At 39.4% G+C, this 121,896-nt stretch overlaps 1 protein-coding gene across 1 annotated transcript; it reads left to right on the plus strand.

Annotated features, from left to right (window-relative positions):
• Positions 1–34,354: 34,354 nt before the first annotated feature.
• Positions 34,355–121,157, plus strand: ARSJ (arylsulfatase family member J). Its single transcript, XM_027543742.1, has 2 exons — positions 34,355–35,613; positions 117,616–121,157. Exons 1-2 carry the CDS (start codon positions 35,213–35,215, stop codon positions 119,012–119,014), a joined length of 1,800 nt encoding a protein of 599 aa, XP_027399543.1. The 5' UTR covers positions 34,355–35,212; the 3' UTR covers positions 119,015–121,157.
• The last annotated feature ends 739 nt before the right edge of the window (positions 121,158–121,896 follow it).

The raw sequence follows: 121,896 nt of genomic DNA on the forward strand, positions 1-121,896 counted from the left end.
CACCCATGATCCATAAATACGTGCTCTTCATTCCTTGTTCCCATACCCTAAATCTAGGAAGACTGTCCTAGCAGTATCTTAGCTCTGAACCATATGCCACATTCTCACACATGGAAGGTTCTGATCTCTGCTGTTCCGGCTTTTTGTGTTGGTTCTTGATCTAGGGTTCAGGGACTTTCTCCATGAGTTCTGGGTTGGCTCCCTCTCCAGGCCAGTCCTCAACACTATTTGACCACTTGGTTCTTACTTTCTCAGTAGTTCTGACCTTCATTATTCATGCCTCCCCTTCAGCAGCTCCATCATCACTCGGAATTGTTCATCTAATTCCTTGTGCACCATTTTCCTAATTTGTTATATTATTTCTTAACCCTCAGCTTCCAAACTCTTCTAGTTCTACTTAATAAATCTTGTTCTCCTTGTTTAAGTTCTTCGCCTTGGATTATAACATTTACTATCAATTTTAAAAATAGTGGTTATCCTCTAAGAGACAATTTTGGGGCAGGTGTTTTGTATGTGATCTACTCTCACATTGCAGCACTCAACAGCAGTGGTCCTCAGCCTTTTTGGCACCAGGGATCAGTTTCATGGAAGACAATTTCTCCATGGATCAGGGGTGGCTTGGAGATGATTCAAGTGCATTACACTTATTGTGTACTTTATTTATATTATTACTACACTGTGATATATAATGAAATAATTACACAGCTCACTAATACAGAATCAGAGGGAGTCCTGAGCTTGTTTTCCTGCAACTAGATGGTTGAGCTCAGGTGGTAATGTGAGCAATGGAGAACAGCTACAAATACAGATGAAGCTTCACTGGCTCACCCATCCCTCACCTCCTGCTCTGCAGCCTGGTTCCTAACAGACCATGGCCTGGTATTGGGATTTTCAGACACCTGCTCTACAGGAAAAGTATCATTTCTCTATATTTAGTGAAAGAAAAGTGAGGCTTGACAATCTCAGACCCTGGTTCTCTGACTCCATGTCTACTCTCTGACCATTAGGAGGATAGCTCACATACTAGAAAGGCTTTTAAAATAGAATTCTCAGGATGTATCATAGAACTTCTGATTCTGGCATTGCTGGGCCACACCAAGAGATTCCAACAATGAGCCAGGCTTGGGAGTCAATTCACTGCACCCGTTGCCACCAGCCTACTGTAACCTCTATTTGTGGGGTGCTCCACCCTTGAAATGAAACTTTAATCATTTTTAAAATCGACAGTGTCCTACAGATTCACAAGGCATCATTTTGCTCGGAGGAGTTCCACGTATCAGTCTGCTTATATGACGAATATTATACACATTCTGGATTGTATGCTATTCTCATTCTCTCTTCTCCTCTTTTTACCCAGACCTCAAATCTGAATAGTAGCTGGTTAATACCAGTAGTCTTGGAATGAGAATTTTTCTCTATAGGCTTGGAAGACCTACATAAGGACAAGAATCATTACCATAAAGTCATAACCATATGGACATCAAGTTTCCATTAATGTGTTGGGAAAACATAATAATAATAAGATGCAAGCATGTTCTTCTACAGTCACTAGCACAAAAATATAAGTAATTATATTGCATAAATAGATCAAACTTTAGTTATTCTAAAATGAATCTTTCTACTAAAATAAACCATGAATATTTTCCCTAACTTTAAAATAAACTTTTTGTGTCACTATATTTCAACTGAAAACAAGAAGCAAACAAAATCATTAATTCTTTCCACTAAAACCTTCTAGGTGCTTAGCAGTTTGAAGTCAAGGGTCAATTTGTTTTAATGAAGATTGATACATAGGATAGCTGCAATTATTTTTGCTTCTGGTACTCTACATCAAATGTATTTTTAAAACTTTGAGAAGTTTTAGAGGAATAGTGAGTAAATCTTCAAATAATGAATTTTTTAAAAGGAGAACAAAACAACTAGATAGCTATTTTACCAAACATGGTAGGGACCATAATTTTTTCCTCACTCATACAAGGGATAGAAATGAGGTACGAAGACAAGCCAGAAATCCTCTGAATCAATTAAGGATTTACTGGAAGATACAAGGAGAAGACCCAGGATGTGTGACCAGAGACTGCACTGGACACAGAAGTGCCTCACGATGCTGAATTAATGTGCTTGCCATGCTTCCCCTTCTTAGTCAATGCTATCAGTTATGTTTTCCCTACAAGTCAGTAAAATAATTTAAAAACTGATGCTTTAAAGTCCAAAGTAAAGGAGATCCAAAGAAGGAATCTTGCTTTTGTCTGGTTATCTGTTAGAGCTGAAAAGTAAATGGATCTGGGCCTTGGTTGATCAAGTCATCACAAAAAAGGCCTGAGCTGCATGTAGTTGATACTGGAGTAAGTCCAAAGAAGGAAGAGAGGTCTGCTTCTGAGATGGCGGCCCAAGAAGGCACTAGTTCAGGAAAGAACTTTAAAAGCCAGGAAATGAATCAGAATGGTTGCAAATGGTGGCAGTCCATAACACATCACCAAATCAGGAGGACCAGGCAGATGGGAAACCAGAAGAATACACCCCACTTTGGAAAATGCCCATTATAAATTTGATTTAGGCCAGATAAGCTGCTGGGGCAGGTTAATTTCCATAAGTAAGACATACTTTACTCTCTTTATTTTGTTGTGTTCCTTTAACAGAGAAACCGTGTTTTTCTAAATTCTGATCTCCTGTCCGGTATTGTGCCCCTTGTAAACTTCAAAATACTGGCTAAGAGGGAGATCTCAAGATGTAACATAAACGGTATCTTTTCTCAAGGATGGAAATTCAGCATATGAGCCAATATTGAATTTCTGACAATTATTCATTCACATATTCAACTAATGCATTTTTAATTGAGACAAAGCAGGAAGGTGCTAAGTGCTAAAACTTTGAGCATTTTAGCAAATGGCTACAGCCCTGACATTTAGTAATATGAATTTAAAAGGAATAAGACATTTTCTAGTTCTCCATTGATCATACTACCCAGAGCAAACTATCAGATAAAAAATCTCAGAAATAAAAGAAAGACCAGTTACCTGTTTATTCCTTAGAGAGTCAAGCAAAATGAGAATGCTTCTAATTTGTTTTGCCTTGATAAAATCCATGGACTTTGTTGTTCAGTCACTAAGTTGTGTCTGACTCTTTGTGACCCCATGGACTGCAGCACACTAGGCTTCCCTGTCCTTCACTATCTTCCTGAGTTTGCTCAAACTCATGGCCACTGAGTCAGTGACACCATCCAACCATCTCATCCTCTGTCATCCCTTTCTCCTCCTGCCCTCAATCTTTCCCAGCATCAGGGTCTTCTCCAATGAGTTGGCTCTTCCCATCAGGTGGCCAGTTGGGCCTTATACCTTGTCAAAAGATTTTCCTCTTTTGACAATCTAGAGGTAGATTGTCCTCTACCAAGTTGTAACAGCTTGGTAGATGGTTTTATAAATCCTCCGTTTATAATTAGAAATTGGAATAAGGCATTTCAGAATTCTCATCAATTTATTTTATAGATCATAAAATTAGTATCTAGTGACTTGCTTAAGTTTTATCTGCAAATCAGTAGTTAGAATAATCAAATCCTCAACTTAAACAATAGTATCTCCTTACACCATAAATTTTCTTAGTTAAAAAAGGTACATTTATTACTTTATCTGTTGTGGTTTCTCTCCTGCAGGGTACAGGCTTTAACAATTTCACTGGTGTTGGGGGAGTGGGGACAGAGGATGCCCAACTCTGCTTCATAGAGCCTTCAGAAAGGGCATTTGTATATAGAAAACATTCCATTGAGATATACATGAAAAACAAATTAAATCAAGTCATGACATTGAGAAGTTTATTATGTTTCTTTTTGCTTAACATTTATAGTCACTGATAAAATGATATTTCTAAAATATACCTTTGAAAGCCAAAAATGTGTTTACTTCTCCTATAGCAAAAAGATGGGGAAACCTGGAAAGTTGCTTTCTGTGTGTGTTTGCGGTGTGTTTAATTTCTAACTCCTTTAGTTTTCCTTTATAGTTTAATTTTGCTGTTTAATACTGAGTTATATAAAGTTGTCAGAATAGGCATATATCTTCACAAACAACTATCCTTATTTTATGGATTAAGACACTGAAGCTCCCAAAACACAAATAACTTGCCTTGAACATTATTACCTTAAATTCAACAAAGCCACTGATATTCATTGTTCAAATATCATAAGTAAACTACTTATTGAAGGGTTTTTATGTAATGTAAAATAAACAACAAAGGAAAATTCTGTCTCCAATTAATGATTTTTTTAAAGTTAAAATACAATTCCTGATTTAATATATTCTGTTCCCTTGAGGTTAAAAACAATGTGCCTATGTGTTCAGGGTCAAACCCAAACCTCCATTAGAAATTAACAAATTTTCATATAAATCATAAAGAAAACTTGAAAACTTTTCACCTACCATATACAAATAGCAAAGATTTTTGTATGAAGTAAAAAAGATACAGATATCTTTCTCTTCTTTTCTCTCTAGTCATTAATTTTTCCTTTTTCCAAATATAAGTACTTTTTAAATTATATTTATTACTTTACTTTTTTTGTATAGAATCCAAAAAATATTGAATCAGTACCTGCAAATGCTGGCGCAACAGCAATTTCTTATTAGAGTGATCATCCTTAACAACAATTACACAATCAGATATGGTCTAGGCAAGTCTTTCGTTTGTCAGTTTTAAAATAACACAGTCCTACTCAGGAAGTTAGCAAGAATGCATATTTCCATCCAGGTGGGAGATGTACAGCATGATCACTTCCTGAGAGAGGGCTTAAAGCCCATCCTTTCCAGGTGTTTGGTATATTTTTGGCAGTCTTTTCTATTTGCTTCTTCCACAGGGGACAGCAGAATTCCAAGCTCTTTAGTTACAACATTCAAGATAGATCTTCTCATTGTTTGGGGGGAAAATATTGTGATTTTTAAAAAACTACTTCCAAGTTAGAATGTTTATTCAGAGCCCAGTATGAATCACAGGGAAGCTTTCTGTGGACAAAGTCTAATTCTAACAATCTAACGAGGTTAGTAGGTCACTGAAACTATTTTTCCTTTCCTTTAAGCTAATATTTCCAGGAGGTGAGAGGGCTGGGGAATACTCTAAGCAAATATCAATAAGGCTTCCCTGGTGGTTCAGACGGTAAAAAATATGCCTGCAATGTGGGAGACCTGGGTTCAATCCAAGATCGGGAAGATCCCCTGGAAAAGGAACCGGCAACCCACTCGAGTACACTTGCCTAGAGAATCCAATGGACAGTGGAGCCTGGTGGGCGGCAGTCCATGGGAGTGGACTGCGGGAGTGGACGTCCCACAAAGAGTGGAACGCGGCTGAGCAACTGACACACCTGTACACACACACACACACACACACAAATATCAACGTGATCAGTTTTTCTAAAGTTTTTGAGAACTACCTAGAAAAAAGTGAAAAGTCTGTGATACTACATTTTACAGCTTAAAAGGAAGTCATGGCTTTGCCCATCTCGCTCAGGTATGCCAGCAATGGTAGTGTGACTAGTGCTTTTTCTCCAGTCCTGTGTCCTTTAACTTACTTTCTACACTGTGTCCACTTATAATAACATACATATTTAGTCCCTGCTTTTAATATTGTTACTTTTTTGGGTGGGGAGTATGAAGTAAAAAGGATAGCTTTATTGCTTCGCCAGGCAAAGGCAAACACTGGGCTTCTATGTCTATAGTCCCTGCCTTTATTTTATCATGATAATGGTAAAATAATTCATCTTCCCTATTGTTCCATGTTCCTCTGTACTTTTTAGCACTGAGACTTGTGCCCAATAAGGTTTTCTATTTACAAACTCCATTATGAACAACAGACCTTGTTTTTTCATTTCAGTGATTATTCACCTTCCACTTTAAGAAGTCACTATGAATTAAAATTCCCATGCTTCTCTCACTTTCAATTAAAAGACAGTACTATTTATTTAACAAGGGAGGAAAAGGCAGGTAAACGTGGTAGAAATCACACTGGACCTGACTTAAGCGACCAGGATCCTGAGTTGGTACAATAATTCCTGAGTCCAGGATCCAACTCATTCATTCAGATACCATTCATAAAAGTGTTTCTAGATCTCAGATTCTGTGCCCAATACTGAAATAATATAGTGCACAAAACATTCATTTTCTCAGTCCTAACACAATGTGGTGAGCTGTGTGTGGGCTGTGTGGGCTGAAATTCCGAGCTGCGGTTGTGCATGAGAATACACCCTTCGTGGTACCCCATCTCCAGGACTTCCAAATAATCACACAAATTAAATATATTTTTATTTAATAACCAAATAATCACACAAATAACCAAATAATCACACAAATTAAAAATATTATTACAAATGTAGGCAAAGTTTGAATACATCTGAAAGGTTAATATGTGCATCAGATATCCTAGAGGAAGTGATATCTGACCCAAGATATGAATAGGTTGGACACACAGAGCAAAGAACACTGGTCTGGGCAGAGTAAAGTCTTTAAAGAAAGGCCCTGAAGCTATGGTTTTTCCAGTGGTCAGGTATGGATGTGAGAGTTGGACTATAAAGAAAGCTGAGCACCAATTGATGCTTTTGAACTGTGGTGTTGGAGAAGACTCTTGAGAGTCTCTTGGACTGCAAGGAGATCCAACCAGTCCATCCTAAAGGAAATCAGTCCTGAAATATTCACTGGAAGGACTGATGCTGAAGCTGAAACTCTGATACTTTGGCCACCTGATGAGAAGAACTGACTCATTGGAAAAGACCCTGATGATGGGAAAGATTGAGAGTGGGAGGAGAAGGGGATGACAGAGGATGAGATGGTTGGATGGCATCACTGATTCAATCAACATGAGTTTGAGTAAACTCCAGGAGTTGGTGATGGACAGGGAAGCCTGGCGTACTGCACTCCATGGGGTCGCAAAGAGTAAGACATGACTGAGCGACTGAACTGAAGCAGCAGAGTAGTTTAAAACGGAACTTTAGGTCCTTAGGTAAGGAGAAGACAGTACCAGATATGATAGAAAGAGGCCAGATCCTGCAGAATCTAGGAGGACTCGTTAGCAAATTTGGTCTCAAAGTTAACAGCAATGTTAAAAAAAAAAAAATAGAATTGATGACATTGGATTTGCATTTTAAAAAACTGCACCAAATCTGTGGAGTATGGATTAGAAAGGTGTAAAAGCACAACGAGGGAAAAGAACTTTACAGGAATCCAGAATGTAGATTATGATCATTTGGACCAGAGAGATGTTTAGTAGGAGAGAGAAAAGTAAATGGATTCAAATACACTTTATTTGAGGAGTGAAATGAACCAAATTTTATGACGAATTGGATATAGCCGATGAGAGCGTCCATAGGGACCTACAGGTTCAGGGCTTGCAAACGCCATTGACTGAAATGGGCCATGTTTGCAGGGAATGTAAGAAGTCTGGTTTTACATTACTATGTTTGGGGTATCCTTGATCAACAGCTTGGAAACCGCTCACTTTCCATACCTTTAAAATGAGAGACTGAGTAAATCATTTCTAAGACTCTCTTTCAACTATATACTTTGATTTTATTCTGTCGCTTTTAAATGTTTTTTAATACTGATTTTTATTTGCTTTTAAATTTACTTTTACTTATTTTTTACTTGTATTTATATTTGTTTTTTATATTACTTTTATTTTGTTTTTGTTGTTATTTATGAATTCACTGGACCTTTTCCCATGGACTAGGGTTGGGGAGGTTGGGATGATTCTAGCACATTAAATTTATTGTGCACTTTACTGCTATTATTATTACATCAGCTCCACCTCAGGTCATCAGGCACTAGATCCTAGAGGCTGGGGACCCCTGTTTTAGAGGGAAAGATCTTTGGTGTTCAAATTGTCAACTTATAATTTATTGCTTTTGGCCCTAAACTGAATACAGTATCCAATTCCCTATTCAGTTCCTCTGTCAGTTGTTCTTAAACATTTTTACAGCTCTCTTTTCCATCAGGGGAGGATGGTGCAGTGGGAACAAAGGACTGGTAAGAACAAAATGCCATTAAAAATGTAGAAAGACAGTAAATACACAAAGAAGATCATAAAAGGAAATTCTATGGTCAAGTCTACAAATGTATTAAATAGTGCATACATTTCAGAAAGTGTAAACTGCAATTAGCTCAAGGCAACATTACATATGCAGTGATAACACAGGGTCCTTCCTGACAATGGCAGTAATTCCAACTATCTTTATGGGCTTGTTAAAAGTAGGATTTGGTTACTGGGGGATCTTCCCTGGTGGCTCAGACAGTAAAGCGTCTGCCAATATGCGGGTAACCCGGGCTCAATCCCTGGGTCAGGAAGATCCCCTGGAGACGGAAATGACAACCCACTCCAGTGCTCTTGCCTGGAAAATCCCATGGACGGAGGAGCCTGGCAGGCTACAGTCCATGGGGGTCACAAAGAGCTGGACACAACTGAGTGACTTCACTTTCTTTCTTTCTTGGTTATTGTGGAAGGCAGTCTCTAAGATACCCCAGTGATCCCCATCTCTTGGCATTCACACCTTTGAATGAAAGCTGATCTTTCTGGTTGTACTCCATCCCTAACCCCACACCTAACTAAAAGCCAGGAGTACATCAGAAAACTACTATTTACAGCATATGCAAAACAGACCTTTCACTCTTCACTTGTTCTCTGTCTGAAAGATTCAACTGTCAGTAGGAATGCAAACTTCAGTTATAAATCCAAACTTTTGAATTTCCTACACAAGAAAAATTGTATGCTGTAAATATACCTCCATGTTTTTTTCATGAGATTATCATTTACCCCCACATCAACTATGTATCACCACTTGATCTCCGAAAAATCTTAGGAAGATAGAAATAACACATTAACATGGAAATCACACTTTGATGCTTCTGTGATATGCTGATTGTTTCATATAACCCTCACAATAAAAAACTATAAAGGACATTAGCCCATTCATGTAGAAACCAGGCTATTTAAAGAAGCTCAACACATTACTAAAGGTCTTACCTACAGCCAAGATTCAGTACATCTGAATCTGATCCTGCATGTCTTAGAGATATGCTTGAAGAAGCAGCCCCCAACCTCCCCAAGAGACGATGCTCAGTATCACCAGCTATCATAAATGCTGTTTCCTCACAGGACCAGTAGCAGATTTCCTTGCAGCTTTCAGAGTTGGGGATGTTTCTTGTTGTTTTGGAATTCTTCAAAATAAATAAATAAATAAATAAAAGAGAGCCTTCAAAGAATGTCTCCAAGGGTACAGAATGGCATTTCTTTGTGCCCTTGTCAATTTCTTCTCTCTCTCTCTCCCTCTCCTTCATATTCACTCTTTCTTTTTCTTCCTTCCCCTTTTCTCCTCTTCCTTTCTGTTTCTCCTATTGCCAGATGTGTATTCCTTTCATATTACTGAAATCTTCACATTCTGTCCTCTTTTATTCTCACTTCCTCCACTAACTCCAGCAACTCTTCCATCTCTAGACCTCTATAGTGTGTGGAGAAACACTCCTTAAGCCCTTTCTCCTTCTCAAGCATGCCGTGTGATCTGTTTATGATGCTGGTGTTCACCTTCAGCAGGAAGGAGGAACTCTCCCAGCAGTCACCCAGATGGACTTTCAGCTTTCATCCTCCTAGTTAACGATGGCATTCCTAATGGAAATCTTGTCTCCTGGGGCACAGCTGTTAACAACTTATTTGGCTAACTGTGCACTAGAAAACCAAATACATCCATTGCCTTCTATTTAAGCTGATTTGAACAGGGCTTCATCTTAATCTTCCAGAAGGAGATGAAGGGGTGGGGTTGGTATGGTTATTTTTCAATTTGGGCTCCATATTCCTAAAGAGGAAAGAACCCCTGCTCAGCCTGTTAAGCTGCATTTTAATTCTTCAACTCATCCCTTCTGAAAAAGTAACACAGTCCTCTCAGGTGAGTGACTCTCAAGCAAGGAAACTGGCCTGTGAGCCAATGTACCATTGCTTTCTGCTGCCATACTATCGATTGTAAAAGCAGACCTAGCTACATAGTCAAAACTTCATTACCCTTTATTCTAGTGTTTGCTGTACCACGTGTACGCATGCTCAGTCACTTATGTCGTGTCTGACTCTTTGTGACCCCATGGACTGTAGCCCACCAGGCTCCTCTGTCCATGGGATTCTCTAGGCAAGAATACTGGAGTGGGTTGCCATATCCTCCTCCAGAGGATCTTCCCAACCCAGGGATTAAATCCACATCCCCTACATTGCAGGGGGATGCAATGTAGTGGCTCTTTACCACTGAGCCACTAGGAAAACACTTTTTTGTTGTAGCATACTTCTTAAATATTTAAGTGAAGAAATAATAAAAGAACAAATTAATAAATATGAGTTATCTCAGTGTACCCATGAAAGATAAAAGCAATTTTTTTCAGCCAGACATTTGATGGACTTTGGGAGTCCTCATAACTTCCCAATCAGTCTCTCACTTCCAAAGGGGCAAGGGGACGGGGCTGGGAGGGGGTGTTGGAGAAGTAGAGTTAACTGAGACATTTTTCAAAGTTAAGAAGCGATATCAAAGATCCTAGAACCTTAATATTCACTGAGATAATTAAAACAATGTAGAAAGGACCCTGATTCCGTGTAACATCAATATCCATGAGCACTCTTCCTTCAGCTGATATTCATTAAGTATTGCTATAGAACAGACATTGTGCTAAGCCCTAAGTCTAGCAAAGCCTGACCTACTCACTACTGCAGTGGGGTTGGGGAGGCAGGCATCAATCAAATGCACCATCGTTATAAGCTAAAATAAGCATTCTGGACAAAAGGCACTTAATGTCCTAGACAGACAAACACAAAAGAAACAGATCTGTTTTTTTTTTTTTTTAATATAATTGCTGAATGTAGAAAATCAATTGGAGGAAACCCAAGTAATTCATCATTGTGCAAAGTAACTGACTTTTTAATATTAGATTAATGAAAATATACACAGAAGAAACCTCATCTTGTGTGCACTTTTCTGGAACTTTGAAAAATAAATTTTATATTCTACACAGGAAAACATATAAGCTGGGCAGCACCCAGGCAAAATTACTCTACACTCAAGGTACTTTTGATGTTTCACTGTGTATTATTTTCATGCATGGTTTAACTGGAGTGGGGTCTCAGTGGGTGGGAGGCAAGTACCCCTTGTTAAACCTGCTGTAGTCGTGTGTGTTATAAAACTTCAGGATATGGTAACAGTGGAACTACATTCAGCTGCTTGTTATTTCAGAATCAATGCATTAGTTCAACAACATGGATCTTTAATAGGAACCACAACACAAAATATACTTTTTCATAACAGATTCCTCTAGTTACTTCCAGAAAATAACACTGATTTAAGAAATTCAACTAATAGACACGACATCAACATGTTAAAATTAGAACAGTATGGGAAAAGATACCTTTTTATTGAAAGTGAGTTCTTTCCATGTTTATATATTTTTCCTTTTTTTAAATTTATTTATTTTAGTTGGAGGCTAATTACTTTACAATATTATAGTGGTTTTTGCCATTATATATTTTTATTTTCTCTAAATATTTAATTATCCTTCCATTTTTCTGCTATAATCTTTTCCTATTTAATCTCGAATTATTTGAAACACCATTACTTGCTTACCACTCCCTATACAGTCTAACATTTCTAGCATTTAAAGTATTTACTTCCTTCCCTTACATTTTGACTTTTTCTACTTCACAAAATAAGAACTAGAAATTTTCTCACTACAAATGTCATTAAAGTTTATAGCATTGAGGGAAAGAACGCTTAATCAAATCATAATTATTTCCCACCTATCAAATTATAAATTTGAAAAGCTCCTACTAGTCGTAAGAAAATCCCATCGATGGAGGAGCCTGGAAGGCTGCAGTCCTTGGGGTCGCTGAGGGTCAGACACGACTGAGCGACTTCACTTTCACTTTTCACTTTCACGCATTGGAGAAGGAAATGGCAACCCACTCCAGTGTTCTTGCCTGGAGAATCCCAGGGACGGGGGAGCCTGGTGGGCTGCCGTCCATGGGGTCGCACAGAGTCGGACACGACTGAAGCGACTTAGCAGCAGTAGCAGCAGCACACCTATAATTATACATTATTCTATGTTGAATTCAGAGACACATAAGTTCACTGGATAGTTTCACAAAAAAGATATTATATGATTTAATGTATATTTACATGTAAGTTTTTGCTCAAACTATTAACATATTAAAAAGGAAGTGTCGACTCCTTAAATTCATTCACACCCAAAGAAATTTATGACTGCTACAAAACTAGTTTCCATGCAGTATTAAGCTAAAAGAGACAGAATACATTCTATTTCCAAAAGTTTTTAAGGTGGATTTTTTTATAAACTAGAATCAGACTGTACTTCATAAGCAGACCTTATAGCTCAGAATTCTCAATATGCTAAGAGAAATGTCTGCAGAAAATCTATTTTTTTTTATTTATTGTGACAAGTAAACAGAAAATAGCCACAAGGGAAAACATGACCTATAAAACCTTATTTTTATTAGCTGAATCTTTGGTATCACAAGGAAATTACATCAATTACTATAATATGTAAAGCAATGAAATGCCTTTCCCGTAGTATTATTTTCATATGGAAATCTGAAAAACAACATTCTAAAATATGGAATGCAATTTTAAAAGATATTTAAAAAGACTTATCAGTAAAATGTGTCCATTTTGGATTAAGAATAATATAAAACATTTGCATGTATTTTAGTATCACCAAACAACGTTGTTAGTATTGCTACAGCTGACCCAGCAACTTAAGAATCAAACGCTTCCTAAGAGACTGGAGTGGGGGCAGTGGGGGGCTAAGCATTATATTATATTCCATCTAAATATAGCATAGTCATTACCAATTCCACTTATTTTCCACTTTCTGAAAATTAAATTCCTTCTGAATAACTGAATATAAGAACTGACTTCATTAATATTTTTACAGAGGGCTATGCTTTTTTAACTTTTTCTAAATCAAAATCTTCCAGTATTGAATTTATAAAAAAGAAGGAAGGCCTCTACTTTTAAAAATAATAATAGGGAGCATGATGTCATGAAAAAAGGAAAGCTTGAAAGCAGAGACAAGAGAGACCCCTCGCTTTTCATTGCCAATTGTGTCTGGGATCTGCGATGTGACCTTGAGAAGTCAACTAACAACTCAAAGCCTCGCTTTACTTGTCTGTGAAGCAAATACAAAGTTATAGTTACCAGCTGTTTCCAGGGTCCATGAGTCTGGGTGGGATCTTCCCATGTCACATACATGCACGTCAGCTGGGCTTGGCTGAGCCTGTATGGGACCAAAAGGCATGTGCTCCGTCACGACGCCTCCGCCGTGGCCAACACCACACAGGCTGCACCAGGCTGCAGAAGGTCCAGGGAGGCATCGTTCCTCCCGCCGACACACCAAGTCGCAACTACATATGGAGCAAGGCCTCTGTCAGAAACCTGAAAACTAGCTGAATAGCTAGCTCCTTCATGGGAGGAAATAAGAGGAGCGGCACAGCCGCAGATACGTAGGAGCGGCTGAGACAGTCTCGCGATGAACATGCTCCGTAGGAGACCCACAATCGCGGAGAAACTCAGAAATTATCCATCTTGAAATATCCTAATGGAAAAATATTCAATGAATTTACTTCTTTTCCACAAATACTGCCAGAAATATGTTGAAATTCTGTATGTATTATATTGAAGGAACTTCTTACACAAAAGGCTGACAAAAGTTAAGGTCAGAATAGACTTTCTACTATGTCCATTAGATTCATGACTTTTATCCCCAGCTGCCTGTTGCCCTCTAGTTTTGCATCTCCTTTCTAAGAAGCCATTCAACTCGTTTTTCTCCTCACCTCGGTACCTGGAATCAGTCCTTGTTGGTCTTTCCATTCTCAGTTCAGCATGCTTCTGTTTTAGGAAAAGCATGCTTCAATCCTGACCTTTTGTTGTCAGCCCTTGAATCATGGCCTGGGTACAGGCAGAGCCAAATTTACCACAGGGTGGTTTGGCAACGTGGTATTGCTGGCTAGCAAGCAACACCCAAACTGAGTAGCTTAAAATAATAGTCACTTTATTTGCTTATGATTTCTTGAGTAAGCTGGGCAGTTCTTGTCTGTGCAAGCTTGACAGATCCCTGTGGTCACTCAGGTGTGTCGGACTCTTTGTGACCCTATGAACTGTAGCCTGCCAGTCTCCTCTGTCCATGGGATTCTCCAGGTAGGAATACTGGAGTAGTTGCCATTCCCTTCTCCAGGGGATCTTCCAACACGGGACTAAATCTGGTTCTCCTGCATTGTAGGCAGATTCTTTACCGTCTGAGACACCAGAGAATCCCCAGAAGGTGGGCTGGGGCTAATGATCTCGGATGGCCTCCTTCATAACTAGTTAGGCCTGCTGCTGCTGCCAAGTCGCTTCAGTCGTGTCCAACTCTATGCGACCCCAAAGACGGCAGCCCACCAGGCTTCCCTGTCCCTGGGATTCTCCAGGCAAGAACACTGGAGTGGGTTGCCATTTCCTTCTCCAGTGCATGAAAGTGAAAAGTGAAAGTGAAGTTGTTCAGTCATGTCCTCTTAGTGACCCCATGGACTGCAGCCTACCAGACGCCTCCATCCATGGGATTTTCCAGGCAAGAGTACTGGAGTGGGGTGCCATTCCCTTCTCCGAGTTAGGCCTAGTGGGCTTCATTTCTGGAAGGACAGACAACTAATCTCTGCTTCATGTAGTTTCCTATCCTCCAGTAGTCTAGTTCTGGTTTCTCGAGCTTCTGAAAAATGGGAACAGAACAGACAAGTCCCCAAGTACAAGCCCTTTTTAAACCTCCATTTATATTAATTGTGCCCCTTTGAACATAGCAAGTCACATGGTCAAGCTCAGATTCAAGGACGGGAATAGTGATTCCTTCTCCTGATGGGAGGACCTTTGCAAAGAGCAGCATACAGAGAGATAGGAAGAATTTATGACCAGTTTGCACAAAAGGCTGAGCCTAAAAATAGAAGCCAATGTATCACAAATATTAGGGGGAAGGTGAAATTTTTGATATTGGAAATTTCAAAAAGGCATTAAAGTTATTATTATGGAAAAAATCAGTACTAAGTTGGATTTTCTTAAGATGATATAGGATCCTGATGTTTTAAATTATATGTGGAACAAAAATGGGCACTTCTTTTCATTACTTAGAGTCTTAGTCCATTTGGGCTGCTATAGCAAAATACCACAGACTGGGTAGCTTCATTTCTCACAGTTTTGGAGGCTAGGAATTCAAGATCGAAGTGCCAGCATTGTTGTGTTCTCATGAAGACCTTCTTCTTGGTTCCTATCAAGGACTTAAAAAATATGCACCGTCTAAATGTTGAGAGTTATATTTTATTCAGTGGGAATTTTTAGGACTTCAAGTCTGGGAGACAGCATCTTAAGTAACCCTGAAAGAACTGCTACCAGGAGTCAAGGGGAGGAGCCAGTTTATATAGAAGTTTTGCAACAAAGGGCAGGTAGTCTGAACATCAAAAGATTATTATTGATTAGAGAAAACCAGATATCCCAAGTTAAGGAATTCAGCACTTTTCTATGTGTGGGAAGATGTGGGCGTTTGGGTTCACAGTAAGCATTCCTTCAACATGCACCTCAGCTCTCTGGGTCCAGTTTCCTGTGTTTGTCACATCCTGAGTTTCCCCAGGACTCACCAGAGCAAGTGACTGCGGTCTGATGGCTGCTAGATGGCAGATATTGTTTCTTTCCTGAATTCCCTTCAGTTCAGTTCAGTCGCTCAGTCATGTCCGACTGTTTGCGACCCCATGAATCACAGCATGCCAGGCCTCCCTGTCCATCACCAACTCCCGGAGTTTACCCAAACTCATGTCCATCGAGTTAGTGATGCCATCCAGCCATCTCATTCTCTGTTGTCCCCTTCTCCTCCTGCCCCCAATCCCTCCCAGCATCAGAGTCTTTTTCAATGAGTCAACTCTTCACATGAGGTGGCCAAAGTACTGGAGTTTCAGCTTTAGCATCAATCCTTCCAATGAACACCCAGGACGGATCTCCTTTAGGATGGACTGGTTGGATCTCCTTGCAGTCCAAGGGACTCTCAAGAGTCTTCTCCAACACCACAGTTCAAAAGCATCAATTCTTCAGCACTTAGCTTTCTTCACAGTCCAACTCTCACCTCCATACATGACCACTAGAAAAACCATGGCCTTGACTAGACGGACCTTTGTTGGCAAAATAATGTCTCTGCTTTTGAATATGCTATCTAGGTTGGTCATAACTTTCCTTCCAAGGAGTAAGCATCTTTTAATTTCATGGCTGAATTCCCTTAGGACTCACCAACTCACCATCCATGGTGGTCACAACTGCTGATGATTGTGGCATCCTCTGTTTACTGATGTGACAGGAAATATTCCATTTCTTACTATCTAGTGCCTCTTGCTGTGTCCTTGCATGGTGGAAACAGGGATCTCTCTGGAATCTCTTTTATAAGACATTGTTTCCCATGAAGTTTCCACCCTTGTGACTTAAGCACCTCCCAAAAGCCCCACCTACTAATACCATCACCTTTTGAGAGGTTAGGATTTCAACAAATGCATTTTGGGGAGATACATTCAGATCATAGCACTTAGAAACTCCAGGGATCTACTTTCAGTCCTCCCTTTCTTTGTTCGCATCCATAGTTGATACAGTTTTAGAAGAAGCAGTTTCAGAGGTAAACCTGAAACTAGACAGCGCATCCTCATTTTATGATGCCAGTAATATTAATATAGATTCAAGATACAGTCTCATCATGCTGGGTGCAGTATCCCTAGCTCTGCTGTATTATTTCATCCAAATGTGAGCAGATTAGCAATTTATGTGTTATTTACACTAACCAAAACTATCAGAAAATGATCAAAAACTCAAAAATCCTAGTTTATTTTTTGAATTTATTATTATAGTTTCAGTAGCCAAATAGGCTGCCTTTGCTAGTGAAGGTAAATGCTTTCTAATTCCTTGTAATTTAAATAGTAATAAAAGGTCAAACAGTGAGAAATCACTCAAGGCAAATAGATATGATGATTCTCAGGAGATATTTCATGCAGACACAGATAGAAGCTGAGAGTGTCTAGGCTCTAAAATGAAGGGGAAACCTACATCTGTCATGTTTTCACTATTAAATTTGGCTGTATCCTTCTGGCGTGAGCTTATCACATGTAGATGACAATTACATCAGAGCCTACTTTACACTGATTACATTTTAGACTTCAGAAAGGTATGGAAGAGGAGCTTCAAAATCATTAAAAGAATTACTAAAGAGCAAGAAAAATCCCTGCTGAGACTGAATAGCATAAAATCAAATAATACTAAACAGCATGGAAACCAAAGTAAATAAAATAGTGCTGAATTTACCTAAGTTGGGATATGATTGCTCCCATATAGTGTGTGCACGTGTGCATGCGTGTGTGCACACGAGTGCACATTCACGCTCACTTGTGTCTGACTCTTTGCAACCCCATGGACTGTAGCCTGCTAGACTCTGTCTATGGGATTTTCCAGGCAAGAATACTGGAGTGAACTGCCATTTCCTATTCCAGGGGATATTCCCAATCTAGGTATCAAACTCCCATCTCTTGCATCCCTGCATTGGCAGGCAGATGCTTTACCACTGCTCCACCTGGGAAACCCTCCCATATAGATTAGGCCCCTGTTTTAGACTCTCATAGGACTAGAGATATCATCTTCAAAGCACTCATCACAATTGTAACTAATTACCCATTATCAATTCTCCCAGTAAACTGCAATGTCCACGAAAGCATGGATAATACGTGTCTTATGCTCTGTTGTATGTATTTCCAATGACTGCGCAATAGCGGACCCTCGACAGGGGATAGTTGAAGGAATGGCAAGGCAGGAGGAAGGACAAAACAAAGATGTAAAACAAGCACATTAAAAATGGATTGAGAAGATGTGAACGAAGTGAAGGAATACATAGTAGAGGAGCCTGGTCACATGTTAAGAAAGGAAATGATCATCCACTGAAATAATTATAACAAGAATATATTTGGCAGGAATAAGAGTAGAAGTAGGGCATGAGCAAAGGCTTGTCATTTTGAGGGATTAGGGGACCCAAAGTGAAACTAAGCCTAAGGGTGGTTATCGTGGAGGCAGGAAAGAGATTGGGAAGTTGAAGAGGCTGATAAATTAAAAAGCCAGAAACAGTACTGTACACCTAGCAAGAGGGGCACCCACTCCAGGTCCCACCCTGTAAAGGACCTGCTCTCTGGCTCTCTTCCAGTTCTGTTCCTTCCCAGAAGGCAGGAAATCTACTCAGAGTCCACATACCCTCTTTTAGATCACATGTGGAATATACAGGACCACAAAATTCCATGCAAAGATCCTGTTACAGATCTGTTATCCTGAGGGTGGGCAACACAACAAGAGTATGCTCCTTGGATCAAGGTGGGAATAAGCCAATTTAGCAGGATACAGTTTGGTCCTGTGTGGTCTGGAGGGTCTGCACACCAAGTATCTAAGGCCTTCTGGTGCAGGAGCTGGGACAGAAAGAGAAAGGCATGAACATGGACTTGGGGCCTCCTGAACCACCAACTTATGACAGGGAACTCTGACAAGTTCAGGAATTCTAAATAGGCTTCCAGATCATTCTGAAGGTAAATATATATGCTAGCTCTCAAGTGATATCTTTGGGACTTCCCTGGTGGCCCAGTGGTTAAGACATTGTGCTTCCAATGCAGAGGGAAGGGGTTCCATACCTGGTTGGGGAACTAAGATCCTGCATGCCATGTGGCATGGTCAAAAAATAAAGGAGTCAAATGATATCTCTGTTTCCCGGGTACATTCTCTTGTTCTTCCTATAATAAGAGAATGCAGGATTTCTAGGGCACAGACAAGTTGCTGCTGCTGCTAAGTAGACACCAGCTAAACTGAAGAAGTCAGAGATTTCAAACCAAAGGAATTCATTGTATAGAGGAGAGTAGAAGCTATTTTATTTAACAGTCTATTAGCATGACATATGGAGAAGGAAATGGCAACCCACTCCAGTATTCTTGCCTGGAGAATCCCACAGAGGAGCCTGGTGGGCTACAGTCCATGGGGTCGCAAAGAGTTGGACACAACTGAGCACACATCTAGAACTGGACATGGAACAGCAGACTGGTTCCAAATAGGAAAAGGAGTACATCAAGGCTCACCCTGCTTATTTAACTTATATGCAGAGTACATCATGAGAAACGCTGGGCTGGAAGAAGCACAAGCTGGAATCAAGATTGCCGGGAGAAATATCAATAACCTCAGATATGCAGATGACACCACCCTTATGGCAGAAAGTGAAAAGGAACTAAAGAGCCTCCTGATGAAAGTGAAAGAGGAGAGTGAAAAAGTTGGCTTAAAGCTCAACATTCAGAAAACGAAGATCATGGCATTCAGTCCCATCACTTCATGGGAAATAGATGGGGAAACAGTGGAAACAGTGTCAGACTTTATTTTTCTGGGCTCCAAAATCACTGCAGATGGTGATTGCAGCCATGAAATTAAAAGACGCTTACTCCTTGGCAGGAAAGTTATGACCAACCTAGATAGCATATTCAAAAGCAGAGACATTACTTTGCCAACAAAGGTCCGTTTAGTCAAGGCTATGGTTTTTCTAGTGGTCATGTATGGAGGTAAGAGTTGGACTGTGAAGAAAGCTGAGTGCTGAAGAATTGATGCTTTTGAACTGTGGTGTTGGAGAAGACTCTTGAGAGTCCCTTGGACTGCAAGGAGATCCAACCAGTCCATCCTAAAGGAGATCAGTCCTGGGTGTTCATTGGAAGGACTCATGCTGAGGCTGAAACTCCAATACTTTGGCCACCTCATGCGAAGAGTTGACTCATTGGAAAAGACTCTGATGCTGGGAGGGATTGGGGCAGGAGGAGAAGGGGACGACAGAGGACGAGATGGATGGATGGCATCACTGACTTGATGGACGTGAGTCTGAGTGAACTCCGGGAGTTGGTCATGGACAGGGAGGCCTGGCGTGCTGTGATTCATGGGGTCACAAACAGTCGGACACGACTGAGCGACTGAACTGAGCTGAGCACACAGCACAGCATGACGTAAGTATTGAATATTCAGATATGACACATAGGTATCCAGTTTCAGTCTTGAGACCAGCTATGTAATGTTAGGGGTGGGCCTAGCCAAGATGTTTACCTTATGCTAGAAGGCTATGATTTTGTAATGATCTTTCACTACGGGTTGATCTTGACTGGTTGTGGATTTCTTAGTATCCATAACTACTCTTACTTTTACATGGAAAGTTAACCAGATTGTTCCACAACCACTGGCTTAGGCTTAGAGTTCCACCCACTCTTATCAGCTGAATACTGAGCCATTCATTTTCTCAGGAGTCTCCAGAGGCCAAGGGTTTTTCTGAAGTCAGAAAAGTAAAGAAAACTGGGGTGAGATGAAGGACCTATATGGTGCTTGAAGCTTTTAAAACACTTTTATGTTTTATCATCTCAATTTTGTTTTTAGAACCACACTGTACAAGTAGATGTGTGAGTGCTCAGTAGCTCTGTCGTTTCTGACTCTTTTGTGACTCTATGGACTGTAGCTTGTCAGGCTCCTCTGTCCATGGGACTTCTCAGGCAAAATACTGTAGCAGGTTTCTATTTCCTCCTCCAGGGGACCTTTCCAACCCATGTCTCCTGCCTGGGCAGGCAGACTCTTTACCACTGAGCCAACTGAGAAGCCATGTGCAAGTAGATGGGAGGTATTCTTTTCTTTCTTGACAGCTGAAAAAATTGAGAGCTTGCACTATGGTGGATACCAGACCTAGAACTTGAATCTAGTCTTCAAGTAAGGAATCCATTTTTCAAGTAAGGAAAGAAGTAACGTATTTACAAATGTTGAGGATATATTTTAATGACATAAGATATGAAAACCTACAACGAATAACTATATATAAATTCACTGTGAGAAGATGATGTAGTACTCTTTGAAAAGACAAATTCTACTCTTCAGCTTCTGTTTCGAAATCTTTTTGACTTCATCAGTTTAGCTGGTTCTAACAGATGAAGGCCTCGAAATCCTATATGTTTATTAAGGAGAGAGAAAAGCAATATAAAAATGAAACAAAGGATATCATTTTAGGGCTAGAATTCTTCTTACTCTTAATTTTTACTTGATGTCACTGAACCTCAGAAAAGTTAAGTGAATTGCCCTTAATCACAAAAAGATGGAAAAATTTGACCATGAAACCCCATCTGATTCAGAACTCTGAGGCTTCCTTTCTCTCTGCATCCCTTGTATTATAAATAGTGGTTGCATGACTCTTTCATCACAAGGAAAGTGGGCTTCCCTTGTAGCTCAGTCGGTAAAGAATCTGCCTGCAGTGCAGGAAACCCTGGTTCGATCCCTGGGTGGGAAGATCCCCTAGAGAAGGAAATGGCAACCCACTCCAGTATCCTTGCCCAGAAAATCTCATGGACTAAGGACAGAGGAGCCTGGTGGGCTGCAGTCCATTGGGTCACAAAGAGTCGGGCACGACTGAGTGACTAACATTTACTTACTGACTCTTTCATCAATAAACCTTTTTTATTCTACTGAATTATTTTCTTAAGATAAATGTCAAAGAATGCTATTACTGATCTAATGGGTTGTGATATTTGTATGGCTTGTGATACAGTATTGCAGTATCTATTGTCATACTGCTTTTTAGGGATATATCAAACCAATTCTCTCAGCAGAGTACCTATTCCACTCCAATCTTAACTAATATTACATATCATATGTGATTCTTTTTATTAATTTAATAGGTATTAAAATGTATGATAGTTTGCTTTACTTTATATTCCCCTCATTACAAAAAGATAATTAATTTTATATTCTTTTGATCAATTTCTACTTGCATTAATTATTTGCCCAAATTCTTACATACTTATTATTGGTGGTCAAGATATTTTTCTTATAAATTCAAATTAACTATATGAAAGGCATATGATCTCTTTTCTTACTATCATGCTCAGTCACTTCAGTCATGTCTGACTCTGCAACTCCATGGACTGTAGCCCACCAGGATCCTCTGTCCATGGGATTATCCTGGCAAGAATACTGCAGTGAGTTGCCATTTCCCTCCCCAGGGGATCTTTTCAACCCAGGGATCAAACCTGTGTCTTCTGAGGCTCAAGGCTGCATTGGCAGGCAGATTCTTTACCACATAAGCAACCTGGGAAGCCCCATTTCTTGCTATCATATGAGAAATATTTTACCAATTTATCTTCATTTCAAGGTTTAGCTTTAGTAACTAATTTTCATACAGTTAAAATTTATACATGTTACATTGAACAAGCATAACAAAGTTCTTATGACTTTGTTTTTAATTTCTAAGTGTTTCTTTAAATTCTATGAACCTGATGTCTCTTGCACACAGATTTCCTCACTCCTGAATAACAAATAATCTTGTGGTCACTGTATATCACAAAAGTGAGTGAAGTCACTCAGTCGTGTCTGACTCTTTGTGACCCCATGGACCGTCGTAGCCTAACAGACTCCTCTGTCCATGGGATTTTCCAGGCAAAGGTACTGGAGTGGGTTGCCATTTCCTTCTGCAGGGGATTTTCCCAACCCAGGGATGGAACCCAGGTCTCCAGCATTGCAGGCAGATGCTTTGCCATCTGAGCCGCCTGGGAAGCCAATATATCACAAAAGCCGATCTTAACTCAGAATTAGGATGCTCAATCATATATAATTAGGAAAACTCTGAACTTCATCATATAACAAATATTTTGTCCCTTCCCCAGATCAGTATTACTTCAGTCTGGAAACCAAGAGTGTTTTCCAGTTCTGTGTTCCCTGCCTAGTATTTCCGCTTCTCCCTCCCTAGCTTGTTAACTTCAAATTCTGCTCCTCTCGGATCAGTGTGCAGGGAGGGAGAACAGAGAAGGGAGTCAGGTAAGTTCTAGAATGAACCCTGTGCTGCATCTAGGCCTAGCAGGTGTTCAGGGTGATTTTCCTCATATGGACTCCCTGCAGTGACTTCTCTGCATTTCTCTTGACATGGGAACAGGCATCTATTCTAAAGAGGTCTGTTCTAAAGAGGCACCCTCTCAGAATGGACAGCTACCGTGTGATTCTCTTTATGGAGGTCTGCCTGAACCTGTAGGAGACCTTTCTGAACATGACAGATAATTCCAGGCCTGCTTCTTTTCACAGGTAGCCCACATCTGGTTCCCAGGGAACTCTCAAGCATCCTTTGCCCACACAATCTCTGGGAGAACTGGCCAGAGTTTTCTCTTCCTATGCTATTCATTGACAGCCAGTCCTGATGCTTTCTGAAGCAACATCTAAATAGCAGACCACAGAACCTCAGAGTCAGTATGTCCCACCTTAGAACCACATAGGCAGGTTAGGTGTTTTCAGGGCATGCCAACTACTTTATGAAAATATGTCTTCACAAATCCTCTTCAATCTCCATACACCCTGACCCTTTATTGCCTTGGCATGGGTAAAAATTTTCAGAGTTGCCAAACTGGTTTTTAATAATCTCCTTTGAGAACTGGTATCTTGTTCTGGCATACCTCTTTGGAAAATCACAGCTTGAATCTTGGCACCTCTATTAAAACTTCTGATTTAATACTCTGTTAAAAGTATTTCATAATCAATCATTTACCACTGAAATCTCTGTATCAATTAAATACGGAAAATAGAATAGTTTCCCCATATATCTGATGTATAGTCAATTAAATTTTCTGCTGGAGTTTCTTTCATTTAAATTGTTAAGCTCTCCAACTTCAACTGGATGTGTTTTTGCCTTGGTGTGTGCTAATTATTCTTTTTTTTTTTTTTTTGCTATGGTTACATAATTATCCAAGTATGTTTATCTCTCTGTTTTTAATCCTTTCTTCCATTTTGAAAAGTTTATTTTCATATATGTATCCATTTTTGGCCTCTCCTTGCTTTCATTAATCAGCATTTAATTATTATTGTATAATAATATGTTCTATTATCTGGTTAGGCTGGGTCTTCCCATTGCTCTTCTTTTTGAGATTACCTCATGTTGAGGTTTTGATTGAATGACATTAAATTTAGAAATAAGTTATAATTTAGGAATAATTATTATAATAAAAGAAAATTAAAACAAATATTAAAATGCTTACAATTGTCACAGGGTTCTATGTGCTTTTCAAATATTAACTCATCTAATTCTCAGAATAACTTTGATCTATTTAATTATTGGCCCTATTTCTTCAACTCTTACTATATCATCCACAGCTTTGTCATGGCCTAATGCTGTGAAAGTTCTGCACTCAATATGCCAGCAAATTTGGAAAACTCAGCAGTTGGCCACAGGACTAGAAAAGATCAGTTTTTTTCCAATCCCAAAGAAAGGCAATGCCAAAGAATGTTCATACTACCGCACAAATGCACTCATCTCACACGCTGGCAAAGTAATACTCAAAATTCTCCAAGCCAGGCTTCAGCAATACGTGAACCATGAACTGCCTGATGTTCAAGCTGGTTTTAGAAAAGGCAGAGGAACCAGAGATCAAATTGCCAACATCTGCTGGATCATTGAAAAAGCAAGAGAGTTCCAGAAAAACATCTATTTCTGCTTTATTGACTATGCCAAAGCCTTTGACTGTGTGGATCACAATAAACTGTGGAAAATTTTGAAAGAGATGGGAATACCAGACCATCTGACCTGCCTCTTGAGAAACTTATACGCGGTTCAGGAAGCAACAGTTAGAACTGGAGATGGAACAACAGACTGGTTCCAAATAGGAAAAGGAGTACATCAAGGCTGTATATTGTCACCCTGCTTATTTAACTTATATGCAGAGTACATCATGAGAAACACTGGGCTGGAAGAAGCACAAGCTGGAATCAAGATTGCCAGGAGAAATATCAATAACCTCAGATATGCAGATGACACCACCCTTATGGCAGAAAATGAAGAGGAACTAAAAAGCCTCTTGATGAAAGTGAAAGAGGAGAGTGAAAAAGTTGGCTTAAAGCTCAACATTCAAAAAACAGGAGGAGAAGGGGACGACAGAGGATGAGATGGCTGGATGGCATCACCAACTCGATGGACATGAGTTTGGGTGAACTCTGAGAGTTGGTGATGGACAGGGAGGCCTAGCGTGCTGCAATTCATGAGGTTGCAAAGAGTCGGACATGACTGAGCAACTGAACTGAAGTGAACTGAATCCTGGGAAGGATGTATTTCCTACCCCTTGACTCTGGACTTTGTCATAAGATTTGCATTGGTGAGTAGGATGATAAGCTGAGTATAGAAATATGCTTCCCAACTTAGCTTGGTCCCTTGTGCTCCAGTCATTGCCGTAAGAAGAATATGTTTCTATCCCACTGAACCAGGAGGGCCAGGAAACACTTAGAGCAAAGATGGCCCAATGGATGCACAGATTATAAGAGTAAATTATTGTTGCTTTTAACCATTGGGTTTTGGGGTGGTTTGTTAAGCAGTATTGTTTGGCAACAGCTAAGTAATAAGCCACAATATTCAATAGGCACTATTATTATTACCATTTTAAAAATGTGAAAAAATGAGGCAAAGAGAGGTTAAGTAACTTACTAGCTAGCAAATGGGCAGAATGGTTCCAGAGTACATGCTTTTAACTATATTCACAATATTTGAGCCTTCATTTAAAAGAAAGTTTAGTCAAAACCGTATATTCTATTTTTTTCATCTTCTAATATAAATATATACTTTTCTTTATAAGGATGTCACACATCTCATCTAGTTTATTCTGAAATATATATTATTTGATGATTATCAGAGTTTATCTTTATAGATTTTGGACTAAAACTTTGTTTTATTTTTCAACCTACTTTGTTATCAATACTTTAAAACTTTAGAGCTCCGTCATTGTCAACGTTGGTAAAAACATGAGAAAAAAGCTTTAGTAAGCTATTCACCATTTCTGTCCTTTATCGAGCCCATCTTTGCATGAAATGTTCCCTTGGTATCTCTAATTTTCGAGAAGAGATCTCTAGTCTTTCTCATTCTATTGTTTTCCTCTATTTCTTTGCATTCATCACTGAGGAAGGCTTTCTTATCTCTCCTTGCTATTCTTTGGAACTCTGCATTCAAATGGGTATATCTTTCCTTTTCTCCTTTGCTTTTCACTTCTCCTCTTTTCACAGTATTTGTAAGGCCTCCCCAGACAGCCATTTTGCTTTTTTGCATTTCTTTTCCTTGGAGATAGTCATGATCCCTGTCTCCTGTACAATGTCATGAACCTCTGTCCATAGTTCATCAAGCAGTCTGTCTATCAGATCTAGGCCCTTAGATCTATTTCTCACTTCCACTGTACAATCATAAGGGATTTGATTTAGGTCATACCTGAATGGTCTAGTGGTTTTCCCTACTTTCTTCAGTTGAAGTCTGAATTTGGCACCAAGGAGTTCATGATCTGAGCCACAGTCAGTTCCCAGTCTTGTTTTTGCTGACTGTATAGAGCTTCTCCATCTTTGCCTGCAAAGAATATAATCAATCTGATTTCGGTGTTGACCATCTGGTGATGTTCATGTGTAGAGTCTTCTCTTGTGTTGTTGGAAGAGGGTGTTTGCTATGATCACTGCGTTCTCTAGGCAAAACTCTATTAGCCTTTGCCCTGCTTCATTCTGCATTCCAAGGCCAAATTTGCCTGTTACTCCAGGTGTTTCTTGACTTCCTACTTTTGCATTCCAGTCCCCTATAATGAAAAGGACATTGTTTTGGGGTGTTAGTTCTAAAAGGTCTTGTAGGTCTTCATCAGATCAGATCAGATCAGATCAGTCGCTCAGTCATGTCCGACTCTTTGTGACCCCATGAATCGAAGCAGGCCAGGCCTCCCTGTCCATCACCAACTCCCAGAGTTCACTCAGACTCACGTCCATCGAGTCAGTGATGCCATCCAGCCATCTCATCCTCTGTCGTCCCCTTCTCCTCCTGCCCCCAATCCCTCCCAGCATCAGAGTCTTTTCCAATGAGTCAACTCTTCACATGAGGTGGCCAAAGTACTGGAGTTTCAGCTTTAGCATCATTCCTTCCAAAGAAATCCCAGGGCTGATCTCCTTCAGAATGGACTGGTTGGATCTCCTTGCAGTCCAAGGGACTCTCAAGAGTCTTCTCCAACACCACAGTTCAAAAGCATCAATTCTTCCACGCTCAGCCTTATTCACAGTCCAACTCTCACATCCATGCATGACCACAGGAAAAAACATAGCCTTGACTAGACGAACCTTTGTTGGCAAAGTAATGTCTCTGCTTTTGAACATGCTATCTAGGTTGGTCATAACTTTCCTTCCAAGGAGTAAGCGTCTTTTAATTTCATGGCTGCAGTCACCATCTGTAGTGATTTTGGAGCCAAGAAAAATAAAGTCTGACACTGTTTCCACTGTTTCCCCATCTATTTCCCATGAAGTGGTAGGCCCGGATGCCATGATCTTCGTTTTCTGAATGTTGAGCTTTAAGCCAATTTTTTCACTCTCCACTTTCACTTTCATCAAGAGGCTTTTGAGTTCCTCTTCACTTTCTGCCATAAGGGTGTCTTCATAGAACCGTTCAACTTCAGCTTCTTCAGCATTACTAGTTGGGTCATAGGCTTGGATTAGTGTGAATTGGATGGTTTGCCTTGGAAATGAACTGAGGTCATTCTGTCGTTTTTGAGATTGCATCCAAGTACTGCATTATGGACTCTTTTGTTGACCATAATGGCTACTCCATTTCTTCTAAGGGATTCCTGCTCACAGTAGTAGATATAATGGTCATCTGAGTTAAATTCACCTATTCCAGTCCACTTGAGTTCGCTGATTCCTAGAATGTTGACGTTCTCTCTTGCCATCTCCTGTTTGACCACTTCCAATTTGCCTTGATTCATGGACCTGACATCCCAGGTTCCTATGCAATATTGCTCTTTACAACATTGGACCTTGCTTCTATCACCAGTCACATCCACAACTGGGTATTGTTTTTGCTTTGGCTCTGTCCCTTCATTCTTTCTGGAGTTATTTCTCTACTGATCTCCAGTAGCATATTGGGCACCTACCGATCTGGGGAGTTCCTGTTTCAGTATCCTATCATTTTGCCTTTTCATACTGTTCATGGGGTTCTCAAGGCAAGAATACTGAAGTGGTTTGCCATTCCCTTCTCCAGTGGACCATATTCTGTCAGACCTCTCCACCATGACCCACCCATCTTGGGTGGCCCCACACGGCATGGCTTGGTTTCATTGAGGTAGATAAGGCTGTGGTCCATGTGATTAGATTGACTAGTTTTCTGTGATTATGGTTTCAGTGTGTCTGCCCTCTGCTGCCCTCTAACAACACCTACCATCTTACTTGGGTTTCTCTTACCTTGGCCATGGGGGATCTCTTTACGGCTGCTCCAGCAAAGCGCAGCTGCTGCTCCTTACCTTGGACGAGGGGTATCTCCTCACGGCCGCCCCTCCTGACCTTGAACGTGGAGTAGCTCCTCTCGGCCCTCCTGCGCCCGCACAGCCACCACTCTTTGGACGTGGGGTTGCTCACATCTTTTAAAAATGCATTTAAAAATTGGCTGTATCTGTTAAGTGTCTGAGTACATGTTTAGGTGAAAATAAATAATCTCCAGAAAAAAAGAAAATAGCGTTAACAGGCATGCTGTCTTACTGCTGCTGCTGCTGCTAAGTCACTTCAGTCATGTCCGACTCTGTGCGACCCCATAGACGGCAGCCCACCAGGCTCCCCCGTCCCTGCTAGGCAAAGACAAAACAAACAAAATCTTGTTTAGGGGTATGTGGTTTGCAAGTTAGGGCAATTCTGTCTATCCACACTGGGGAGGGTACAGAAAATGTCATATTTATGATGAGAAGCAATATAAATATTTCAAAGATATCCTGGTGCAACTCCCCATTTTTCTGCTCATCTGTGGCTTTCTTAGCTTCTCCATTTACAGATAGGCTTCTCACGTCCACTCCTTCGTTCCACCCTTCACCCCTGACCATCCAATACCCTTGGTGTGGCCGCTGAGGAGCTCCAGGCCACGCTGTGGTACCTTATTCTGGTAGTGAGGATCCTGCCGGGTTACCCAGTTTTCCCTGCCAGCAAACTTTTCCATTAATGTTATCCAATTAAATGAAGTCATATCTGTGTCTCTTGTGCCTTTGTCCCTTGCGTTCCTCTTAGTTGATTTACTTCCTCCTTCTAAACTTTGAATGAATGCTCTCTTCCATCAGATGACATAGCCATTTGTTGTTGTTCAGTCACCCAGTCGTGTCCAACTCTTTGTGACCCCATAGACTGCAGCATGCTAGGCCTCTCTGTCCCTCCCCATCTCCCGAATTTTGTTCAAGTTCATGTCCATTGCATCAGTGATGCCATGCAACCATCTCATCTTCCTCCTCAGAAGGAGAAAATGGTGTCAGAGGACAGAGCCATAGCATAATTCTTTATCCTAAGGAATATATTACTGTAGAAATTTTACCCATCGTGACAGTTGCATGACTCTAGTCGTCACTCCCTAAAATCTCTTCCTAAAAACATCCTGGGATTTCTTTTCCTATATTTTTCATCATCTCTTGCTCTAAAACAAAAATCTTCAAGAGACTCGGTACTCTCAGGGTGAAACTACAATTCTTCAAACTTATCAACTGAGGCAATTCATTCGTAGTCTATTTCTATAAATCCCAGAAATAACCTCAATAAGATTTAATAGAATATATTATCATGCCATGTCCTATTTAAAGGACCTCATCACTTCTGATGCCCCTGGAATCAAGTTCCAGCCCTTCATACCTTTTCAAAGCTCTTCAATATCTGGTGTCACTTGAACTTTCTAACATTATTTCCCAAACTCCTCCAGTCCAAATGTGTCTCGGCTGGTTGGTATTCTCTTTTCTTTTTCATGAAATGTCCTTCCTTTAACTTCTTCTTTCCTTCCCAAATTTCCATCATACTTTAAGACATAGCTTTAGTCCCACCTCTTGATTAAGTTTTGCATGAGTAATCAGTTCACACTAATTTCATCTCTAAGCAATCCTGCTTTTCTCATCTTTTAAACTGAACCAAATAATACCTTTAGTTTTTGTATAATCATTCTATAACTGGAGGAGTATATTTGCAATGTGACCACATCCAAGCCAAAATAAACCTAAGATGTGATTCCATAGGGAAGCTGATGCCTGAACACCAAAATACCAGCTCAGAAAAGAAGTAGAAGTTATTGGGGGTCTTTAACTTTGGATTTCATGAGGATGTTAGAACTATTGCTTAGAGTACATGAAACCCAATCCTATAATTAGAAATGTGAAGTTTATATAGTTAAAATATCAGTAGAGGTACAATAAAGGCTAGACCATTAAACTGCCTCTGATTTTATTCTCAAGTCTTTCTTATGGATGTGGGTATAACCCTTACCTATTCCCTACTGTGGGCAGGGCACCCAGCTGATGGATTTTACCCTTCAAGTCACATCTCAGTTGGTCTGCCATGGCATGACCATTCTTGTTTCTTGGCTCTTACTACCAATTGTAAATAGTTCTTATTCTCCTTTTGTGTTAGTCCTGTTTATTCCAGAAGTGGCTTTTTTAGGGCTGAGTTCTGCCTTTCCGTCCTACGTGTGGATTGTCTGCATGCCTTGTGTGGGAATTGGAATTCTCCAGCTCTAGCAGCTGTGTTCTGTCCTGTGTGGCTGGAAAACATCTTAAAACCACTTATGGGAAGAATATCTTTTGAAAAACATGGGTCTTGAAGTCATACAGATTTCTAAGTCTAAATTTCCTGCATAAAGGGGATAACAAGCAAAATAACATCACCTTCGATTTGAAGGTCATTTCTTGTACCACCCCACTCACCACCACACCCAGTCTAAGACACCTTTCTTTCTTTTAAAATTTCTTTGAATTGTTTCTTCACTTTTGAATACTTATCTGACTAGTTATACAGAACACCACAGAATAATAGGTATTAGAGTTTGGTGATGATTAGTTTATCAGTATATTTCTTCCCCACCACAATTTAAGTTCCACTAGAGCTGAGGCCACCACCCCTATGACAGAAAGTGAAGAGGAACTCAAAAGCCTCTTGATGAAAGTGAAAGTGGAGAGTGAAAAAGTTGGCTTAAAACTCAACATTCAGAAAACGAAGATCATGGCATCTGGGCCCATCACTTCATGGGAAATAGATGGGGAAACAGTGGAAACAGTGTCAGACTTTATTTTTCGGGGGCTCCAAAATCAGTGCAGATGGTGACTGCAGCCATGAAATTAAAAGACGCTTACTCCGTGGAAGGAAAGTTATGACCAACCTAGATAGCATGTTCAAAAGCACAGACATTACTTTGCCAACAAAGGTTCGTCTAGTCAAGGCTATGGTTTTTCCTGTGGTCATGTATGGATGTGAGAGTTGGACTGTGAAGAAGGCTGAGTGCCGAAGAATTGATGCTTTTGAACTGTGGTGTTGGAGAAGACTCTTGAGAGTCCCTTGGACTGCAAGGAGATCCAACCAGTCCATTCTGAAGGAGATCAGCCCTGGGATTTCTTTGGAAGGACTGATGCTAAAGCTGAAACTCCAGTACTTTGGCCACCTCATGTGAAGAGTTGACTCATTGGAAAAGACCCTGATGCTGGGAGGGATTGGGAGCAGGAGGAGAAGGGGACAACAGAGGATGAGATGGCTGGATGGCATCACCGACTCGATGGACGTGAGTCTGAGTGAACTCCGGGAGTTGGTGGTGGATAGGGAGACCTGGTGTGCTGCGATTCTTGGGGTCACAAAGAGCTGGACACGACTGAGCAACTGAACTGAAATGAACTGAGAGCAGAGGCCTGGCGGGCTGCAGTTCAGTCCAAGGGGTTGCAAAGAGTCAGATAGGAGTGACTAACACTTTTAAGTGGGGCTTCCCTGGTGACTCAGATGGTAAAGAATCTGCCTGTAAATGCAGAAGACCTGGGTTTGATCCCTGGGTTGGGAATATCCCTGGAGAAGTGAATGGTTACCCACTCCAGTATTCTTGACTAGAGAATTCCACAGATAGAGGAGCCTGGTGTGCTACAGTCCATGGGGCTGCAAAGAGTCAGACATGACTGACCAACACTTTTCAGAACAAAAGCTATGCCAGACATAGTTTACCATTGTTTCCAGCCTATAGCACTGGCCCAACTCCTCAAATATTTGTTGAATGGGTAAATTCCGTATAAGGCTGGTGGAGAAGGAGAGGAGGTAAAGAGTGTAAAACACTATATAAATATTTAGAGCATGTGTGTGTGTGAGTGTGTGTTTATCAGTACACAGAGTACTACGGTTAGTACATGGTATTTGGTTAAAGGTCTGTCTAGTCCAAGCTATGGTTTTTCTAGTGGTCACGTATGGATGTGAGAGTTGGACGATAAAGAAAGCTGAGCGCCAAAGAATTGATGCTTTTGAACTGTGGTGTTGGAGAAGACTCTTGAGAGTCCCTTGGACTGCAAGGAGATCCAACCAGTCCATCCTAAAGGAGATAGTCCTGGGTATTCATGGAAGGACTGATGTTGAAGCTGAAACTCCAATACTTTGGCCACCTGATGCGAAGAGCTGACTCATTTGAAAAGACCCTGATGCTGGGAAAGATTGTGGACAGGAGGAGAAGGGGACGACAGAGGATGAGATGGCTGGATAGTATCACCAACTCAATGGATATAAGTTTGGGTAGGCTCCAGGAGTTGGTGATGGACAGGGAGGCCTGGCGTGCTGCAGTTCATGGGGTCGCAAAGAGTCAGACACGACTGAGCGACTGAACTGAACTGAACATTTATTTTTTTATTCTTGCTTGAAATCTGAACTGAAAATAGCCCTCCCTCTTGCAGTAGCAACACAGACACTTCTTGTGTTATATCACTGACTCTCCCCAACTAAAAGTAGTGGATTGATCTGAATGTTCATTTGCCTCTTTTCTACTGAAGCACCTGATTAGGCCACAGAGCTGGGAGCATTACCTCACAGTGCTTTCAGTCTCCCAATACTCAGTTCTCTCATTACATATTTGGTGATTTAACTCACAGACCTGCTAAGATCACATTCCCAAGCAGTCTTCTAAAACTGCCCATGTCTCCACAGACTAACCAGAATGGCCTCAGAGAAGAGAACAGCCTAATGGAAGACTACACGTGTTAGCAAAATTACCTGCATGGAGCACATAGAAAGTTTCAAAGGTGTTAAGTTTCCATTTTACACATTTCGCCTAGAAACTTAACAGGAACTTCAGCAACATGGTGGAATATGATACTGTAAACCAATTATACTTCAATAAAATAAATAAGTAAATACACAAAAATAAATAGCTAAGTAAAACTTAGATTTATATCTAGGCAACAAAGAGAATCTGACATTTTATGTGCCAGCACATAGTAGGTGCCCAATAAATAGCTGCTGAATAACTTTGGGGAGGGGGAAAGTATGTCTCAGTGGCTCCTGGCCTTGATTGCCTCCCCATCAGATACTATAAACCCCCTTCCTGTCTTGGAGCAGGGCTTTAAAAACACTACTCTAGTAAAAGCAGGCGTATCTTCACAATCAAGACAAGCTTTTGTTTTACTCCACAGTTTAAAAAAAGGGGGGAGGGGGGCAGAGTTGCCCGAATTTCTAGATGGGAAATGGTGGTTTCTTTACTGCAGGAGTGCAGACCGGCCTCGTGGTTCCTGGGGGTGAAACGTGCAACTCTTCTTCCTCTCCGTGTTCTTGGCTGGAGATAGCTGTGGGTAAGTTTGGGGAGATGGAAGAAGGCGATTTCAGTGTCTTCACGTAGAGAGACGCTAATCAGGAAGTCAGCAATAGCCAAAAATCAGGAAGCCAGCAATAGCCAAAGGAAATTCAACTTGTAGTCGCGACTGTTTGGAAAAAAAAAAAAAAAAGAGGCGGGGATAAAAGTAGGAAAAATTGGGGGAGGGGGAGGCTAGTAAAGGAAAATCAGAAAAGAGAGTGTGTCTGCGCACTCTGTTGTTTCTCCTGCGCTTCCTTTCTCTCTCCCTCCAGAAGCTAGAAAAAGTTTGCAGGCGCAGCATTCGGGATGGGTGAGCGGGATGTTGATCTGCAGACCCTGGAGGAAAAGCGCCCGCTTCCCTCTTCCCCATTCCCGCAGCCGTCTTCCCCTCTCGGAAGGACGGAAGGCAGTCCTCCTGGAGACCCAGGGAAGCTGTAGCCCGCGATCCCGCAGGGCTCAAGCAGCGAGCAGCACTGTCTCTCTGGCAAAGCCTCCCCTACCTCTTCCATCCTCCTCCCGGAAGGGAAAAAAGGCAAGATCGAACCTCTAAACCGACTTTACCCCTCCCCCTCTTCCTGGGGGAGCTGAAGCAGAAAGTACGGTTCTGTGATTCACTGGAGAGAAAAGAGGGTGGAGGCAGCAAAGAACTCCGAGTGCCAAAACTAAGCTGGTTAGCTGACAAAACGCACGCAGCTTGCAGCGCTTCCGCGGGTGCTCCAACCCCGCGGAGACCAAGCGTGCTTGGCGCGGAGCAGGCGCGGGGTCAGGGACCGATTTGCGCCCCGAGGGCTCCAGGGGCGAGGAGAAGTTCCTACAACGAAGGGGTGGTCAACGGTGGAGGGAGATCGGTTAAGCGGGGTGTTTTTTACTGATTTGGCCGCCTGGAGAGTGTCGGAGAGATTGGCAAACGCCTGGGAGAGGAAAGAGAAACAGAGCCCTGAAAGAGTGGAGAAAGTGATCAGGACTCCGGTTCACTGCCTGCAGCTCTTTATCTGCCTTGGCTAGTGCTTTTTATCGGCGGTTCAGCTTCCCAGTACTTTCCAGCTGAGGGGACTTCTAGACCGACGGTCGATCCCACATCCTTCAGTGCGCGCGCCTCCCAACTCCGCAAGACCCTCCTCACCTCCTCATCCTCGAGGGCGAAAAGTTCCGGCCACGAGTAGTTCCTGCCCAAGGTGATTTTCAGTTCCTTACTTGATTTTTTTGTTTTCCTCTTGGGAACTTTTGGGTGGAGGCTTTGACTTTTTGTGTGGAGGCTTTGACTTTTTGTGTGGAAGCTACTTTGGGGAGCGAGGAGGGGGGGAAAGTGCAATTTGATGGAGAAAAGCGACTCCTTGTTTTCTCACACGTCCCGTCCCTTAAGCCACCACTTCTAGAAGATTAAAGTTGTTGGACGTGGGGACAGCTGAGAGGAGAACAGGACTTCTTTCCAGGTGGAGCCCCTCCACCGCCTGTTGAGTCTGTTCCTCCTGCGTGCATGTGTGCGCCAGCGGCGGCGCGGGGTGCGTTGCTCTGCTTTGGAGTCTCAGCTGGGACCAGAGTGAATGGCCCCCAGGGGCTGCGCGGGGCCTCTGCCTCCGCCACCTTCTCCACAGACCTGGGTCTGGCCCAGAAAGATGCTAGCCATGGGGGCGCTGGCAGGCTTCTGGGTTCTCAGCCTCCTCACTTATGGTTACCTATCCTGGGGCCAGGGCTTGGAGGAGGAGGAAGAAGGGGCTTTGCGAGCTCAAACTGGAGAGAGACTGGAGCCCAGCGTAACTGCCCTGTCCCAGCCCCATCTCATTTTCATCCTAGCGGATGATCAGGGATTTAGAGATGTGGGTTACCATGGATCAGAGATAAAGACTCCCACCCTTGACAAGCTTGCTGCCGAAGGAGTTAAACTGGAGAACTACTATGTCCAGCCTATTTGCACACCGTCCAGGAGTCAGTTTATTACTGGAAAGTAAGTGTTACTTTATTCTTTGCAGATATCTTAAGCATTTAATTAAGATGCAGCTCCTAACTTAATGGAGTTGCAGTAAATATGGGAAACTAAATGAATGAATGAGTGAATGAATGGATGGATTTAATGCATTTAGCTGTGGTGGGTATTAAAATGGATGTCCTGTTGATGATCTTGAAAGTCTCCTCGCTAGATTAGTCTCATTTTCCTTACTCTCAGCCCGCTGTGAAGTGCGTTCAGAGTTTTAAAATGAGATCAGAACTTATAAACTCCCATCTACCAACCAGAGATCTCCAGAAGTGTTCCTTTCTAAATGGATTTTGGCTTTTGAGCTCTCTTAGATTTTGTTTCCGGTGTCAGAATTCCTAGTCACCGTCACTGGTAAGAGAAATAGACCAAAATTTTTCTGGACTCTTGGTTTATTTGTAAATCTAGGATTGAATAATCAAAGCCACAGGTAAGCACAGAGAGAAGAAGGGCAAAGAAACTTATGGAAGGCAGTGTAAAATCTGGTCAGTGTACATGGGACTCTGGGTCTTTGATAGGTAATTTTCTCTTACAAGATCATTGGGGAAGGCAATATGTAATCACCAAGACAGTTCTCAAAAAGGGGAGAAAATACAGTGGAAAATGCTCAGTATGAGTTAAAATTCATCCGAAGTCTTCCACTGTACCTCACATGTCTGGGGATTTTCTGATTAACTCTAAGAAAGATAAGATTATTTGGATGCTTAAGAAAGTGTTTTTAATATTATTGTTACTTTGCTAAATAGCTAAATCTCCTACTCAGGGCGTTCACTCATTCATATTTTTACTCTATCCTATCCGAATATAGGTTACTATAACTAGTTTGCTGGTCCAAATTCAGCCTGTGGAATGGAGATAAACTAGGAGACCCAGAGGTTTAGCTAGTGGACAGAGGTAGAAGAAAAGCCTTAGAGGTTTCAGTGAATGAGTCTTGTGATTTCAGTTTCAGGGTAGACTTGCTTCAGTGAAGTTGTTCTTGGAATTGGTTCCTGTAAGAGTAGCCAGTATCCATTGGAAAAATAAAGACTATTTTGTAGGAATCTCTGTCTTGCAGAGACTTTTGCTTACTACCCGATTTCCACTGCTTAGCAAACTGTCAGAAGTTAGCATCACTGCCAGAAAAAAAAAAAAAAAATCCAATCATTTCCTGTCTTGAGAGTGAGAGTAAAGAAGACTCACTGTACTTAAGAGTCATTCTAAAGGTTAACTGTGGCATCAGAAAGTCAGGGGCATTTGGTATTTATAAAGTAGCAGACTGTTGGCTAGAAAATAACAAGTCCATTTGATGGCCTGAGGGTCAAGTTCTTTATATCTAATCCCAAACATCCTTATATTTGGTATTTGAAATAAATTTGTCGTAAATGCTTCACTGAAACTCTTCGACTAAATTTATAGAATTTGGATTTATTCAGATAGCTAAGAGTAATTGAAAAACATATACCTAAATGGTATTAATTTATCTTTCACAATAGAACATTTAAGACTTTTTTTTTTCATCAAAAAACATCTAGTTCCTAAAGCATTATCTTGCACTGATAAAATATCTAGGTTTTTATCTTTCAATCTTGATGTTTAATTAATGACAGGAAGCAGAAGTCAAGGTGGAAATAAATTCTCATTTTTCTTTGTTGTCAAAGGTTGACTTTCCTGTCTTTTCAATGCAAACACCTCAGGAAAAGATTGATTCTCCTTGTTAAATTTTTCTGTTCAGTGTAACAAGTTGTGTAACTGTTTTATAGAAAAAAAGTTCAAATAATTACTGTGATTTGACTTAAATTTCTGTTTGAATTAAACAGTTGAAGACGTTTACACTTTCAGTTCTCCTTTTAGACAAATTGCTGGAACCTTCCTTAAATGAACACAGATGTAAGAAAGAAAGTGGTTATAGAAGCCTGGTTCTGGGTCTAATATTCATAATGCAAGCCCAGAAAATATGATCATTTGTCCTCTACATGGGTACTTTTCTATTATTTCTGGATCCTCTAAAGTTAATAGAAAACCTAAATTAACAAATTACATTAAGGGAAAGAACAGGTTATGTGGAATATGATAAAATTCAAAGACTGTCACATTTATGAAGGAAGAGTTGAAGTGATTGAAGCTGGAGCTACTTTTGATACTATTAACAAAACAATCCTGCCTTTATATTTTGCTGGAGTCAAAATGTAAAAATCTATTCCCTTATACTGTACATAGCTATGATAAATTCCAATTTCTTTAACAATTTACATCCTATCAGTCTGGCAATATTGAACATAAGCCAGCCTGTCAATAAGCATTCACTGTGTACAGATGCCATATTGGAACTGTGAGGAGCAAAGAAGTAAGCCCTAAGCTCTGGACCGTGACTCTCAAGTTTGTGCAAAAAGAATCAGCCCAACTGCTAGTAGCTGAAGTATAGTCTTCCAGCTTCAGTGGTCTGGGGTTGAGCCCAGAAATTAATAGTAATTTAACAAACGTATCCAGTTATTCTAATAATGATCCTAATATAAACTGAGTGTTAATATTAAACACTGGCATCTACTGAGCAGTTCCTGTGTTCCGAGATAAAGCATTTTTATCTCATTGAATCTTTCCAACAGTTCTATGAGGTGGTTGTTACTGTTATCCCTACTTTGAGTAGATGTGGCAGTCGATTCCAGGAGAGAGAGTAATGCAGACATTCTGTGTACTGGGCTTTGAGAAACAACACTGTAAGTGTTCAAAGTTAGACTGGAGATAGAAAGGTTGATTGAGAAAGCAGCTGCCTACATTTGATTTATTTCAAAGTAATTTTCCCACCTTTAAAAAAAAATAGTTTTTCAAATAAAGACATATAGCAATGACATCATTTCTTCTTAAAGAGAATATAATGAAGGCCTCAGAAGAATTATAAATTTTGCAAAATTTAGATGTGTTTTATGCAGACTTTAGAGTTGGAAAAACTGGCAATCTGAGCTGAATATATATCTTTGGCAATACTTTTTTGTTCTGACTATTTTGTTATTCATTTTTTCCCACTTGAAATACCATGATGATCATTTAACAAATGTAAAGATAAACCAAATAATGTGTATTTGTAATATGATATTTGATTTGATAAATTAAAAAAAAAAAAAACAAAAAAAACCCCTGCAACTCGCCAAGGGTAATCACGACCCAGCTTCTAACACTTTATTTTGCCTGTTTTTGAACTTCATATAAATAGAATGGTAGAAAAGGTATTTTTTAATGTCTGGCTTCTTTCTATTAACATTTTGTTGTAAAATTCACCCATATTGTCAGCTGGAGTTATAATCCACTTATTCTCATCAGTGAATAGTGTTCTTTTATATAAATATACTATATTTATTCTTCCATTCTGTTGAATGACATGTGGGTTTTTTTGGTGTTGGGCCATTATTAATAGTGCTGCCATAAACATACTTGCATATATTTTTGGTGAATATATTTGTATGTGTCTAGGGTATCTATCAAAAAGCAGGATTACTGGATAATTGGAATATATATATATATATACACACACATATATATACACACACACACAGTTTTTGTAGATACTTCCTAGCACTTACCTAAAGTGGCTCAGCCACCATATATTCTCATTAGCGACGGAAAGTTTGCTTCACATTATTGCTAACACTGGTTGGTATCTCTTTCATTTTAGTCATTTTGGTTATTATGCACTGGTATACCATTATGGTTTGGTTTGTATTTCCCTGGTGACTGAAGAAATTGAGCATATTTCATATTTTTATGGACTGGATATTTACTTGTATCTGATTTTTTGCCTGAGTTTTCATTAGGTGATTGCTTTTCCTTATTGATTTGTGGTAGTTATTTTTATATTCTATTCCTTTGTCAGATATTTGAATTGCAAATGACCTCTCCCATTCTGTGACTTTTTTTCACTTTCTTAATGTTTTTTGATGAACAGAGGGTTTTAAATTTATTATAGGCTTATTTATAATCTTTTTCTTGATGTCCTATTTAAGGTATCTTTGACTAAATCAAGATCATTACAATGGTCTTTTAAAAAATTTTTATAGTCTTCTTTTTGTTTCCATCTATAATTCATCTGGAATTAATTTCTAATGTGGTATAAATCAGGATTCAAACCAACTGTTTTCCATATGTAAACTCACTTAATCCACACTATTTATTAGAAATATACTTTCTCCACTTTACCACAGTGTCATCTTTTTCATAAACCAGAAAAGGTATGTGTTTGGGTCTGTTTCTGGACTCTATTCTACACCGTTCAGTTCAGTTCAGTTCAGTCGCTCAGTCGTGTCCGACTCTTTGCGACCCCATGAATCACAGCACACCAGGCCTCCCTGTCCATCACCAACTCCCGGAGTTCACTCAGACTCACGTCCATCGAGTCAGTGATGGCATCCAGCCATCTCATCCTCTGTCCCCTTCTCCTTCTGCCCCCAATCTCTCCCAGCATCAGAGACTTTTCCAATGAGTCAACTCTTCGCATGAGGTGGCCAAAGTACTGGAGTTTCAGCTTTAGCATCAGTCCTTCCAAGGAAATCCCAGGGCTGATCTCCTTCAGAATGGACTGGTTGGATGTCCTTGCAGTCCAAGGGACTCTCAAGAGTCTTCTCCAACACCACAGTTCAAAAGCATCTATACCGTTAACGCTGTCCATTCTTCTGCCAATCCTACATTCCCTTAACTATTGTAGCTCTATAATAAATATTGATATTTGTAATGTAAGTCCTTTTACTTGCTCTTCTTCCAAATTGCCTAAGCTATTCTTTACTAGTTCATTCATTTTCATATGAAAGAAGGGAGGGTATAGATGTACAGATTCAAAGAAGTTGAAGGATTTGGTTTTGGAGAATATGAGGTAGTTCTCTTCTGATTATTCTACTTTCTAAGTGAAATAATAAATGAGTTCATTAGATGAGAATGAGAATCTTAAGGTTGAAAGACAGATAGAAAATATTCTAGGAGAGTGAGAAAGTGAATTAAGTAGAGAAGTGCTGTAAAAATACTGGGGCCACGACGAGAACCCATTTGAGATCTGCGGCCATAAATTTAAACAGAGACCAGTCCTCGCTTGTTTTTCTTACACCATGTTCAGGTGTGTGAGTGCAGAAGAAGCTCTGTTGAAGAGGTGGATTTCACTAGATTTGGAGCTTTGCCAAGCGAATAGAGTAGGTCTTTAGACTCTAAACTTGGCAAAGGAAAGAGGAAGACTATAAGCAGTGTATATTCTTTTAAAAAGTGCCAGGGTCAATGGATTGTCTGTCTAGGGTTGAAGTGAGGACACTACAGTCAACTTGGAAAACTGGAAAGGTAGATAATGATGGTTGAAGAAATGCATGCTGAAGCAAAATTTTATAAGTAGTGCAGTTTTTAGAAATGATAGGAGAATCGTGAGATGGAGGATAAAGCTTTAGAAGTGAAGGCAAGGTGTGAGACAGACATGGAGTTGATGGATCACTTGGGTGGATATTTGAACCATTAAGAACAATGGGAGAAATTGTATTAAAGAGCACAGTAAGCTAGTTGCTGGAATCTGACTGGAAGCAGAGAGAGGGCAGGGCCTGGAATTGGAGGACTCTAATAGGAAAGATTGTTGTTGTTTAGTTCTCTTAAGTTGTATCTGACTCTTTGTGACCCCATGGACTGTAGCTCCTCGGAATCCTCTGTCCATGGAATCCTCCAGGCAAGAATACTGCAGTGGGTCGCCATTTCCTTCTCCAGGGGGATCAAACCCACATCTCCTGCATTGGCTGGCAGATTCTTTACCACTGAGCCATCGGGGAAGCCCATAATAGGAAAGATAATGAGCCTCTGATCTGTTGCCTGACTTTTCAAAAAAGTTGAGCCTTTAAAAAGAAATAGGAGCCAAACCATGTAGAAGTGCCACTAGGAAAATACCCAATCCCTGCTTCGGAATGCTTGATAATTGGCCTGTGGGTAGAAGAATCATCTTAAGTTGAGAGGATAACCAGCAGTCAGCCAGAGCAACAAGATGGAAGGAATGTCCAGGAAACAGATGAGGTCATAGAGGATTTTGCTGATGACAGATTTTTAGTAACAGAAGGCTCTTTGGAAAGAAGGAGTTAAGAGGGGAGAAGGATTTAATCAGAGCAGAGAATATACAGTGATATATATAGAGAGAGATTAGACTCTGAGTGAAAGATACATTGTAAAGATTGGAGAAAGACTGCAGTTCTTGTGAAGATTGAAATAAAAGGAGCTGAAAAGCATGGTGAGAATTTTTCCAGATGATCTCTTAGGAAATATGTGTCAAGTTGTAATTACAGCTTCTTTCTAGAGATTGACTGAGCGGGGCCTCCTCCCTATCCATAGCCAGCTACTGCAGCCACACTGTACAGTCAGGCACACAGTCAGATCTGGGGGTTTTGTCCAGAAAGACAAGATCTGTGTTGGCTTTTTGCAGTGGGCTGTAGCAGCAAGAAAATGTGTCTTCCAGTAGTTTAGAAACTATTGGTTTCAGATATGAAATTGTCAGCTAACAATTACCCCAGTAATGAAAACCTTGAAAGAGTAATTGAACTCTTTTGATATCAACCAGAGTCTTGGCCTTCTCCAGTCAATAGAAATTGACTAAAGGCCAGATAAGAAATTCAGGCAAGGCTTTACTGGGGCTCCTGTGCTGGCTGCAGGAAGGAGCAAAATAAGTAACAAGATCCATTGCTCCTCCCCCAAGGAGAGGGGGCAGGCTTATTCCTTATATGGATTGAAGGTAGGGGTGTGTCCAGGGGGGTCAGACTGGAGGAGTGGCTTAGATGGTTTGCCCACCCCTTTGTGGTATTGAGTGCAGGGTGCATGCACAGTACCCTGTTTTTGCTCCTGGCTCTTCAGAAATGGCAGTTTTGGTAGGCGGGGGGAGGGTTGTCTTTTTGTATCTTTTTGTGCAGAATTTGCCCCAGGGGCACAGGCACACAGTTATTTTTAGTCCTATATTGTTTCTTTATATTTTGTAGCTTGAAGAGAGGTGTGTCCAGGTACAAACATTACAGCCCTGAAGCAAAGAGTCCCAGGACCCAGCCTGGGAGAAAGATTCAAGAAAGCAAAGGTTTCCTGATCGTTCCATTTCACAGACATGTGATACATACACACAATATCCACCCCCCCCACACACACTTAGATTGTAAACATCAAGGATCATGCATGCTTCTTCCATCCATTTCTTTTCTCCAAGACCTAGTTTTAAATAGTGTTATACACCCTAAAAGTACACAATAAATACCAGTTACTAAGAGTTCACTTATTGCATTCATAAATATTTAAATAATACGTAAACATTTAGAAAAATGTTTGTAGTTGGAGAAGTTTGGAAGGAACACTTTGGCTTTGGAACATGAATGTTAATAGCAAATGGCCTGCATGACTTTAAAAACCTCACATATCCATTTCAAAAAGAATGGCTCAATAGATGACACCATTCAACAAATAGCTGTCTCTTCCTGTTTTACCATATGGATTTTCCTGGCAGTAGAATCAGAGTCAAGTAAGCTATCTTGCACACCCTTCTGATCAAAGACCCTACTTATAAATGAGTCTTTTTAAAAAGACACCCTTTGAAATGAATTCCTATTCAGGTAAATCTGATGAGTTTCCTGAATGGCTGTCCTGTAAGGTGTAAATTTATCCAGGTGCTGAAGTTCAGATCATTTTGTTTCATCCTTATGACCTCTCCCAGAGATCAAAGACAAGGGAGGAACCAAAAGGCTTGGAACTCCTGCTTCTAGTAGGAGCTCAGCATGGAAACTTTATTTCAAAGTTTCGTTTCGTTTGGACTTTTTACTATAGCAATATTATGGAATTCATTTTTATGTAGTCTTTTTCTGTATTTTACTTTGATATAATTAGAGTGTGTAGCAATGTTCTTTTCTCATTCCAGATATTAAATATTCCCAAGAGTGTAACTTCATTGAGACATTCATTTCCCTGTGTGCTTTATTACAAAAAAGAATTTTTGTCCCTCCTGCTTTTCCTCCTCTCTCTCCCTAATTCACCCACCACATTTACTTTACTGGGACATGACTCATTATATCACCAGCCTCAGCAAACTAGGGTCTCTAGTTCCCAATGACTACCGCAGAATGGGGAAGGAAAGTGATTTTTACTGAGGGCTTCCTTGTGCTGGTTGCTTTTCAAACATCCTGTCATTTGACCTTCACATCACCCTGAGGGTAAAATATTTTTATAATTTTGACAAATATTTATCAAATATTTAACAAATACCCTCATTTTATAGGTATCTGAATGTTTTAGAGAAATTATGTAAGTTTTTGGTGTTCACACAGCTTCTAAGCAGCAGAACATGTATTGGAATCTAAACTCGTGTGGCTTCAACGACATCCTTGCTGTTTTCATCACCGCATTCCTTCTGCCATGAAATTTGTAAATACCTTAGTCCGGTCTTCGAAAACAATTTTAGCCTTATCTTTCTTTATCTTTAAACTCTGTACTCCAGCGAAAAGAATGATTCACTGTTTCTCGAGCATGTCTCATACGTGACTTTCTCCCTCCTTTTGCACAGACTGTTTCCACTCCTTGGAATTCACATCCTATCTCACTTGGCCCTAATGCCAGTCGCTCATTAAGACTCGGCTAAAATACCACCTTTCCTATACAGGTTTCCATGATTCCTTAGCCAGAAATATTTATTCCAGTGATGACCTTACATAATTCTTTCTGTTACTGTCTTATTAGGCACGATTTTCCACCTCGTTCACACGCTGGTCCCCTGAGTGGCAAGGCTGATTTATTACCTCCATAAATTTCACAGCAGCCAACCCAGTGCTTTGTACAAACAGGCATGAAGAATGAATGAATGAAAAGATGAATAAACAATTATGTATTTCCCTCTGGCAGACCATGTGACACAGCAGAAATAACAGAATATAGTGAGGAAATCTGAATACAGTTCTGATTTAGGAAAGTCCAGACTATGACCTTGAATGAGTAATTTAATCTTTTGGAGACTCTATGATTTTATCTATAGAATAGGAGTAATGACAATCTCAAAGGTTGTAGCACTTAACTGAGATAACATATGAGGAAAATAATTGGAAAACTTTGAAGTATTATATAATTTTTAAGTAAAAATTCCTCTATATTTAGAACTATATCTCCTTAATGTTTAACTGAGATAACATATGAGGAAAATAATTGGAAAACTCTCAAGTATTATATAATTTTTAAGTAAAAATTCCTCTATATTTAGAACTATATCTCCTTAATGTTTAATCACTGACTTTAAAAGAACTGACTACTTGTTCTTTTTAAAAGCTGTGTGTGTACTCATATCTCTTTTCCAATTTCAATCTATAAGTACAAAAATTTTCAAGTAAATCCCTTATATTTCAATTTTAATCTATTTTATCCATCACAGTTTTTCATATGATATTTTTAGTTCTGAAATGTCCAAGAAGGTGATTAGGGCTCTATTTTTCTTTTAAGTTTCTGCACTTGGAGGTTGTATGTGTTGCTGTTGGTTGTCACGCTTGGCGTGTTGCTCTCATCATGCTTGGCAGAATCTGTTGGAACCCTGCTAAGCCTGTGACAAGCAAAGCCAGATGTATGTTTAAACAGTAACATTAAGAGTACCACACTAAATGAGAATTAAAAGTTGGGTAGTGGAAAGGCCAGTGATTAATTATTTCAAATTCCTTCAATCAACAGTAATTTAAAAACATTTTATTGAATATAATTCTGTAACTTATTTATGTTTGCGTGCTAGCTTAGCTTAACCCAGGGATGACCACTCAGTAGGTGTGCAATAAAGAGTTTTAAATTAAGATTTTGTTCTAGGCTTTGTGGTGACTGGAATTTCGTGTGCTTTATGATCACTATTTCATTACCTCTTAAATGATTATACTGCCTGCACCATTTGAATCCACAGTGCACACTAAGACCTGAGTGAAATCTCTGTCAAAATCACACAGTCAAAATTATGCCACTCGCTGCATAAAATCTTTTAGAAGCTGCCATTACCTGTAGACTAAAGCCCAATTCCTAACTATTTCATATCAGGACCTTCAAAATCTGGCCTCTGACAAGATTCTGGTACAGTCTCCTAACACTTTCCCCTTTATACCCTCTTTGGATTATCACTGCCAGGATACCAAAGCTATTCCCCTTAAAGCCCTGTTCCCTTCTAAGCAGAATTCGCTTTTCTAGAATGTTCTTCATTGTCTCCTGGAAAAATACAATTGCATCCTTCCCGACCATCTACGTCCCCCATCTCCCCTCCATCACTTCTTTGATCATTTACACCTTTATACACAGGTACACGTTTTTGGGCCTATATAAGATGCAGCAGTCAGTACACAAGTGATAAAATTCTTAGAATTCAAAGGCATGTTGCACACACCTTTTTCCAACAAAGAACATTGTTGATCATTTTAAAGTAATGAATGGGGACTCTTCTCTCCACTGACCAGATCATGTCTCTATCATATGGTGAGTATCAGTCTACCAAGTACCTGGGCTTGGCGGAGAGAAAAGCCAGAAAATGATTATTAAGTCATTGTCCTCTTGCTGAGGAGTACATTGATTGCTTTCTCAATACTTGGTTGTTCTCCAACTTGTTGGAGGAAGAAAGGAAGTAGCCCTGGATGAGAAAAAGGCTGGGGAAACGGACAAGATCCTGTGAGAGTACTGGACTGTTCCATGCACAGTGTCCAGACAAACTGGATAAGCATAATTTGGCAACATTCAGTGTCTGAGAAGGTCCAAGTGAGTAAGTGGGCATAGAAGCAGATGTCTGAGTGACAGCCAGTATTTGATTAAATTAAATTCATGATCACAGATCCAAAATATGCACACAAGAACGCCCAGTGATCCTTTAATCACTGGGCGCTTTTCTGTTCAGTGTGCCCAATTCTTCAGAACTTTCAAGATTTCAAGTATGTGTCCAGTTCTTCAGAATTGTATCCTCTAGTTTGTGTCCAATTCTTCAAGATTTCTCATCTCAAGCTGCCAATATCCCCTCATCAGCTCACTGCTTTACTTCAAAATTCCATTGAGAGAAAAGAAGCAATAGGGAATTATCTCTTTCATATTGCTATGCTATGCTATGCTAAGTCACTTCATTCGTGTCCGACTCTTTGTGACCCCAGAGATGGCAGCACATCAGGCTCCCCCATCCCTGGGGTTCTCCAGGCAAGAACACTGGAGTGGGTTGCCATTTCCTTCTCCAATGCATGAAAGTGAAAAGAGAAAGTGAAGTCACTCAGTCGTGTCCGACTCCTAGCGACCCCATGGACTGCAGCCCACCAGGCTCCTCCATTCATGGGATTTTCCAGGCAAGTGTACTGGAGTGGGGTGCCATTCTTTCACATTACCAGTACAAAATTTCCGAACCCAGTGGCAGCAGTAGCCACGTTGTCTGCTTTCCTTCCTCCAGTAGGCATTGAAGTACTTGCATCTGTCAGACACACACCTCCCAGAGCTCCTTGCCTCCTTAGACACTTGATTCTTAAATTTTACGCTTTTTCTCTTTTATTGTTAAATGTTTTAATCTCCACAAAATCATTTTCATCTGCATGTGAATGAATTTTAGTTCCTTGCATCCACAAACAAAAACATGAAAAAAAGTTAATTGACCCAATTTCTCTGCTCTCCCACCTAGCAAAAATTCATGAGTTATCTATACTTGGGAACTCCATTCTAAATTATTAATTCATACTACATTAATCTATAGTTAAATCTGTCAATCTACATTTATCAATAATTATCAATCGATATTATACTATAGTTATAAATATATTGCAATATTATAATTATCAATGTTTATTACAATTGTGATAATATAATCTAATACTATAATGTTAATTGTATTAATGTATGCCATAATAATGTATACTATAATGTTAATGTATACTATAGGTGATCAAAATTTTAAGATTTTCAATCTGTAATTAGAAATTTACAGAAAGATTATGCCATAATCTTGGATCTGAAAAACTCAAGAAGTTTTTAATTGCTTTATTAGACTTAATAATTATCTTTGAGATTGAATTTCATGAGGTTAAAGACCATGTTATATCTTTTGAACACATCAAGTTCTTACAGAAGATAAAGCCATAATAAATATATAATAAATTTATGTGAACTGAGTAATTCATATTCATCAATTAAAGTTTAATTTAGATTTTTTGAACACTCTTAAAAGTATCAGTTCAAATACCTAAAATCAGTTTTTTACTTTGAGTCTTGTTTGGGTGTCTTTATAATGCTATAAAATTAATATAACTATACATTTTTATAGCTAAATGATTTAGTTGAAGATAAAATCTTAGACGTAGAGATGTGACATTTATTTGGAACTTAAGTATTATTTGGCATATATATTTTATATGTGTATATTAATATATAATACAATTTTCTAAATTATATGAGGGCATCAGAGGGCAGACACACTGAAACCATACTCACAGAAAACTAGTCAATCTAATCACACTAGGACTACAGCCTTGTCTAACTCAATGAAACTAAGCCATGCCCATGGGGCAACCCAAGATGGGTGGGTCATGATGGAGAGATCTGACAGAATGTGGTCCACTGGAGAAGGGAATGGCAAACCACTTCAGTATTCTTGCCTTGAGAACCCCATGAATAGTATGAAAAGGCAAAATGATAGGATACTGAAAGAGGAACTCCCCAGGTCAGTAGGTGCCCAGTATGCTACTGGAGATCAGTGGAGAAATAACTCCAGAAAGAATGAAGGGATGGAGCCAAAGCAAAAAGAATACCCAGCTGTGGATGTGACTGGTGATAGAAGCAAGGTCCGATGCTGTAAAGAGCAATATTGCATAGGAACCTGGAATGTCAGGTCCATGAATCAAGGCAAGTTGGAAGTGGTCAAACAAGAAATGGCAAGAGTGAATGTCGACATTCTAGGAATCAGCGAACTCAAATGGACTGGAATGGGTGAATTTAACTCAGATGACCATTGTATCTACTACTGCGGGCAGGAATCCCTCAGAAGAAATGGAGTGGCCATCATGGTCAACAAAAGAGTCCAAAATGCAGTACTTGGATGCAATCTCAAAAACGACAGAATGATCTCTGTTCGTTTCCAAGGCAAACCATTCAATATCACAGTAATCCAAGCCTATGCCCAAACCAGTAATGCTGAAGAAGCTGAAGTTGAACGGTTCTATGAAGACCTACAAGACATTTTTAGGACTAACACCCCAAAAAGATGTCCTTTTCATTATAGGGGACTGGAATGCAAAAGTAGGGAGTCAAGAAACACCTGGAGTAACAAGCAGATTTGGTCTTGGAATGCGGAATGAAGCAGGGCAAAGACTAATAGAGTTTTGCCAAGAAAATGCACTGGTCATAACAAACACCCTCTTCCGCAACACAAGAGAAGATTCTACACATGGACATCACCAGATGGTCAACACCGAAATCAGATTGATTATATTCTTTGCAGCCAAAGATGGAGAAGCTCTATACAGTCAGCAAAGACAAAACCAGGAGCTGACTGTGGCTCAGATCATGAACTCCTTATTGCAAAATTCAGACTTAAATTGAAGAAAGTAAAGAAAACCACTAGACCATTCAGGTATGACCTAAATCAAATCCCTTATAATTATACAGTGGAAGTGAGAAATAGATTTAAGGGCCTAGATCTGATAGAGTGCCTGGTGAACTATGCAATGAGGTTTGTGACATTGTATAGGAGACAGGGATCAAGACCATCCCCATGGAAAAGAAGTGCACAAAAGCAAAATGGCTGTCTGGGAGGCATTACAAATAGCTGTGAAAAGAAGAGAAGTGAAAAGCAAAGGAGAAAAGGAAAGATATAAGCATCTGAATGCAGAGTTCCGAAGAATAGCAAGAAGAGATAAGAAAGCCTTCTTCAGCGATCAATACAAAGAAATAGAGGAAAACAACAGAATAGGAAAGACTAGAGGTCTCTTCAAGAAAATTAGAGGTACCAAGGGAACGTTTCATGCAAAGATGGGCTCGATAAAGGCCAGAAATGGTATGGACCTAACAGAAGCAGAATATATTAAGAAGAGATGGCAAGAATACACAGAAGAACTGTACAAAAAAGATCTTCACAACCCAGACAATCACCATGATGTGATCACTGACCTAGAGCCAGACATCCTGGAAGGTGAAGTCAAGTGGGCCTTAGAAAGCATCACTACGAGCAAAGCTAGTGGAGGTGATGGAATTCCAGTTGAGCTATTTCAAATCCTGAAAGATGATTCTGTGAAAGTGCTGCACTCAATATGCCAGCAAATTTGGAAAACTCAGCAGTGGCCACAGGACTGGAAAAGGTCAGTTTTCATTCCAATCCCAAAGAAAGGCAATGCCAAAGAATGCTCAAACTACCGCACAATTGCACTCATCTCACACGCTAGTAAAGTACTGCTCAAAATTCTCCAAGCCAGGCTTCAGCAATACGTGAACTGTGAACTTCCTGATGTTCAAGCTGGTTTTAGAAAAGGCAGAGGAACCAGAGATCAAATTGCCAACATCCGCTGGATCATCGAAAAAGCAAGAGAGTTCCAGAAAAACATCTATTTCTGCTTTATTGACTATGCCAAAGCTTTTGACTGTGTGGATCACAAGAAACTGTGGAAAATTCTGAAAGAGATGGGAATACCAGACCACCTGATCTGCCTCTTGAGAAATTTGTATGCAGGTCAGGAAGCAACAGTTAGAACTGGACATGGAACAACAGACTGGTTCCAAATAGGAAAAGGAGTACGTCAAGGCTGTATATTGTACCCTGCTTATTTAACTTCTATGCAGAGTACATCATGTGAAACGCTGGGCTGGAAGAAGCACAAGCTGGAATCAAGATTGCCGGGAGAAATGTCAATAACCTCAGATATGCAGATGACACCACCCTTATGGCAGAAAGTGAAGAGGAACTAAAAAGCCTCTTGATGAAAGTGAAAGAGGAGACTGAAAAAGTTGGCTTAAAACTCAACATTCAGAAAATGAAGATCATGGCATCTGGTCCCATCACTTCATGGGGAACAGATGGGGAAACAGTGGAAACAGTGTCAGACTTTATTTTTTGGGGCTCCAAAATCACTGCAGATGGTGATTGCAGCCATGAAATTAAAAGACGCTTACTCCTTGGAAGGAAAGTTATGACCAACCTAGATAGCATATTCAAAAGCAGAGACATTACTTTGCCAACAAAGGTCCATCTAGTCAAGGCTATGGTTTTTCCTGTGGTCATGTATGGATGTGAGAGTTGGACTGTGAAGAAGGCTGAGCGCCGAAGAATTGATGCTTTTGAACTGTGGTGTTAGAGAAGACTCTTGAGAGTCCCTTGGACTGCAAGGAGATCCAACCAGTCCATTCTGAAAGAGATCAGCCCTGGGATTTCTTTGGAAGGACTGATGCTAAAGCTGAAACTCCAGTACTTTGGCCACCTCATGCCAAGAGTTGACTCATTGAAAAAGTCTCTGATGCTGGGAGGGATTGGGGGCAGGAGGAGAAGGGGACAACAGAGGATGAGATGGCTGGATGGCATCACTGACTCGATGGACGTGAGTCTGAGTGAACTCCGGGAGTTGGTGATGGACAGGGAGGCCTGGCATGCTGCGGTTCATGGGGTAGCAAAGAGTCAGACACGACTGAGCGACTGAACTGAACTGACTAAGCCTTATAATTTGTGTATAAATATTAATATCCACATTTTACATAAGAAAAAAATCAAGCTCTCAGAAGTAAAATGCCTTTGGCAAAGTCCTATGGTAAGTAATGAGACTAGAATTCCAACCCCAAAACTATGATTTTCCACTACATTACACAGATGGTTGACAGGATGGATTTGGTATAGCTAGCTGTACAGCTTATCTTTAGAGTAGAAATAAATGAGTATCTTGTTCAACAACAAAGAGCTAAATATAGTTATTCTAAGAACCAGAACTCTTTTAAAACTGGCTTTCCCATTCAGTTTGGGAAAACTGGGCTCCATTCTTGTTCTTCATTTGTTTTATATATAAATTAAGGATAATGTTATGAGTTTACCTTTCAGAATTTTTAATACTTAAATTATTAATATAAATATTAACCACTGGAGAATTTGCTAAAGCCTTCATTCCTTTCGTTCCTCTGGGCGCTTCCTCAGATATTTTTTTCAAAATCCCACGGACGGAGGAGCCTGGTGGGCTGCTGTCCATGGGGTCGCTAAGAGTCGGATACGACTGAGCAACTTCACTTTCACTTTCACTTTTCCTCTCATGCATTGGAGAAGGAAATGGCAACCCGCTCCAGTGTTCTTGCCTGGAGAATCCCAGGGACGGGGGAGCCTGGTGGGCTGCCGTCTATGGGGTGGCACAGAGTTGGACACGACTGAAGTGACTTAGTAGTAGTAGTAGTAGGAGTAGTAGGGTGGGCCCTGAGATGCCACATCTCTGTCACTCTGCCTGGTAATGCTGAAGTTGTGCATCTGAGAACTACATTGATAGCATATTGATAATACATTGATTGATGACAGTACAGTTTGGGCATTTAATGTTCCATGACTGTGTATTACCATCTGTATCTCTCTCTCTACTTTTTTAACCATTTATGTAGCAGTCACTTTATGCATCCTGAAATTAAAGATGCTAGGAAATGTAGGCATTTGGACACGTTCCTTTTTTCTTGTAGAACCTTTCTACTACAAGGCCAACCCAAAGAAAGTAGACATTTATTTTGGGGTCTTGTTTAACTCAAACTATGAATTTGATCAAGTTGGCATCAGTTTCATATACATGTATATCCTAATTTTCTACAAGGTTGTACACACTCTAACACAGCTGAGGAATTCATTGTCATCACTTACCTTTAAAAGAAAGTTGAGGCATTTGGATCAGGAGTCCAAGATTTGCTAAAATAATTTAATGACTTGGTCCTAACAATAACACTTTTCCGATCGCTTTTCTTTCTCTCCTTCTTTGGCCTTGTAGGGGCTTAGTTGTGGCACACAGGTTTCTCTAGCTTCTCTAGCCATTGGCTGCTCTCTGGTTGTGGCACGGAGGCTCCAGAGCACACTGGAAGGCGGATTCTTAACCCCCGGACCACCAAGGAAGTCCTGCAGATCTCCTTTCTGGTGTGGCTCTGAATGTCTCCGATGTCAAAATAACAACAACAACAAAAATAGGTAATTTAGAGGTTTTTTTGAGGCAAATGTTTATATTGTCACTCAGTCCACATCACAAATGTGTGAGGTAGGTGAATGTTAACGTTACATATTGAACATTAACCTCAACGTTAATGTTTAACATTGAGGTTAATGTTAAAAATATTTCTCAGTCTTGTAAAGGAAATCCCCAAAGTCAAATGCAAATCCTTAGACATTCTATAGGGGAGAAACTATGCATTGACTAATTTGTCAGACTTGGTGTAAGTCTTCCTAAAACTTCCCATTACCAGTTAATAGTTCAGGAGGTAACGATCCTTGATGTGGTTGGGCTTCTTGTTTTTATTTCCTTGAAATTCATCTATTCATTCATTCAATACTAAGCACCTACTTTTTGCTAGATAGTGTTCTAGGCACTGGGAAACATTTCAGTCAACACAACCTCCAAAACTCCCTTTTCTTGTGGTGGTTATATTCTAGTCCTAGGAGACACATCTAGATCAGATGTATAGTGTGCTGGGGGCAGAATGGGCTTCCCAGATAGTGCAGTGGTAAAGAACCCACCTACCAATGCAGGAGACATAAGAGATGCGGGTTTGATCCCTGGGTCGGGAAGATCCCCTCGAGGAGGGCATGACAACCCACTCCAATATTCATGCCTGGAGAATCCCATGGACAGAGGAGCCTGGCGGGTTACATACAGTCCATGGGGTCGCAGAGTGGGACATGACTGAAACGTGTGCACGACATAGCATGCACAGGAGGCAGTATGCCCTGTAAAGGAAAACATACCAGGAAACAGGGCAGAAATTAACAGATTAAGGGTTAAGGGTGAAGAGGGCAATATCATGGAGGTCAGGGAAGGCTTCACTAAGAAGGAGGTGAAGGACGGAGCCTCCTACGTCACTGCTCCAGGCAGACAGAACAGTAACTGCACTGGCCCCGTGACAGGAGCACCCCTGGTCTGCTCACTTACCATCCAGAGGCCAGTCCAGCTTGACTGGATCAGACAGGGGCAGGGGAGAGTAAGGGGAGGGGAGGTCAAGGTGGTCAAGGGACCCAGGTCCTGTAGTGCATTGCTGACCAAGGCAGAGACTCTGACTTCCACTCTAAGTGAAGAGCAGAGGGGTGACACGACCCACCTTGGGTGTTAACAGAATTGCTTCGGCAGATGTGCTGAGGGTAGATCCTAGAGATAAGGTTTACAGCAGGAAGACCTAGAGGCCTAGTAAAGAGACCATAGCACTAACCTGTTTGAGAGATGATGGGCTGTGGAGAGGGGTGACAGAGAGGGTTAACTCTGAGCACGTTTCAGAGGCAAAGCAGAAATTTGCGGTAGACTACAAGTGGGTTGTATGATTGGAAAGAAAAAGATGAATTAAGTACAACTTTAAGGTCATTCATTCTGCTGCTAGCAAAAACACAAAAACAGAAACAAGTACTCACTCAAGCAGATTAAGTCATAATTTAGAGAAACCTCTTTAACAATTACCTTGTACACTTCAAAGCCCACTGGTGAAAAAATAGCCTGTTTCTCCATTCTCCTTCCTTTGCCTGACTCCTTGATGTTTGAAGGATTACAGTAATATGTATATTTTCATTATATACATGTATATATATATTTCATTTTATGGTATAATTTAGGGGCTTCCCTGGTGGCTCAGACGGTAAAGTGTCTGTCTGCAATGCAGGAGACCCGGGTTCTATCCCTGGGTTGGGAAGATCCCCTGGAGAAGGAAATGGCAGCCCACTCCAGTATTCTTGCCTGGAAAATCCCATGGACGGCGGAGCCTGGTAGGCTACTGTCGATGGGGTCACAAAGAGTCGGACACGACTGAGTGACTTCACTTCACTTCACTTCATGGTATAATTTAAGCGAAGAGTAGTAAATGGTGGTCAGAAGATCTGCATTTGCGTTCTAATTTAGCCACTTCCTAATACTTCAAATGAAAGACCTTTGAAGCAGCTTAGATAAGTGTGGAAGAGGGGGCTTTTTAGAGCAAGGATGGCTGTCCAGCCCCAAGGCTGTCCCAGAATGGTACTGACTGGGTGAATTCATCATTCCTGTCACTTAACCACACAAACCCTGCACATGTAGAGTGTCTTAAATGGTTGATTTTTTTAAAAAAGGAAACCAACAAGAAACCAACAAGTTCATACCTGGTGTATGAACTCAATATTCCTCTCGGTTTCTGTCATGCTGAAAATGCTGCTACTTCACACTGTGTGTCAAGTGTATGCAAACACGCATGCAGTCACACGTTTCTCCCTTTTTCTTGGATCACTGTCAGGACCATTCGGTCTGGACAGTGCTTTGTGCTTAGCTCCGCACCTGTAAGTTTAGAGTTACGATGTTAAGGCTTTGCTTCTTGTAATACAGTGGTTTTCATTTACATCCATTTTGCGTCTCAGTTTGAAATGGCTAAAAGTAGAAGATCTGCTTTTATTTTTAGAAAAATAGCCATTTAGGAAAATTTTCCACTTAGGTGATCTCTTCTTTTTGCTCTTCACATTAGTAAAACTCTTCCTGAATAACTTATAAACCACCTCAGTAAGTTGTGTTACTGCTGACTTCTGCTGTTGTTTCTCTGGACCAAAGAGTCAGTCAACAGCTGTGCAGACACTGAGAAAAGCTATGGTGAGAGGAATGTTTGTGGCCATGCATTCACCTTAGTTAACCCCCTACAACTGAGATCAAAAGGTTATACCAGAGCATGTTTCCGTTTCTTGGATTTTAAGGTCAAGCACTGCAAAAAATCTCCTACTGATGGGAAAGAAAATTTTCAATGATTTGTTTCTTAAAGAATGCTGGATAAAAAGAATCTTTCCAGTCCCTCCTCTAAGTCTCTTAATTTTAAATCTTTGTGTGAAACTGTAGCCAAGCCACATTGCCCTGTCACGTAAGTGTTATTTCACTTCCCAAGTGCTGGAGGCCTTCTCCTGGTCTCAGAAGCAGGCTCTGAGTACACATCCCAGGCTGTCTACACAGGAACTGGACGGCTGTCTCTTTCTCCATTACTTGCTTTTGACCTCAAGGAGCTGGCCAGTTCATGCATGTTTGTCTGCCATACGTAAATTGGTTTATTTCCTTGTTGGACTTAAAACCTGCTCTGTAATTTACAGACTTTTTTTTTTTTTTAAACCGTGGAACTTTTTATTCAAGTGAATTCTTTGATGGAATAGCCCCGTATACAAAACATATGAAAGCAGAACTGCTGCTGGAGAGAGTTCCCAGCCTCAACCCCTTCCTTCTAATGCAGGCTCACAGCCCCTCTGTTCAGTCTCCAGGGCTCCAAGAGACAGATATTGATAGAATGGACATTACTTAGTACCTGAATGAACATAGCTTGAAGTGGAGGAGAAACTAGAAGATTTTCAGAAAAGTTCTATTCAGAGGACTGGGAGATCATAGAAACATTAACCAAAATAAGAATTAATCAGAATTCAAGGTGGGGAATATTCTAACTTTAAACCATGCTCTTTGGCTTTATATTTGGACTCCCATTTTCAGAAACCAAATACCATTTGCTACTATGCGACCATATCCAACTTCCGGTGAGTTAACCTTACATTAATTATAGTTGCCAAATGGTCTGAAAAAATCAAACTAAATGAATACAAAGTGAAATATAGCGTCTGTAAAATTTATATTTAAATGCTATACATGATCATTGTACCTACATAAATTAAAAAGGATAGCAAATTGAGGTTCCTCTAATAAATGTTGAAATTCAGAAAAGATAAGACATGAAAAAATTGTGAATCACTTTATTGTACACCTGTAACATATATAATATATACATCAACTATACTTCAATTTTAAAAAAAAGACATGAAACAAATTTATTGTGATTTCTCTCTTACCCTGGCCATTCATAGAAGTTAAACACTCTGTCTCCCTTGAGACTGTGAAATTGTTCACAGGTTCACAAAAGTCCCTGATGTTCTAATAGCTGAGTGTCCTGAGGAACTTTATTACTCTGACTCACGTTTGGCCAGAATGATTCAGCATTAGGAAATTTATTCGCTGGGTCAGGACTGTTCTGTGCATTTGAAACATTAAACAGAAGATTTTTAAAAGGAAATGCCATGCATATTTAGAAGTAAAGCTGTTAATGTGACGGAGCACTGGACTGAGGATAAACAGAAATCATTTCTCCATTCCCCAACCCCCGCAGTGCACTGTTGGCTTCTGAGGTGTGTGTTCTAGATAAGCCATTCAAAAATATGTCTGCAGCAATTTGAGGCAGATTTCTTAACAACATTTGCCTGAAGAGAAATGTTCTTTTCAGTTCTAGTTATTATTACAATATTTATGGTCCTTTAAAATCATTATTTTCAGAAGAAAGACATTTTATCTGCCCCTCCAAACTCAAAACGCTTTGATTCTGGAGAGGTTGTTAAAAGGGTCAGTGGAATAGAAATAAAAAGAGTGTGTGTAACCTGTATGAGGGCTTTGGCCTTGAAACAAAAGCAAGAGAGAATATGTGGTAATTTAAAAAGTAGCAGATTCAAAGAGAGGGCATTTTCAAGATAGGGACAAATGCTTGAAGAGGTGGGTGAAGGCACAGCAGAAAACAGAGGGGAGTTTAGTGGGAAGTAAGTGATTAAACAAGTGAGAGAGGTAAAATTATGCCACAATCATCCTCTTCGCAGCCTATTTGAAATATTACTTATTCTTAAGGATCCAGATCAGTGTCCTCCAAATATGCTATGTATTAAGCCTTGGTATATAAAGACATGTGTGTGTGTATATGTGTGGGTGTGTATTTATAAGAGCTACAGACAAAATATTCAGGTTACTATATAAAGAGAAAAATAGCAAATCTATAATGCAGAGGCTTGATATTTATTAACACTAATGATGCACAGACCTTCTTTAATTATGATAGGTGTCTGGTTTGGGATATCTAGTACAAACAGAAAAATAATTAATGCATTCCTTAATCTTTCTACACATAGTGAAATGTTAGACTGCATTCTGTCTTTAATCATAACCTTGATAACACTGTTCTTGCTCCTGGTTAAGCATGCAAGTTTTTATTTGACACTAATTTTGCTTCTGTAGCTCTCTCCAGTTCGGCTGGATTTTCATATTGCAGTGCTTTATGCACAGGGACACTGAGTAAGTTGGCTGATTCTTCACCTCGTTTTTTACCGGGCAGCCTCACTCAGTTCAAGTTGCAGAAGAAGAACTGCTGTTCAGCTTTCATTTCCATGGCAGTTTGGAAGGAGAGAGTAAGAGGAAACAGAGGCTACAGGCACCAGCAACAGCTGGAAGGCATCTCTAATTAAATTCCAGGCAGACTTGGGCCACATTTATAACTTTCCATATGCTGGCTTACAGTTTCTTTTAAAAAGGTTCCCAAAACAACTTGCAAATTTTAAAAGATTTTCTGCACTTGTATATGTCACTCAGTACAAAATGGTTTTCTTGAGCACCTTAGCATGGAGAATAGAATGGTAATCAGTCATGTCCGACTCTTTGCGACCCCCTGGACTATACAGTCCGTGGAATTCTCCAGGCCAAAATACTGGACTGGATAGCCTTTCCCTTTTCCAGAATGGTAATCACTGGCTCCTGATTTAAGGGATGATATCCAAAGAGATGTCTTTGAAGGTCTGTGTGCTTGACCAATTTGTTATTTATTCATAAAAGTTTTATGACTGCCATTACATCATAAGATTAAAAGATGTGTTTAAGCCATGTGGATGAAATTCTATCTGACTATTAAGGTTTTTCTTCACATGGGCAATTTGGAGTCTTTCTTACAAGTTAATGTTACTTAAAAAAAAAATTAAAGAAACAAACCATTGTGTTCAATATACAAACAAATCAGTGGCCATGAACTATGAGAAGATATGTTGTGCGTTTGTAAGTACGGCTTTGTATTCAGCGATAGAAAGAGAACTTTGGAGTTGTTACGTTTTGTCTTTCAATGCTATATCCTGGAAAGATTGATTTGAAATTTTCCTACTTGATGGAATTAAAAGTCACATTGTTGCAGAAGAACTTTAAAGACCCATTGCCATTCTTAAATAGTTGATTTAATTTTACGTTTTAAATGTATTGCTTAGCTTTGCAGTCATACAAGATTTATTTTTGTGTTCCCTTTTCTCAGGAGGGGACTCTGAAATTAACTTTTAAAAATCAGATGCTTAAAGAAGCCTTAATGCTATTAACTTACTGTGTAATGAGTCCCCTTCAAGACCTGCCTCCCCAAGCCTGGCCCTGCCCAAAAACATTTCATAATTATGATCTACTCATAGTTATTAAAAACATTAATTATTCTAAAGTAAAATGTATTATCTGTGTGACAACACGCATAGTTCTGTAGGTTCATCTTACCTGTATGATTGCAACAGCTTGTGAAATGTCCATGGGCACCATTCTCTTTTCCCACCACTTTTTTCCCTTAAGCCAGTGAAATCCGCTCACTCAGTTGCATATTGGATGGTGCTCTTTCTTGACAACAGGGAGCCTACATCGTGACACAAAAGACCCCTCGCAAACTAGTCCCTCGCTATCTTTCCAGAATTCTTTCTCATCTCTTCTCCAAGTACCCTGTTAATCTACTTATATGTCTGATCATGTCGCCATTTCGTGAACTTACCTCTTTCTCATACTTTTATGCCTTTTCATGCTGTTCCTCCTGAAGAGCCTCTTACCTTTCTTATCCTGTGTATATGTGATTTATCCTTAAAAACTCAAGTCAGATTTTACTTCTTAGGCCTCTTTCTGCAGATGGGTTTCTCCTTTTCAATTCATGTATTTTATGTACACTCACCAGTACTAAGCTCTCATCACCATATTCTCCATTGTACTTTGAGCTCTTCAAAAGCATAGGCCTTGTCTTTAAAAATTTAAATTTGTTCAATATGTGAAACTGCTTGGCATGTAGTGAACAGTCACTGAATATCTATTAAGTGAGTATATGTCTTACTGATTTTTAGTGTATTTGTAATATTTCTTAATATTTTTGCTTTCATTAGCTTAGATCCCTGTCTCCTATTTTTCTTAATTCTTTATGTTCTAAGGGAACAATATATGTTAACTACACCTATAAAGAGAGGAGGTTCCTTTGGATCCCAATTATTTTGTTTTAGGTGTTTTTTATACAGCAGGCTTTATCTCACTCTCTTTCAAAATTACTATATGCTCCAATAGTATTCTCATATTTTTGGACAAGGACATTTTAAAAGATTTTTTTTTTTAATTTTTTTAGCTTAGTGACTATTCAACTTTTCCAATGCTGACTTGAAAAAATATTCAATGCATGTCTGTTTTAACCTTTCCCATGTATCCAGTCTTGGTTAAGAGATGGGGTTCAATGAATATTTGGTTATAGTTTAAATTATATCTTGTTCCAGATAATTAGAAAGAAACCTAAGGCAGTTGGAAATATAAAGGCAAAAAAAAGAAAAGAGAAAAAAAGGGAAATTATTATCAGACTGTATGCCAAATAGCTACCATTTGAGCAGAGTTGGCAAAGAAGCCTAAATATATGTTGTTCATTTTTCCAAATATTTTATGTCCATTTGGATTTCTCACTAATATGTTCTGTGGAATAACAGTTATATCTCTACAATAAATTTCTAATCAGAATTTTTAAAGTTATAAAACTGTTTTATCCTTACTGAATAATTTAATTTTACTTAATATAAGTGGAAAGATTATTTTACACATTTCCTTAACATATTAACTTTCTGATTAAAATCAGGATATAATAGGGAGAGGTTGAGTTATGTACTTTGTCTTCTCATAAGTAAGATGATGTATTATTTTCTAGAACAATCTGGGAATGAGTTTTATTCCTTCTGTAGCAGCTTTGGACAATCTATTTGCTTTATGTTAAGTTGGAGCTACCTGATAGCTGAAGAATTTCCCAAAGTTAATTTTTACTGAAAAAAATAATGAAGAGAACATCCAAAGCATTCTCTGATTTTAAAAAGTCATAGTTATTTTCAACTGCATAAGCAGCAAGGTTCCCCTACCTAACCAGTTAAGCTTCTTCACGGTCAGTGGAATTAGACTGCTTACCCTGAGCTACCATTTTCGTAAGTTATAAATACCTTTATTCATTCTTTAGCCTTATTCCCTGAAGCTTTTGTTTTGGTGGAGTGTTTTTCTGTTTCCTCATGACTGCGTTACACATGTATTAAGAACTCGACGTGAAGTAAATGTTAGCAAAGCACTTAGTTTTCATAAGCTAGATAATGGTATATACAGATATATTTATACTCTTGTTTATATAATAAATATGTGTGATTCAGAAAGCACATTTTTGTGACTAGCTAATCTCCAACAAAATAAAACTTATAAAATAAACTAATATAGACTGGATAAAATAAAATACAATAATTCAGCGAACATTGCATTCTTCCTAATAGAACTGATTTACATGAAATTTTTTCACATAAAGAAAAAAGCATCAATGAAGATAAAGAGATTGCATGTTATCTACTAGGTGGTATCATTTAAATTTCTCATATTAGGACTTTTTAATGGTGCTTTTATACCTTATATATATATAAACAAAAAGACAATACAGTGCTAAGATGATAATATTTTTTAAAAAGCAACTTAAGGAAAAAGAATAAAAGGAATTGGCCTATTTCTATAGGGCATTCAGGGAAGTTGTCTGTGACAAAGAAACATTTGCAACTTGAATGAAGTGAGGGACAAAGTAATTTCACAATTGATCCAGGCTGATGGAACGACAGTGGCAAAGGCAGTCAGCTCGGCGTGGCTGAGGAATGGCCAGGACTCTGGTGTGGAGTGAATAAGCATAACGTGGTGGGAATTGAGAACAGAGGCAAAGGCAAGGGCCAGACATAATAAGGGCCTTGAGACTTAACCCAAGAGCGATGAGATGCCACGAAAAAGGTTTTGAGCAGATGTGCCATGATCTAATTTATGTTTCAGAATGATGCATTTTGTCTTGAGTTTCTCACTCAGACTATATGAGGCAGAAGACTCCAGATTCACAAAGGATGATGTGTCTCCCGGGATAGAGTAAGATTTGCTGTCTCTACTCATAGCCTTTTGAATACTGAGCTAGGCCCAGGGAAGCTGGTCCACAGAAGCAAATACTGACCCCCAAACAAGCCTCTACTACAAAATACAGGCTCACGCACGTGCACGAATGTAGTCCGACTCCCCGTGGTTCCGAGGCAGGCTTCCCCAGTCCTACCCTAAACCCAACCCAGTGTTCAGAAGCAGAGACCACCACCACTCCTCGCTATGTAGCAGCCTCCACAGCTTGTTTATAAAGGCCCCATCTGGTAGTGCAGGGACCTTGTCCCTCAACCCAGTCCACCAGTGGAAGCATTTGGTAGAGGTAGAGCCTCGTCAAAGGTGGACAGCTCCTAGACCATTTCTAGTGCCTCACTGAGGCTCTGCCGTGAGGGGGTCAGTGGGACCAAAGAGCCCCCGTTTATTTTGGCCTCTGGACAAGATCAAAATCTCGTTCATTATCGTCTTTGTTTCTGTTAAAATTACAAAATTGTCGTTTGTGATTAAAATAAAAAGCAGTTTTAGTTTAGCTACTCAGAACTTCATAAGCTATTCCTTGTTTAAATATTTTCATGTGTTGCTCCAAGCTAGAGCATTGCTTTTAACTTTTTTGGAATATTTCTGCTATAGAGATGCTACAGGCCTTTTTATAAAAAGTGTGAGCTCCAACAGGCTTCATGTGAAAGCACATTAACTACTCTTAGAGATTACATTTTCTTATCTAATTAAAGACATGGTTATCTATTTTTCCCTCACTGAAATGAATATATATCTTTTGGTTCAGAAACCTTTATAATTGTAACAGCACTTTAATCAAAAGTAATCAAAGTTAGTATGCTTTGAAACTTTATTTTCTTAACACTTGTTAAAGCAGTGATCTTTATTCTGAGGCATAACATTATTCTTGAGTTCTTGGCACTTTTGTGTAGAGTACTTGTCAATGACTGTGAGGATCCCTGGATGAGGTTTTAGATTGGCTAGGGCTATAATCTACCCAAACTGCAATTTTCAGTACACAGAAAAAAAGTTCAGATAGAATCAAATAAAGTGGAACTAAACAAAAACATTTAAGTTGACTTCAATAACATAGCCAAAGTTTCAGTTTAAAAAGACTCTTTCTATACTACAAATGGCTCAAAAACATTATCTTCATGAAATATTAAACCATAAAACCTATTGCTGGAAGATATTAAAAGGCAATATTTTCTTTAAAATACATTAAAAAGTATAATCACAACATTATTTTACCTCCAATGTAGAATTTGTTCAAATATTTTTGAAAAGAGTCATCACAACATTGTATAAATAACACTAGAATTGGAATCAGAAAGTCTCATTTTGGAATTTGAAAGTTATGGTTTAAAACATTGTCTTTTACTTTGTGATATTACTATTCTTTTATTTATTAGTTTGTTTTTAATTGGGGGGACACTGCTTTACAATGTTATGTTAGTTTCTATACATAACAGTGCAAATCAGCTGTGTGTGTGTGCATGCCCTCGGTCATGTCTGACTCTTTAAGAACCCATGGACCATAGCCCTCCAGGCTCATCTTCCATGGACTCTTCCAGACCAGAATACTGGAGCAAGTTGCCTTTTCCTACTCCAGGGGATCTTCCCAACCCAGGGATCAAACCCGTGACTCCTGAGGTTCCTGAAGTGGCAGACGGATTCTTAGTGTCATTAGCCACAGTTAAACATATCTCACCTCCCTCTTGAGCCTCCTTCTCCTCCCGCATCCCGCCCCTCTAGGTCATCAGAGAGCACCAGGCTGGGCTCTCTATGGTATATATTCATAGCAAATTCTCACCAGCTATCTGTTTTACGCACAGCAGTGTATCCATGTTGATGTTCCTTTCTCCATTCATCCCATTCTCTCCTTTCCCGACTGTGCCCACGAGTCCATTCTCTAGTCTGAGTTTCCATTCCTTCCCTGCAAATTGGTTCATCAAGTCCATTTTTCTAGATCCCATATATATGCATTATTATATGATATTTGTTTTTCTCTTTCTGACTTACTTTACTCTGTTTAACAGGCTCTGGTTTCATCCACCTCATTAGAACTGAGTCAAATTCAGTCTTTTTAATGACTGGGTAATATTCCATTGTATATTTACTATGTGATCTTAACTAGTGCATTTTACTTCCATACGATTCAGTCCCCTTATATATAAATGAGGATTATAACAATTATGAAGGTTAAACAAAGCCACGTGTAGACTAGAAAGCACTCTGCACATGTTAATCATTATTATTTTCATGGTATTTATTGAGCTTTACTCCTGTGAGCTTGGTGCCTGGAGAAACTTAACAGGCTACATCCTAGTAGGTTCTCTTATAATAAAAACTCTGGCACAGCCCCTGCAAGATAGTGTGAAACCTGGGCTTCTGAGTATTTCAGCTGATTCTCTTTACCAAACTGCTTATTTAGTTATATAATCACTCAGATATGGTTACCATGAGTCCATGTAGATTTAGGACCTGGAAGAAGTTAGCTAATCGGTTGAGTTAACATACAAATAATAACCAGTCTGTCCAGTTACTTTGATAGATTTTAACAATAATTTGGGGGGGGGTAGGGGCAAATAAGTGTAATATATCTGCCATGACTGCTTAAGGACTTCCTCACACGGGACCTAAGTGCCACTGGATCTAATAAGACCCTGAAAGTGGCATTAGCCTGTTCCCAGTAATGGGTGTTTCCATTTTGCAGTTCCTGCTCTACCATTCTATTATCCCTTGCCTATGATCTCTCTTTCCTCAGATTTCTCCAATGATTAATTTCATCCATCTGTCATAGACTCAAAAACAGATGCTGTGTGCTCACATATGCTAAAGAAAACAGTCAAGAAACTGAGAGAAGAATAGAAAAGAACATAGCTTTGTTTGTAGGAGAAAAGGAGGAAACCAAAATAATTCAAGACAGATAAGTGTATAGAAAATAACAAAGCAGAAGCATTACTGCATTAGAACAAATTAGCAATTATTTCTAAGGGCGTCCATCTGGCTCCCAGAGTATAGGTGTTGAATGTTATGGACGTTGCAGAAACAGCACAAATTTAAAAGGCGTGGCTCTATTTTCAGCAAGTGGGTCCATTAGAAGATTGCTGCCTGGTATGCTGCTGCTGCTGCTAAGTCTCTTCAGTCGTGTCTGACTCTGTGCGACGCCATGGACTGCAGCCTACCAGCCTCCTCTGTCCATGGGATTTTCCAGGCAAGAGTACTGGAGGGGGTTGCCATTGCCTTTTTCGGCTGCCCAGTGTGAGCTGGCTTCATCTCTCTCGCTGCTGTGAGATAAATTCCCACCTGTACATCAAAAAATGCCTATAGTAACTGGAAGTCTTTGTTCTTGGAACAGTTAGTGTGGTACGAATTAAAAGAGATAGATATGGACTTCTAAAGTACAGTCTATGTTTAACTTTCAATGAGATGAAGATATTTCAGTTTTTTGAAACAGATGTTCCTAAGTACTTTATTTGGAGCAGAATTTGAAATAAACATTTTATATTTTTTATTTGATAAGCATTTGAAATCTGTATCCTCATAAAGGATGAAAACAGGCAAATAATATGAATTACAGATTTGTGTTACATGAACTTGAAATTTTGTTCTATTTCATACCAGTTGCAGATTGTATTTCTTTAAAATCAGAGAACGCTACTATGGAAACACATATTAATATCAAGGAAAAATCTTTCTTGATTGCAAGGAATATTTTTTATGTGCTGGGAAAAGAAGGGAGACCCCACTGTTAACAGAGTTCCATGTATTCAGATATATAATGGATATATTCAGCTATCTAATGAGATATCAGTGACTAGGAAACCAAAAGACATCCTTTCAGAAAATCTAAAATAGATTTTGGTTTTAATATATTATTTTAATTACTTATCTGCTGAGAAAGTCATTAGAAACTCAGAACAGTAAAGTTATGAAGAACCACACTCATTTACTTAGTCCTAAATCTTGTTCTCAATATGCCAGCAAATTTGGGAAACTCAGCAGTGGCCACAGGACTGGAAAAGGTCAGTTTTCATTCCAATCCCAAAGAAAGGCAATGCCAAAGAATGCTCAAACTACTGCACAATTGCACTCATCTCACACGCTAGCAAAGTAATACTCAAAATTCTCCAAGCCAGGCTTCAGCAATACGTGAACCATGAACTGCCAGATGTTCAAGCTGGTTTTAGAAAAGGCAGAGGAACCAGAGATCAAATTGCCAACATCTGCTGGATCATCGAAAAAGCAAGAGAGTTCCAGAAAAACATCTATTTTTACTTTATTGACTATGCCAAAGCCTTTGACTGTGTGGATCACAATAAACTGGAAAATTCTGAAAGAGATGGGAACACCAGACCACCTGATCTGCCTCTTGAGAAATTTGTATGCAGGTCAGGAAGCAACAGTTAGAACTGGACATGGAACAACAGACTGGTTCCAAATAGGAAAAGGAGTACGTCAAGGCTGTATATTGTCACCCTGCTTATTTAACTTCTATGCAGAGTACATCATGAGAAACGCTGGACTGGAAGAAACACAAGCTGGAATCAAGATTGCCGGGAGAAATATCAATAACCTCAGATATGCAGATGACACCACCCTTATGGCAGAAAGTGAAGAGGAACTCAAAAGCCTCTTGATGAAAGTGAAAGTGGAGAGTGAAAAAGTTGGCTTAAAACTCAACATTCAGAAAACGAAGATCATGGCCTCTGGTCCCATCACTTCATGGGAAATAGATGGGGAAACAGTGGAAACAGTGTCAGACTTTATTTTGGGGGGCTCCAAAATCACTGCAGATGGTGACTGCAGCCATGAAATTAAAAGACGCTTACTCCTTGGAAGGAAAGTTATCACCAACCTAGATAGCATGTTCAAAAGCAGAGACATTACTTTGCCAACAAAGGTCCGTCTAGTCAAGGCTATGGTTTTTCCTGTGGTCATGTATGGATGTGAGAGTTGGACTGTGAAGAAAGCTGAGCACTGAAAAATTGATGCTTTTGAACTGTGGTGTTGGAGAAGACTCTTGAGAGTCCCTTGGACTGCAAGGAGATCCAACCGTCCATTCTGAAGGAGATCAACCCTGGGATTTCTTTGGAAGGACTGATGCTAAAGCTGAAACTCCAGTACTTTGGCCACCTCATGCGAAGAGTTGACTCATTGGAAAAGACCCTATTGCTGGGAAGGATTGGGAGCAGGAGGAGAAGGGGACGACAGAGAATGAGATGGCTGGATGGCATCACTGACTCGATGGACGTGAGTCTGAGTGAACTCCGAGAGTTGGTGATGGACAGGGAGGCCTGACGTGCTGCGATTCAAGGGGTCGCAAAGAGTCGGACACGACTGAGTGACTGAACTGAAATCTTGTTCTAGAATGCTTTCAATATACTTAAAAACACTGGCGTTTTGAATCTCACATTTCTTGAAACAATTTTGTTCAAACTGTGTCACACATCTTTGACATCAGTGACCTTATCATCACTTCTGCTACTTTTTGAATCTTTTTCCTCCCCAGAGCACTTTATCTTCATTTCCATCTAAGTTATTTAACACTCAGCAGTTTTAAAATCCTTTTCTATGCTACCACTAATCATGGTGGGGTTTTTTTTGTTTGCTTTATAGATACTAAAATTATAAACCTTTTTTTACCTCTTTAAATATTTCCTCCATTAATTTATTAGTATGCATTTTCACTAAGTTGATCTGGTGCTAAATTTTGTGGCCAATATCTGGGTCAAAAGGTCCTGATCCTATTTGAAATTCAAACTGTTGGTGAGAATATTTATTGCACAAAGTTTGTATTAAATCCATAGAACTAAAAAAAAATATTTATTACAAACTATACATTTACCTTAAGACTAAAGAAAATAGAATGTATTTTGTTTATATCCTGCTTAAAAAAAGCACAATGAGCTTCAAACTGTAAAGAATTAATGAAACATGATTATGATTACTAGCAAATAGAAGCCCAAGGTAAATGTGTTCCCTCTCCACAGATTTAAGAGAGAAGGCCAGGACCTTGAAGTCAATTGTCACAGGTTTTTGCCATGCTCTCTTCCCAGAGTTCTAATGATTGAGTCAGGATGCTCTATAGTCTTTCAGCATTGCGAATACATGCTTTGGTGCTCCAGAGACCTCTTTTCAGATCCCAGTTTTGCACATAATTTCCTTTTTATGAAATAAGGATGCTGTTACTTTCCAAAGGTTGTTCCAAGAATGGGAGATGGTGTTGCTTTATTACTAGACATATATAGTAAACACTCAGTAAATTGTATGTATCATTGCTGACTCTGTGCCATTTTTGATCTTAGCTTTGAATACAGACCTCAGCCATAATGCCAAGACGCCAGTTGTTGAGGATATTTCTGATGCTGAAATCACACTTCCTAAAAATCTGTGTCCTTGCTGTGTCCTCCATCTGAGTGCTGACTGGCGGATCCATCTTGGTCATCCCAATTGTACCCCAGTTATGTGAACCGTGTATATAAACTGGAATTTTTAGATAAGCCTAAAAGATTTGCTTCTCCTACAAAGGACTGGCCTTCAGCCCATAGGTATCTTGTCCTTCCAGCCGTCACCCAGTACACTCCCTATTTCTCAGCCCTCTATTGCCCTCTAGTGACTGCTTTCAGCACTACCTCATCCAAGGGTTTATCCTTGTACTGATGCACTTGGTTACCTGGATTAAGAAATTGTAACAACAACTGGTTGAATTGAGACTCCACAGTGGATTAAATTACTTGGCATATTTGGAACAGTAACATATGTGTGAAAAAATTGGAAAGCAGCCATTCCATTGAGAACTGAGAAGTAAATGCATCAGAAACTGAAGGTATGTAGCATCCCAGTGTCAAAAAGAGAAAAGTCTGGATTTTAGGAGCAAGAGTGCTTAATTAATTATGGTGACCTGATTAAAATTTCTGCTTGACTAGGCAGTTAATTATTATTGAGTAAGATTCGATCATTAAAATCTATCCCACAGTTATTGAGAATACATCCCTCTCACTTAATTTTCTTTGGGCATGCCAACATCAGGGAAGTTACAGGTATACAATATCTCAGTTTCAACAAATTTTATGGAAAAGCCAATCCTTTTAAATAAAAAATAGACTTAATGATAAGTAAAACGTTGAGTGAGCCATTGAAAGTGAACTGTGAAATCAATCAAAGTTAATCTGAGGGCAGGTCTCCAGTAACATTTTATGAGCCTTTGCTCTGAGTTAATGCTATCCCCTTAAAGTCTTTAACACATGAATCAGGTTTACCAAAACTAACAGGGATGGACTAGCTAACATACTGGACAACAGAATCAAGTATCTTCTGGGTCATCAAGTGGCAAGAAGAATGAGATTTAAAAAAAAATCAGGAAATGGGAAATTCTCTGTGTAGATTCACCAATTAAACTGTTCTTCTACAAGATGCAGGAAATCTGGCTTAAGAAAATCAAACATGAGAAAAATAACTTATGGTTTTAGCTGCCTGTGAACTCATCACGTGCCAGCCATGTGAACTGCCAATAAATTGATGTGACTTCTCACAAAAGTGTAGACTGCACATCAAGGAAGGTAATAGTCCTGCTGAACTTTGCACTGAGACCACATCTGGAGTGTTATGTTCACCTCGCAGTACCCGATTTACAGAAGGACATTGATGAGCTGGACTGCGTGCCAGGCAGGAGATCTGCAACTGCTGAGTGTGAGGATAGGCTGGAAGAGCTGACACAGCTCTGCAACATGGCAACTGTCTTCACATATTTGAAGAACTGTAATGTAGAAGAGAGTCTGCATTTATTAAGATTCCAGACAAGTAAGTAGAGCCTGAATCAATCCAAATAAGAACCTTCTATTAGCAGACTCCTCAGAAAAAAAAATGAGCTGTCGTGAGAAACTGAAACTCCCATCTCTGGAGGCTTTCTAGAACAGGCAGTGAGACTAGGAAACAGGTATGGCTCTTGACAACTTTACTCGTTGGGCTTTTACATGCCTTTCCTGTATATCTTTTAACGTCTATGATTCTGATTCCTTTCCCTCTTTTATATTTGTTTCTTTAAACATGGAAACCTTCACTTAGTTTCTTTTACTCCCCAGTTCGTGCTCCCAGATTTGTGAAGTTGGATGAGAAAGTGCTGTAAACAGAATTACATAGTATCCTGGCCAAGCCAGTATGCCAGTGTTTCCATTGTATGCAGATTTCTTTAAGAATAGGATGCTGTCTCACAACAGACTCCAGAGAAAACAATTCCTGTTTCTATGCCTAGTTATGGGATAATCAGAAAAGCATAACCTCTTAATATGCAAGCCTTTATATTTAGTGACTATAAAAATAAAGAGAATACAGACACTTTAGCATAAGCCTAAGGAGCTGGTGAGCAGTATTTTGATATTCATGTTACAGAACCAAATAGAATATATGTAATTCCAGAATTTGCAGGCCCTTTGAAATAAAATCAATCTCTTTCTCCCCACCCCTTGCTCTCTTTGTCTTCCTTTTATTCCCTCCTACCTCTGCTCCATTTTTCCTCTTTCATTCAAGATTTTCTCACAGCTGTTGCAGAATGATTCAGTGGTGCCCCATTCCTGTGTTTCTCTTGAGCCGTTTCCTTATAACCAAACCAAGCCAACTGCGGGGTCCAAGGCTCATCTGGCTGGTACTTTGTACATCTGCTGTGCTAGGAAGAGCTTTCCCTTCACCAGCTGGCAGTAAAGTAGCTATGAGGTGCAGGGGGAGGCAGGTTTAGGGGGAGCATAAAAGGAACGAGGAGGGTGTAGAAGAGGAATCTCCTTTCTTCTCTGCAGTGGATTTCCTTCAGGACAGCGCTGGACAGCTGAAATTGCTTCGAAGGGAGGGACATAGAGAAGCTGTTCTTTCAGAAGCAGGTTTCTCCTTTCAGACAACCCCATCTTACAATTCAGTACATTTTATTAGAACTTCTTTTTATTTCCTGAGAAACCATGAAGTTTGCATCTGTGTAGCATACATTTCTGTGGACCCCGAGAGTCCTGGCATTTACAGCATCTGACTCCATTCCCAGATTAAACATAGGAAAAACCTAGGAAAGAAAGTTCCCCTTAACTTTTTTTTTCCTCCAGAGAGCCTTTAAAAATCAAGTGGAGAAGAGGCTTTGAGCCATAATAACAATGATCTTCATCTGCTTTGCAGGGGTGGTGGGAGGCACGAGGAACTAATATGTTATATATGGGGTGGGGTAACTCTACACATTTCAAAAGTGCTTTATTAGTCACGAGACCATCAGCTTCATCTCTTATGCCTTCATTTTTCCATATGTAAAATGACACCAGTGAACTTTCTGACAGTCCAGTGGTTAAGAGTCTGTGCTTCCGCTGCAGAGAGCATGAGTTGAATCGTTGGTTGGGATAATAAGATCATACATGCTATGCATCATGGCAGTAAACAAATATAAAATAACACTAGTGTATATAACCCATGGGGTCATTATGAGAAACTTATAGGAAGAAGGAAAGTCCCTTAGACAGGGACAGCCTGAAATCAAACCTCACTAACGCTCGGCTGTTAGCATCATTCTTGTCTGTTTTTAAGTTGGACTCGGAAGGGGGCATCAGTAAGTATTAGTCCAATGAGAGCTGGTCTTTGAATACCCGCCCTAGTTCACTGTGGGCAGACTACAAACTTTGTTGAGAAATGGCAGATTCTAGTGTGTGCCTCCTTAACTTTCATCCACATGCCTTTTTCCTCCTCCTTTGATGAAAGTCAAGCATATAGCAAAGATGGTTTCTGGTTTTCACAATATCTTCACTTCCAGGCAGGGGAAGAAAAAAAAAAAAGTGCCATAGATGAGATTGCACGTTTCTTAAAGATGGACTTCAAGAACTCATTGAACATCTGTTGCAATGAAGACATAACAAAAAAATGAAGAGCAAAGCCAAATGAAGACATACAGAAATGAAGAGACCCAAGAAGCCTGGAAGAAGATGCAGAACAGCACAGGGCTGTACACATCTCCTTCTCCTGTGCAGGGCTGTATAATTCATAGCAATAGGATTGCTATGTTTCCCAGAATAAGCTTTGGAATTTGGGTCTAAAATATGATTGCCTAGACATCAATAGATAAACTCAGTAAAGCACAGTAAAATTCAAGGCTATAAGGATAACATTAACAGTAAGCTAGGAAAAAATCCTAGAGTACAGCATGCTTGAGACTATTATCAAGGCATAAAAAGCTTACATGGTTCATTTCAAAATAAGTGAAGCTGCACAGATATTACAAAATATGGCATTTTGCATAGTTTTAAGGTTCCAGGGAATGTTCAAATCTACAATGATTAATTGTAAAGAAGATTCCCAAGAGTAATAATTTTCCATTTTTTCCTGGTTCAAATTTCTTGGTGATTATAAACCATTTGAGTTTACTGATCTATAGTATGAAAGAATATACATTTCATCAAGTAATTCCCCACTCAGACTCCTGTAGATAAGATAGTAGAATGAAGTCATAAATAATTCACAAGCATATTTCTTCTGCAGAGGAGGAAAAATTCTACCCTTTTTGGGTCTCTGGCTGGGCCTAAGAACAGATGTAAGACAGATGAACAGGAGAAAAGTGTACAAAATTTACTGAATGTTTACATGTACATGGGACCCTTCACAAGAGAACGGAGATTGGAAGTAACCAGAGCAAGAAGCTTTTATACCTTTGGGGCAAAAACACATTTGTGAAAAATTGACAGACAAAGGGATTTGGGCTGTGGATAGTAAATGGTGAAGAAGTAACAACCAGATGCTTATACAACCTTCTCTAAATTTCCTTTCTCTGGTGATAAGAATGTCTCCCTACCTCCTGGCAGAGGGGGCACCTTTCACAGAGGAGGCTTATCTCCTGCTTTCAGGGAAGAAGCAGGAATTTCAGAGTGACCTTTCTGCTTCTGCTGGTTCCTCAAACTCTTTCAAGCTTAAAGTATTCAATCTACTAAGTTGCCATATTTTGGGGTAGTGTTTCCTGAACCCCATCATTCATAATATAATAATACAAAATTCTATATTTTAATATATTTTGGTTAGATAAAAAGCTTCAAAACTTGCTTTCCAAAAGCTATAATTGAGGAAAATACTCTGTATCAGGTAAATTTAGTGATATGTTTTACATGTTACACTTATCCCAAGTAAGTATAAGGTTTCCCAAGCTAAATGATCAAAATGGAAAGCAAAATTTAAGTAACTTGTAAAATGCAGTTTATATAATTTCTTTAATTAAGGCAGTTTGTTTTCTATTTAATAAAGATACAGCTATTTTTTCACTTTTAAATCACAATTAAAGTACCTATATGTAACAGTTTGAAAATTTTGACTATATTTGTCAAATGTTGTATGAAATGTCTTATTGATAAAAATAAAATTCAAATGTTTTCCACTTAGTTCATGGAATCAATACATGACATTCATCACAGTTTTTTAGTGAATCATCAAATATTGAATACCACTTCATTTTGTTGATGATGGATAAAAATTTGATTATATTAAATTTTAAATTACACAAATAACCTGTAACTATTATTACAGTATCCTTAAAATTTGTAAAATTAAGAAGTAGCAAATGTGTTTAGGAATAGAAAATAAAAACCCAGCACCACAGCATGTGAAAACAAAACAGCTATAATTCAAATTACCAAGATGACTTTAATACTGCATTTGCTTCCTCATGACTACCCACTGAACTCAACTGTAATAATGTGTGTGAAAATGCATAGTATAATTTATGCAAATACAAAATGTTATAGATGCAGTGTTACTGCTATTATTAAGGTCAAGGAGAAATGTAAATTTATGAACATGAAGAGTTTGGCATATTAACTATATAAATCGTAGTTACATGTTTGTGTGTACATACATGTGTGTGTGCCTATATGTGTGTAGACTCTGATGCTGGGAGGGATTGGGGGCAGGAGAAGGGGACGACAGAGGATGAGATGGCTGGATGGCATCACTGACTCGATGGACGTGAGTCTGAGTGAACTCCGGGAGTTGGTGATGGACAGGGAGGCCTGGCCTGCTGCGATTCATGGGGTCGCAAAGAGTCGGACACGACTGAGCGACTGATCTGATGTGATCTGTGTGTATATATTACATTTCTTGATTTGTTTTTTACTCTAAAATGTTCATGTGCAAAGCTTGGTATACTGATCCAGTGTAAAATATGGCATTTTTAAGCTACCTTCAACATCTCACCATTTTACTCCTTTCAGTACATTTTTTTATCCTTATAAAATGGTACTTGCTATGAAAAGGAATCTTCTCTGTGTGAAATTTCTGTATGCCTGTATTGTATTGTTGTATTTAGACTCAGTGGTTTGAGTCATTCTAAGATGGTGGTTACAACATTTAGGATTTATTTTCACTTTAATTTTGTAGAGCAAACACAATCCCTGTGGTTTCCAGTTCTAGGAAAGCATGAAGGAAGCTTTGATAAGAGGGGTGAGAAATACGTCTAGGAGAATGGAGGAGTAAATTCCAGCTCACTTTTTACTTCTTCTCTAACCTGGGGAGTGTAGTTACAAGTGACTCGTACCTCCCTTATTTTAGGTTACTCATCCCAGTAACCACAAGACACATTATTTTATACCAAGAAGTGATTCTTAGTGGGAGGAATTAAAGAATAGAAGAAAGCACTTTGTGAGAAATTGCTTTCCTAGATCACTCTGCCTGCATCTATGAACAGATTGCTATTTTTAAGCCCCAAAGATCCTCTCCCAACAACCAAGATTGTTGGTTCAAATCAGAAAATAAGCTGTGTGAAAACTGGGAGAATTATTTTTCTTTTCATAAGGAAGAGAGTAAAAAGGAATCAAAGAACAGGCAAACTGTAAATACATAGGGTACTTATAAACAATGGTTATATCTATTTATATAAATGTTGAATACATAAAGGTAAACTGTATTAAGGATTTTAATATGGAAATGTGGCAATGGTCCAGACTTACAATGGCAGTTAAGCTACTTTTCTCATACTTGCTCCCAATGCCTTTTTTGAAGGATGATCAAAAAACGAAAACCCAAAATCCCTTAGAATATGAGTATCTTAGTAACAATTCCACATGTACTCAATCAAAATACCAATATGACGCATGTCTCTACTAGTAAGTTATAATACTAACTATTCAAAGTTTACTTATTTCTGTCTTTTCCTGTCTCATTGTCAGAAATGGACATTTTAAGAGAGATCACGAAAGAACTAATCTCAGCAGATAAATTTCCATTCAGATTTCAAAAATATCTCTTGATTTTTAATGCACTGTTTTTTAATGCATGTTAAAAGATTAAACTGAGGGATATTAGAACTTTTTACTTGAGCAAAAATCAAATCAAATTGGGCAACATCCAGTCTAGCAGATAGAAAGGAGTTCAGAGGGACCTATACAAAGTGAAACATGCTGTAGGCAAAAAGGAGCAGAATAAGGAAGTTACACTAGGGGATAAACAGTGGACTGGTTATTGCAAAATTAATTTCTTTGGGGAATGGCAGGGGTCTGTCAGTCAGATTACCCAACTAGTGGTGATCAGGCAAGTCCTCACTGACTGGTTTTATGATTCATTTCTGGGAGAGCCTAAACAGTAATTAAGTTGTGTTGGTTTTTTGACATGAAGTTTTAGCACAAGTGACTCCATTGGGGCTGATTGTCTGCTTTCTAATACATGTAATTTCAAAAGATAAAATTTTTTACTGTTTCTTATATGTAAAATAAGCATGTCAAAGATTTTATTAAAGTCGTTAATTAGGGAGAGAAACATGACTATGTCAATATTAGTTCAAATGAGAATGTGAAATGATTATATATGCAATCATGAATGCTAAAATCAATTTATTAATAAGTATAAAACTGGTTAATATTCAGAGGGCAATAAAATATAATGTTTGGAATCATATTTTTTATAGGACAGAAATCGGTTGTATTTCGACTGGACAAAATTCATTTGCATTGCTATGGAAAAGAACCATTTATATTACCCTCAATTTTCTACCACTTAACTTCTAACCCCTACAGATGTGTACAATAGCCAAGTCAGTTGTAAGACTCACCCCCCCCCCCATAGAATTGATAGTCTCCAGAGGATCCCATAGAATACTAGATACCCCTGAAAGAACTCTTTTGCCCATTTCCAGATCTTGAACAATATTTCCTTGACAATGTATATAATTCCACTGAACAAGTTGGTCTTAGCTGTTTTTTTCTTTTAGGCAGTAAATCCCTTTTGGTGACTGGAAAACTCCAAAATTACGAGGAAATCTTTCCTCAAGACATCTGCCTTATGAGAAGCTATGAGATTAAAATGGCAGTGTCCAGTCCTTTAGACAGAGCTGTTGATTTCTTTTATTTTTTATTGGAGTATAGGTGCTTTACAATGCTCTGTTAGTTTCAACTGTACGACAAAGTGAATCAAGGGAATCAGCTATACATATACATATATCCCCTCTTTTTTTGTATTTCCTTCCCATTTAGGATGTTCCTTTTCTAGTTTTCCCATTGTCCACACAGTTGCTTAATCCCAAATCCTAGAAATAATCTTGGCTCCTGTTCAGCCATCTTTGTTGTTGTCACTCAGTCGCTATGTGTGTTCAAATCTTTGCAGCCCCATGGACTGCAGCACGCCAGGCTTCCCTGGCCTTTACTATCTCCTGGAGTTTGCTCAAATTCATGTCCATCGATGCCATCCAGCCATCTCATCCTCTGTCACCCCCTTCTTCTCCTGCCCTCAATCTTTCCCAGCATCAGGGTCTTTTCCAGTGAGTCACCTCTTTGCATCATGTAGGCAAAGTATTGGAGCTTCAGCTTCAGCATCATTCCTTCCAGTGAATAATAGTCAGGGTTGATTTCCTTTAGGATTGACTGGTTTGATCTCCTTGATGTCCAAGGAACTCTCAAAAGTCTTCTCTAGCATCACAGTTTGAAAGCATCAGTTCTTTAGTGCTCAGCCTTCTTTATGGTCTGGCTCTCACATCTGTACATGACTACTGGAAAAACCATAGCTTTGACTATACAGACCTTTGTCGGCAAAGTGATGTCTCTGATTTTTAATATGCTAAGTTTGCCATAGCTTTTCTTCCAAGGAGCAAACGTCTTAAATTCATGGCTGCAGTCACCGTCCACAGTGATTTGGAGCCCAAGATCTGCTCTATCCCAACTATACATATACATGTGCGTATACACATCCCCTATCTAGCCCTGTCAGATCTATAAGCCAATCATTTCCTAAGTATCAGTTTTCTAAGTCTCCTGGTTCCAAGCCACAAAACATCACTTGCCTAGATTATTACAACAGCATTCACTGTTTCCTTTTTTGCCACCATAATTGCATTCTACACAAGTTAGCCATAGAGATTTTGAAAAGCTTAAATCAGATCATATGAATCCCCTGTTTAAAGCTTTACAATGGTTTTAAACCCATTTCAGTTAGAATAAAATCAAAATTTATGAAACAGTCTACACGGCCCAACATATTCTGACCCCTCCTGCCATCTTCCCTCCTTCCTGTGCCCAGCCACACTGTCCTTCTCTCTGTTCATGGATATCTCTCTCTGTTTCCCAGCTCAGGGCCCTTTCATTTACCCTTACTTCTGCTCGAGAGACTTTCTCCATATCTTTACTTGGCTTCATCTCATCATTCAGGTGTCAGCACAAAATCCACACCCTCAAAAAAGTCTTTCTTTCCCCCCTACCTGATATATCTTTTCTCAGTCCCTCTGCCATTAGCTTGTTTTATGTTTTTTCCATAGAAGTTATCACTCCTTGGATTTTTCTTATTTGCTAATTGATTGGATTGTTACTATCTGACTCCCCTGGTTGGGGGTGGGGAGCAAGGCACTATGTCTCATGTATACTCTGGTGCTTGGCCCAAAGGAATGCTCAGCTAGTATTTGTTAAAAGAAAGCATAGATAAGCCCCAGTAAACATGTTTGAGATATTTATACAGGAGTTTCTGCTCAGTGTGGAGAATGACTCTGCTCCATCGAATGTGTCAGAACACCACAAGATGGTACTCAGCATGGTGATCAGTCTAGTCCTCCATGTCACAGTGGAGCATAATGGTGACAGAGTCTCCTGCACAGGTCTTCAGTAGATTCCTTAGGAACAAGAGGCACCAGTCAGTCCTCAGTTGTGAGCTAAAGTGTGAAGTATAAGGATTCAGTCAGTTCTAATGAGGTGGATGAAACTGGAGCCTATTATACAGAGTGAAGTAAGCCAGAAAGAAAAACACCAATACAGTATACTAACGCATATATATGGAATTTAGAAAGATGGTAACGATAACCCTGTATGCAAGACAGCAAAAGAGACACAGATGTATAGAACAGTCTTTTGGACTTTGTGGGCGGGGGGGATGATTTGGGAGAATGGCATTAAAACATGTATCATATCATATTCGATGCAGGATACAGAAAGCTTGGGGCTGGTGCACTGGGATGACCCAGAGGGATGGTATGGGGAAGGAGGTGGGAGGGGGGTTCAGGATAGGGAACACGTGTACACCCATGGCGGATGCATGTTGATGTATGGCAAAACCAATACAATATTGTAAAGTAAAAAAAAAAAGGATTCAGGATCATAGGAGCCCTAGAGAGGAACAAGAGCAGGGAGGGTGGAAATTGGAGCCTATTGCAAATACTGATTCTTCTCTGTCAACTTTTAACAAACATCTGAGCAATTCCGAGCCCACGATGGTGAACTTTGCTATACGGATGTTAGTAGCTTCTGGAAAAACCCTGAGACCGCTTGGGTTTGAGAACATGTGTTGGGATCCTCTAAAGTTCAGAGTCTACTTTTGTGAATGAGTGTCTTGGGATCCTTAATAAAAAGGTGCTTTGACCGCTAGTTGTTACTGTTTTTTACTATCTAGGTAAATTTCTGACTCATTAAGCCAGCTACTTTCTTCACCCACATCTATTATGTATCAGGCAGTCAGTTCAGTCATTCAGTCGTGTCTGACTCTTTGCGATCCCATGGACTGCAAAACACCAGGCCTCCCGGTCCATCACCAACTCACAGAGCCTGTTCAAATTCATGTCCATCAAATCAGTGATGCCATCGAACCATCACATCCTCTGTCGTCCCCTTCTCCTCCTACCTTCAATCTTGCCCAGCATCAGGGTCTTTTCAGATGAGTCAGCTCTTCGCATAAGGTGGCCGAAGTATAGGAGTTTCAGCTTCAGCATCAGTCCTTCCAATGAATATTCAGGCCTGATTTTCTTTAAGATGGACTGGTTTGATCTTGTTGGAGTCCAAGGAACTCTCAAGAGTCTTCTCCAACACCACAGTTAAAAAGCATCAATTCTTCGGCACTCAGCTTTCTTTATGGTACAACTCTCACATCCATACATGACTGCTGGAAAAACAATAGCTTTGACTAGATGAATATTTGTTGGCAAAATAATATCTCTGCTTTTTAATATCCTGTCTTAAGTTTGTCATAGCTTTTCTTCCAAGGAGCAAATGTCTTTTGATTTCATGGCTGCAGTCACCATCTGCAGTGATTTCGGAGCCCAAGAAAATGAAGTTTCTCACTGTTTCCATTCTTTCCCCGTCTATTTGCCATGAAGTGATGGGACCAGATGCCATGATCTTAGTTTTCTAAATGCTGAGCTTTAAGCCAACTTTTTCACTCTCCTCTTTCACTTTCAATAAGAGACTCTTTGCTTTGCTTTGTTTTCTACCATAAGGGTGGTGTCATCTGCATAACTGAGGTTATTGATATTTCTCCTGGCAATCTTGATGCCAGCTTGTGCTTCATCCAGCCTGGCATTTGATATGATGTACTCTACATAAAAGTTAAATAATCAGGGTAACAATATACAGCCTTAAAATACTCCTTTCCCAATTTGAAACCAGTCTGTTGTTCCATGTCCACTTCTAACCGTTGCTTCTTGACCTGCATACACATTTCTCAGGAGGCAGGTAAGGTGGTTTGGTACTCCCATCTCTTTCAGAATTTTCCACAGTTTATTGTGATCCACACAGTCAAAGGCTTTGGCACATCACTAAAGCAGAAGTAGATGTTTCTCTAGAACTCTGTTGTTTTCTCATTGATCCAATGTATGTTGCAGTTTGATTCCGATTACTTTGCCTTTTCTTAATCCCGCTTGAACATCTGGAAGTTCATGGTTCACATACTGTTGAAGTGTGGCTTGGAGAATGTTGAGCGTTGCTTTGCTAGTGTGTGGAATAAGTCCAGCTGTGTGGTAGTTTGAACATTCTATGACATTGTTTTCTTTGGGATTGGAATGAAAACTGACCTTTTCCAGTCCTGTGGCCACTGCTGAGTTTTCCAAATTTGCTGGCATATTGAGTGCGGTACTTTCACAGCATCATGTTTTCGGATTTGAAATAGCTCAAATGGAATTCCATCACCCCCACTAGCTTTGTTTGTAGTGATGCTTCCTAAGGCCCACTTGACTTCACATTCCCGGATGTCTGGCTTTAGGTGAGTGATCACACCATCGTGATTATCTGGGTCATGAAGATCTTTTTTGTACAGTTCTTCTGTGTATTCTTGCCACCTCGTCTTAATTTCTTCTGCTTCTGTTAGGTCCATACCATTTCTGTCCTTTATTGTGCCCATCTTTGCATGAAATGTTCCCTTGGTACCTCTAATTTTCTTGAAGACATCTCTAATCTTTCCCATTTTATTGTTTTCCTCTATTTCTTCGCATTGATCACTGAGGAAGCCTTTCTTATCTCTCCTTGCTATTCTTTGGGACTCTGCATTCAAATTGATACATCTTTCCTTTTCTCCTTTGTCTTTAGCTTCTCTGCTTTTCTCAGCTATTTGTAAGGCCTTTTCAGACAACCATTTTGCCCTCTTGCATTTCTTTTTCTTGGGGCTGGTTTTGATCACTGCCTCCTTTACAGTGTCACAAACCTCCGTCCATAGTTCTTCAGGTACTCTTGTCTGTCAGATCTAATCCCTTGAAACTATTTTGTCACTTTCACTGTATAATCATAAGGGATTTGATTTAGGTCATACATGAATGGTCTAGTGGTTTTCCTTCCTTTCTTCAATTTAAGTCTGAATTTGGCAATAAGGAATTCATGATCTGAGCCACAGTCAGCTCTCTGTCTCGTTTTTGCTAACTATATAGAGTTTTTCCATCTTTGGCTGCAAAGAATATAATCAGTCTGATTTTGCTATTGACCTTCTGGTGATGTTCATGTGTAGAGTTGTTTCTTATGTTGTTGGAAGAGGATATTTGCTATGACCAGTGTGTTCTCTTGGCAAAACTCTGTTAGCAGTTGCCCTACTTCAGTTTGTACTCCAAGGCCAATTTGTCTGTTACTCCAGGTATCTCTTGACTTCCGCATTTTGCATTCCAGACCTATGATGAAAAGCACATCTCGTTTGGGTGTTAGTTCTATTATTTCCACCAAAGAGTTAATTATTCTAAGGCTATGATAAACATAAGACTTGGGTCTATTTACATAAAGACTTGCTATTTACATAAACATGTGGGAAATATGTTTCATATTTTAGGACTTTTTCATTATAGAATAAGTTCTGAAGTTCTAGCAGCACTGCCCATTATGTATGCCAACTTAAAATGCAGGTCTGAAAAGATCACTCATATCCACTTCTTGCCGAATCTAAGAGCGTTCCCTAGGCATTCTTATTGTGTTCTACTTTGTGGTTAACGCAGAAAGGAAAGATCCATGGCAGAGGTGGCAATTACATTGGGCCTTTAAATATGAAAAAACAAATATGGAAGTGGTTCCAGAACAAGGATTCATTTTGAATAAAGTCACAGGAGTGATGTTGTTTGGGATTTATTTGGAACAATAACAAGATGAGTCCTTGTTATTTGGGTCTCTGAAGATTTGCAGCTATTATTTCAAGTGCCTCATGTTCTGCAATGTCTTTATATTATGTGTACTTTGCAGGTAACTTTTTTTAGCAACAAGATTATATCATTGGGCTTTATTTTGTAATATATTACTCCTGAAGCTTCTTCATAAATTTATTTGAGTAGAACAACAGAGAAAGTGAGAAGGGTATAAACATGAATTCAGAGGCTGTTACCATCATTTGACTAGGTCTTTTAGTCACCCCAGGATCTAATCTTTCTTTACGTTTTTGCTCACTACTCGTCTCACGTTTACCTAACAAGATTCCTTGTAATTGGTATCCAGTCTTCTTCCTTCAGCATCTCAACAGTTTAATCATATTTCAGGAAAGTCAGATCCCTGACACTTTCTCCAACCTGTTCCCACTATCATCCCTACAAATCCACATTCTGGAAAAATGACCTCTTATACATTTCTTACCTCTCTAAACCTCTGATTTCTAATCTGCAATAACAATAACAATAAATCTAAGAATTGTGCTACAGTAGATAGTGAATAAAAATATTTTGAGTATTCTTATTTTTGAATTGCTCTGCTTTTAACTTGGCAATATTAATTTAAGATTTTGTCTTGCATGAATATTATACATGAATACTGTATGTGAATAATTTATATACATGAATTATTTGCTTCATCTAGATTATAATTTAAAGTGTAAGTTGTATATATATATTTTGTTTGTTTGTTTCCATCACAGAGTTTCTTATATTGCCTTATACATTAAGTATTTAATTCATGTTTTATTTTGAATTAAGTGACAACTAACAGTTTTTAACAGCACATTTGTCTTGGATTGTGATTATTTGGGGGCTTCTGGGGAATCAGCTATATCCAATACTTTATTTCATTGTAAGTTATCTGAGGGCGGTTAGGCATGCCTTCCCATCTTTTAAACTCCTAGGATTTCTTCCATGTGGTATGAAACAAATAAATATTTGATGAACCAAACATGAACACAGAAGCAACTCTTGTATTATTTTAAATTCTCTGAAATGCCAAAGAACTACACATTGGCTTGCTTATGTATGTAACTGAAAAGTGGGGTTTTTTTGTTATACAACTTTTGAAGGCTTTAGGAACTCTGACTAGTGTATCTTATTTTCAGAATATAGAGGCTGTTCTCGTGTCCCTGTGTATCTCACATTTTCATCTGGAAAGATGGCATTTTGTTCTTTCTGGAAATATTTATGAGCCTCTACAATGTTCCTGACTCTGTGAAGAGCACAAAAGTTCAGATGAAGAACCAAATAGAAAGAGCTGTTTGCTCTCTGTTAATATACCTTCAAAGGCTACTCAGCTGGAAGGCTATCTCCATTTTTTTCTGAAATCCAGAGGTTTACTTTAGGAGGGCCTTGTAGAAACTGGAAAAGAAAAAGGAAATCAGTTAGTTGTGCAAGGGAATCGTAAGAACCTTACCCCAAGAGTAGGGTTTTTTATGGCCTGTCATAATACTTGGATTTAACTGGAAAAAATTTTCTCTCATTTTAAATTTGTATTCCATTTTGAATTTACTCTTTAACTTTTTCTTAGAGCCAGTTCTAGATGAAGTTTTAAGGTGGATAAAAATCCATCTTTGGTAACTCCACCTCCTTCTCTGAGTTCTCTGTCTTTATCCTCATTTTCTAGGCATTCAGTATTATCCTGTTGCTTAATCCAGAAGGACCTTATCTCACTAAGGTTTTCATATTTTACAGATGCATTAATGTTCCTCTGTTCACAGACTTCAATGCAATATAACTAAAAGTAGAGCTATGAACCTATGAACAGAGGATACTAAAGGCACATTAATATTTCATTTGAAATAGCCAAATACTTACTTTATTCTTAAAGATGTTTTTAAAGTTATTTTGCTTCATTATTATTCTTCTTTTATGAGCTCCAAAACAAAAATTCAAGCTGTAATAAAATATCTTCACCTCTGTGATTAATGACAGCACCCTTCTAATTATTTTTAGATTTAAAAAAACCTACAGTGAATCTCAAGTCTGGTTGTAAAAGAATATGTACTAGTTTCTTTTTTTAATGATTAATATTGTGGTTAGTTTATTTCAGTGTAGTATAAAAAGTAGAAACCAAGTTATTTTTTTAATTAGTACATTATTTTTAATTTTAGCTATTAGTTTTCTCTTCTTTATGTAGTAATTCTTTAAGCAATTCTCTATGTCTAATGAAAAATGCATTTTTCTGTGTGGGTTATGATGAGGAAGATCATATTATTGTCTTCATCTTATGCAAGAGGTAAAGGACACTATAATTTTTATATTCATTGCTTTTTAGTGTGTAAATCCCATATAGCATCCTGCCAATGTCAAATAAATGGTGAATATTCACAAAGTACCAGTCATTAGCAGTGTGCCCATTTTTCCAAGCAGCTTTCATCATTTGTAATAGTTAACTTTATTCTTATTTCTTGGTCTTCATTCTGCCACAGGCCTGTAGTAAACACTCATGCTGGTACTACTTCATACTATGCACCAGACGCTTTGTAGTGCACCAAAAAGGTAGTGATGAAGAAGTCAGGCAGGGCCCTCACCGCATGGAACTTCCATTTTGGTTCCAGTAGAACTTGGAACTTACATTCTAGTTCCAGTGCACAGTGATAGGGAACAAATAACCCTATGAGAAGGTAACTTCAGATTATGCTAGGTGGGAAATGCACAGGTTGAGTTGACAGAGAATACCATTTAAAGTTCAACCTTCACTTGTGTGTGTATTCATTCAATATATTTATTTCTTAAGTAGGAGTTATGTGCACCCGGAATTACAAACTCAAGTGCCTGGATGTGAAGTGTGTAAAGCAGCTCCCTAATGAAAGTTGTGCATTTCAGATGTTCTTCAATTTTTTTCTTTTTTTGCTGGCCAAACCAAATTACCCTTTGGAATACATCGGTCTAATCTATCTACCTCTGCATGGAAACGTCCTCTTTTTTAGAAAGTTCAGTTCAGTTGCTCAGTCATGTCCGGCTCTCTGTGACCCCATGGACTGCAGCACGCCAGGCTTCCCTGTCCATCACCAACTCCTAGAGCTTGTTCAGACTCATGTCTATCCAGTCGGTGATGCCATCCAACCATCTCATCCTCTGTTGTCCCCTTCTCTTCTTGCATCCAGTCTTTCCCAGAATCAGGATCTATTCCAATGAGTCGATTTTTTGCTTCAGGTGGCCAAAGTATTACAGCTTCAGCTTCAGTCCTTCCAATGAATGTTCAGGGTTGATCGGATTGACTGGTTTGATCTCCTTGCAGTCCAAGGGACTCTCAAGAGTCTTCTCCAACACCACAATTCAAAAACATCAATTCTTCAGCGCTCAGCCTTCTTCACAGTCCAACTCTCACATCCATGCATGACTACTGGAAAAACCATAGCTTTGACTAGATGGACCTTTGTTGGCAAAGTAATGTCTCTACTTTTTAATATGCTGTCGAGTTAGTCATCATGTACAGTGATTTTGGAGCCCAAGAAAATAAAGTCTGTCACTGTTTCCATTGTTTCCACATCTATTTGCCATGAAGTGATGGGACCAGGTCCCATGATCTTCATTTTGTGAATGTTGAGTTCAAAAACTCAAACTCTACTCTCTAGTAAATTATAAACCATGTGACATCCTTTCTGTTTGTCCAAGCAAAATTAGTTTCCTCCTCTTCAGGGCAGACAAATAATTTTCTGTTTTGCATGTATTTCTGTTTATGTCTTATTCTCCTTACTTAGCCCTTTATTACTTATATACCTTGGCATTCATCATGACATCTAAAGTTGTTCCTTAACCACAGAAATTGCTCAATATGTGTCTATTACATGAATGAGGAGAAGGTCAGACTAAGTCAAAATTATTACCTGTATGATCATTATGTGTTTTCTAGCTTAAAGCATCATAGTTTGTATTTATTTACATTGTGAATTATGGTGAGGATATAATGGACAACACATTCCCTAATTATTTGGTTTTGTTGTTGTTCAGTTGCTAAGTCATGTCCGACTCTTTATGACCCCATGGACTGCAACACACCAGCCTCCTCTGTCCACTGTCTCCCGGAGCTTGATCAAATTCATGTCCATTGAATCAATGATACCATTCAACCATCTCATTCTCCGTCACCCCCTTCTCTTCATGCTCTCAATCTTTCCCAACATCAGGGTCTTCTCCAGTGAGTTGGCTCTTTGCATCAGGTGACCAAAGTACTGGAGCTACCTAGAGAAGCCCTGAATCAGGTTTACACCAGAAAACTGGTTTTGTTTGCTCTTACTTTCTTGGATCAGTTCATATTCCAGTTGAACTTAAAAGAGAAACTCCATGGTCTAGAATATACAATTTTAAATTGTTTATTGTTTTGAATTTACATTTATTGTTTTGAATTTGTGACTTTTGAGGAGTGAGGTAAATAAAAAGTTTTATTTGAGCCTTGTTATGTATGAGGCAAGTATTAGATGTTAAAATGGAGTTATCATGTAAGCAATTAAATACAAGAAGCTGGGGTTTGGAAGAGAGATTATATATCTGAAGATATAAATGAAAGACATTGAAAGCCATAAGATTATATGGGATCCAAAGTTGAGCCTGAGCACTCCAGAGTTAAGAGTAGTAGATGGAGGGAGTCAAAAGGATACTAAAAGGAAGCAGCCAGTGATGTAGGAGGAAAACCAAGAGAGAGTGTTCTGGAAGCCAAGAGAACAAAGAATATAAAGGAGAAGCAACTGTTCAACTTGCTGAAAGTTACTCGTGGAATCAAGAGAGAGGAGGACTGATCATTGACCATTGAACTTAACAACATGGAGATCAGTGGTGATCTTTCAGTGGATGGTGGGTAGAAAAACCTACTAGAAATGTGTTCAAGAGAGAATGGGAGAAAACTAGGTGGAAATACATGTCAACAAATATTTCAAGGGGCAGTACCTGGAAAGGGAAGTAGTGTCAAGAAAAGACATTGTGTAAGATGGAATAAATAACAGCAACAGTGTTATGTAAGTTGCTGGGATTGGTTCAATAGAAAGGAAGAATCTGCTGATGCTAAAGATAGGGTAGCAGAATTTCTGAAAAGATGATTCCTGGGTAGATGACAGAGGTCATGAGATCTACTGTGCCAGGTGGAGGACTGGATCTGTGAATGAGGAAGGAACACACAGTGTATGAGCACAGAAGCAGGGAGCTGGTAGATTGGGATGAGTACCCTGTGGAAATTAGAATAGAACCTGAGTGGTTCTGCTTCCTCCTGTGAATCAAGAAGTAACTTTACGAGCTGAGAGTGAGGCTGAAGGGAGAGCTGTTAGAGAATTGAGAGGAGGAGTGTAAATATTTTATCTAAGCAATTGAGAGAGGTGATGAACATGGAAAATAAAGTAGGAATTAATGGCTATCACCAAGGGGCCCACTTGCAATTCATAATAATGACTTTAAAGTGAGACTGCTGCTGCTGCTGCTGCTAAGTCACTTCAATCATGTCCGACTCTGTGCGACCCCAGAGATGGCAGCCCACCAGGCTCCCCCGTCCCTGGGATTCTCCAGGCAAGAACACTGGAGTGGGTTGCCATTTCCTTCTCCAATGCATGAAAGTGAAGTCACTCAGTCGTGTCCGACTCTTAGCAACCCCATGGACTGAAGCCTACCAGGCTCCTCCATCCATGGGATTTTCCAGGCAAGAGTACTGGAGTGGGGTGCCATTGACTAGCACACATCATTTTAGTTTTTTTCTTTTTCTTTTTTTTTTCAAGAAATGGCTTAGGCAGAAAATTGGATTTAGATTAGCACTGAAGTTTACTAAAAGAATGTGATAAAGTTAGAAGGAAAGAAGAGTTTCGCACATGTACAAAAAGGTAATTACAAGGACTTCACATGGGATTCATACTAGGCAATGGTAGAAGGATAGTGAAAAGGTAGTAAAATGAATTGATAGCTGGTCTCAGTGAGCACAGAATTAAAAAAAAAATTAAGTGCTAGAAGGAATGAGCTGGAAAAAAATAACTCAGTGCTTAGAGCATGCAGTGCTTGAAACTGTGACTTGAGTGGGGTTCCCATGAATGGTAATGATAAGATCTAAAACATGATCTCAGGAGTTGGTAGCTGGGGGGACAAGATCATGGGAATAGAGGATGTCAAGGAACTGAGTTCAGGATATTGGAGAATAATTCGTGTGGATATTGAAATTGAGTTGAAGAGTGTTTTGCAGTAAACCAAGAGCCAAAAATCTGTAAACCTGAAGGAGAAGAAAAACTGAAGTTTGGTATCTTATCTAGTCTGATAACATGGGATTCAGTGTTCAGGTTTATGGGGAGGAGGAGAACTGTTTGGAAGTAATAATGAAGTGCAGGTAGGGCATTTACCCTGCTTTCTGCCTGAGTGTTAAGAGCAGATGGAAGCAAGAAGGGCCACCGCTGGAGGGAGCTACAAGGAGTGGAGTGCTGTCAGAGGAGAGCCAGCTGTCAGTGGCAACGAGATAAAGATCACATTCAAGAAAGGATTGAAGATTAAATTAACTTCACTTACGCCGGCTCCAGAAGACACATGGTGTTGGGGAGAAGTTGAAAATGGGAGCAAAGGGAAGAATGAATATACAGAGCCTTCATGAAATTGGAGACAGTGATGTGAGGAAACTCAGGTTCCATCTGGCTTGTGACTTAAATAGGAATAAAAGACCTAATAGGAGTGGAGCTGAGCCAGAGCGTGGTGGGCACCTGTCAGAGTTGAGGGGAAGGGTCTTGCCAGGGGTCTGCAGAGCTAAGAATATACTATCAGCAAACATGCTTGACACATGAGATTGTGGTCTTGATGTTCATGAGTAGAAAGGTAGAATGTGAATAGAGAGTCTTGATTTTTGCTACAAAACTCTGATCATTTACAAATTGATGATATTCTATAGAAATATAGTCTATGATGTTTCTTACCTTCTAAAGGAAAAGGCTTGTTTAGGGAATGATTTTTATGAGTTTTGCCAGATTTAGGCTGATATTGTGGTTCCAGGAATTGATATATGTTTTGTCATTAACTTCTTGGGAAAGTCTGGATTTTCACATAACACAATTTATAGATAGTATCCCCTCCCCATTATTTCCCTTCAGTTTCCCAGAGTCTAAGCTTCACTACGAATATTTTACTTTATTGTAGTTATGACGGGGACTGAGTATGCTGAGTGAATAAATTTCTTGGCCCATGCATCAGTTTTAATTATTTAAAAATACATTTATACTCTTAAATCTCCTGCTTAAGAGTGAAAATCAGGTAACCGCTTGCAATCTAAGTAATAGCAAATTGTTGACATCACTGAGCTGTTTCTTTTTCTCGCATTTCTTGCATCTTTCCCTTGTTGCCTTCTAGTGGATTCTCCTTGTTGCCACTTTTGAGGCTGTGATGTTCAGTTCCTGTCTTGGTTTCTTTGTTGGTTTATTACTTCTCATCATTCTTTTCTGGCTGGGATTAATAATTTCATTGTCCCTTTGTTTACCTTTCAGTTTACTTTGATTCAGCATATTAAATTGCGTTTTAGTTTCTCCTGGATTGAGATGTTCCTTGTTCTTCAATTCAGTTCTAATTTTTATTTATTTGTTCTTACAATTATTACGTTTTTCTTGCAAATATTCTGAACACCTTGACATGAGTTCTTGCTTACATGTAAAACTTCCTCAGAGGAGAAAGATACTAGCTTCTCCTATCCTAAAATAATCCAAGAATTATTTTGAACCATAACCAGGGGGAAATCGCTGGTTTGTTAACATCTATTTAAATAAATTTCAGTAACAAAATAGGGCTTCCCAGATGGCACTAAGTGGTGAAGAACCTGCCTGCCAGTGCAGGAGACATGAGTTCCATCCCTGGGTCAGGAAGATCCCCTGGAGAAGGGCATGGCAACCCACTCCAGCATTCCTGCCTGGAGAATCCCATGGACAGAGGAGCCTGGCGGACTACAATCCATGATGTCACAGAGATCCGGTCATGACTGAAGCAACTTAGCATGCACATAGTAACAAAATGAGGAATGGAGTAGACAGGAGTATGACTGTTCTTTAAGTGGCTTTCCTCTCTTCTAAACAGTTGGGGAAAGATGCTCAATTGTTCTTCTTTACCCTTTATAGCTTTGGTTATCTCATTAATTGCTTTTGCTCTTTCCTTCCATTTAGTTTTGAATCATGCTAGGTTCCAGAGGAGAGTAAGTTGTTAAAGAATAGGAAAACTTCACTCTTATTTTTCCTCTTATTCAAAATATTGAATTTGGGCCAAACCAAAGGAAGCTAAGCCGCTGACAGTCTTTACTTTTATGCATATTTATTTATACTTCTGTTGGCTCCATCTCAGAAACATATGTGAACCATATTGAAAAATCACACTAAAAAGCAGTATTTAATTATTGGTACTTAACTGGCTGATATTTAACTCAAGTTTTCACGGTTCAGAGTGTAGTATTTGAGTTTTCAGCCACTGCGTTGAAAATGGATCTTTTTCCTACAAATAGATGCTTAGTAGCTGGCATCATAAGCACATAGACCAAGTAATTATTTATTATCCTAAAATGCAAATTTTCATATGGTATAGAATGCTATTGTGTTGACATAACCACTGCATTCATTCTTTGCTTGATGGAAGCCAAATTATAAGCAGAAAATGGTTAGTGAGCCTAGAACTGGTGGACATGCTTATGATTCTAATGTTTTATAGCTTTCTAAGTTTTATGGATTCTAAGCTTTATTTTTTGATTGCAAACAACTTGGACATGCTTATGATTCTAATGTTTTATGGCTTTCAAGTTTTATTTTCTGATTGCAAACAACTTGGAATTAAAAGATTAGCAGGTTCCCCCAACATATGCATATATATTTATTTAATCATGTATTACATGTATAAATACTATTTAATATGTATTATAAGAAATAATACCTCCCAAATCAGAAATTTTATAAGAATTTTTAAATATACACAGTATTTCTAATCTTTTCTTTATGCCTTGTACCTCCCCCACGGTGGACACCTTAGCTTGGAAACCACTGACCAAGTGCTTTGCTGTAGAGGTAAACTTGTCACTGCTGCTATTGCTGCTGCTAAGTCGCTTCAGTCGTGTCCGACTCTTTGCAACCCCATAGACGACAGCCCACCAGGCTCCCCCATCCCTGGGATTCTCCAGGCAAGAACACTGGAGTGGGTTGCCATTTCCATCTCCAGTGCATGAAAGTGAAAAGTGAAAGTGAAGTCGCTCAGTCGTGCCCGACTCTTAGCGACCCCATGGACTGCAGCCTACCAGGCTCCTCCGTCCATGGGATTTTCCAGGCAAGAGTACTGGAGTGGGGTGCCATTGCCTTCTCCGAAACTTGTCACAGTTACCTGAAAATAGAAGAGCTGAACATCCAAGGCACTTAAATAGCAGAGCAGCCTTGGAGACACAAGAATGAAGACTGCCCCTCTCACCTCTTCTTATGGGTGACTTGCAGGCCAATGGTCCTCGTTCTGCGTTACACAGTCCTTTTTGTATAGGTGTGAATGTCACGGGTAATTGTGTCAGTGTGTCAGATGTCAGTGAGCGTCTCCATCAAATGACTTGTATAGATACCAACATTCTTCCCTAACCTGGTTAATTTTGTACTTTAATTCCGACAGGATACAGCTTGGTCTTTCTTCTGAGTTTGTGAGATGCTGCTCTCACTCCCCGCTTCAGAGCAGTCCACACTGTTGCATTGTGTGCAGTGTAGCTGTTCCTCGTTCTGTGGAACATCCTCTGATTGCCCAGTCAGTCAGTTCAGTCAGTTCAGCTGCTCAGTCGTGTCCGACTCTTTGCGACCCCATGAATCACAGCACGCCAGGCCTCCCTGTCCATCATCAACTCCCGGAGTTCACCCAAACTCATGTCCAACAAGTCGGTGATGCCACCCAGCCATCTCATCCTCTGTTGTCCCCTTCTCCTCCTGCCCCCAATCCCTCCCAGCATCAGAGTCTTTTCCAATGAGACAACTCTTCACTTGAGGTGGCCAAAGTACTGGAGTTTCAGCTTCAGCATCAGTCCTTCCAATGAACACCCAGGACGGATCTCCTTTAGGATGGACTGGTTGGATCTCCTTGCAGTCCAAGGGACTCTCAAGAGTCTTCTCCAACACCACAGTTCAAAAGCATCAATTCTTCGGCACTCAGCCTTCTTCACAGTCCAACTCTCACGTCCATACATGACCACTGGAAAAACCATAGCCTTGACTAGACGGACCTTTGTTGGCAAAATAATGTCTCTGCTTTTCAATATGCTATCTGGGTTGGTCATAACTTTCCCCAGACGTTGTCAAAAGTAGGGTATATGAAGCTGGCTTCCAGTGTTCCAACCTTTTATTTCAGTACTTCCCTCCTTTATAATGGGGCTTCCCTGGTAGCTCAGATGGTAAAGAATCTGCCTGCAATGCAGAAGACTTGGGTTCGATCCCTGGGTCAGGAGGATCCCTGGGAGAAGAGAATAGCAACCCACTCCAATATTCTTGCCTGGAGAATGCCATGGACAGGGGAGCCGGGGGGCTACAGTCCATGGGGTCGCAAAGAGTCAGACACGACTGAGTGACTCAACACACTCCCTTGCAGGGGGCTCCAGTGCACCATCGTGCAGTGCCCTGTTGGTATTCCTCATTGCCCAGTCCTGCCCTTTGAGGACAGCTCCTGGGCTTTATGCCTGTGTCCCCCACTTCCAATATTTTGAAACTTTATGTTTCCCCATTCCTTAGTAGAGGAATTTTCTCATGCTGTCACTCGAAAGCTAACATATCTTGAAGACAATAGAGTTCTATTGGCAAAGTCCAATCATCAGACACCCCAGTTAGCTAGTTTTACCTGTCCTTTATCACTCGAAACCCTCGCCAACATCCTCAACCCTGGCTCTTGCCTACCAGATTGAGCTACTTAAAATTCCACCATTGTGCCAGTTCACATCATTAAGCCTCTGCTTGAAAAGTTTATTCCTACCCTCTTCACTTTTGTGTTCTATATTCAAGACCCAGGGAATATTTCTTTGAACTTTCTTGAAATGCCAACATTTGACTTTCCATATCACACTGCCATCACCCCTATTTAAGCACTTAACTGGCTGAATTGAAATTACCTGGATGTTTACCTTACCTTTTATTGTTTGGCTGTAAACTCCTTGAAATAAGCCACTAGGTCTTACTCACCTTTGTTTAAGCAGCACATTGTTTGGAAAGAAAGAGAGGGAGGGAGGGAGGGAGGAGGGGAGAGAAGGAGGAAGTTAACTATAAAACTGAAGAAAACTAGAGAACTCTGGGTCGTCTATCTTTAAACAAATAAGTAAATATTTGCTGGAAATCTTTCATAATATGAAGAGTAGGACATAAATTTGAAGTTTTATTGTTATAAAATAAAAAACAAATTATCTTTGTTCCAACCTCTTCATCTCAGTATTCCTGCCTAATTTACATCTTATGATGCTTTTAGAATTTTATACCACTTTGATATGCAGATTTCAAACACATACATTGCTCTGGAAAGATAGTTCATATTTTATGGATTATAAGATGCCATTAATAGTAGAGAGCCCAATATATTAAATAAAATCATGTTAAATATGTAAGTTAATTATAAAACACTTAATTTTGAAATAGTTAAGTAATGAAAAATGAGTATTTTAGAATTAGGGACTATGGTAATATTACTAACAGTAAAATCTGAGAATTACTGAATGCTTACAAAAAATAAGTACTTTACATAAATTATAAAACTTATTGCCCAAAACAACCCTAGGTGATAAATTCTACTACTATTATATTACATAAGAGGAAACTAAATGCACAAAGTTCACATTGGTAATAAGCCCTCAAAATGTATATCTAGGTACTTTTATGCTAAAGAAATGTGGTCCAGTGGAACTTGTGTTCAATGATAAGAATATTCAATATCTGTGTCGTTCAGTATGGTAGTGACTTTGCAGCTTCAGCAGCAGCAGCCACTAGCCACAGGTGACTGTTGAAACCTTGAAAATGTGGCTATAAATGAGAAACTGAATTTTAGTATCAGTTCAGTTCAGTCACTCAGTCATGTCCAACTCTTTGAGACCCCATGAATCGCAGCACTTCAGGCCTCCCTGTCCATCACCAACTCCCAGAGTTCACTCAGACTGACGTCCATCGAGTCAGTGATGCCATCCAGCCATCTCATCCTCTGTCATCCTCTTGTCCTCCTGCCCCCAATCCCTCCCAGCATCAGAGTCTTTTCCAATGAGTCAGCTCTTCACATGAGGTGGCCAAAGTACTGGAGTTTCAGCTTTAGCATCATCCCCTCCAAAGAAATCCCAGGGCTGATCTCCTTCAGAATGGACTGGTTGGATCTCCTTGCAGTCCAAGGGACTCTCAAGAGTCTTCTCCAACAGCACAGTTCAAAAGCATCAATTAGTTTAGTTTAACTTAATTACTTTTAATAAAAACAGCTGCAGAGAGATTTATTTTACATAATTGGCTCACATGATTTTAAAAGTTGACATGTCCAAAAATCTTCAGGATAAGCCACCAGGCTATAAACCCTGCAGTTGAGTATGGAGGCACTATACTGGGAAAATTCCCCCTTCTTCAGAAGACTTCAGTCTTTTTCTATTAAGGCCTTCAAGTGCTTGGAATATGCCTGCCCACTTTATGGAGGATAATCTGTTTCACTCAATCTGCTGATTTAAATGTTACTCTCTTCTAAAAATATTTTCACAGAAACATCTAGAATGTTTGACCAAATATCAGGGTACCATGGCCTAGCCAAGTTGACACAAAAATTAATCACCACATAGTTCACTCAGCACTTCTGTATGCAATACACAACAAACTACATTGTTCCGTAGATACACTAGAAAGGAATTTGGTAATAAATTGAATTGCTTTCATAAACTCAAACAAAACTGACAGGTTTAATAGATCATCAGATAAAGCATTCTAACTTAATGTTAGTTGTTTCAGAATATTCTAAAATTCTTTCATGCTGTCTCATTACTGTCAGATACTACTTTCTTGTTTCCTACAGTATATGAGGAAAAGTGTGAGGAGGAGGAGGAGGAGGAGGAGCGCTCAGTCATGTCCAACTCTTTGCGACCCCATGGACTGTAGCCCTCCAGGCTCCTCTGTCCATGGAATTTTCCAGGCAAAAATACCGGAGTGGGTTGCCATTTCCTTCTCCAGAGAATCTTCCTGACCCAGGGATTGAACCCACGTCTCCTGCATTGACAGGTGGATTCTTTACCACTGAGCCAGCTGGGAAGCCCAAAAATATGAGGACTGAAGTAAATATTATCATTTTCCCATATTGAAAATATCATAATGATTGATGGGAGTTGAATCTACCATTACTTTCATAAAACAACTACAGAACACAACTAATATATTTGGGAAAAAGCATAACGATAGAGCTGATGGGATATTATGTTATACATCCCATAATTAAACATGGAACAATTAGCAAATCATAAAAGAATAATTAGAATATTTGTTAATAACCCTCCTTATAAACACTTATAAAACATAAAACACTTATAAAACTTAAGTGTTAAATTACACTTCTTCATTGACTGCAAACTCTTAGTAATTGGAATTAATAAAATGAATAACAATACTTGATTTGGGCTTATTTTTAATTTCATACCAAGGATTTTGGCTCAGTACTTTTCTAACAGAGCATCTTTGAATAAAGCATGGAGTTTTACTTAAGCAAAGGGCTGCCTTGGAAAGAGAAGTGAAGTGAAGTCACACAGTCATGTCTGACTCTTTGCGACCCCATGGACTGTAGCCTACCAGGCTCCTTGGTCCATGGGATTCTCCAGGCAAGAGTACTGGAGTGGGTTGCCATTGCCTTCTCCAGGGGATCTTCCCGAACCCAGGGATCGAACCCAGGTCTCCCGCATTGTAGGCAGATGCTTTACCGTCTGAGCTAGAAGTAGACAGATATTTCCTGCAGTTTTGAGTGTTTTTCTCTGTAGCAGACATTACTTCCTTCACAAACTCTGATGTTGACATTGCTGTCTTTCATATTTTGAATGAAGAAGATGGATCACAAGAAAGAAAACATCTGTCCTGTTCATGTCGTACAAGCATAGTCATTGTTATTAGTTTTTTCTTCTTAGAATTATTTGAGAATTCATTGATATTTAGATATTTAGACTCACTGTCCACCTGAAGTTTTCACCAAGACACCTCATTCCTGGTTGTTGTCCATCAGGCTGTCTGTAATGTGGCTGTTGTGAAGGATGAAATTTTATGTTACATTTGGATTAGAAACGGCTAGAGGCAGCTATTATTTTAGTAATTTGCAAAATGGAAAGCTGAACTCAAGTAACTGTAGCTTTCTGACTAAGAACAGAAGCTATGCCATGTGTTGAGTTTAATTAACACAAGGCTGGTGAGATTATTCCTAGAATGATGGGTTAATAATCACTAAGTTGGTGGCTTCGTTTACAACCTAGATAAGCAAGCCTTTTTAATCAGCTTTGTGGTTAACCTAGTCTCTTGGTTAAAAGTTACATTCCTGGTAGATTAAACAAATTTTATAGTTGCAGATGAATAACTCTGAGACCCTCTTGTCCCCTCTCAATAAACATTAAACATAGGAGCTGTCATTCAAGATAATAAGAAAAAGAGTGCATAAGCTAAAAGAATCTTCTCTAAATCCTTTGCACACACCTCCCAATTCCCAGTCTCTTAACAGCCTGGTTCTTTGTGTTCTTCCTTCTGTTACTGGAATGAGTAATACTCAACACCGTTTATGGAAGTTGCAAAGCACTTGTGTCAACAAGATTCTTTTCACTCAGGGCTTGTCATCAAATACCATGGTTTTCTATCCTTTCTTTTCATTTTAACCAAAGATGACTCAAAAGTTTAAAACTTAACAGTTTTTCTTTCTACACTTGGGATTCCCAGTGGTTTCACAGTTATGGTTACTTAAAAATGTGTAGCTGTACATCTATTTCAGAGAATTTTAAACAATATTCTGCTCTCTTTGTTTGGTGAGTTGAATTCTACTCCATAGAATGTCCACACAGTTCAGCCGTCCCAGTCCTGCAGTAACCCCAGCTTTAATGCTCCAGGATATCATTACTGGTGCTATTGCTTTTTATCAAATACCTTCCTTAAACTTGGCAGTGGCCCAGATTAAATTGTTCAAGACTGAGAACGTGACATTTCTGGTTATTCTGGACCTCAAAGCTATTCAAAAAATGTTCAAGTTCATTCTTATTCTAAAAGGTTTGATAAGGTACATTGAATGCAGATTGCCTTTCTCACAGTAGGCATTCAAAACAGGTCATGGTGATAACTCATGCCCCATGGGGACTTACATTTGGTGTGGACTTTGATTCTAAGTCTGTGCCGCTCCAGATTCTTTATGATTTCTCTCCTTAAAGTTTTCATTTTAGGAGAATTCAGGCCATCTTCCAGCTTCTAATGGCTAGTAAAAGTTACTGATTCATAGATTGTTAGAACAGAAAGGCCCTGGAGACTTCTTAATTCCATATTCCTTATTTTATATAAGAACTTTTACAGTTTTGTGAAAGGAGTTTCCTGATTTGGCTAGTATATTTCTTTAGATGTAACACCTATAGTTATCCTAACCCATTTCTGCAAATGTACCAGTAGTCTGTAATGCACAGTGATTTTGCAAGTGATCCTGAGTAATTTTCATGTTTGCTGCCTTGTTTTATAAATGTGTACTTTGCTTGCTCACCTGTGTTGAGGACTTCCCTTGTGGCTCAAAAGATAAAGAATCTGCCTCCAATACAGGAGACCTGGGTTCAGTCCCTGGGTCAAGAAGATCCCCTGGAGAAGGAAATGGCAACCCACTCCAGTATTCTTGCCTGAAAATTCCATGGACAGAGGATCCTGGTGGGTTACAGACTATGGAGTCGCAAAGAGTCTGACATGACTGACCGACTTTTTTTTTTTTTTCTTTTGTGTGCTCACCTGTGTCCAATAGCTACTGAACACTTTTCTAAAGAGTATTTTATGAGATTTGAACATTTATGTAAACATTATATATGTTTACATAAATTTACATTTATGTAAACATTCTATAGAAGCCTTACCATTCATACTGAAACTGCCCTGTTAGAAGATCTAGAGAATAATTTTGATCTTTGGCAGAATGGTAGTATCATTTTTTTCTAACTCCCAGAAACTAGCTGTTGGCTTTTATACAAGGGAATATCAAGTTACTTTCTCTTTATTAAAATGCAAAGGGGTATAGAACAAAATGTTAAGTATACAGAAGGAAGTGCTTCCTTTCCATAGAACTGTATGTTTCTAGTTCCTACTAGAAATCTTTAATAAAACATGACAATACTCACTTTACAGAGCTTGAATCCTGTTAGATGCAAAGCTGTTTCAACACCCAGATTGTCTCTATGAGAGGTATCTGCAGGATTCTGTAAGTGATCTTATTCTTTTAGAATAAGGATGAAGTTTAATATTTTTTCAACAGGACTCTGTTTTGTTCTTATACTACTTAATAATGTTTACTAAAATTGTAGGGCTTCCCTGGTGGCTCAGACAGTAAAGAATCTGCCTGCAATGTGGGAGGCCTGGGTTCTATCCCTAGGTTGGAAAGACCCCCCGGAGGAGGGCATGGCAACCCACTCTCATATTCTTGCCTAGAGAATCCCCATGGACAGAGGAGCTTGGCCGACTACAGTCCATGGAGTCACACAGAATCAGACACGACTGAGCAACTAAGCACAGCACAGCAGCACTAAAATTGTATAATACTTCATTCACTATTAGAGGGCCTCTGTACATATTATCCTATGTAACTTTCACAGCAACCTCAAGAGAAAGACATGTGTTACAACTCAGATCATATTAAGTGAATGTCAGATGTCATTTGGAGCAGTCATTTAGGTAACCACCACACCCTCTTTCATAATCAGGGCTGGCCAAGGCCCTTCCCATCATTTCTCTGCCTTTCCTAGGCTGTGTTCCTGCATCTGTCCATCTTCCAGGTTCCTCTTCTGGTCACTGACCCATGAACTTCTGCCCTCTCCTTTCTCCATAAGATTCCCAATACTTTTCTGACGGCTTACTAACTTTTCTGAAAACGTGGGGTCGTGTTGCATAGCAGCAGGTTTCTGCCATCTCTCTGGCTCGCCACCTCACTAACTACCCCTGCTCCTCACACAGGAGGGGATACTTAGGTAGAGGAACAATAAGCAATGGATCCAAGTGATGGAGCATGACCTGAAAGCCATGTGTTCCGAGGACAGATCCAGAGCTCCACTTGTTACTTTAAAAATATCAATATTTAGCACATTATAGTTTACATAGACATTTTACTTATGTACACTCATTTTAATGTCTTTAATAAAACTGTGAGGTATTATCTTTCCATTTTGAAGAAGCGGATGTGGACACATGGAGAATTGACTTACTTTAGCCAATGCCTGTTTGTTAATGCTCAGCTTTACCCTTTTCTTTGAGATTTCATTTACCTAAAACTGATTTCATCTCTTTGTGGGGAGTCTTATGGTGTCCCAAGGATTTCTGTTAATTACTAGGGGTTCACACAGTCTCATGGTCATCTCTTCCTAGAGCTGAGCCCTGATGTCAGCTAAATTTCATCTTCTTCCTAGGACAATATACCTTTCAGCTTCAGTGCAACCCAGATATGAAAAATAGTCTTTTCTTTCTTTACTTATTTTACTTTTTTTGGAAAAACTAAAGCCAGCTACTCCAGAAGCTGAAGAAAGCAATAGAGAAAATTTTCACCACTGAATTTTACCAGAAATACTGTTTTGGCTTTAAAAAATCATTTTTTTCACTTTACTAGAGAGTTAACAGTGGAGTCAGTGTTAGAATTTCTACTCCTAATCTTTTGTTCTTTTTACCACAAAATACTATTTCTGAGAAGTATTTGTTAGTTAGGTTTGGTAATGATTGATATATCTATTCAGAAAATTTTAATCATAGAATAATTAAGAGAATATTAAGACATCAATGGTTCTCAAACTTTTTAGGCCTCAGGGCCCTTTTGCACTCCCCAAAATCACAGAAGACTCCAAAGTCTTTTGCTTATTTGAGTTAATACTGTTGATTTTTGCCATAATAGAAATAAAAACTGAGAATATCTTAAAATATTTATTTATTTTAAAATGACAAACCAATTACATATTAACATAAATAAGATAGTTTTATGACTATAACTATGCTCTTCTAACAGAGAAGGCAATGGCACCCAACTCCAGCACTCTTGCCTGGAAAATCCTATGGACAGAGGAGCCTGGTAGGCTGCAGTCCATGGAGTCGCTAAGAGTCAGACATGACTGAGCGACTTCACTTTCACTTTTAACTTTCATGCATTGGAGAAAGAAATGGCAACCCACTCCAGTGTTCTTGCCTAGAGAATCCCAGAGACGGGGGAGCCTGGTGGGCTGCCGTCTATGGGGTCGCACAGAGTCAGACACGACTGAAGTGACTTAGCAGCAGCAGCATGCTCTTCTAAAAAGAAGTGAGAAAGGTAGCATTATTTTTAATTTTACTGTTCTCTTTAATACCTGACTTAATAGAAGACAATTGGATTTTCATTGTTGTTATATTTGAAGTATGTGAAGGAAACTTAGCTTTTTAAAGATATATAGCTGAAAAAGGGAGATGTATTCAAATCATATTTTTAGATACTTTTGATACTCTTCTTCATTACGACACCAAAATTCAACAGGTGGTAATTATTGGAGACCACACAACAATCAAAGGTTTGGAAACGAGTTAAGTCTGCCAAAACTCTAGTAACTCCATTGAACCTTTTGGTTTTTTTTTTTTTTTTGGTTGTGTTTCTCTGTGCTAGACACAGCTTAAAGCACTTTGCGTGGTGGGGGTGGTGGGGGTGGTTTAGTCACTAAGTTGTGTCCAACTCTTGTGATCCCAAGGACTATGGCCTGCCAGGCTCCTCTGTCCATGGGGTTTCCCAGGCAAGAATGCTGGAGTGGGTTGCCATTTCCTTCTCCAAGTACTTTGCATATACTAGCTTTTTTAATCCTCATAATAACTCAATGAGAAATGTGCTAATATTAACCTCATTTTCAGGTTACTGAAGCAACTGAGTAAACTGAGGCATAAAAATGGAAATGAGGAAACTGGTGAGTAGAGATTCTCTGCAGTGAATTTGCCATTTTAATCCTCAGCTCTGTTGTTTTACAGGATAGTAAATTTAAAGTAAAATAACCCTTAATGACAAGGGCAAGTAATAGAATCACAGAGTTATTGATAAGTGTATTGAACACTCTAATAACATAATAGAGTGAGAAATATCAATAACCTCAGATATGGAGATGATACCACCATTATAGCAGAAAGCAAAGAAGAACTAAAGAGCCTCTTGATGAGGGTGAAAGAGAACAGTGAAAAAGCTGGCTTAAAACTCAGCATTCATAAAACAAATAAAGGGGGGGTGGGAATGGAAAGAGTGAGACTTTATTTTCTTGGGCTCCAAAATCACTGTGGATGGTGACTGCAGCCATGAAATTAAAACACACCTCCTCCTTGGAAGAAAAGCTATGACAAACCCAGATAGCATATTGAAAAGCAGAGACATTGCTTTGCAGACAAAGGTCTGTCTAGTCAAAGCTATGGTTCTTCCAGTAATCATATATGAATGTGAAAGTTGGACCGTAAAGAATGCTGAGCACTGAAGAATTGATACTTCTGAACTGTGGTGTTGGAGAAGACTCTTGAGAGTCCCTTGAACTGCAAGGAGATCAAACCACTCAATCTTAAAGGAAATCAATCCTGAATATTCATTGGAAGGACTGATGCTGAAGCTGAAGTGCCAATACTTTTGCCACCTGATGCGAAGAGCTGACTCACTGGAAAAAAGACCCTGATGCTGGGAAAGATTGAAGGGGATGACAGAGGATGAGATGGCTGGATGGCATCACTGACTCAGTGGACATGAGTTTGAGCAGGCTCTGGGAGATAGAGAAGGACAGGGAAGCCTGGCTTTTTGAAGTCCATGGGGTCGCAAAGAGTCAGACACAACTGAGCAACTGAACAACAACAATCCTGCTTCTTACAAAACTGTCTCTATTAAGAACATTTATTTTGTAAAAGTAAAACTGAGTTTCCCTATAGATCAATGTGAATTATTTCTTTGCATTCTTCTATAGACATTTAAAGGAATCGACAAATTAGTCAAGTAAGGTTGAAAATAAGCAACCACATGGGGTAAACTTCAGTTTGACAATTGAAATTTCCAATCTGACTGTCAGGAAGAAAGACAGTGGGCAAGACAGTAATTCCCTCGTCCCAAAAGATGACATTATCTTTTGCTTTGCTTGGTTTCATCATTTGCACACAACAGAGCAGTGGGAGAAGGATGTGGAGTTAAGGAGTTCATGGACAGGAAATGCATAGAAGAGAGAAGGTACAATAATAGTTAAAATTAACATGTGTATGCCGGTTCTCAGCTGTGTCCATCTCTTTTCACCCCATGGATGAGCCCACTGGGCTCCTCTGTCCATGGGATTTCCCAGACAAGAATACTGGAATGGGTTGCTATTTCCTACTCCAAGGGATCTTCCCAACCCAGGGATTGAACCCTCCTCTCCTGTGGCTCCTGCATTGCAGGCAGATTTTTTACCACTGAGCCACCTGGGAAGCCCAACACTTGTGTAACATTTCACAATGTTCTGTATGTTTTCTGTATTTTATTTTCTATAATCTTAACCAAAAAAGAAAAGAAAACAAAACAAAACCATGTGTAGGGAGTCTTCAGGGCATGTTTATTTTTCTTTTTTATCTCCAATTTTTAGAATTATTATTACTATGAAGTATTTCAAGCATACTAGAACTTCTTAAGAATAATTTAGCAAATACTCTGGGTATTTTTCTACACAAAGGAAAAAAACTGAATCAAAGGAATTATTATATAAAATTAAGTCAGTTGTAACCTTATTCTTATACATGGGGTAGAAGAAAGATGATCTATAAGAATGATTAGGGCAAGGGAGTCTGTTTAAATTTGCTAAATTTCTTTCATTTAACTACTTACAAAGTTCAAACCTCAGAATATAAAATATCAATTCCACTTTTTTATCTGCCAGCACTAATTGCTTGTTAATACTGCCACTTTAATAATAAATCCTAAGCTATTTAAAATAGTTCAATATCTGTATTTGGGACAGAATCAATAGTCATCACTGTTAGCAAAGCCACCAATAAAAGGGCAAAGCCACAGATAGATTAGAAGTCCATAAGTTTATCTTCTAGGAAATAAAATATTTAATACATGTCAGTTGGTACCTGTGTTCTATTTCTAATGATGGCTACATGAAAATACACGGCTCTAGCCTTGAGAATTTAGTTATAGCAGTTAATAGAATTTTTATTCAGTAATTGTCTTTACCTTCAGTTGCAACTGCTTTACAACAGAATTACAAGCTTCCTTTACAAATAATGCTAATTTATTGAAAGTGCATAAACCAACTGCCTCGAGGAATTATCGAGTATACTCTTTTCTAAGCTTCCCTAAAACATAAAAATCATTCTCTACTTTTGATTCTTAGTATATCATAAATGCCCCATAGAGTCATTTACCATAAGTTCTCGCTATCTGTCCCCTGCACTGTTCAGTGCCTGGAATGTTGTAAATTCTTCATAAACATCATTCTCGTTAAACCGAATTTGTGAATTTGCCTGAAGACTGCCATCGTTTTCTCGACTGAGCCACTGCAAGCCATGGCTTGCAGCTAAGACACTGATGTCTTCCACGTGAGTTTGTCATGAAGTAACAAGAGGAGCTTATCATTCAGTTCAGTTCAGTCGCTCAGTCGTGTCCGACTCTTTGCAACCCCATGAACTGCAGCACGCAAGGCCTCCCTGTCCATCACCAGCTCCTGGAGTCCACCCAAACCCATGTCCATGGAGTTGGTGATGCCACCCAACCATCACTGTGTGGCTAATTTCAGGTGCAAAGATACTCAGTTATTTGAAAGAGAATTCCAAACCATGGGTGGGAGGAGGTAATCCTGCTCAAAGATGCAAGAATGTCCCCACAGTTTTGGTGGTCCAATTTCTACAGAAGACACTTGGTGAACAGAAATATCAAGCTCTAAGTTTTCTTTTTTTTCCAAAGTCAGAACCATAAAGAAAATGTTGGACTTTACCAACATTTGAAAATATGGCAGTCCTGTTTTCAAGGGAATTAACTAAATGATGAACTGATAAATACAGAGAAAAGTGTATTCATAGTTTCAAAAAATATTTAAAAGATTTTTTAACAAGGAAGCTGTATTTTACATTGAAAAATTTCAGCAAAATATTAGCTAAAGATATTTTCTTTAACACATCCTGTCTCTAGGGCAAAACTGGTAACATGAAATGTGGTTTAATATTTAAGCTATTCTCTGTTCTACACCTCTAAGCACATTTGGTGTTTAGAACAGAGGAGACAAATCACATTTTTCTACATTGATTTAATAATACTCTATGGTAGTAGTGAAAATAGCAAGAAAAATAGAAATTTTATTTTGACAGTATGGGAACACTTTGCTTGATGGAATACGTGTGTCCTTGAAAAAGTCTCTGTAAGTTAAATTATTTTAAATGTACTCTGGAGTTCCCTGTTAAATTTTACTCTGTAAATAATTTCACAAATAAGGAATCAATTGACTATATAAGTGAATGTTCATTTAGTTAGATGTTTGACAGTCTTTATGTTTTAAACTTTATTTTTTTTAAAATAATGAGGTGTAGAAAGTCCAGTATGTCTTTAAAAGAAATACATCCAAAAGATAATACAGGAAAAGGGGGTCATGGCAAAGTCTCTGTAGTTAGGGACGAAGCTTATTTTTTTTATGGAAACTAACAAAAATTTACGCACACTATGCTGCTGTTGCCTAAGTTGCTTCAGTCATGTCCGACTCTGTGTGACCCCATAGACGGCAGCCCACCAGGCTCCTCTGTCCCTGGGATTCTCCCGGCAAGAACACTGGACTGGGTTGCCATTTCCTTCTCCAATGCACGAAAGTGAAAAGTGAAAGTGAAGTCGCTCAGTCGTGTCTGACCCTCAGCGACCCCGTGGACTGCAGCCCACCAGGCTCCTCCATCCATGGGATTTTCCAGGCAAGAGTACTGGAGTGGGGTGCCATCGCCTTCTCCAACACACACTATAGATGAGAGTAAAAAGAATGTTTTCAGAAAGAAACCACTTACCGTGTGACTTGCAGCCATGTGTTTTAGGAGACCAGGAAAACTGTAATCAGTGTAGCAAGTGCCTTCCAAGGATAAACAGCAGGCTCTGATGACCAGCAAACACCATTCAGAGGCATGAGTTTTTAAAATTATGTGATAAGTTATCCTTTTCCTTGTTTAGTAAAAGGAGACACCGGTGGTGTAGTGGTAGAGAATCTGCTTGCCAATGTAGTAGAGCGGGTTAGATCCCTGGGTCTGGAAGAGTCTCTGCAGAAGGAAATGGCAACCCACTCCAGTATTCTTGCTTGGGAAATCTCATGGACAGAGGAGCCTGGTGGGCTATAGTCTGTGGGGTCGCTATGAGCACAGAATTCATTTAGCACATACCATCCTCTTTCTTCTGTTCCAAAGGTAATCTCCCAAGTAGATGTCCTTACTGAGAAGAAAATTCCTTGATAAAATGAATTAGTGTTTCCATTCAACTGGCATTTAGATTTCTTTTTTTATTTACCAAGGCTAACTAATGCCTTGGTAAAATTAGTCCCATATTAATAATTAGTCCTAGTAGAATAAGCTAGTTATTTTGAGACTGATTCATCTGGATTTCATCTATATATAAATTTATGTAACAGAAAGTGACAGCTTCTTCTTCTCCCACAATTATTATCCTCTGGAAATAATCATGTCTGAGGGTTTGGTGTGTATCTTTACATTTTCTTTCTCTCTCTCCAGTGAATGCTGCTGCTAAGTCGCTTCAGTGTCCGACTCTGGTCCGACTCTGTGCGACACCATAGATGGCAGTCCACCAGGCTCCCCCGTCCTGGGGATTCTCTGGGCAAGAACACTGGAGTGGTTGCCATTTCCTTCTCCACTCTCTTTCACACTTATATTTATTCATTCGTTCATTCAAAAAAAAAAAATACTTACTGAGATCCTATTATGAACTAAGTATTATTTTAGGTGGTGCAGATACAGCAATGAATAGACCCTGCCCTCATGGAACTTAAATGCTTTTTATTATAAAGAGATAATAATGCAGTAAGATATTCTGTAGGCAGATGTTCTTGCACTCACTCAGCAGTATATCATATGCACTTACCCACGTCAGTGCTTAGAGCCACACATGTTCTTTTCTTATTTCTTTTTCACTTATAGTCTTGAAGTAGTCTGTGCTCACCATCTAGACATTTTCACTTTTCCAGTCATAGCTTACAAAAGTCTGGCCTTCTTCCCACACCATTCTACTAAAATATTATTTAACAGGTCACACATGCTCGTAAAATCCAGTGACCCTGCTCAGTTCTCACCTTCTTTGGCTCTTTCACAGTATGGAATGCTATGGCTCTGTTAAACAGGTGACTCTAACTCCCCTCTGCTACTCTATTTCACACAGTAGCTGTTTCATCTCAGACTCTCCCTGTTGCTCCTTGCTTTAATTCTAAGTGTTGGCATTTCCTTGGCTCTCAGTCTCTGTTCTGTCTTTAGATGGTGTCACGTGCTGTGGTGAATTCACGTACGACCTATATGCTGCTGCTGCTGCTGCTAAGTCCCTTCAGTCGTGTCCGACTCTGTGCGACTCCATAGATGGCAGTCCACCAGGCTCCCCTGTCCCTGGGATTCTCCAGGCAAGAACACTGGAGTGGGGTGCCATTTCCTTCTCCAATGCATGAAAATGAAAAGTGAAAGTGAAGTCTCTCAGTCGTGTCCAACTCCTAGCGACCCCATGGACTGCAGCCCACTAGGCTCCCCCGTCCCTGGGATTCTCCAGGCGAGAGTATTGGAGTGGGCTGCCATTGCCTTCTCCGACCTATATGCTAATGAGTGTCAAATCTTTGTTGTTTCATCCTGTGAACTATCTTACATGTGCCTCCAACGTGATGCAGAGCAGGATTCACCATCTTCCCACTCATTCCTGCTCCCCTTCCAGGATTTCTTAGTACAAGAAGCTTCTTTTCCCTCAGCCACCCTGATCAGATATTCTGAACTCATTCTCAACATTTCCCTCTCCCATGCTTCTCACATATAGCCTGTAACCCTATTAAAAGTCCCTCTTTATAATCTCTAATCTTCTCTCATTCTTTCTGTTACCCATCTTCGTTTTGACTATCAACATTTATCTCTTAGATTAGCACAAATCCCCTTGCTTAAGTCCTGTTCCATCCCAATGCATTCTTCACATTACAACTAGAGTGCTTTTTATAATGCAAAACTCATTATTATGTTATTCTCTTTTCAAAAACATTTCTCTGGATTCCTGTGAGCACTCCATTAAGCACAAAAGCCTTAGCAGAGCTGGAGGCTGTCGAAGCACTCTCTGGAATTCGGAACCTACTTGTCTATATACTCTCATCTCCTGCCAATTTGTCTGAATCTGTGTTCTCAGAGGGCCAAACCCTCTCTCCCTTTTTGTATTTGAACATCATGCTTCTCCTGCTGAAACTCTCTTTGCCTTCCTTTCAGCCGTTCACCTGGATGGCTCCTCCTCTCTCAAGAATCATCTCAGCGTCATGTTCCCTTGTGAAACTGCTTTTGTCCCTGTTGTTGCATTTTAAATATCTGTCCTTTTCCCAAATTCACCCAGATACTCCTATGATTACACTCAGATCTAACATGGTCCCTCCTAGGAGCATTCCCTGACCCTGCTGTGAGTACCCAGAGAAAGCTGTGGCTGTCTGTGTTGTAGCTTTTACTCCAGTCGTGCTCATTATTATCTGCAGACTGAGATCCTTGAGAGCAGGCCCATCTTATTCAACTTGGTCATCCCCAAAACTAGCAGTGTCTGACTCAGGGTGGGTAGAAGAGTGGTAAATAAGTAATTCATCTAAACTATGCCGCGTTTTCATCTCATAAACGAGTGGATGTTTGTTCATGAGACGAAAGACAAGGCACAGACTTGGTGTGACACCCCTCCCCCACCCTCACCCTCCACCTAAACCATGAAATTACACCTGTAAATAGTTATACTCTTTGAGACAAAAAAAAGAAAAGGATGCCACTTGGAAGGAAGTAATAAAGGAACACCTTTCAGAATATATATTCCTAACATACATATCTGCGTGACATTTGATTCGTAAGCTGTGATCATTTGTACTTGTCTCCTTCCCTTCAATTTCTTACTGCACTATTGGCTGCTTTTGTACCCTGTGACCATCCTGGACTTTAGAATCTGCGTGAAACTATTAGGATTCATTTCTTTCATTGTTGTGCTTGTACTTATAAGGCAAAATTAAATGTGTAACTGGATTAAAATAATAATATTGGATTATTATTTTAATATTAGACACTTTTTAGAAAGGAGAATTCAAAAATTACTGCCACTGCCAGCACTCAGTAATATAAATTAATATTTTAAAAAATTACAAAACTTTTCATGTGTTCTAATGCCACGCTGAAAGGTCCACTTAGCTCTTTTCTTTTAAGTTGGCGGAAAGTGAGAATGGTGGTTGTAGATTTAACGAGATTTGGCATCAACTCTAGTTTTACTATTGTTCATATGAAATTTTCTTCACATGGTAGCCAGATGGAGACAAAAAAAAAGTCCGCTAAATTTCAAAATTAACTTATTTTTTACCAAATATGATTACAGTGTGTATTCAGAACACATTATGTGAAAAACCTATCTTTTAATCTAACTTTATATTGTTCAAAAGAAGTTAAATATATATTGATACATTATGGAAACTTCTTTGTCAGTTGGCTGTACATAATATAAACTTGGTTTTGTAAAGCTGCTTTGAGCTTATATGGAATTCTTTATGCAAACACTAAGCTGCAGTCCTTGACCCATGAATTTTTCTAGAAGGAACCTTAAGTGTCATTTAGTACTTCTTTTCCAGTTCAGTTGTGCCTTTTATCGTATCTTTGGTAGATTTTTTTGGTGTTTGTTTCTTTTCTTTCTTAGAATTTTTTTTTCCCCCGCTTTGAGTTGAAATCTGCCTCCTTGCACTGTCACCCATCAGTCCCAGTTATATACTACAGAAACAGAGACCAGATCGTCCATCTACCATTCACCAAGTACTGAAAGCCACAAATCCAGAAGTCATTCTTGATTTTTCTTCCTTTGTCCTTCCATCATCCCTCCCTCACTGATTTAGCCCTAAAAGTTCTAAGTCCAAAGCATCCATTTGATCTATCCACTCCCATTTTTATGGCCACTAGATGGTAGTCCAAGCTACCATGATCTTTGACCCAAACTACTTCAATAGCCTTAAAAAAATCTGTGTTTTTGCTTTTCATCTGTCTACAATCTCCTTTCTATACCAGTGATCTGCAAATGTAGTCCTGACACCCCAGAGCAATGCAGGATAATTCATTAGAATGCAAGAAGAAATGCCAGAAATTCTATTTATATTTATTTTTACCTCATCTAATTTAATTTCTATTTTGTATACATTTCTATAATTATTATAATTAATAAAATAGTACAGTGTATATACTTGAGCTCTTATTTTTCTTTTTTGCTTTCTATTGAATTCATAGTCTGAAAGATTCAACTTTCCACAGTTATTTACGTGGTTGTATGTAACTAACATGTGGGCAGTTGATTTTTTTAAATTAATATGGAAGGCCTTTTGTTTAGATTTTCTTTTTAAAAATTTTGAAACCATCTTGTACTTCCAGAACATCTTCAGGTAGAGCACAACATGAATAACTTGTTTTTCCTGACCCATTTGAGAGTTAATTGCTGACCTGATGCCCCATGATATCCAGTACTTTTTTGTGTATGTCCTGCACAGATAGTTACCCACATTATCCAAAACACAGCTATCAAGAACATGAAAACACTTTATTCACATTTAGTTTTCAGACTGCATTTAGGTTTTGCCAGTTCAACCATGTTCTTATTGTAACCATTTCAGTTCAGAATCACATATTTCATTTATTCATCATGACTCCTCAGTCTCTTTCAAGCTGGAAGTTTCTTAGTCCTTGTTTGTCTTATATAATCCTGATACTTTTTTTGTAGAATGTCCCTCAGTTTGGTTTTACCTGATGTTTACCGAGGATTGGATTCAGATTATGTACTTTTGAGTAGATAACTGTAGAATCAATGCCATGTTTTTCTCATTGTGTCTTACCTGGTAGCACATGAGGTTGATTTGTCCCGATTACTGACGATGTTAACTTTGATCATTTGATTAATGTGTTAATTCAGCACTTCCACTGTGTGCTTACTCTTTTCCATATAAACAGTTAGTAAGTGCTTTGTGGGGAGGTACTTTTATATAACATTACATATCAAACTTTTCCTATTTACTCATTCATATTGGTATGAATTCACGGTTTCCTGTTCTATTCAGTGGGTGTAATTTATTACTATCACTGTTTATTTTGATCCTTGCATTGTCCCAGAGTAGGCCCATTAAGACTCCCTTAATTTAGTATTCTACATTTTTTTGATATATTCCCTTTCAGTCTTTAAGCCCTTCCTTAACTTTATATTTCATTGTATTTGTTTCAACAACAATTCAGGTCACTTAGATTACTTTGAGTTTTCATTATCCACTTTTAACTATTCCTCCTAGATAATAAACATGTCTTCTATTTCTTTATTCCAATCGTAGATAATAATAATCTATGAGTTGAAGCCAAAGAAAGGGTCCAGTTGTGCTGTTTCAGAAACTACCTTCCAGATTGGGAATTCTCAACCAGTTAGTTAATGTTAATCAATGTGCTATTTTGTAATTTTTGTGACGAATTATCTGATTGGCCTTCCAGTTGGTTGTTGCCAAGTCAGTGTCACTGACAAGCCAAAAACTCTATCAAGAATTTCCCTAGATCCCAACCATCTCCTTCTTGAAAAAAGAAAAGTTGTTAACATTCAGTGCTGTTCTCCATGACTGATAGTGCTGACTCCACCCAATCCCAGGGTTCAGAGAACTCATACCTTCATTGCTAATAGGATTGTTACTTACAGCCAACTTAATATAACAGCTCTGGGAGCAGGGGGAGAAACAAAACAAAACAAAAACTTAATTCCTGGCACACATCATACACTCAATAATACTGCTTAACTAAGGAAATGAATAAATAATGAAGATTAATGCAGATAAATTAATCCAAACTTTCAATTCAGTTCAGTTCAGTCACTCAGTCGTGTCCAACTCTTTGCGACCCCATGAATCACAGCACACCAGCCCTCCCTGTCCATCACCAACTCCCGGAGTTCACTCAAACTCATGTCCATTGAGTTGGTGATGCCATCCAGCCATCTCATCCTCTGTCGTCCCCTTGTCCTCCTTCCCCCAATCCCTCCCAACATCAGGGTCTTTTCCAATGAGTCAACTCTTCTCATGAGGTTGCCAAAGTATTGGAGTTTCAGCTTCAGCATCAGTCCTTCCAATGAACACCCAGGACTGATATCCTTTAGGATGGACTGCTTGGATCTCCTTGTAGTCCAAGGCACTCTCGAGTCTTCTCCAGCACCACAATTCAAAAACATCAATTCTTCAGCACTCAGCTTTCTTCACAGTCCAACTCTCACATCTATACATGACCACTGGAAAAACCATAGCCTTGACTAGACAGACCTTTGTTGGCAAAGTAACATCTCTGCTTTTTAATATGCTATGTAGGTTGGTCATAACTTTCCTTCCAAGGAGTAAGCGTCTTTTAATTTCATGGCTGCAATCACCATCTGCAGTGATTTTGGAGCCCCAAAAATAAAGTCTGACACTATTTCCACTGTTTCCCCATCTATTTCCCATGAAGTGATGGGACTGGATGCCATGATCTTCGTTTTCTGAATGTTGAGCCTTAAGCCAACTTTTTCACTCTCCTCTTTCACTTTCATCAAGAGGCTTTTGAGTTCCTCTTCACTTTCTGCCATAAGGCTGGTGTCATCTGCATATCTGAGGTACTTTACATGGGTCTAACTGTAGTTGTAAGTATACACTAGAAAGTTTCCAAAGCCCAAAGTCTGGATTCCAGTACAAAACTCAAAACTTATAGCTATAAAACTTAGGAAAGCCCCTAAATTACTCTGAGTTTCAGTGTTCTTTTATTGTTGTTGTTGTTCGATGGAATTAATAAATGGAACCCCCCTACCTGTTCCACACAGTTCTGGAAACCAGAGAAGATCATGTTAATGAAAATTTTCTCTTTGCAATTAACTGATATGAAAGAATAAGATCATTCTTATTGTGAACATGCAGGGCTGTCATCCAGTTGATTTTCCATTATTTTATAAAGAAAAAATCAAGGGCAGATTTTTCAAATGCCTATCATTTTCCTGGGGCTTCCCAGGTGGCTCAGTGGTAAAGAATTCACCTACCAAGCAGGAGATGCAGGTTTAATACTCGGTCGGGAAGGTCCCTTGGAGAAGGAAAGGGCAACCCACTCCAGTATTCTTGCCTGGGAAATCCCATGGACAGAGGAGCCTGGTGGGCTATAGTCTAGGGGGTTGCAAGAGAGTCAGACACAACTTAGTGACTGAACAACAACAAAATCATTTTCCTAATCTACTTTCTTAATTCTCCTTTTTAGAAAGAAAATGAAGCTAACTTTGCAGGACTTTTCTTTTTGACCCTACCTAATTTGCTTTAAAAGAAAAACGCTCAAAAATGATCTACTTAAAAATACGTTCTGAAATTTTTCTAGGATCAGCATAAGCCTCATTATTTGGTTTATAAATTCTTCCTGTCTTTAATTAGAAAGTTAGATTAACTTCTCAAGACTGACAGTATCTTTCCTCTGCTCCTTGATTTCTTAAGAAGTGCTGGACTTAACTCTTGAGAAGACAGGAAAAGTATCCCGTTTAGCCTGTGTTGTTCAGGAGCACGTATCACAGCCTGGTGAAGCAGGTTGGAGGAGGTGGGGGGATATCTCTGTATCTCTATTCTCCCATCTATAAAATGAATGTAAACAATCCTACTTCTCACCCTTGTAACGAGGACTAAACACAAAATGCATGCGAAAGGTCTGTCGGTTATAAAACTTGAAAGACATATGTTAGTAACATGATTCAGAACTCTGGGATAACAATAGTAAAACCTATGACTTATTGAATGCACTCTCTTTATCAGATTCTGTGCTCTCTTTCAGGGCTACAGCAATCCAGTATATATTATTATCCCTCTTTTACAGATGAGGAAATGGAGAATCGGGGGGGTTAAGTACTGCTCAGAGTCACATGGCTAATAGGCAGTAGAACAAATTCAAACCCTGATTTCTCTGACTTCCAAAATAAACATACCCTTAACCCCTACCTCTGATGCTGCATCAAACATCTCTTTGGTCCCAGAGTCTTGAACTCATTTAAGCAGGAGCTTCCCTGAAAGCTCTATTCTGTTAGGAACTGCTGCCAAACCTTTATATTGTTGATTCTGAATTTTCCAATATGAAAACCATTCTACGCTGGAGAAGACAGAGACCACACAGTTGATTAATAGCTCTGTACTCTCTTCTGTGTCTGCCAACACTGTACCATCTTCTGAAAGCAGCAGATCTCTTTCCTACTCTTTCTGTGTATGAACAGTTTCTGTATTTTACACTTTTCAAAAGCCTCAATTCTCTTTGCCCTTAGTACCATGTGCAAAAGTGCCCAGTTTTAATTAGTGCCCAATTTAATCAGTTGGTTAGCTGTTCAATGAATTAAATAGATACTCTGGCCAACTACATTTTCTACATAAGACAATTAGTAACCCATGTCCACAAATCCTTCCCCACAGTCTCACAACATACAGATTTCTCCTTTTTAAATATCCTCAATGTTTATATTGATGGAGAAGGCAATGGCACCCCACTCCAGTACTCTTGCCTGGAAAATCCCATGGATGGAGGAGCCTGGTGGGCTGCAGTCCATGGGGTCGCTAGGAGTCGGACACGACTGAGCGACTTCACTTTCACTTTTCACTCTCATGCATTGGAGAAGGAAATGGCAACCCACTCCAGTGTTCTTGCCTGGAGAATCCCAGGGACGGGGGAGCCTGGTGGGCTGCCGTCTATGGGGTCACACAGAGTCGGACACGACTGAAGTGACTTAGCAGCAGTGTTTATATTGATAGGTGCTATCAATTTGTCATGTGCTTATACAGAAATTAGTGGTTTTAGAAGTTAATGGTTTAGATCTTGAACTGGATCAGAAACTCTCAAGCAATAATACTTTATGAATTTAGGACTAAATTATATTTATTAAAACCTTGTTTCTTTGGAGTTCATTACCGTATTCATCGTGAACTTCAACAGCTAAATGATAAGCAGAGTAGATGGGGCCCATATGAATACTGCCTGGACATTACTACAGCTTCTGTAAACCTTCAGCCTGTTACTGCACTTGACACTTTGAAAGAATTCGCAGTTGCATTATATTATCATTTGAACATTTAAAGATAAACTAGTCAATCCAAGGCATATATAACATGTTGGACTTTATTCAATTGATTTTTTAAAGTTATTTTTTTTATCTCAGTATAACTCTTTGTAATTTGATTCCAGGAATATTTTGATTTTTACACTAACCCTTTTTGCAAACTTTGTTTTCTCAGAATGTCTATATTTCCTATTCAAAAATTGTTTTGAACTTACATAACAAAACTATAGAATTAATCATTTTTAAGATGGCATGAACTAGTGGGCATATCTTGACCCAATTGAAAATTCATACACTTATGTAATAATATGGAGAAGAAAATGGCAACCCATTCCAGTATTCTTGCCTGGAGAATCCCATGACGGAGGAGCCTGGGGGGCTACAGTCCACGGGGTCGCAAAGAGTCTGACATGACTGAGTGACTTCACTCACTCACTCTTGTTATAATAACCATTCTCGGGGGGGGATAAAAGCCCTTGGCAAATATCCTTGGGAAAAGAACAAGGCCAGAAATCAACATATATTTAATTTTAATGTATAGAAAGGTTACCTCAATTTCTTATACTAAATTGTAAGTGAATGTAATTTTCTTAAAAAGAGACAGTGGGAAACATATGAAAGGATTCATTTCCTACTGTTCTTAGAAAAATGTAATCTTTCCTTAGCACTAGCTAAAACACTTTCTAAAATGGCTTTTCAACAACAATATATTGTGATTCAGAGATGTTCTGTTTCTCTCTACAGAGATTTAACAGGTTTTGACAATCAAACAGGAGATTTTTATATAATTTTTATATGTATTTTTAGTACTTTCAAATCAGCTTGAAATAAATTATTCAGAAAAATGATTTAGGAGCTAATGTGAGGTCTTTCAGAGAAGGCAATGGCACCCCACTCCAGTACTTTTGCCTGGAAAATCCCAGGGACGGAGGAGCCTGGTGGGCTGCAGTCCATGGGGTCGCTAAGAGTCAGACACGACTGAGTGACTTCTTTCACTTTTCACTTTCATGCATTGAAGAAGGAAATGGCAACCCACTCCAGTGTTCTTGCCTGGAGAATCCCAGGGATGGGGGAGCCTGGTGGGTGGCCGTCTATGGGGTCACATAGAGTTGGACACGACTGAAATGACTTAGCAGCAGCAGCATCAGTGAGGTCTTTAGACCAAAAACAACAGTAACAGCAACAGCATATTACGAAACCAAACTTGAATCCCCTCACCTGGGTTCAGTAAAACCAATCTACTGATACTGGGTTGTGGTGAAGGAAAAAGTGTTTATTGCAGGGCCCCAAGCAAGGAGTCCAGACAACTAATGCTCAAAAGACCCAAACTCCAAGATGAATATTCTTCTGATTGGTTGATGGTGATGTAATCAGGAATCAACATCTTCAACCTTCTGATTCCAACTGGTCTGGGTTCTTTGTGCTTGTGGTCAACATATAGTTAACTTCTTCCACCTGGTGGGGGATTTCAGAATCTACAAAATAGCTAAAAGATAAAGCTCAGAATATTATTTATGGCCACTGAGGAGAAACTAAAGTTCTTTGACTTTGTTTAATGGCTAAGTTATTATTTTTTTCATACTTGAATGTTCTCCTTTGTTTCTACATTTTCTCACTTCTTTGATTAAATATATTCTTTGGAATTTGGGGAAGGCCTAGAAGGCAATGGCACCCTACTCCAGTACTCGAAAATCCCATGGATGGATGAGCCTGGTGGGCTGCAGTCCATGGGGTCGCTAGGAGTCGGACACGACTGAGCGACTTCACTTTCACTTTTCACTTTCATGCACTGGAGAAGGAAATGGCAACCCACTCCAGTGTTCTTGCCTGGAGAATCCCAGGGACAGAGGAGCCTGGTGGGCTGCCGTCTATGCGGTCGCACAGAGTCAGACACGACTAAAGTGACTTAGTGAAGTGAGAAGGGTATAGTTTTCCTACAAATAAGAAGCAGGAGAGGACATGGGAGTGTGGGAGTGGTGGGGAGGGGGAGCGTGGTCTGTCCTGAGAAGGCCCCATAGGATACTTGTTGTTGTTATTTTTGAGTCACAAAGTCGTGTCCGACAGCACATCAGGGCCTTTTCCAGCGATTGGCCTCTTCACATCAGGTGGCAAAGTATTGGAGCTTCAGCTTCAGCATCAATCTTTCCAGTGATATTCAGGGTTGATTTCCTTTAGGATTGACTGGTCTGATCTCTTTGCTGTCCAAGGCAATCTCAAGAGTCTTCTTCTCCAGCACCACAGTTGGAAAGCATCAATTCTTCGGCTCTCAGCCTTCTTGATGATCCAACTCTCACATTCATACATGACTACTAGAAAAGCTCCTCCGTCCATGGGATTTTCCAGGCAAGAGTACTGGAGTGGGTTGCCATTGCCTTCTCCAAGAGAAAAACCATAGCTTTGACTATATGGACCTTTGTTGGAAAAGTGGTATCTCTTCTTTTTAATATGCTGTCTGGGTTTGTCATAGCTTTCCTTTCAAGGAGCAAGCATCTTTTAATTTCATGCTGCAGTCACTGTCCACAGTGATTTTGAGCCCAAGAAAATAAAGTCTGTAACTGTTTCCATTGCTTCCCCATCTATTAACCATGAAGTGATGGGACCAGATGCCATGATCTTAGTTTATTGAATGTTGTGTTTTAAGCCAGATTTTTCACTTTCTTCTTTCACCCTTATCAAAAGGTAGTGTCTCTTTGCCTTCTGCCATTAGAATAGTATTATTTGTATATCTGAGATGGTTGATATTTCTCTCTGCAATCTTGATTCCAGCTTGTAATTCATCCAGTCCGGCATTTTGCATGATGCACTCTGCACATAAGTTACATAAGCAGGGTGACAAGCCTTGTCATACTACTTTCCCAATTTTGAACCAGTCCGTTGTTCTATGTCCGTGTCTAATTGTTGCTTCTTGAGCTGCACACAGGTTTCTTAAGAGACCGGTAAGATGGTCTGGCATTCTCATCTCTTTAAGAATTTTCCAGTTCCTTCTGATGCACACAATCAAAGGCTTTAGTGTAGTCAATGAAGCAGATTTTTTTTTCTGGAATTCTCTCGCTTTTTCTATGATCCAAAGGATGTTGGCAATTTAATCTCCGGTTCCTCTGCCTTTTCTAAATCCACGTTGTACATCTAGAAGCTCTCCATTCATGTACTGCTGAAGCTTAGCTTGAAAAATTTTGAGCATTGTCTTACTAGCATGTGAAATGAGCACAACCGTATGGTAGGATCCACAGAATCCTGCTTGTTTACAAACACTTAAATTTATATTCTTTACTTGATCATGTTAGTTTGGTGCATCATATAATTAATTGAATAATTAAAGTTTATTCAAATTAATTCTGTTATAAGAATTTTAAAAAGACTTTGAAATAAGTAATGAAATTTTAGTTTCAAAAGTACTGATTTAAAGTGAAAATGTATTTCAGATGTTAAATGTGTAGCTAATTATGGCAGGACTTTTGGGTCAACAGGAGAAATACTGAATTGATCATATTTTATTTGGGGTAGCATTTATCTTCAAAGAAACATTATTTAATAGAAGAGTCATTGTTTTCTGTGGAATCTCTCTTTTATCCTGCACTGACACATTTTTTACTCTTTTGTTAGGTATCAGATACACACCGGACTTCAGCATTCTATCATAAGACCTACCCAGCCCAACTGCTTACCTCTGGACAATGCAACCCTACCTCAGAAGCTGAAGGAGGTTGGATATTCAACACATATGGTTGGAAAATGGCACTTGGGTTTTTATAGAAAAGAATGTATGCCCACCAAGAGAGGATTTGATACCTTTTTTGGTTCCCTCTTGGGAAGTGGTGATTACTATACACACTACAAATGTGACAGTCCTGGAATGTGTGGCTACGACTTGTATGAAAATGACAATGCTGCCTGGGACTACGACAATGGCGTATACTCCACACAGATGTACACTCAGAGAGTACAGCAAATCTTAGCTTCCCATGACCCCAGAAAGCCTATATTTTTATACATTGCCTACCAAGCTGTGCACTCTCCACTGCAAGCCCCTGGAAGGTATTTTGAACACTATAGATCCATTGTCAACATTAACAGACGCAGGTATGCTGCCATGCTTTCCTGCTTAGACGAAGCAATTAATAATGTGACCCTGGCTCTAAAGATGTACGGTTTCTACAACAACAGCATTATCATATACTCTTCAGATAACGGAGGTCAGCCCACAGCAGGAGGAAGCAACTGGCCCCTGAGAGGTAGCAAAGGAACCTACTGGGAAGGGGGGATCCGGGCTATTGGCTTCGTGCACAGCCCGCTCCTGAAAAACAAGGGCACCGTGTGTAAGGAGCTCGTGCACATCACTGACTGGTACCCCACTCTGATTTCACTGGCTGAGGGGCAGATTGATGAGAACATTCAACTGGATGGCTATGATGTCTGGGAGACCATAAGCGAAGGCCTTCGTTCTCCCCGTGTAGACATTCTGCACAACATTGACCCCATTTATACCAAGGCGAAAAATGGCTCTTGGGCTGCAGGCTATGGGATCTGGAACACTGCCATTCAGTCTGCTATCAGGGTGAAACACTGGAAATTGCTCACAGGGAACCCAGGATATAGTGACTGGGTGCCCCCTCAGTCTTTCAGCAACCTGGGGCCAAACCGGTGGCACAATGAGCGAATTACCTTGTCAACGGGAAAAAGCGTGTGGCTGTTCAACATTACAGCCGACCCCTATGAGAGAGTAGACCTTTCCAACAAGTATCCCGGGATCGTAAAGCAGCTCCTCCGGAGGCTTTCCCAGTTCAACAAAACTGCAGTACCTGTCAGGTACCCCCCGAAAGACCCCAGAAGTAACCCTCGGCTCAATGGAGGAGTCTGGGGGCCATGGTATAAAGAGGAAAGCAAGAAACAGAAGCCAAGCAAAAAGAAGGCTGAGAAAAAGCAGAAGAAAAGTAAGACGAAAAAGAAACAGCAGAAAGAGCGCTCGTTTCCAAACTGCCATTCAGGGATTTCTCGTGGATAAGTACAAATTTTTTTCTTGTCTTCAGTTCAGTTCAGCTCGGTCACTCAGTCGTGTCCGACTCGTTGCGACCCCATGGACTGCAGCACGCCAGGCTTCCCTGTCCATCATCAACTCCCGGTGCCTACTCAAACTCATGTCCATCGAGTCTGTGATGCCATCCAGCCATCTCATCCTCTCTCATCCCCTTCTCCTTCTGCCTTCAATCTTGCCCATCATCAGGGTCTTTTCAAATGAGTCAGTTCTTTGCCTCAGGCCAAAGTATTGGAGTTTCAGCTTCAGCATCAGGCCTTCCAATGACTATTCAGGACTGATTTCCTTTAGGATGGACTGGTTGGATCTCCTTGCAGTCCAAGAGACTCTCAAGAGTCTTCTCCAACACCACAGTTCAAAAGCATCCATTCTTCAGCACTCAGCTTTCTTTATAGTCCCAACTCTCACATTCATCCATACCTGACTACTGGAAAAACCATAGCTTTGACTAGACGGATCTTTGTTGGATCCATTGGATTTTTGTTGGATCTTTGTCGGATTTTTCCTCTCTGGTTAAATTTAAATCAGTGCCAGGTTTTTCACCAGTTTCTAGGTGAACCAGCAAATTTGACTCAATAGGATCCCTGCCATCAGCACCAGACAGTTTTCATATTGTGCTACTCCAGAGACTTCTGCCAGCTGGAAAACTTGTGCTCAAAGCTAAAGGTGCTACTCTTGGGAGCCACGCTTAAAGCAGAATGGAGATGTTTGTTTCTCTTGCTCCTTTATGAAAGGTGGTCTGTGATGAGTTCAACTGTTGTGCTTCCGTCAGTTGACCAAACACTATGTTTTAAATTATATCATTAACTTTAACCGGCAATTGATGGACATGCTAATTTAATGGAAGTTACAGGGTAACATGATTAAAAACCACCTTTGATAAGTCTAGTCAAAAGTTGTATCACCTCAAAGGCCTTGAAAAATGCTCTTTTCTTAGTGAATTTTTGTATTTCTATCACAGGACACTTGGGTCTTTTATGAATTCTATTTCATACATCATTTCCTTTCCTGTGAAAATAAGCTGTTTTTCTCACATGTGAACAGCTTGCACCTCACTTTAACATGCATGAGAGAATGGCAAATAAGAATGTTTCAGCACACTGCCAAAACGTGAATGTAACTATTTTCTAAACACTTTAATAGAATGATGTTTCAACACAAAGTACATAATTTATTTTTACAGAAGAAATATTAATTATTTTGTTTTCATAAAAAGTTATACAAATGAATTTTAATTATTTTATTTTATTTTCTATGTACCATTATAAGAATTTTATTTCATATTGTCAAGATTATCAAGCACTGTAATACTACAAATTGTGTGTGAATTTGTAGAATATAAAATTAAAAAATTATAAACATCATTGTTCAACCATTATTGTGAATGTAAGAAGATGAATATATTCCTTACAAATTGCTTGGAAATTCAGTGTTTGTATAGAATTGAGAGACAGCTCTATTGTTTCTATCATAAACACTTTATTTATGTATCTTAATTATTAAAATGACATATTTTTTAGCACCAGAAAATTGTGTGGCTTTTCTGATTTAATGTCTCTATAGAATTACATTAGTCATTTTAACAAACAAAAGTCTTTACCAATAGGCAAATGAAAGTATGATATGCTAACAAACATAGTAACATAAAATGGATTTTGCAAATAGGCGGTGTTTACACCTGGTTATTGCATGGAGAAGAGTATTCTCTTGTTAATAAATACAATTTATAATGACCCTACTCTTACACCAAGTGACCATGGTGGGAAGATACAAAGAAGTGAAAATATGGCTCCTACCTAGAGTAGTTAAACATCTAGTTTGAAACTCACACATGCAGACATCATGAGGCGGCTTAAAGGAGCACGATGTGTAGTGAAGTTTATCATGAGTGATCAGTGAGGACAAGTTGGTGTGGTCCCTGTCAGCCCCGGAGTTGTCTTTAAGGTGCTTTCTCCTAATACTGCCTGTAAGTCTGAAAGTGTTTACACTTGAAAAATCTGGAGTTAGAACCATGATGTGTGATATTACAACTGTGATTAAAGAAATGTAAGCAAATTTTTTGTTTGTTTCTTGAGGTAACAATGGAATTTTACTCAGCCATAAAAAAAAAAAATGAAATAATGCCATTTGCAATAACATGGACAAACCTAGAGATTGTCATACTGAGTGAAGTGCATTAGACAGAGTCATATCACGTTGCTTGTATATGGAGTCTTAAAGCATGGTACAAATGAATTTATTGCAAAACAGAAATAGAGTCACAATGTAGGAAAAAACTTAGGGTTACCAATGGGGAAACAGCAAGGGGAGGGGTAAATTGGAAGACTGGGATTGACATGTATACACTACTATGTATAAAACAGATAACCAGTGAGGACCTACTGTATAGCAGAGGGAACTCTACTCATACTTTGTGATGACCTATATGGGGAAAAAGATCTAAAAAAGAACAGATATATGTTTATGTATAATTGATTCACTTTGCTGTACAGCAGAAACTAACATAACTTTGTAAAACAATTGTACTCCAATAAAAATCAATTTTAAAAAAAGAAATGTATGAGGTGATATTATTGTTGTTTTAATGTCACTTAAGTCATGTCTGACTCTTTGAGACTCCATAGACTGTAGCCCGCCAGGCTCCTCTGTCCATGGAATTTCCCAGGCAAGAATACTAGAGTTTCTTGCCATTCCTTCTCCACAGGATCTTCCCAACCCAGGGATTGAACCTATGCCTCTTGCAGCTCCTGCATTGGCAGGCAGATTCTTTACCACTGAGCTGCCTGGAAAGCCCCTGAGTTGGTATGGTCAGTTCAGTTCAGTCACTCAGTTGTGTTCAACTCTTTCCGACC

The sequence above is a fragment of the Bos indicus x Bos taurus genome, chromosome 6 (genome assembly GCF_003369695.1).
Source record: "Bos indicus x Bos taurus breed Angus x Brahman F1 hybrid chromosome 6, Bos_hybrid_MaternalHap_v2.0, whole genome shotgun sequence".
Lineage (NCBI taxonomy): Eukaryota > Metazoa > Chordata > Mammalia > Artiodactyla > Bovidae > Bos > Bos indicus x Bos taurus.

Coding starts and splice junctions, on each gene's coding strand:
- ARSJ (XM_027543742.1), top strand. CDS start 35,213: ATGGCCCCCAGGGGCTGCGCGGGGCCTCTGCCTCCGCCACCTTCTCCA. Junction 35,614..117,615: donor AGTCAGTTTATTACTGGAAA/GTAAGTGTTACT, acceptor CTCTTTTGTTAG/GTATCAGATACACACCGGAC.